Source organism: Urocitellus parryii, chromosome 7 (assembly GCF_045843805.1).
Source record: "Urocitellus parryii isolate mUroPar1 chromosome 7, mUroPar1.hap1, whole genome shotgun sequence".
Classification (NCBI taxonomy): domain Eukaryota; kingdom Metazoa; phylum Chordata; class Mammalia; order Rodentia; family Sciuridae; genus Urocitellus; species Urocitellus parryii.
In genome coordinates, this window is record NC_135537.1 from 35,999,675 (window position 1) to 36,143,853 (window position 144,179).

Here is a 144,179-nt window from a genome sequence, read left to right on the forward strand (position 1 = left end):
AAACTGTACACCCTCCTGTCTCAACCTCCTGAGCTACTGGGATTACAGGCATGTACCCTGAGCCCAGCTTTATCCTGTTTCTTGAAAAAAAGGTCATTTGTTCAGTATCCTTCTCATTCGTCATATTGACTGTAACTGTGATGTGCACAGCTAATTCTTTCCACCAAAAAGCTGTGCAGCCCTTAAGGACAGTTACTGAAGGGGGTGCTTGCTGCCTGTCCCCTCTGGAGCTCACACAGCATCACAGCAGGTGTCTCCCGCCATCACCACAGGCCTGCAGGAGACCTAAGAATCAGGCTCAGGAAGGACACAAGAACCAGGCACGTAGGAAACCCATGTACCAATGGGCTCTGGTGCCTTGAACTACCAGGGGGAAGGCTCTTCTCCATGGGCTCACCAGAGCATTGCCCCTCACACTCCCCAAATTACTGCTCAGAGGCTGTCCAGTGATCATTGGTCTAAGCAGAGGAAACTGGGTGGTCTTGTGTGATCTTACCCTGGCTGTATGGAAGCCTGATGAACTTTCCCTGCCCCACAAGGCTGGCAGTTAGAATCCACGTGCTGATGAGACAGGTGCTCCTCCTCCCTTGGATAGAACGAGGGTGAGGGCAGGAGGCAACTTGGTTCTTTGGTGGCCCTTTCCTAGGCACTCCACCAACCCAGCTGCTCTTAGCATTCCTTGTCCAGAGGCTCACAGCAGGGACAATGCAGCAAGGTTACAAATCTCATTTCACTTCACCCCAGAGGCCATCTATTCACCTGGCCACACCTGGCAGGTTCTTTCCAAGGCCCATAACATCAGTCTGCTACCCTTCTTCCACTCTGTGCCCTCACCAATTGTCCTCTCCTATGACACTATGATGGTTTGCATCTGGAATGTCCTCCAGAAGTTTCTGTATTGACAGTGTGGTCCCAATGCAGCCAGGATCAGAGTGAGGATTTTAGACAATGATCGTATAACGAGGGCTGTGACGGAATGGACCTCTGGGAGGTGGACAAAGTAGGTCACTGGGCTGTGCCCTGGAAGGGTTTATCTTCTCTCAGCCCCTTCCTCCTCTTTCTCCTCCTCCTTCTCTCTGCTTGCTGGCTTCTGTGAGCTGAGCAGCTTTCCTCTACCAAGTCCTTCAGCAATAATGTTTCTGCCTTGGAGCCAGCTAGCCATGGGCTGCAACCTCAGAATCCATGAGCCCCATTAAACCTTCCTTAATCTAAGTTGTTCTTTTCTGAGGGGTGAATGGGTACCAGGGATTGAACTCAGGGGCACTCTACCACTGAGCCACATCCCAGCCCTATTTTGTATTTTATTTAGACACAGGGTCTCACTGAGTTGCTTAGCACCTTGCTTTTGCTGAAGCTGGCTTTGAACTCCCATCCTCCTGCCTCAGCCTCCTGAGCCTCTGGAATTACAGGCATGCACCACTACACCCAGCTCTAAGTTGTTCTTGTGAAGCATTTTGTCACAATGATGAAAAGCTGACTTCACCTGCATTCCCCTTCACAATCCTGTCCCTCCACTCCAGACCTCCAACTGAATCTCCTCCAGCACATCAAACTCAGTGTGTCCAAACTCAGTTTGAACCCTGCCTCTCACACTCACACCTGTTACTTCCCCAGATGGTGGCTCTATTTCCATTAAGCTTCTCCTGCCCAAACCCTGATGAACCCTGAGACAGCCTGGGGTCTCCCTTAACTGCCCCTTTCTTTACTTCTAAATGCCTGAGCTTGTCCTGCACCATGCGGGCTTTTCCAGGCCATCAGCCCCCCCCCCTTAGGGTGACCTAAAACAAAGTTCTGGGTTTCTCTTGCAGATAGCTCAGAGTCCTCAATACGCTAAAGAACCCTGAGACTGTCCAAGTGGGGATGATCACAAGTTTTCCCAGGCCTCCTATACCAGTGCACCCTGTTTGCGGGGAGCACCTTACTTGTGTTTTATGATATCTTTTGGAGACAAGTATCCTTGCTGGGTGGCTGCCTCTGGTTATGCTATGGCCTTCATTAATTCTCTGCACACTCAAAGAATAACTGACCTAGACCTTACCCTGTCTGCCTCTCCAGGGTGCTGGTAGCTAGCAACTTGTGTACATGGTTCCAGGAGGCAGTGGGCAGGAGCAGTTACCCCCATCTTTGGTCTTTATCTTTCCATTCCCACACTCAATGCGGTGTCTGCACAAAGGCCTTAAGTGGAACTGAGCTGCCAGGCAGCACGTTCCCATGCCCCTCTGGAGGGTCACTTCTGCAATGACTCCATTCCCTGCAGTTTCACTTCCATAGAGTGCACTCTTCCTAATGCCCTCCCCCACATCTGGAACCCTTGATTTTCTAGACTTTATCCCCTTAGTAAGAATAAGCTGAGTGGGGTGGGGGAGATGGTGGAATGAGACGGACATTATTATCCTATGTACAGGTATGATTGCAGGAATTGTGTGCCTCTACATCATGTACAACCAGAGAAATGAAAAGTTGTGCTCCATTTGTGTAAAATATTAAATTAAATTAAATTTTTTTTAAAAAAGATACAAAAAAATAGTCTGAAAGTTATTTCAGTAATGTGATGAATCTGGATCCTGATTCCCTCGTACAGGACATGTGTCAGTGTCTCCTTCACTCCCTTAAGGTTCAAACAGCTCAAAAGGTAAGGCTGCAGGACTTGGGTGAGTATCTCTCTTTGCCTTGACTTGCCCTGTATTGATTGTGTTATGTGCTCTAGGGTCCTTTGGGATTTGAGGAAATAAAAAGAAGTCTTGGATACACAGGAGAAGTACAAAATCACATTAGTAACGGGCAGTTCTGAAATGTTCTTGGTTCCTGGATGATCTTCTGACCTGGAGACCTCCTATAGTTGACTGAATATTGTCCTCTAAGTAGTCACTCGGAACCTCAAAACATGACTATTAATTCATTTCCTTCCACCATGTTTCATCTCCTATGAAACAGGAATAGCCATCACTTCAAGTTCATGTGGTTGTTTCAAGGGTAAAATGAGCCTGTGCAGGTTAACACATAGTATCCTTCCTGGCGCATAGTGGGGCTACATGGGGCTAGCCAGTCTTGTCATTATTTTCAGGACAATGTCCCTCAATCACAGGTCTCCTTTCCTCTGGGCTACCCTCCATCTGTTCGTTCCTCTCATAGGCCCATACACAGGCATGTACCAGGGCTGGTCTACCCGGCCTGCCTCTCCAGGGTGCTGGTAGCTAGCTCTAGCATGAGGGTGATTGTGACCACAGGGTTAGTGTAGTTTTATCTCTTGGCTGCTATAAAAAAGCTCCACAAACCAAGTGGCTTACAACCACAGAAATTTATTCTCTCACAGTTTGGAAGCTACAAATCTGGAACAAGGGTGGGGCTGTACTCCCTCTGAGGGCTTTAGGGGAAAATTTTTTCTCACCTATTTCTGGCTTTTGGTGGCCTAACATGTTCCTCGGCTTGTGGCAGCCAAACTCCAGTCTCCACCTCTCTGCCTCTGTGTCTCCTTTACTGTGTCTTATAAGGACACTCCCATTGGCTTTAAAGTTACGCTAATCCAATAGGACTTCATTTTGAGCCTGACTTTAAATATATCTGCAGAAACCCTACTTCTAAATTGTCATGTTCTGAGATTCCAAGTAGACATGGATACTTGGAGGACATTATTCAGTCAACTTTGGTCTCCAGACCAGAAGATCATCCAGGAACCAAGGACGTTTCAGAACTGCCCATTACTGGTGCGATTGTGTACCTGTCCCGTGTATCCTAGGTTTTTTATATTCCTGCAAATCCCAAAGGACCCTAGAGCACCCAACACATCACAATACAGACGGCACTCAGTACTATCCACTGACTGGATGAGTTCAAAAGAGCTGCTGGGTGGACCAGAGGTCAGGAATGTAGGAAGGCAAGGACTTACACAGAGGCCGGACCTGTTCCAATTCAGCTTGGGGGTGGGGTGCACAACGAGAGAAAGGAAATGATCCTGATTGGACATTGCCAATGGACAGAGCCAGAGACCAGGCCATCCACAGATGGAAGAAATTTCCAGGGAAGGCTGGGGCTACTTCTGGGACTGACAAAGATACTCTATCTTGCTGCCCTGTGGACTGGACCAGATTCCAGGGCCTCCCTGATCGGCTTTTGCTCCAGGAGCCACTGAGAGATTCCTCCAGACCATTGATCAATGGCAGAAAATAAACTCTAAAGCTCTTCCACCCTGCACTGAAAATTCCCTTAAATGAGTACAGGTATTAACACATTTTCACAGAAGAGGAAAGTGCAGCTTAAATAGTCCACGAACTTATTCAAGACCACTCAACTAGAAGCCACCAAGTGAGGAGACAAGTTCCTGTTAAATTCTTTTAATTAACCACTGCATGGCAACACCACCCACATTTCAAAGCTCTAAGTCTCAATTCCCTTTTTTGTAAAGCCAGACTCTGCAGAGGTTCCTAGCTACAGGTTCCTATGAAAATTAAATGGCATACATAGGTTAGGGCCTGGCACCTGTTGTGTCCCAGATTCCCCTTTCAACAGCCAGCCCTTCCCAAGGCTGACAGGCATCTTCAAGAGCTTTCAAGGGTTATCCCCAAATCTTTCAGTAAACTTCTCAGATGTATGAGGGGAGGGTGGGGGGAATGCCCTGTAACCCTGGAAAAGTTATTTCACTTTCTGGGTCCGTTTTGTCATTGTAGGATGAGTTATGGGCTGATTAAGGAGAGAAGGAAGGATGGAGTCAACCAAATGCTGGTCTATCAGGTCCACAAGGCTCTTCCTCCAACCAGGGACCACAGCAAGGTGGGAGGAATTCCATTCCAACTGAACCAAAATTAGAGAATTAAAAGGACTCCTTTTCACAGAAATTAAAAATGAGAGATTGTTGAAAGAATTTGAGACGAGCAGGTAGTTGAGGTGAACCCAGTTGAGAGGGTGAAGCAACTGTTTGAAACCAGGGCTTCTCTGGGATAAAGAGAGTCCTAAGTCGCTTCCATTATATATATATATATATATATATATATATATATATATATATATATATATATATATATATATATATATATATATATATTTTTTTTTTAAATTCATATTGCCTGGCATCCAGTGTTGATGGGTAATGGTGCAGAAAACTTTTTCAAGGCCATCAGGGCATCTAGTGATGTCAGTAGTCGGAGGCTGAGGTGGGGTCTGAAGGTGTTGTTACACACCTTCCTAAATCAACGATTGAACGACTGAACAAGGAATGGACATTCCGCAAGTCACAGAGACCCTTGGAGAAGGCCAGCTTCTCCTGAACTGTGGCCGCAGGGAATAAGTAGCCTCACCTGGGGGCGTTGTGCTGGGGTGGGGTGGGGTGTAGTTGGGGGGACTGGACTGGCACCTGGACAGGATTTGCACGCAGCTGGAGCTGATACAGCCGGGATTAATTTTGGTGGGTTGGTCCCAGGAATCCTAAGAAAATCTGATCAAAACTCTGGACCTTCTCACCAGGAGATCCTACTGCCCCCCCCCCCCACACACATTTTCTTTACCCCTCAAGGAACCTCCAACAATCCAGACCTCTGACGCTCTCCTGGGTCTCTAACCTGATTACTTCCTGTGCTCAGTTACTCCTGGGCGCCTGCAGATCGACGGGGCTGCAGATTGACGGGGAGAGAGGGAGTGGGGGACCGGGTCACCGCCTCGGCCCCGCCTACCTGGGGACGGCTTGGGCTTGGGCGAGCTGGCCCAGGGACCCGCCTCCGCAGCGAGGTCAGCCCAGCTACCGCCACCGCTGTCCGGTGCAGAACAGCTGATCGCGTCGCCACCGCGGGTCGTCTCCCTGCGCTCCCTCGGGGTCGCTGCTCCCGTCATGAAGATGCACTTCTGTATCCCGGTGTCCCAGCAGCGGTCGGACTCGCTGGGAGGCCGCTACGTGGTGCGCCTGGGGCCGGGGTCGGGCTGAGTGGCTAGGGAGAGGGTGACCCTGCTCACCGGCTCCCTTAGCTAATTCGGGCCGGGGTCTGTGTGTTTGTAGCTGTACTCCGTGTACCTGGACGGATTCCTCTTCTGCAAGGTGCGCTACAGCCAGCTACACCGTTGGAACGAACAGGTGAGCGGGTCAGAAGCAAGTAGTGACCCCCCACCTGAGACAGGTGGGGGAAAGTGTTGCCCAAAGAGCTCTAGTTGAGTTGTGTGACTGATTTTAGACTTTGGGGGGCTTCGGGTTCCTAATCCCTAAAACAGGTAAGGATTAAATGTGAATTGCTTGGCATACAGCTTCATGATTACATGTTATGGCTCCTAGTCACCTACAGATATGAGATGAGGAACAGGGCACACGTGACTTTCAGATCACCCAGCCCCTCCAGCCCCACCTGTAGAGTGCTGGATCTATGGTGGGCTTCATTTCAGTGCCAACTGTTCCCCAGGGCAGGGTCCCCTTTCAAAATGAGCAAATTAAATCAAGACAAAAGTGTAATCTAAGGAATCTAGAACATGAGCAATCTCCTTTCTCGCTAGAGATTTTAAATTTGCCTCCTTTTAAAAAAATGTGTGTCTGTTTTTGTTTTCAAATGACCATAATCATAAATTTCAAATCCTAGTAACTGGGGAACCCAGAAAACATATGACTTACCAACTTAGGAGGTCATTTCTCACTGCAGTTTCTTACCCTGGTGTGCCTACTATTTTCTCTGGGTGGTAGGTGGATTTATTAGTTTGCTCTAATGGATTTTATTGGTTTTATGAGGAGGTGTAAGTCTTCCAAATGATTAGAGAAGTAAGTGGAATCTGGGAAATAAAGTTCAAATTCTCCTTCCATTCTTCTCCACAAATAGTTGTTTCTTTTCTTTTTTCTAGAGTTTAGATTTTAAAGAACACATACCTCATGTTAAAAAGAGTATAAAGAAGACAGAAGGCAATAACTATTAACATTGGAAGGGGGACCTTTCATACAGGTTCACTAGGAACTATTTCATACTATTCACTAGGAACCCAGAGAAAGTCTCTGGGTTCCTAGTGAACAGTGATGCCATATTTCATTTAACCATCTTCTGATGGTGGACAGCTAAGTTTTTCTACTATTGAAAAGGTGTAAAAAAACCATCAAATACAAATCCATAGACCAGCAAAAGGAAGTCTAATAGACAAAAGAGAAGTGGGGGATGAGAAGGGAAAGGGACAGGGAAAAGGAACAGATTTCCATGCATGTCTAAGTTTATCAGGATAAACCCAATTACTATGTATATCCATAAAGATCTAATAACAAAAAGAAAAAGAAAGGGTTACTATGGCAAGTCTTCTCGTTCACATGTTGTAGTGAATTGGAAAAGTCCATTTTCAAGGTATGATTAAATATCTCTGGACTTAACAAGAAAAACATTGCAATGTGTTTACTAGCAATAATTTGAGTGTATTACCAGTGCCGGCAACACAGAGGACCTTCAGGAATGATTGATAAATGTCTGGAGAAAGAAGCTGTGCATTCAGATTTCTGAAAGATGAGAAGTTGCTTTTGACCAATACACATTTGGGGAGCTGCAGGTGGGCAGATGAAGATCTCGAAGGAAGAGAAAGGAGAGATGTTTCAGACATTTGGTAGCAGAAGTCAGGGTATCTCTCCTGCCTCCATGGCTCTTCCTGGAATGTGAGAGGGGAATGAGGAAGGGGCCAACATGAGTGCAAAGCAGGAGGCAGCAGGGAGAATGTGGGACCCTCTGCTTCCAGGCTGCTCACCTCTCCTCTGACCTTCAGTTTTCTCACCAGAAATAATAAGCAAGCACTTACGTATGGATGCCAACCTCTTAGGGTGCTTGTGACAGTTAGGGGCCAGGATTTGATGTTTAGAACATACTCTGACCCTTACCTTTTGTGGTTTCTTTTCTTCTTCCTCCTCCTCTTTCTCCTCCTCTTCTTTCTTTTTTTTTTCTCATTCTTCTTTTTCTTCCCCTTCTCCTTCTTTTTTTCAATGTTGAGGATTGAATCCAGGGACACTTTACCACTTTGACCACTGAGCTACATCTCCAGCCCTTCTTATATTTTATTTTGAGGTAGGGTCTCATTAAGTTGTCAAGGTTGTCCTCAAACCTAGGATCCTCCTGCCTCAGCTTCCTGAGTCACTGGGATTATAGGTTATGCCACTGCACCCAGCCACATAACATGATTTCTTATTAAACTTGACAAAAATAAATTATCAGTAAGACAATTGAGTCCTAACCCAACTTGCTTTTACTATACTTTGGAATAACATAATGATATTACCCAATTGTCCGTGTTTAGTGTGATGACTTTCAGTAAATGTACATAGTCAATACCACCATAATCAAGACAAAGAACAGTTTTATCACTCTGAAAGTCCCCTTGAACTAGACATGGTGGCCAGGCAACTTGGGAGGCTGAGGCAGGAGGATGGCAAATTCCAGCAACTTAGCTAGAATTTGTCTCAAAATAAAAAAATAAAAAAGGCTAGTGATGTAGTTCAGTGGTAGAGCAGGCCTGGGTTCAATCCCTAGTAGTGCAGTAACTGTGAGATGCAGTGACTCCTGTAATCCTAGAGGAAGGAAGGAAGGAAGGAAGGAAGGAAGGAAGGAAGGAAGGAAGGAAGGAAGGATCCTTGTCCTCTTTGCCCTTGATTCCCTCCATTCAATCCTGGCCCCCAGGCCATAGGACCTACTTTCTGTCATCAGAGTTGCTGCCCAGGATTTTGCTGGAGCTGCCCAGCAACCCCACCAGGGCATCGGCATCGTCACTCCCATTTAATAGATAAAGAATGGAGTGGGGTGGCCAGATTTAACACAGAGAAATACAGGATCCCCAATTAAATTTTAATTTTAGGTAAATAATCAATTTTTAAAATATAAGATGTCCTATGTACTCTTTGGGACATACTTAACTGGGCATCCTGTATTATACTGATCACCAGAGTGTGACATTGAAAGGTTGGGTGAGCTTTTCCAGCCATTTCTCTGTTGTTTTTTATTTTCCTGGTCTGTGGAGGATATGAAACTTCCAAATTCTTAATCTTATTTAATACAAAACACTGTAAAAAAGGGAAATGGTAGAAAAGTCTTGTGTGTGTGTGTATGTGTGTGGGGAGGGGCCAGGTATAGGTGTTTGTGGTAAGAATAAGATTATTACTAGCATATTTATTAAGAAATACTGGGTCTGGGGATGTGGCTCAAGCGGTAACATGCTTGATTGGTATGCGTGGGGCGCTGGGTTCGATCCTCAGCACCACATAAAATAAAATAAAGATGTTGTGTCCACCGAAAATTGAAAAATAAATATTTTACAAAAAAAAGAGAAATACTTACAAAGTTCCTATTGTACGCTGTGTACTTAAATTAAGCGACTACTATGACCTTAGCATATGTAACTTTTGGCTATAAGAATTGGATTTATAGCAGGGCACAGTGGTGCACGCCTGTAATCCCAGTAGCTCAGGAGGCTGAGGCAGGAGGATGGTGAGTTCAAAGCCAGCCTCAGCAATAGTGAGGCACTAAGCAACTCAGTGAGACCCTGTCTCTAAAAAAAATACAAAATAGGGCTGGGGTTGTGGCTCAGTGGTCAAGTGCCCCCAAGATCAATCCCCAGCACGCCCCCCAAATAATTTAATTTGTATTTTGTATGTTAGATACTTCTGAGATTGAGGAGGTACACCTGCCTAGATGCAGTGACTTCTGGTCCATCCCCCTAATACTCCAGGGTATGCATAAGACTGGACCTGGGAAAGAAAAGAAGTCAGCTGTGACTCGTCTTCTCTGATGTCATCCCCTGAGTCCCGTCCCTCAGTGAGGCTCCCCGGAGGACTGGCAGCATGTCCCTGTACTGCTGACCACTGCTCACATTTCTTTGCTGTTTGAACTGGCTGAGCCACCTTTTCTCTGGGTCTTTTGATAAATAAAACCAGTTTGATTCAGACCTCTGCCTTGCCGGCACTACCCTTCCCAAACAGCCATAAAATCTATGATGGCAACATGTAATCAGCTCATTTTGGCCCAGTGTCGTGGAAGTGATGCTGGGCTCTACGAACAGGGTGCTTGCCTCTTGCAATCAGGCAGCATCAGACGTGGCAATGGGGACAAGTCAGGAAAGCTTGCAGAGGATACTTTAGCAGGAGGGGAGGGCTGTGCAAACCTCTCACACTGCTTCTTTGCCCCTCCCTGCCAGGTGCAGATTTTACCTGGCTCCTTCCTCCCACTGACCTAACATGATCTCCTCATTTCTCTACTCGAATCTCTGGTTCCTAACAGGCCGGCCCAATCATCCCCCTTGCCTTACTTATTTCCCCTGCTTGGAGTACTCTTAATTTCCAGTCCACCTGTCAGGAACCAGTCCTTTCTCAAGTCCCACCTCTCCCAGGAAGTCCCCCTTGATTGCATGAGATGCCTTTCTCTGACTCTTCTCCCATATCGAGTTTAGATGCCCCAACCAATATCGCTTTGAGCTGTGCCCTTTTCTGGTGAGTCTGGGACTTGGAGACGCGAGATGAATGAGTCAACATTAAAAACAGAGACTGTAGAAAACTCTGTGTTTATATCTCTAATTCCACTTGCTCCAGGTTCTCACCCCTCTGGAGTTGATATGGGCGCTGTGTGAGCGCAGGGAAGGAGGTGACACTTTCAGCGGGTCAGAATGGTCCCACTTATGTTATAAAGTAGAACTGCACAATGGGGAAGTTCAGTGTAAGAGGTTCTGAGATTTGAAAAAATTCTGAACAGGGTCCTCCAGAAAAAAAAATAAATAACTGAAACTAACAAAAAATGCCTCATAGTAAGAGTTGTGTTTTCCTTTTGATCTTTTTGAACATTTTTTTTTTAACAGAGGGATTGAGCCAAACTCTTTTTTTTTTATTGTTGGTAGTTCAAAACATTACACAGTTCTTATATATCATATTTCACAGTTTGATTGCTAATTCTTAGTATGCAAGAGGTTTCCATAGCTAGACCATGTGCTATCTGAAACCCATCGAGAAGGTTCTGTGGTGATAGAGTTGAGCCGTGGCATTGACTTCCTGCAGGATTAACTACTATTTACTGTATGTTTAACCTCTTACCACATTAGAGAAGGGAGGCAAAAGGTTTCTTGAGAAGTCAGGTCAGGTTGAAAATCTTCTGGGATGCTTTTTGCTCTGTACTGGGTATTAAAACCTAATCCTTGCTAACTTCCCCACAGCCCTTGGCCTCAGACAGGGGCTCCCCCTGATGCCCTCCTGCAGAGGCAAACCTTGGGCAGCCCTGTTGTCTCAAGGTTGCTAGGATGAGAACCAATTTGGCAGCATCTGTGACATTGATGAACACATGCCAAAAAAGACAATTGCCTTTTAAAGATCATTTAATCAGTTAATCAAGAAATAATTGCACGAAAAGAAGACAGGTCTCTGCTTTGCTGGGTGGAATTAGCAGAGATAGGGTGCATAAATCCCTGGATTGTTTAAGCAGCCCTGCCTGGCATGGAGCTCCAGCTGGGGTGCCTTTTGACAGTCTCTGGCAGGGCTGAATATTTCCTTGAGTTTCAGAGAAACACAATGGTTGCAACAATGTTTTGTGCTAGAGTTACATGAAAGGTGGCAAACTTCAGGGCTCCAGGGGACAGGCAAGCAATTTAAAGGAGGTGAGAAGCAGAGCATGGAACTGCTTGTCTCTTATCAGTCAGTTGGGATTGCATAAGAGTGAATCCAGGATTCTAGATCTTCTGGTTTTTCAAGAGAAGCAAGTACATCAAGTATTTTTAAAATGCAAACCTCATTTTTGGGGAACAGTCTTAGTTTACAGAAAATATAGTACAGAGAGTTCCCATGTACTCCACATTATTCAGACTTTCTTCGTTTTTGCCTACTGTCCTATTTCTAATCCAGGACCCCAGCCAGGACTCTATATTTAGTTATTTTGTCTCCTTAAGCTCCTTGGACTATGACAGTTTCTCAGACTTTTCTTGCTTTTTAACAATATGACAGTTTTGAAAAGTACTGGTCACATATTTTATGAGATGCCCCTTTATTTCAATCTTATGTTTTTCACACAATGAAAATAAGGTTATAAGTATTGGAAGGGATGAAGACCTCAGAGGTAAAGCACCTTTCTTTTCTTTTCTAATACATGACAGTAGAATGTATTTTGACATATCATACATAATGGAGTATAACTTCTCAATTTTGAGGTTGTACATGATGTGCAGTTATACTGGTCGCATATTCATATATGAACATAGGAAAGTAGAGTCTGATTTATTCTACAGTCTTTCTCATTCCCATTCCCCCTCCCTTCTTTTCATTCTCCTTTGTCCAATCCAGTAAACTCCCCCAGCCCATTGTGAATCAGCATTAGCATATTAGAGAGAACATTGGGCCTTCGGTTTTGAAGGATTGGTTTATTTCACTAAGCATGATAGTCTCTAGTTTCATCCATTTACTAGCAAATGCCATAATTTCCTTCTTTTTTATGGGTGAATAGTATTCCATTGTGTATATGTACCACATTTTCTTTATCCATTCATCTGTTGAAGGGCACCTAGGCTGGTTCCATAGTTCAGCTATTGTGAATTGAACTGGGTAAAGCACCTTTCTAAGCACATCCTGTCCTGGTACCTACTGTCCACATGTCTTAATCACTGTTGTCATTACCCATCACCTGATTTCTCCACTGTAATTTTCTCTCCCTTTCCTGGTGTACTCTTTGGAAGGAAGTCACTATGCACAACCCACACTGAGAGCAGGCTTTATGTTCCCCTCCTTGAGCAATGAGTCTCAGAAATTCTTCTGCACAGATTTGTCTGTTTTCTCCTATTTGTTCATTCAATAATTTTTATCTGTATAGAATGATGGATATTCACTTTATACTTTGGGCTCAATATCAATACTACTTTATTTTTTGGATCAAATTATCCCAACTTTGGCCCTTGGGAGCTCTTTGAGTTTGCTCCTGAGTGTCTTTGATATGCTCCCAGGGTTGATTTTGTTTTGAGTACTTCCTTACTTCCTGGGGTTACAAGATACTTGGGATCATCTTGTTTATGCCTATCTCAGTCCTGGAATCAGCCCTTTTCCATGGATCCTTGGTTGCTTTTGTTGAAGAACGGCATTAGAAACCAAGGTCTAGGTGCTAGCTGTGTTCAGTGCTGCTGAAGGGTTGCTGCTTCTAGGCCCTCTCCCCTGCAGCAAGGAAGTGAATGTGTGTACAATAACCAATGTACATGGACTTACCTGTAAGTATTTCCATCTGTATCCATCTGTATCTATGCTAAGCTAAAAGTGAGCCCATGACAGTTCATCTAACTCTGATATCTTATTCCTGGTCATTCTTGCCTCCTGGTCTTATCTGCGAATTCCCATAATAACAGTGAGAAACCTGACTCCCACTATCTGCTGTCATTTACTAACTTGTTGGCTGTGTATACACATAGAGCAGTATTAGAATTGTTAACTCATACTCCTGTGGGAAACAACTTTTATCAACTCAAGTGTTTATGTCCAGCTAGTTGCCATGCCATTGGGTTCTACAGACTTTACTCAATTCCAAAGTTCTTTAGGTCAGTCCTTTTCAGCCCTCATTCCTGTGGTTTTATACATTGATAATATAATTAGCTTGTTTTGGCACACCCTGTATACCATCCTGGGATTCTTCCACTTCCTAAATGATTATTAAAAATATTTGCTTTGTTAAGCTTGCATTGTAAGGTTCAGTGGGTTTTAACAAATGTATACTGTCATGTCCACAGTTATAGTATCATACAGAATAAATTTACTTCCCTAAAAAAAAATCTATGTGCTGCACACACAGTCCTCTCAGTATCATCTGAGCCCCTCCATGTGATCACATTATATATGCTAATAAATTACTTTAAAAAAAGAAAAAAATCCCATGTGCTTCACCTATTCAGTACCCCTTCACCCCAAGCCCCAAGCCCCTGGTTACTATTGTTTTTTTAATGGTCTCTGTAGTCTTGCCTTTTCCTGTTCCAGAATGCCATATAATTGAAATCATATAGTATGTAGCTTTTTCAGACTGCCTAATTTCCACTTGGCAATATGCATTTAAGATGCATCCATGTCTTTTTGTGGTTCCATAATTCATTTCCTTTTATTGAAGAATAATATTCTATTATATGGATATTTCTCAATTTTTAAATCTATTCATTTGAAGGACATCTTTACTGATTTCAGTTTGGAGAGCTATTAATAAAGCTGCTATAAATGTTCACATGCAAGTTTTTTATGTGGACATAGTTTTCAAATAAATACTTAGGGGTGTAATCACTGGATTATATGGAGGACTATGTTTAGCTTTGTAAAACATTGTCAAACTGTTTTCCAAAGTGGCTAAAATATTTTGCATTCTCTCCAGGATATAAGTTTTTTAATTTTAAAATCTTAAAAATAAATATTGGTATTAAGTTAAAATTCTCTAAAAATTGATCAGCCAAATGAAATGCATCAGGGAGCTATATTTTGCCCAAAGACTGGCAGTCCATCTTTCAAGATGTTAGACCAACACTGTCCAATAGAACTTTCTGTGCTGTTGAAAATGATCTCTATCTGCTTTATCCAATTCAATAACAACTTGCCATGTTTCAGGCAGCTAGGCAACACTTGAAATGTGGCTAGTATGACTGTGAAACTGAATTTGTATTCTTTATTTTATTTCAATTAAGTTTCCATTTACTCACAGGTGGTGAATGGCCACCATATTGGATGACATAGTTCTAGGTTATAAAGATTTTGACTTTTCCTTGAGTGAAATGGGAAGCCAAAGAGGATTTGAGCAGGGCAGTGCAATGATTTGACTTACAGTTTTAAAGTATCACCTTAGATTCTGTGTTAGAATAGATTGAAGGGGATCAAATGAAGAAGCAGAGAGACTCTTTGGAAGGCTACTGCAGTAATCTAGAAAACAGATGGCAAAGCTTGGATCAGTATAATGGTATTAGGGATGGCGAGAAGAAGGTAGTGGTCAGATTCTTGATGTATTTTGAAGTTAGAGTCTATGCAAGGAAAATGTTTGCCAGATACACACTACTAATTATGGCAAAAGCAATCACAATTAAATTAAAATTTGAATTTTTCCTATTTGCAGTTCTATTTCCCTTAGATCTGCCTTATGCTTTCTTGAAACCACAGACTACTGTAATAGTACGTAATGGTAATTGTTTTCAGCCCTTCTGCTCAAGAAATGCCATAAAACCTGATGAAGTTCTGGTCCAGTCTCTTTTTTTGATATTGCCTTGTCGTTGAGCTGTCATTGCAAGTTTAGCACTGAAACTATTGTTCTTAATTTTAAAATTATTTTTATGAATATTCTATTAAAAAAATTACCACTGTGGTCTTGGGTCATTTATAGGTGGATGGGAGGGAAGGGCCTGCTGGGCTTCTATTAGGATTATATGTCAGCTTTATAGGAATTCTGTAACCAGCACTATCCTATAGAAATATATGCACCATGTATGTAATTTAAAACTTTCTGGTAACTACATCAAAAAGAGTAAAAGAAACAGGTGGAATTAATTAATTAATTAATTTATTTATTTATTTTTTTTTTAAGAGAGAGAGAGAGAGAGAGAGAGAATTTTTAATATTTATTTTTTAGTTCTCGGTGGACACAACATCTTTGTTGGTATGTGGTGCTGAGGATCGAACCCGGGCCGCACTCATGCCAGGCGAGCGCGCTACCGCTTGAGCCACATCCCCAGCCCTGGAATTAATTTAGATTATAGATTAATTTAATATATCCATAGTATTATCAGTTCAAATGTGTAGTCAATATAAAAAGTTATCAGTGAGCCACTGGGTATGGTGGTGCATGCCTATAATTCCAGTGGCTCAGGAGGCTGAGGCAGGAGGATTGTGAGTTTGAGGTCAGCCTCAGGAACTTAGCAAAGTCCTAAGCAACTCAGTGAGACCCTGTCTCTAAGTAAAATATAAAAAATGGCTGGAGATGTGGCTCAGTGGTTAAGCGCCTCTGGGTTCAATACCCAGTACCAAAAAAAAGTTATCAATGAAATATTTAACATTCTTTTTTCTTCAAACTAAGTTTTTGAAATCTGAAGTGTGTTTTCCCCTTATAGTACTTGAGTTTAGACTAGACACATTTCAAGTGTTCATAGCTACCATTATTAGTAGCTTTTTGCATTAGCACAACTCTAAACATATCTGTCAAGTTCAGATATGATACAGATGGGGTTAGGAGTAACTGTAATCGCAAAAAATCACATAATTAGTATAAAATGAATTAAGAAAATTTTGTCTCATATAGAGTTGTTGGCAGTCTTATAAACAAATAGAAAATATGCCCCAACTCTACCAAAATTAGACTGGAGTTGACATTGTGTGACGTTAACATTGTGTGACGTATGTATAATAGCATCTTAAGAGCTTATGCTGAAATGTATTCACCTTTTTAAAAAATATTTATTTTTTAGTTGTAGTTGGACATAATACCTTTGTTTTATTTATTTATTTTTATGTGGTGTTGAGGATTGAACCCAGGGCCTCACACACGCTAGGCAAGTGCTCTACTGCTGAGCCACAACCCCAGCCCACTATATTCATCTTTAAGAAAATAAAATTATCCTATTTTCCTCCTTTTGGCCACCAAGAAGGGTGAATTTTAAGTAAAGTACTGGGCTTTGCTCTAAGGGGAGGCTTTGGTATCCTCCCACCCCTACATTCCCTGGCACTGGGAATTCAACCTAGGGTGTTTATATTTGAGCTGTAGTTTCACCCTATATATTCTTTATTTTGAGACAGAATCTCACTAAGTTGCTGAGACTGACCTCTAACTTGAGATCTTCCTGCCTCAACTCTCCCCACTCCAAGTAGTTGGAGTTTCAGTTGTGCACCACAACACCCCATTGAGGCTTCAGTATCTCATCAGCCTTGAATTCGAGTCTCACTTGTCTTAACTATGTTTTCTGAATCTTTCAGCTGAGGCGGGTCTTTGGAAATTGCCTACCACCTTTTCCACCAAAGTACTATCTGGCAATGACCCCATCTATGGCTGAGGAGAGGAGGGACCAGCTGGAACGATATTTGCAAAATGGTATGTATTTGGGATTCTATTACAGATTTGAGAAATAAGTTGCATAATACAAAATTCATCCATTTAAAGTATATAATTCTGTGGGGTTTAACATATTAATATAATTGTGCAACCATCACCAGAATCTACTTTCAAAATGTTGCGGCGTATCCCCAAAAGAAACCTTGGGCCTATTAGCAGTCACCCCTATTTTAGCCTTCTTCCACCAGCGCTGGCAACCAATATTCTAATTTGGATTTCTAGAGATTTGCTTATTATGGTCATTTTATATACATTTCATATATATATATATATATGGAATCATATGATATGTGTTCTTTGTATTGAGTTTTAAATATTCTTTATGTTCAAATTCACCCTTAGGTGCCATATGTTGACTTTGTAGAAATCAAACAAATGTGACCTGGATTAGGATGGAACAAGGGGTGAGCTGAACTGTGCACAGGAAAGATATAGGGAGGTATCAGAGATGTTTATTAACAACAGTGTCAGAGATTGCACTTCCACCTTGGAAGAGGCTGTGTGAAGGCACAAGGATGCTCAGAGACCTGAGCTGGCCTCTGTGAGGCCGACAGTACCACGGTGTTACCTGGTACCTGGGTCCTGCAAATACTGTGCCTGCAAGACTGTGATTGACAAGATGAAGCTCTTATACAAAAGAGGGAGTTCAGGGTATAGAGAAAAATTAGCATTAAAATATTTAAAGATTTTAAAATTAGGAATCAGTCTATACACATAATATTTTAAAAAATAGAGACTATGCAAAGGAATATGCAATGAAAGGTAAATCTCCCTCCCACCCCAGGCCTCCAGAGGCAAACAATATTACCAGTGATTCCTGTATTCCTTGGAAGCAATCCATGTGTACACTGGAACATATGTCCATTTCTTCTTGTTCAACATAAGTTGAAGTTTACTATACACACTTTTCTGTCCCTGATTCTTTATAACATTTTGCTCTGAAACTGTAACTTACAGAAAAAGTGCAAAAAATAATACAAAAAAAATTTCCGTATATTCACCTAGATTTCCCAATTAACATTTTACATTTGCTTTATTATTCTCTTTCCCATCTGTGTATGTGTATGTGTGTGTTATAGATGTATGTGTGTTTTTTTAAGGTTTGAGTGTTACACACCTAAGTCATTTTATCCTTTATACTTCTGTGTGTCTTTCCTAAGATCAAGGACACTGTCTTATATAACTGTAATATAGTTATCCAAATCAGAAAATCAACACAAATACAGTCATGTTATCTAGAAACCTTATTTAAACTTCAACAACTACCATACTGATGTCCTTCATAGTTAAAGAAAAAAAGTTTTTTCTTCTGTATATTGAATTTTTCCTTTTAAAATATATATCTTAGAGATCAGACTACATGAGCAATTATAGATTTACCTCATTATTTTCATGATTACATTTTTTAGGGGGTGGGTACTGGGGTGAACCGGGAGTCCCTTACCACTGAGTCACACCTGCAGTCTTTTTGAGACAAAGTCTCACTAAATTGCTTAGGGCCTTGCTAAGCTGCTGAGGCTGACATGGAATATGTCATCCTCCTGCCTCAGGCTTCTGAGCGACTGGCATTACTCATGTGCACCACCATGCCCCGCTCATGACTACATATTTTTCTTTAACATAGTCAAAATTCTAAAAACCATCTATTTCCCAGGATTTTTTTTTTATGTGTGTGTGTAATGAAACCTGTGCTTCCTTTTAGACCTGTTGAATAAGACTTTTCAAGCTCAAAATGTATCTCTTTTGACTCTTCATTTTCTCTTGGTTTGTTTTCTCAAGTCTTAGCAAAATACACCTTTAATAATACTGGCCTTTTCACAAGTGCACACAGTGCCTCAGGGGCCACTGTTCCAGGCCTGGTCTTCCCTCACATCATCAGGATGTCTTGTGCATCCTCTGACAAGGTCAAGTAAGGGGACAGCACAGCCGAGTGTCATAACTGAGAGCTTGGGCTCTAGAATCAACCCCAGAGTCAAATCCCGGTTTTGCTTCTCACTGACATACGTATGACCTTGAGCAAGATACTTACTTCCTCTGAATCTCAGTGTTTTTAGCTATGAAATGGTGATAATGGTTGCCTTATAGTTCCTCATGAGTTTATTTCATAAAAATTTTAAAACTATTTTTCTAGTTATAGATGGATGCAATATCTTTATTTTGTTTATTCATTTTTATGTGATGCTCAGGATCGAACCCAGTGCCTCATGCATGCAAGGCAAGCACTCCCGCCATTGAGCCACAATCCCAGCCCCTTCATATAGTTTAAATGAGCTAAAATGTGCAGTACTTAGCCCAGCACCTGGAACTTAACACTCATACGGTAAATGCCAGTTGGATAAATACTTTTTTCAATAGCTTTCTCCATCCTTAAGATCTATACTAAGGAATATAAAGTTAGTTTGCACTCTTTTTATTCCAGAAAATGAGACAAGCGTCCCTTGCCCAGTCTCCAAACTACCTCTCAAAACAGAGGGAATGAGTCTTATAAAAAATTTCTCATGTGACCAAGTCTCTCTCTTAAACATGACATCATTTGGGAAGGTGCATCCATAATGAAGTCAGTGCTAGTTTTGAATGTTGGTAGACTCTCTTTGATGAGATCAGAGAAGCAGCAACAAAATGAACAGAAGAAAGAAAGAAATTGAAGAGCAGTTTAGTAAATACATAAGTTTGGCTCAAGTGCAGGGCCCAGGAGAGGATCTGGGGGAGGGAGACAAGCCAGGAGGAAGCAGGGTGGCAGTGCCAGGCCTCTGCAGCTCTCAAAAGGGCGTCTACTCTGTCCCTCTTGTCACAACACCTGGCAATTGCTGTACAGAGCTTTAAAACAAAGGGATGGCAGGAGGTGGTTGGGGGCAGTGGTTTTTGTAAGAATACAAAGAAGCACTTCAAATCTGTCTTGTTGCTTCTTAAGTAGCCTCTTGAGAGCTCCCATCATTCAAAGAGATACTTTCTCTTGACACTTACTGGTTGATTTAAAATTTTCAAATTACCATGCTTCTCACTAAATGAGATACCTAGATCCAACTTTTAAAATCTTTTTGTTTCTTTATTTAAACAAAAATTTCTTTCTTGTGTTGCCGGGAATTGAACCCAAGGCCTCATACATGGAAACAAGTGCTCTACCACTGAGCTGCCGCCCCAGCCCTGCTTCTTCATGTTGACTTTATCATCATCCCAGTAGGACAACAAGGTGGATATTGAGCAGCACAGGCATGCATGAATGAAGTGAGGTTCCTGGGAACATTGTCACCCTGGCATGGCATGGTGGGTTCATGTTGTTGTCAAGGTTGCCTGGAGGAGGCAAGCTTTGAGGATTTTTCTGCATTTGAGAGGTCACAATCTCCATCATCTTCAGGGAGGTTACTTTGTGCTGGCAAGGTCCGGAGGGTCCCCTGGAGGAGAGATCAATTAGGTATAGTCAAGGCTTAGCCTAGCCTGTGCTAACCCAGCTCACTGTTCGTGTTTTTCAGTAACTGCAGACCCAAACATGTTGAGAAGTGATGTCTTCATTGAATTTTTAAAACGGGTACAGCTGGTAAGCCTGCTCTTCCTTATTGAGGTCATTATATATCTGTAGAACATGTGTGTGCTTTGACTGTCAACTCCACAGGGCCTGGACTTGGGTGAAATACATTCATTTTGAGTAGATTGGAGGATAGTTGCTATTTTGGAGGTTATTATGGTTTGGGTCAGGAATGCCCCCCTAAAAGCTCATGTTTTAGTGCAGCAGTGTTCAGAGCCGAAATGATTGGACTGCGAGGGATGTAGCCTCATCAATGGATTAATCCATCTGATGGATTAATAATTTGAATGGACTACTGACTGGCTACCGTAGGCAGATAGGACATGGCTGGAGGAAAAAAGTCAATGGGGGTGTGCCCTTGGGGACTATATGTTGTCCCTGGCTTCTCTCTCTCTCTCTCTCTCTCTCTCTCTCTCTCTCTCTCTCTCTCTACACACACACACACACACACACACACACACACACACACACACACACCTCTCCTTTCAGCCATGATATTTCTGCTTTGGAGCCAGCCAGCTGACCAACCATGGACTGAATCTCTGAAACCTGAGCAAAAAATCAATCTTTCCTCCTTTAAGTTGTTTTTTGTCAGATATTTTGATTACAGTGATGAAAAGCCAACTAACACAAAGATTTAGATTCTATATGGAAAATGAAACTTTGGCTATATATATATATATATATATATATATATATATATATATATATACAGATTCCTTTTTTCTGTAGCGTAAATATCATCCATGTCAAAACCGGCCTGAGGCCAGGCATGGTGCCACATCACAGCAGCTCGGGAAGCTAAGGCAGGAAGATTGTGAGTTCAAAGCCAACCTCAGCAATTTAGCAAGGCCTGATGCAACTCAGCAAGACCCTGTCTCTAAATAAAATATAAAAAAGTGCTAGATATGTGGTTCAGTGGTTAAGCACCCCTGGGTTCAATCCCCAGTAGCCTCCCTACTGCCCATGTTAAAAAAAAAAATTGGCCTGAGGAAGACAGCCTTAGTGTACAGCTTTATCACTAATGGACCCCAAACTGAGTTTTAGTCACTGAGATTTCCAAGAGGGTCGTGGTGAAGATATCAGGACAGGAGGTTTTAACAGCTATTACTTCTATATTCTCTGCTCTTACCTTTATTGTAAATGGAGAAAATCCAGGCTGAACAGAGTAACATACAGCAATTCCCTTTTGGTGGATGGTTTGAAGAACCACTGGCAGCTTGTCCCCACTGGCCGGAATTTTGTGAAGTCCCTTCGTTTAAAACATATTCATTCTAATTGTGCATATGGAAATGTTTTTGTGCCTGAAAGCATGAGCTTGACTGAATGGTAGAACTCTGAAGTGATTAAAGTCATATAATGATTTATCATTGAATTGGACCCCTAGCAAAGAGAAAGACGATACCTTGATCAGATTTGCTAAGACCAGAGGAGATTTTATTTAGACAGAGTTCCAAGGGTGTTGCTCCATTGACTGGCCCTCTTAATCTGAAATATGGCCCTAGAACCTTCCATGGTGTAGTGGTTCTTATTTTCACGTACACTTGATGGTTTAAATATATACATACGTTTTTCTTTGAAAAGTTTGTGTCGAAGAGGTGATGATAATAATAAAATTTATACAGTGAAAAATAACCTTTTCTTCCCCCAGCCCCACTCTCCAGGATAATTGTTATTCACAGTGCAATGTGTTCTTTCTACACATTTCTCTGCATATAAAAATATAAACACATGCCATGTATACTTTTGGGAATGTGTGTGGAGCTGGGGATTGAATCCTGGCCTCATGTATGCTAAGCAAGTGCCCTACCACTGAGTATACCCACCCTGTCTGAAAACTCACTGGGCCTTGCTTTTTAAAACTTGAAATCTTGAGGGTCATACTATCTCAGTACATTTAAAGATAAGTTTGACTTGTTCTTTTGGGGGTACAATATGGATTTTGCTTTTAATGCTTTAAAAAAATTTTTTCACGGAGGGGTTGGGGTTGTGGCTCAGTGGTAGAATGCTCACCTCGCTTGTGCGAGACCCTGGGTTTGATCCTCAGCACCACATAAAAATAAATAAGTGAAATAAAGGTATTGTGTCCAACTACAACTAAAAAATAAATATTTAAAAAAATTAAAAAATCATTCATGGAGTATCAATGTTACGGAGCTTTGTTTTGCATATATTTTTTCTGATAACTTGGAAGGTTTGTGCCTAGTTCTCTTAGTATGTTGCCTTTATTTTATTTTTTAAAAAACCTTTATTTTTTAGTTGAAGGTGGACACACAATATCTTTATTTCATTTTTATGTGGTGCTGAGGATCGAATCCAGTGCCTCACACATGCTAAGCGAGCACTCTACTAGTGAGCCACAACCCCAGCACCAGTATGTTGCCTTTATAATTTTATACAAAAGCCTAGTAGCCCAGGTGCAGTTTGCAATATCTCTTTTTGCTTCTTCTGAAGTATTTTTCAATTTTGTAATGACCTTCTTTTTCTCTTCCACTTTCCCCATGAATTTGCCAACTCAATTTTTAATTCTTTTCTTCCTCACCTCTTAGTTGAGGCCTTCCTCTGTTCTTTAAGATCTTCATTCAGAGATGCCATATTTTTATTAATGCATGTTCACCTGCTTAGTGGTACATATTTTTAAAAAATATTTTTTAGTTGTAAATGGATCTTTTATTTATTTATTTATTTATTTATTTATTTATATGCAATGCTGAGGATTGAACCCAGGGCCTCACACATGCCAGGCAAGTGCTCTACCACTAAGCTACAACTCCAACCCCCCAGGTATATATTTTATGCTGATAGTGGATTGTGTTTCTTCTTAGAATCTTGCAGGATTTTTGCATGGGTTCCTTAGCAATTCTTTTCAGGTTATTGTTCAACTTTGGAAGGGCTGTGCTTTGTGCCTTAGCTGTTTGCCCATGCATGCTAAGCTGTAGGGAGGGTCTCTTGAGTCTGTCTGTTGTATTTCTGGATCTTGCCTCTTGTTTCTGAACATTTTCTCACTAATTCTCTGCCATAAGACCCAAGTGTTTCGTCTAGCAATGAAGCATAAACCACAGCTCCCTGGATCATGGCTTAGCATTTTAAATCCTTCTGTTAGCTCAGATAAGCAGCCCCTGAACTAGTGTAGTGGTTAAAGAGTTCAGGGTCAGGAATGAGATGATCCAGGTTCAAATTTTGGCCACTTGACTTTCAAGTCATATGTCTGAGAAAATTTTAGCCTCTTTGCATTTTAGTATCTCCATCTGTAAAGGGGAGAGGAGTTCTTCTCTTATTGTTGCTTTGAGGATTAAATGAACTAATACTCCTTTGAGCACTTAAATACCATCTGGAACAACGTTAATGCTTAAGGGGTAGTCACTACTGTAGCTAATGTCTTTTTCTCTTCTCAACCATGCTGAGAGATTGCAAAGATGGAGTTTCTGCACATTTCTTCACTCTCCCCTGCATCTAGGCAGTGTCAAATGGGGCCCAGAGTTGTGCTCCCAGCCCTGCTGAGCCCTCTCTGATGAACTGCATTCAGATAGCTTCTGTATTACTTCTTGAGTCCTCTTTTCCCTGCCCCACCCCCATCTCCGTTATCAGTGCTTGGCAGCCCCTCCAATATCCAGTGGTGCAGGCCTGGAATATTTTAACTTTTTAATCCAAGATAGTTTTCCTTCTAATTGTTTTCTCTTTGCCTCTAAAAGGAGAGCAGGGCAGAGGTGGTTCTACTTTCGAAAATATCCAAAAAGGAGGTTTACATTACGGTTTTGAAAGGGAAGTGAAGTTCATTGTACCTACCTGGTTTATCCCATCATCTGTTGCTCTACATTCAACATATATGTGTTGACGATTGCTGTGAGCTGACCCTCCACCAGAGGCAGGTGAGACATCAGTAAATGATGCCCAGTCTGGCTCACAGAGTTTGTTTTCTTGGAGAGACAGAAATGTCACTTGGCATGTCATTAACTGCAGCGGGCACTATGCCATAGTACCAGGCCCTGCACTGGGAAGCACCATACACGTGATATACGCGGAGTGCTATGGTGCAGGGCTGTGTTGCCGGAGACAGTTAGCAATGTGTCAAGATTTTTGTCCCATCAACTCTGATGTGGTATTTATGGACTCTGCTACCCCCAGAAGTTCATGTCTACTTACCCCGGTGTGCTGTCATCTTCCAAGATGCAAATGCTGTCATCTTCCAAGTGTGACCTGGTGAAAAGACAGCCAGGAGGCATTACCACAAGATGAGTGTGTCTGGAAGACATGGTGAGACCTTGGCTGGGGTGATGTTCCAAAGGAAGTGACATTTAGCTGCTCTTTGAAGGTTTCCAGGGTGGGCAGAAAGATCACATACACTCTGGCTTTTAAATTTTTTCCCTTGGAGGAAGGAAACAATGAACATAGTGTCTGGAGGTGTGGGGAGAAGCAGGACAATATGGGTGAAAGGGAAGCAGTGGTCACATCATGTGGCAGGTGAGCCTACTCCCACTTGCCTGCTGCCCGCAGACCCTGCCCCTGAGTGCCCTCCAGAACTGGAAGGATCCATGGCAGTGCATAGAGTTAGGCAACACAGGAGACAAATAGCCAGTGGAGCTTATGGCAGAATAACTCCTACGAGGCTGGGAGGCTGGGGGGGGGGGCGGGGGCTGGGAGGCTCAGAATGAGCAGTGATTTATGGATCTGCCAAGGAGTAGGGATGAGTTGCCCCACCTGGATATTTTCCCTTCATCTGCTAAGTGCAGTAGCCAGTAGTTTCCTGGTGGTTATTGACAAATAATCACACAATCCAGGCCTGGCCCTTCAAGGCTCAGAAAATACGAGAGCATCTTCCTGCCTCTGGACAAGGGCACACTGTATTAAAAGTGTGTATGGACATGACATTCTAGGAATCCTTCTCAGGAAAGCTGCCATCAGGGATGGTCGAAGCCTAGATGCAAAAATTAAAGGCATTTTACCCCTAAGGGGCCTTTCACTGGTTTGGCCCAGTGCTTCATGCTGTTTCTCATGACTGGTGGAAGGAGGTAGTGTTACTTGAGGTTGAGAACCCACCTTTGGGGAGTGGAAGACTGGGGTCCACATTCATGGAGCCTGGGTCCAGATCCTCGGCTCCTTTCATGTTAGGAGATATTTCTAGAGTGGAGGGACCTACCCAGCCCTGCCCCCACATGATCCCCTTTGTCTTGTGTGTCTAAACCCCCCTCCCCGACTCACTAAACTCTGGATTTTTATGATCACTTTAGAGATAAGGAACTTTTGAAAAGGCAAAACTAAAACTAAAGTCTTTAGACTTTATGTTTTCATGTGCCTGCGTATCTCAGACTGTCTTGTATTCAGTTTTTCAACATTTTCCACAGAGTGTTATGGGGATGGGGACTTCAGCTTTCTTCTATCTCCTCTTCTATACCTACCTGCTCCCTAACTTTGTTATGTCACAATTTTAATAAATTAAATCCTTAGTGTTTTCAAAATACTTTTCCTTTGGAACCAAGCAATATTTTTTTTCTCTTGAACAACCTGATTTTTCTTCAAGTTAAACAGAACCATTAAAAGACTTAGAGATTAGATAGATAGATAGATAGATAGATAGATAGATAGATAGATAGATAGATTATAGATATAGATATATAGATATTTGTGCTTAAATGTATGACTAACTCTTTTGATGCTTGTGAAGTGCTAAAATCAGAATTTTCTCCAGGGTCAAACGGGTCAGATTCTCTCTTGGAAATGATCCACCAAGAGCTTTTGTCTTTCTGTTGTTTAGAATGAGACTTTGCCTGGTAGGGAAGGAACCAGGAGAGGAGGGGAGTGGGCAGGAGGGCCTGGGTAGTCAGTAGCCTCAAGTCCTTGAGGAAGGATGATTAACACCACCTGGAGTCAGGCAGAGGAAGGCCATCTCTAAAACTGAATGTGAGACACAGGCAAAGAATAGGTGAAGCTACAGATATAGTCCAAGCTTGGACTGTGACTATGAGCAGAAGTAGATTAAGTTCACATCTTGATGTTTTCTCTGTGACTTATGGGAAGTGAGGTTAAGGGGGGACAGGAAGGAGGTAAGTGTGGCTGGAGTCTTGGGGAAATTGGAGAAGGTTGGACTAGAATGTGAGTCAGATGCCATTGGGTGAAGCCACCCCTGGGATGTGCTAGGGAGCAGGGGGAAGGAAAGGGAAGGGCAGTTGTCCACCAATTTACTCATCTGACCAAGGCAAAGATCTGGGTGCCCCTTTAACCCATCACATCCTTCAATGTAGCAGTTATCCACTGAGAAGAGGTTCTGCCAATCAACACCAGTGTGGTGGTGCTGAAAGAGAACATTGGAGAGACTTAACCTTGGTGTTCTTTTCTCAAATACCTGCAGGGTAAGCACATTCTGTTGGGCTCGAGAAGGAGGTTATGCACAGAAACAATTCATTTCCAGATGTTCCAGTTTAGGTGCCACGATTCTACTTCTTTTTATCTCTCATTTGGATTATTTTGAGAATATGGTACCAAGATTCAAGTGTGTGTTGATATTAGCACAAGTACTCTGTCCACATGATCCTGCTCTGAAGGAGTTTACAATCTAATCAAGTTTTTGTTACCATCTAGGGATGCTGGATTCATTGTCTCTGCTCAGCCAAGAATTGAAGAGCAGGACACAGAGATAGGGAGCAAGCAGCAGGTTTTTTGGAAAAGTGACAGTAACAGACTTCTCCAAAGAAAGGGGGCCTTGGAGCTGGGAGTCCAGTGGGGAGTTTTGGCCTGTACTTTCTATGGTCTCTGGAGTTTCCTTCTTTCCTTATCTCCTCCCCTGACCATGCTCTCTTCACTGTTATTGATTGGTGCCCTCCACCCCTGTGTCCATATGTCTATTTTAGGTTTTCTATTGGTTCTCCTGCTTAGGAGCATGAGAACAGAAGTGTCTGTCTGATTGGGTCCCCAGCTTGCGTCCACAAGCACTTCTGTCAGTTGACCTCATCGGAAGACCCTCTCCATGCTCCTCTGTTCTGCCCCTGCCCCTGACTGCTTCACTTGCCATCTTGCCCTGGTCCTTTTATATCTCCCTCACTTTAAGCAAATGAAGTATTGAAAAGTCAAGGACATTCAACCAACAAATACTTAGTAGATAAGGTAGAGCTCAATGGCTTCCATTTTCATCAGTCCTTTTTAAACTACCGTTAAATAGGGATACAAATCAAAAAAAGGAAATGTATTCATCTGATTAAAAAATCATGGAAATTTGAAATTTGGTCAGCTCCCTCTTCTTGCTTCCTACCCCAGGGGCTGCTTTCCTCTGTGTAGACTGCATGTTCCAGATTGTTTCTGCATTGCCTCCATGAATCCTCACCACAACCCTCTAAGATGGGCACTAAATTATTCTTATTTTAGGGCTGAAGGAATGCAGTATGGAGTGGGGGAGTTACTTGCCCAGGTTTGCACACAGTCACATGGCATGAGTGATGGAACCTCTATGAACCCTATAAATGGTGGGGTTTGGAGAGCTTCAGACTGGTGAAGACCTGGAAGTGCCACGACCCTTGTGCTCTGCATGTCTTGTTTGGCTGTTCCTGAGTTGTATTCTTTAAAATGAGCTGGTAATGGTAGACTGTTTTCCTGAAATCCTTGAGTCATTCTAGAAAATTATAAAGGCTGAGAGGGAGTCATAGGATCCTGAATTTGTAGTCACCTGGGAAGAAATGTGAGTAGACTTAACGCCCCATTTGCAGCTGGTCTGAAGCAGGGCAGTTTTGTAGAACTGAACCTTTACTTTGTGGGATCTGCTCATTTACCTGCTAAGTCATATTAGAACTGAATTAAGTTGTTGGACACTCGTTTGGCATCCAAGAACTAGAGAATTAGCTGCTATGAGGAAAGGCCACACACGCTAATGTCAGAAAAAAATATGAGATATAGACTTTTAGGGATGCTTAATATTAAAAATGGTGAGAGTTAACTCTGAGATCACTGAGGATGATTTTATTTAAAAAAATTATCTTCCAGAATGGATGCTCTGTTGTTGAAAAATTTTCAAGCTTTGTGTTATTGCTCTGTCTTGGCCCCTTTCCACACCCCTTATCACCCCCATTTTGTCCCCCAGAAGAACTCCCACCCAAAATCTCTTCAGTGGGCTCTCTCTCATTGGAACTGTCTACCTAAAGAGCAGCAGGTAAAGCTGCCCCTGGTCACTCCCTCCTGCAGGGAGTGTGGAGGCTGACTCTGTTTTCCTGTCACTTACAGAACACGTTTGATGTTGCTACGGAGAAAGCTGCTCTGGATATATTTCTGCCCAATGGAAGGAGTATTAAAGTGGAAATTCTAACATCAGATATGGCTGAAAGAATTCTAGAAGTAAGTTTTGTTTAAACTCCAGCTCCAGAGCTGAATCTAGGGATAATTCTACTTTAAAAGCAGGGGACTGGTACATGATTAACTTCCAGAAGTTTTCTGCCTGGTCTTTTATGCTGTGGATGACTTACCTACAGGAGTTGCTATGATTTCCTGGAAAACTGACCAAGGAAACTCAGTATTAGCCAATCCTTCGGGGCCGCTCTGTGGGTGTCAATTTTCCTAAGAGCTCTGAGGGAATTCCTAAGGCTGCTGTCCCCTCTTTGGAACTTAGCTAGGATATGACCTGGAAATATGCTAAATGATTTTTTGTGGGTTGCACCAGGGTTGGGAACAGACAGAGGGGTGGTGCCAGCTGAGCCTGGAACAGGCCATACTTAGGATGGTGGTGACAGGTCCTGGTGGAGGGTGACAGGGGATTTCTTGAAGGTCCCTCCTCCCCGACATGAGGCAAGACACATGTCCACACCCAATATAGGACAACCAGGCTCACAGTTTTGGAGGTTCCAGTCCATGATTGGTCAGCAAATTGCACTGTGCCTATGGTGAGGCAGCATGTGCTGGCAGAAGTGTGTGGCAGAGCAAGACGCCCCTCACCTCATTGCCAGGGGAGAGGTGGGTGGGGAGAGAGACAGACATCAGGGTCTCACAATCCCCTTTAAAGGCATGTCTCCATGGCCTTCCAGTCCCATTTCTTAAAGGTCTACCACCTAAGCCTTTAGTACAGGGGCCTTGGGGCGGTCGGGCGGGGATGGAGGGACCCAGCATTCCAGATCCAAATGCTAGCAATTCTAGAAAGCTTTTGTGTTCTTCTTGTGGCTTTTGCTAAGTGGATCACAAAAGGACATGGGCCAGATTTACTGTAGGAAAAAGAAGCCTGTGACACTATTTCCTACCACACACACACATTCACCCATGCATATGGGGGAGCCCTTCATCAGTCATCAGTCTGGGATATTTTGTAAGGGAGAAAAGTGAGAGAAAAAGGAAGGGGAATTGCGAGTGGTGGCTCATGCCTGTAATCCCAGTGGCTCAGGAGGCAGAGGCAGGAGGATCACTAGTTCAAAACCAGCTTCAACAACTTAGAGAGGCTCTAAGCAACTTAAAGAGACACTGTGTAAACAAAGTATTTTTTTTTAATTCTGGGGAAATTGCTCAGTGTTAGTTAAGCACCCTGAGTTCAACCTGTGATACACAAAGGGTGGAGGAAAGCGCATGCGCATTGAGCAGCATGGGTGAGAGCGCTCCCATGCTATTTATTACAGCCAAGCCAAGAACACACACCCACACCAGGCACCTAGTCAGACTGTCTCAAGAGGTAATTTACAAACCTCTGACAGTAAAAATACCCCTTTGAGGCTGGCATTTATCCTACTGCCACCTGGAGAACTGGAGCAGAGCTTAGAGCCTCCGAGTGTGCAGGGCGGAGGAGGCGGATCCTCCAGGGCTGCAGAGGGGACCTAGCAAGTGAAAACCAAGGTGCCTAGGTACCAGCGTACAGTTGGATGGGAGGAAAAAATTAGGTACTCTATTGGATGGCAAGGTGACTATAAATAATAATAATGTACTGTATTGAAATAGCTGGAAGAAAGGATTTCAAATGCTTTTGCCTTGAAAAAAATATATAAAGGTTTGAGAAAAAAGAGTTACTTACCCCGATTTGAACCTTACACAATGTATATATGTATCATACCATTGTATGATTCCCCATAAATGGGAATTAAAAAAGAAAAAAGATTGGGAGTTCAAGGAAAGGAGCCCAGTCTTAAAGGGGCAGATATTTCGGAAGACAGATGTTTATAGAGAATGGTTGCCGCCCTCCAGGGGACAATAGGCACCAAAATGAGGCAGGACATGTGGTGTCCACACCCAATAAGTGACAACCATCCTTGACAGAAGCCAGTCACTGAGCACTGTGGTGGGACTAGCTTTTATTTTCTTCACTTAACTTTTCTAAAATGAGCATGTGTCATTTTTAGATTCCAGAAAGATTTCTATGTCTACTGTCTCACTAAAGCACTTGTAACCAACGTGTATAGGTCACTCCAGTCCTTCACATCACATTTAGGATGTGTGGATGGCTCCCTGATGTTCTTCCTTTTGCTTGTCTCTGGTTAAAGGTGGTGTCGCACAAGTTTGGACTGCGTCAAGAACTTGTGGACTACTTTGGCCTCTTTCTCATTCGGTTTTGCAAGGAGGGCAAGCTTTCTGGTAAGAAGAAATATGGGCAGCCTGGGGATGGAGAGGGTAGGTGTGAACAGAGATTCACCCCAGGAGATGCAAGAGTCATAGTGAAGGGGTTGTGGTGTTGGGACCACTGTTCTCAGCTCTGGATCAAAAATATGAGGAATAAGAGATTGTGTTCTTGTTCAGAGTGAGCTGGGATGAGTAGCCCCAGAGAAATAGAAATTGTTAAGAGCAAGACCTCAGGTCATTCTGGTACCTATTCTTTTCTGTGCCTGCCAATTCCAATCTAATGTCCTCTTCCATTCACCCCTGGGCCTGTCCTGGCTTCTGGCCATGGGCCATGCCTCATCCTCCTTGTGAGTGCTAGACCCCAGATTTCAGGACATCTCATACAGTATGACATCTCCTTGTTAGGGAATATGTGGATGATATAATAACTTTTAGATTCCTTAAAAAAAGTTCTAATGAGAGATAATAGTCTGATTTCTATGGCTATTGCTTTCCATTCTGGTTCATTCTACATATTACAAGGCTTTTAAAGATATGAAATGGTATTAGTCTTAGTTTATGTGTTTTCTCAAGAAGCAGTGGGTGGTGGAAGCCAAGGGATGTAGGAGGCTGGGCCCTAGGAGCTAAGGCCAGCCATGGCCCTGGGCATCTCTGAATCTATTTCTCCATCTGTATCACAGTGTAAATATCCTACCCAAGGACCTGGGATTTGATGCAGATCAAATAGTATTTATTTTTTGATGAACTTCAGAAAGGTAAAAAATTATATCCTCATACAAGAGAATATTCTTAGTGTGATTTTTCCCCAAAAAAATAATGTTTCCTTTTTTCATTTGAAAGCTTCTGTGTGTCACCTCTGTGTGCTGTTTTGACCAGCCTGCCTTTCTTTCCCCGTCTCTAGTTGTAAAGAAGTTGGCAGACTTTGAACTCCCTTACGTTTGTCTTTGCAATGCTGAGGTGGAAAACTGTAAGGTTGGACTCAGAAAGTGGTAAGTTGTTATGGTGACAGAAACCCTTGTGGATCAGAACATGTCAGTGTCTCACCATGGCCTGCCCACAGCCCCATCTTAGGAGAGAGACCAGGAACTTGGGGAAATTAAAAGGAAAGTCATGAGGAAGAGAGAGGGTGACATGAACTGCAATATTTGTCCTAAAGAAGATGTGGAGGATGACTTTCACCAGTCTCAAGGGAATCCTCGGGATATTGTAATGAGGACTGTGGCTTCCGTTCTGCTGAAAGGCAAACAAGAAAGGAAGCCTTGAGAGACAGCAGTAGGGGCAGAGTAGGTGGGAGCAAGATGTCATGGGTTTGCTCTGGAATGGATTCCTGACTGTATTAATCGAAGGATTTGTTGATAATTACCCAGCAAGTCTGATTCATCTATTATTGCACTGTAGTATTCCCTGGAGGCAAAAGTGAACTCAACCAATTTGCAGTGAATTTGAACTCTTAAGAATTCAGCTTGCATTCATAAAGGCTATGCCAGGGTTGTATGTACCAGGGCTACTCATGTTTCTAGATCAATAGAATGCAAGTGTTCCTCTGCAGAAAATCCTATTATTACCCAGAGACAAGGATCTTCTGGAGAACATCAGACAGTGACAATGAGAAGCAGGACACTTACTCATCTGCAATCCTATCATCTGTAGCCTCTAGAGTTTATTACCTTTGCTACTTAAGTTTGCTTTCTCCCAGCCCCGTTATTCTGCAACCTGAGTGCAGAAGCCTTAAAGAAAGGCATTTCAAAATCTGGGGATAGTAGTTAACTTGACCTTGTGATGCCTTACTAGAGCTCCAGTTTATGGTTTTGAATTTTAGGATATCCCCAGCAAGGATAGAAGTTAATTGCTCAGAAGTATTCTGAGAAATCATCAAAAAACCCTGAGAAGTAGGTAAGGACTTGAGTCCATCTAAGAGTTAGAGAATAACTGTTTGTAAGCTGCTTACTACAAAGTGGCTAAGCATGGTGGTTCCTGAATCAGAGTTCCTGTACCTAAGTCCCAGCTCTCAGCTTCATAACCTTAGCCAAGTTACTTAAGCCCCTAATCCTCAGTTTCTTTATCTGTAATATGGGAATAATAGTGTTTTCTTCCTAGGATTTTTTATTTTTCTTTTCTTTTCTTTTTTTTTTTTTTGGTATTGGGTATGAACTCAGAGGCACTCAACCACTGAGCCACATCCCCATTCCATTTTTTAAAATTTTAATTTGTTGCATATGACAACAGAATGTATTACAATTCATATTACACATATAGAGCACAATTTTTCATATCTATGATTATACAAAAGGTAGAGTCATATCCTTCGTGTCTTCATACATGTACTTAGGGTAATGATGACCATTGCATTCCACCATCTTTCCTACTCCTGTGCCCCTCCTTTCTCCTCCCTCTCCTTTTCCCCTTTGCCCTATCTAGAGTTCATTTAATCCTCCTGTCCCCCCGATCCCTATTTTGTATTTTATTTAGAGACAGAGTCTCACTGAGTTGCTTAGCACCTCGCTAAGTTGATGAGGCTGCCTTTGAACTCATAATCCTCCTGCCTCAGCCTCCTGAACCACTGGGATTACAGGTGTGTGCCACCACACCTGGCCCTCTTAGGATTCTTGTAGAGTAATTATATATGCTCCAAAAGTTTTGGTCATATTTTTTATTGTAATATTGATGATATTGATGATCATAGCAATCATAAAAGTCTTTGGGGCTTAGCTTTTTCACTTGAGATCACAGGAAAGAGGAGGATTCTGTCCCTAACCTGGAGGCTTAAATTAGAAATCAGGTTTTGCCTATGTCTTCATTTAAAAAATAAATTCTAGATGGTAAATGCAAGATAAAACACCTGCCCATCACAAGCCAGCAGCGGGGCTAGGCAGATCATCTGACTGTGGAACCAGAAAGAAGGGAGTCTGCTTCTGTTCCTGGAGCTGAGGATCAGGTCTCCAGATCCTCAGCAGAGAGATCTCCTGGGGAGAGCCTGGCAGAGCCTCCCCTTCTTTCCAGTGGAGGTTTTACCAGGTGGAGGTAGGGAGGCCAGTTCTAAGAGCTGCGTGATTCCAGTAGATGAAGCCTCTTCTTCCAGTGATGATATGGTTTCTTCCAGACCAGATGGTGCCTGCTCTGTACTCCCCACTGCCTCCAAGAGCCCCATCTTAGGATGGGTTTGGGGTCCTCCATCTTTCTTGTGTGACAGACACTATTCTGTGCTCCACGGGGTCCTCTGGGATATGGTAAATAGCTAAATGCAATGTCAGCAGGAATGCTTCAATTGCTCCTCCCCACCCCCAAAATGAAGTTGACCCTCAATCTCTATTTTCATCCCTTTCTGAGTCTGTCAGCCCTGCCAATCTAGTCACACTGTGCTTCCCGGAACAGTGACTGCTTGCCTCTGCCTTCCGGTTGACTGTAGATCAGTAGATCAGGAAGGGCACGCCCTTCCTGTTTCCGCCCATTCTTAGCATGCTGCTGTGCATACACAGCCCTGAATTTCAGTCTATTCTGGTGATTCTGGATCTGATAGACAGAAATGCTATTTGCCACTTATTCTGCCAAGACCCGGAGGGGCACCTCTCAACAGAGATTGGGGTCTTGACATCTCTTGTCAAGAAAACTTGATCAGAGCAGTGGTCAGGATAAGCTCCATGCTGACAAACACAGAAGATGGGTTGCTAACACAGTGTTGGGGAGCAGGGCCCCTGGGGAAGCTTGCAGAAAAAGGGAGATAAGTCAGGGCAGGAGGGCCCTGAAGCATGCTCTGTCAGGGTAAGAGGAGAGCAGAGAAGCTCACTTGGAATGTAGAGCTGGGTATGGGAATGATAAGGGTAGCCCCATAAAGGACCTCAGAAGTAAACAGAATAAATGACCCAACTCCTACAACTCGGACTGTCAGACAACAGCCACTTGTGTTGGACTGTGGAGCTTGAGAGTGAGGCAGAAAGCCTGGGAAGGAGCTTCCCTAAGCAGCTCAAGTGAGTAGTGAGGGTGGCCAGGTAGGCAATGGTGGTAGATGTGGGGCAGGTGACCATGCCAGGTGTTGAGGGGTGGGGAAAGGGAATCCAGGACTGGGAGGCCAAGAGTGAGGCTGAGTGGGACCAGGAGTGCAGACCATTTCCCCAAAGCTTTACTATTTTATTTTTTGCATTTTTACTCTCAGAGCTCATCAGGTAAGACTCATAGCATTACAAAAAAAAAAAAAAAATGGAAACAGAAGGGCTGGAGGGAGACAGTGAAGGCTAGGCAAATGCAGGGGGCAGAGGGGGTGGCTTTGTGATAGAAGGGGCCACTGCTTTCAAATGCACTTCCTCCCAGGTGTGCCATTAGCCTGTCATATGAATTCATGTGATGCTCCTAAATTACGTAGGTACATGGATCCAGCCCTTGACTCTGTGCTGATGGACTGCAGAGCAGCCGTAGATCTGCTGTACATGCAGGTGAGAATCCTGTGCATTTAAGCCACTTGGTTTAGAATCATTAAAAAATATATAATAGTTAAGGATTTTTATCTCCATACCTAGAATAGGCAGAGTCAACTACAATAGAGGTGACTAGGGACTGGGGGAAAAGAGAAGGGAAAGTTACTATTTTACAGGTATAGAATTTTTGTTGGAAGATAGTGAAAATAATTTCAGTATAGATAGTGGTAACGGTTACACGATATTGTGAATGTATACAGTGTCACTGAACACTTATGAATGGTGATAAATGTTATGCTGCATATATTTATTACAATTTTAAAATTTAAAAAGTAGAGCAGTTTAGAAGAGGGAAATACTATTTCGATCTTTATTTTAATAGTCACTCTGTGAATTTGCTGGTGACCCTGTCACCTAGGCTAATTAGCTGAGACTAGAAAGGAAAACCCTGCAAATGTAAGGCCACACATGGTCCCTAAATCTCACTCTACATAACCTGCTGTTCCCTGATCCAGGAGAGGGCACACCTGCTCTAGGGCTGGCTTTATGAGAACATACCCTGTGCAGTCATATGTGTCCAGTGCTCAGAAGGCCCTCTTGGGCTTGTCTGATGCTCTGCTGTTGCCATTTTTAAATTCTTAATTACTTTTGAACAAGGGCCTTTGCGTTTTCTTTTGTGCTCTGTAAGCCCTGCAAAATATGTAGTTGGTCCTTCACCCCCTAACCCCGCAAAAAGTAAATTTAGAGTTCAGTCTCCTTTCCCTTCCCCTGTCTTGTGTGGCAAAGGTTCTGCCAGGCAGGGAAATGGTAGCAGATCCTGCCTCTGATGCGCCCTGGGGACCCCCTCCTCAATTCTCTACTGCTTTGCTGGCTGTTCCCAGGTGTTCCCGGACACCAGGCCAGGGTGCTTGCCCAGCATGTGTGAGGCTCTGGGTTTGATCCCCAGCACCCAAAAAAGAAAAGACCAAAGAAACAGTAAAAGAAGTTAGAAAAAGGTGTGCCCCTTCCCTCAAAGGGGCTAGCCTCTTGTCAGTGTGGTGACTTGACGAGGGGGGTGTGGGCTGATCCCTCGTCCCCCAGCACTGTGAGGCCACATGCAGGCACATACGTTCCCAGTCCTCCTGTACCGATTTCACCCAGCCAGAGTGGAGTAGCCATGGACACACATGTTCTCTCTATTTCTCACCATGTACCTTCTGCAGAGTGTGTGTGATTGAAGCTCTTAAAAACCACCACTTTTGTGATTTTGCTTGACTGTTAAAATTAGGTTCTGCATGAGTCCCTATTAGCCAGTGTTCAGGCCCCATGTGACTAAGTAGAGACATTTGTCTGGACCTGACTCCCCTATGGTCTGACCATCTGGGAGTGAGGTCCTGTACATGATGCATTTGAGTGATGACTTGTGAACCCATCATCAGGGCCATCTCTTTTGAAAGATAGCCAAACAAAACCAGTTGTCCTGCTTACATTAAAGGACACTTAAATCTCAGTGCTTGAGAATCCTGGGTAATCCCGATGCTGAATAAGTCTTCAGCCAACACTTCCTGCTGTGGTTGCTGTTTATCTACATTAATCAGCTATGCCTCCTCTCGGACATTGTACCCTGTGTTCACTGTCCTTAGGGGCTCTAACATCATATCGAATTCATGAAAATGATCGTTCTGGCTCCAATCTGGTACAGTATGCAGGTTCACTTTTGAGGACATTTAGTGACAAAGAGAAAGCCTTGGGGAGGGAGCTGCCTACCCTGTAAGAATTCAGCATCTTGGGTGTACAAGGCTTTGGTGTTGTGGTCAGGCCAGGGTTTAACCTAACTCCTGCCACTTATTGACTGGGTCATCTTGAACATCATACCCTCTCTGGATCTCATTTTATTCATCTATAAAATGGTGATAATCATTCCTGTCCCATAGAATAGTTAGGAAAAAGTCAATGAGAAAACCTAGCTAAAGTAGACTGTCAACAAATGTTATTTTTCTTCTCTTTAATATAAACAGAAATGCAAAAAAAAAAAAAATCTATTCAGCTTTTCATTTTCCTTTTGGAGATAAGGCATACCTAGCCAGGACATAACACACAGACTTATGTTTAGGCTAAGGCATAAAGAAAGTCCTGGTAAGTGGTGAGCAACTGTTGAGTGTTTGCTGTATACAGGACCCTGGGCAGATGCACTGAGGTGAAAAACACCAGTTCTTCCCTTGAAGGGTTGACAGACTGAGGAACAATGGCAAATGCTTTTTGATCAGGAGACACAGAAGTAGCTACTTGGCTGAGGAGGTGCACCTCATACCAGAGCTCCTGGGGCCAGGCTGGTACAAGGGAAAGGGAGCTGGGAAGTGTTCCAGAAGGTCCCTGCAGCACAGGCAGGCTGCAGCCATCGGGTTTTATGGCTTCCATTTAAAAATATATATATTTATTTTTTACTTATAGGTGGACACAATATCTTTATTTTTTATATTTATGTGGTGCTGAGGATCGAACCCAGTGCCTCACACATGCTAGACGAGCGCTCTGCCCCTGAACCCCAATCCCAACCCAATGGCTTCCATTTTTCACCTGGCTTCAGAGCAATCCTGATGAGCTTCCTCAGAGGGCAGATGTCTTCTAGGCACCTTCTGCCTTTGATCCCGGAGTTGTTCTGCTGGAACCCACCTTGGATTAGGAGACAACTGAGAAACCCACTAGGGCTTTGGAGTTTGAAAACATTTGTGGATGGTGGTGACACAAAACTGAGCAAATGGGGCCCAGTGACACATTCAATTTTAATTTTTTAGCATGCAAAAAAATTTTTTTTTCCTCTTTTAAAAGTTTTACAAATCTAGGAAACTGTACAACAAAAGTTAATGTTACCCAAGACCTTAAATGAGCTATGTACTCCCAACACTTAACTTTTTTTGATGTGTTTATTTCATATATATTTAGTTTACATGCACATCCACTTCCTTGATTTGTAATGCTCTTACGAGATTGTTTTGATATATATTTATTTTGTTGTTTTATAAAAAATTAGGGTCTATTATTATACTCTTATTTTGTAACTTGATATTCTTCTTTTCATGTATCAATTTTCCCCACTTTAAAAATGTTCTATATAATTTTGAACGAGGGAATAACCTATTATTTGTTTAAATGTATGATCAGTTACTTATTTGGGGGTATTTCATAATAGCACCTACCTTGCACAGTGGCCCTAAGGATTACTTTTGTTTTAGAGAAATTAGAACCTTGCCTGATACATAGAGAGCACTATACAAACGTCCCTCAGTATCCACAGGAAATTGATTCCAGGACCCATGACAGATACCAAATTTAAGAATGCTTAAGTCTCCTCAATAAAACATTGTAGCATTTCCATATAATCTACTCACATCTTCCCAAATACTTAAATTTCTAGATTGCATTATTATAATACCTAAGGCAGTTTAAATGCTATGTAAATCATAGTTAGATTGTGTTGTTTAAGGAATAATAATGAAGGAAAAACACTAAAAAATAATGAAGAAAAATAATGAAGTCTAAACATTCAGCACAGATGCAGTTTTCCCCAAAATGTATTCTATCCATTTTGGTTTAATCAGTGAATGTGGAACCCAGGAGTACAGAGGAGACACTGTGTGTGCCAATTTTAATAAATTAAAAAATTTTTTAAATTATTACAAACAGTAGCAGCAATAATTTTATAAATATTTTTCCCAAATCTGTGTTTATGATTCTTACAGGTAGTTTTCTATTTGTATCACCAAATCAGCTTTAGAAAGTTACCAATTAAGCCCATCAGTCCTATATGGAATGTCCAGTTTCCCCAAACCCTTGTCAATTCTGATTGTGTGCTTTAGTCTTTGCCAAATTAAGAGGCAAAAATTTCCTTGATTGCTGGAAGGGCTGAATATATATTTGTTATCTGGAATTCCTTTTGATCAATTGTCAATACATATCTTTTGTTCGTCTTCATGTTGGGGATATTTACATTTTTCCTGTTGCTTTGCATCAATGTTAACTCCATGCCATATACAATACAGTCATTTCCTCTGGTTTACCACTTGCTTCTCTGTTTTGTTCTTGGTGGGTTTATGTGCAGCTATTCATGTTTTCGTGTAATTATATATGATTACTCCTTCATTATGACATTTTGTCTGTATACCTTTAAAAAAATGGTTCTTACCTTAAGATCAGATAAACATACCCACCTTTATTTTTCTGGTTCTTGTGGGTTTTTTTTTTTTTTTTTTTAACCAAGTGTTGCCTATTATCCCCAAACTGTTGTACAATCTTTTCCTACCCACTAATTTAAAAAGCAACCTTCCTGTCATGTTAAGTAGCTACATAGATCTGCTTGGGACTATTTTTATAGCCCTTCAAACATGAGTATGTTTTTGTCAGATTAATTCATTTCTGCTAAAGTCGGTAAATTGTCAATTTCCGTTGTTTGAAGGCAGTACAGGACATTGAAGAAGAATGCGCCCAGCCCACACAGGCCCAGAGGCAGGAATTAGAGGCTTTCCAGAAAGAAAACAATCAAATAAAGGTGAGTCAAAAACTGTACCAAGAGACATCCTTAGAAGGGAGTTCATATTACAACTGAGCTGTTGCAATAATTTATAAACCCATTAAATACTAAAAGTAAGACTCTCTTTAAAAAAAGAGAACACTTTCATTGATTTTTTTCTGATTATAGAATTAATAAAAGCTTATTGCTTAAAGATTCTACACTTGATCTTAGCCAAAAGGCCGAGAAGCGATTATTATTGCTTAAAGATTCTAAAAAATACAGACAGTATGTTATGAGTTCTTTGCTAAGTTAATTAATGTAGATCCTCCACATAGTTTTTAACGACTCCAGAGTATTCCTCGTTTTGTGGTTGGGTTATCATTTAGCTAGCCTATTTCTATTATTAGAGTCAGGTTGTTTCTAGCTTTTGCTGCTATAAATCACTTTGGCAGTGAGCACCATGAGGTCCAGGACTGTATCTAATTTATACCTACTCTCTGTGTTCCCAGCACCTGGAATAGGTCTTCGTGAAGCTCTGAGAATACTGCAGCCAACATCTCCACCTTTAGCTGTGTGTTCTGTTATTCCATGGGAACATCCATTTTTAAGCTTATATGACAGCAGTACCCACTCACATACCCCCTGCCCCTGAGCAGTATGTGTGAGTCCAAGGCAGGCTTTAGCAGAAGGCATGGCCTCTACCTCACTGTGCTGTTTTTTCTCATTCTTTAGACTTTGCCTGTGTTTGCAACTGCAGCACTGGTTTGAACAAAATGCCACCAAAAAGTAGAGGACTCATTTGATTTAGGTTGACCTAGAAAATAATTCTGCAAAGTCTCAGATACTTGGAGATATTTATGGATGGATTGCAAAAAAAGAAAAAAGTAAACAAAAGGAAAGGCACCTACTGCCAGTTGAGCATTTCCCCCTTGGTATTCCACTTCCACTTTGCTAAGACAGAAAACCCTGGGAGTTCAGTTTCTTGTGTATCTGTACATTTTGACAAGTACAGCTTCTATTTTGATGTGTAGTACTGCTCCTTTGGTCACAGTTACAAGTTGTGTACACCAAAGCAGTGCATACCAGCTCTAACTTCTTATTTTAGCAAAAATACTGTTTTTACCATGTATCTGTGCTCTAGCGAATGTGTATTTGTATTTTTTCTGCAAAACAGATTTTATCTTCTATGATAAACATTTCACCTAAAAATGCCATATGATTTGTGATTGTCTTTTACAAACTTTGAATACACAAATTAGATTTTAAAAATTGAGTCATTAATGAAATGAACTTGTTTTCTCTCACAACCTCTAAGTGTGCTAATCCATAACCAGCATTATTTAAGTGTTTGTAGAGTTCTACTGCTAATGGAACAAACATATTAACAATTTTTGCTTTGCTTTATATACATGTACAGAAAAACTTGGAATTGGAAATGAGTGAGATTAACTTAAAGGGTCATTTGATTGGAATCAGCATAGTTATCGGGATAAGCTAACTATGGCTAATGGGCCGTTTTTGTATATGAACTTTTATTGGCACCAGTCTTACTTATTCATTTATGTATTATTATCTAAGGATGCAGTGGCAGAGATGATAAGATGCTTCACAGACTATATATGTCCCTAAAGCCAGAAGTATTTACTATATGGCTCTTTACAGAAGACTTTGCCAGCCCCCTGCTCTAAATGGAAATAGACAAACATATCTTCTGCAGCTATATATATGAAATTGTCTTTTTCAGGTATATTCTTCTTAAAAGAACTAGTTTTCAAGTAGATGATCCTTCCAGGTTTCTGTCTTCTGGTTTTCATATAGTTGGTGATATCACAGCATTCCTTTATGAATGACAAATACCAATAAGTATGTTGAGTAAGTTACTTATTTATCATCAACATCCTTCCAAAATGGAACCTTAGTTTTAATTAAACACTTTCATCTCTTCAAATTCATTGCAGACAAGAGTTTATTGCAATTTTAAAAAGTGTTTTCAGTTAAGACTTATGCCACATTTCATGTAAGAAAGTATCTTAGCAAATGCCGGAAACCTTTAGATGGGTTTTACTACTAAGTGATATTTAATGTGATCCAGATGCCTCTCTAAATCACATTCAACTCTCTCTTTTTTTCTGTGACAAAGACTCAGTACCATGTCCTCCCACTCTGTAGTTTCTGATTTTTTCTACTGACTCAACCAGAGGCTAGGCGGCTGAATGCATCTCTTAAGGTGAAGCATGGGCCGAAGCTGTTCCACACGACTGGCAGAGACAGTCGCTTCAAATGCTCGTGCTATCATCGTGAGATCGAGAGTCTGGTGATCCTCTTTGCTTACATTTTGGCATGTTTCACTTTATCACAGAGCGCCTCACATGGTCCTTGAAAGGGAGATGTAAGTTCCCTTGCTTCAGGAAAGGATGGGGAAAGAGCAAGGTTGTCTCGGGGTGGTAGTCTTTCTAAAATTTTCCACGTGCTAAACTGAGAATTCTGTTCTCTGTACACACATCTCACACTCCATTAGACCAGGACCAGGGTGACAGCTGTAAAAACAAGGTGGAGGTCACCAAACCCATGTTAGCTCATTTTAACACAATCATTAATAATAATACATGGTTAAAAAACTAAAAATCCTGGATAGATGTCAATGGGACAGGATGCCGGGACCACAGGTGTGAACCTCTGTTCTGAGGTTAGTTCAGAAGCAGATGAAAAAGCTAAACTTTACAATTAACATAAAAGTGACCCCTTGGCATTTGGACGCTGTCCACAACTTGCTTAGGAAAGAGATCTACTTGTGCTCTAACTTGCCATTTCCAGTCTCTTTCTCCACCGTCGTATAAAGTAGCCTGAAAAACGACGACTTTTCCTCCTATTTAGATCTCAGGTTAATTTTTATTTTATTTTATTTCTTTTTGTACCGGGGAGTGAATCCAAGGGTGCTCAGCCACTAAGCCACATCCCCAATCCTTTTTGTGTTTAATTTAAGAGTCAGGGTCTCACTGAGTTACTTAAGGCCTTGCTAAATTGCCAAGGCTGGCTTTGAACTTGCGATTCTCCTGCCTCAGCCTCCCAAGCTGCTGGAATTATAGATGTGTGCCACCACGCCCTGCTTAGGTTAGTTTTAAAAACTAAAAAGAGATACGTTGGGGACACAGTGGTGAATGAGGCAGGAATGAACCCTCCCCTGCAGGACACACCTTGAATTTCCCCAGGGCTTATTCTAACAGCAAATCCAGCCTGCTGTTAGAATGGCAGGGGGTTCTCACATGAGGTTTTCACCTGCTTCAAGTGGTCTTTTGCTTTATCCTCCCCCTCACCACGTGCCTCCGCAGTTTTTGGAGCTGTCCCAGGAGGTGCGACACTACGGATGCATGCAACTGGACCCATGCACCTGTGACTACCCGGAACCAGGCTGCAGGGCTCTTCTTTCTGTGGGCAATCATGAGATCAGCTGCTGCATAACACTGCCTGACAACCAGACCCAGGATGTCACCTTCCAGATGAGCAGGGTGAAGTGCTGGCAGGTCACTTTCCTTGTGAGTATCTTGGCACCTGGCTTTGCCCATGATTTTAAGATCTTGTTGCTCTTGGATGACAGAGTTGATGCTAGGGAGATGGACTGGCCATTGGATTCTGGTACCTCGTGCAGAGGCATCCAAACCACTTTAAACATCACTCAGAAGTACAGCCTGTCTAAAGTGGGAATAGATTCCCCATCTGGGGCAATAGAGGCAGTAGAGGCACCGATCTTCAGCAGATCGGTGGCAAGAGTGACAACAGAAGTTATAACAGAAGTGATGAGTACTTTCTGTGTGCTCAGTGCTGGCAAGAAACTGGATGCTGACCAGCAGAGCCCTTGTGGAGGAGCCATGGCAGCCTGCTTACATTGCTATCTTCTTGAATGCAAACCTTTCTGATCAGATGTATGGAGTGCCTACTTGGTACCAGGTTCTGTGCTGGCCTCGGCCACATCTACTACTTAATTAACTTCTAACCAGTACTCAGTGAGCTAACTGGGATTATCATCTTTATGCAGAAGACAAATTGGCAGAAGAGGAGCTTCTAGAGCAATTAGCTCCCTCAAACTTGACCTCTCTTTGGCTCTTGACACGTCAACCATTTCTTCCTCTTCACAATCTCCTTTCCTTCTGCTCTTGTTGTGGGTCACTTCCTCTGAGCCTTGCTGAAAGGCTCATTTTTTCTGGGGTTCCATTTCTAGTATTTTTTTTTCTCTGCAGAAATCAACTACCAGATCCCTGGCGTTTCCCGTGGCCCCCTTCCACCTTCTCCAAATGTCTCAATGACATCACAAACTCAGCCTTTCCCCAGAAGCAGGCTTGTCCTTTGCTCTCAACCCTGTGCTGCTCTTGGGCCTCCTGTGTTCTCTGTGTTGACAAACGGGGCCTCCACCACCACCCACTCGCTGACTGCCAACCAGGGACGTCGCCGATGGAGACCCGCTCAGTCTGCTCCCTTGCCATCCCTCAAAGATGTCCCTTCTCTCCACCCTCACAGCTGGGTCTCCATATTCCCCACATGGGTGGATGGCATAGCATCCTAACCCTTCTCCTTTCCTCACTCTTTCTCCTTTGGAGTCAAAGAAAATACATTGTATGAGTTCAGTTCTTTTAAAGTTATGGGAAACTTGTTTTGCAGCCCCCAATTGGATCTATCTTGGTAAATGTTCCTTATGCACTTAGAGTGTCTTTGGCTGTTGGGTGGAATGGTCTATACCTGTCAGTTCCTTTAGGGATTGGCTTTTCTTTTTTTTTCACAGCATAATTCTTTGGAAATCCATCCAAGTTGTTGTATTTATCGATGGTACAATATATTCTTTGTATCGCTGAACAATAGTCCATGCTATGGATGTACTAAAGTGCAGTTAACTATCCCTTTGAAGGACTTAGGGTTGTTTTCAGTTTTTAGCTCTTATGAATATAGCTGTTGTAATATTAATGAATCAGCTTTTATGTGAGCTCAAGTCTTCATTTCTCTGGAATAAATGCTCAGGAGTGCAATGGCTGGGTTGATTGTTAATTACATGTTTAGGTTTTTTTTTTTTTTAAGAGAGAATGGAGAGAGAGAGAGAGAGAGAGAGAGAGAGAGAGAATTTTTAATATTTATTTTTTAGTTTTCGGCGGACACAACATCTTCGTTTGTATGTGGTGCTGAGGATCAAACCCGGGCCGCACACATGCCAGCGGAGCGTGCTACAGCTTGAGCCACATCCCCAGCGCCACATGTTTAGGTTTTAAGAAACTGCCAGGCTGCTTTCGAGGGCGGCTGTATCGTCTTACATTCCCATCAGCAATAGGAGTGATCCAATTTCTTTGCATCTTTACCAATAATTGGTGGTATCACTATTTTTTTATTTTAGTCATTCTGGTAGGTATGTAATTATTATGGTTTAGATGTGGTGTCCCCTGAAACCTCATGAGTAAGACAATGAAAGAAGGTTCAGAGGAGAAACGATTGGGTTGTGAAAGTCTTCACCCAATCCCTGAATTAATCCCCTAATCAGGATTAATTGAGTGGAAACTGAAGTGGTAGGGGGTGGCTGGAGGAAGTGGTTCATTGGGGGCATGACTTCGGGGTATATATTTTGTATCTGGAGAGTGGAATGTCTTTCTGTGCTTTCTGATCATCATGTGAGCTGCTTCCCTCTGCCCTACTCTTCCTCTATGATGGAACTGGCTGTATATGGACTGAGACCTCTGAAATCAAGAGCCCTTAAATAAACTTCCTCCTCTATAATGGTTCTGGTTGGGTCTTTTAGTTACAGTGAGAAAGCTGACTAAAACAGTAATGCTATCTAATTGTGGTTTTAATTTGCATTTTGCTCACAGCTAATGATATTGAGTGTCTTGCAGGCTTATCTGCCATCTGTTTATCTTCTTTAGTAAAATGCTTCTTTACATTTCTTTTGTCTATTTTCTAATTGGGTTGTTTAATTCTCTTTTCTCTTTCTTTCTTTTTTTCTTTTGTGATATTGGAGATGGAACCCAGGGCCTCACCCATGCTAGACAAGTGCTCTACCACTGGGCTACACGCCAGTCAAAGATTATCTGCTTTTTTAACTGTCGAGCTTGAGAATGCCTTATGGACACTAGATGCTAGTCCTTTGCTGGCCATCTGATTTTCAAATGTTTTTATCTCTCTCTGTAGTTTTGAAAAACTACATAGCAGGGTCTTTGGTAGAGCAAAGGTTTTTCATATTGGTGAAATGCAATGCATCCATTTTTTTTCTTTTATGGATTATGCTTTTGGTTTCAAGCCTAAGACCTCTTTGACAGACCCTAGATCATGAAGCTTTTTTTCTGTTGTTTCTTTTCTTAAAGTTTTATAGTTATAGGTTTTTACATAGAAGTCTCTATATAAGTAATTTTGAGTTGGTTTTGGTATAGGGTATGAGACAGATGTCTCCCTTTCTTGCCTCTGGAAGTTGCGTTGCTCCACGTCTGCTTGTTGACAAGCCTGTCTGTCCTAAATGCAATGGCTTTTGCATCCTAGTCAAAAATTACTAAGGCCCATTTGTGTGGGCGTCCTTCTGAGTTTTCTGTTCTGTTCCGCTGGTCTATATGTCTGTTCCTCCACCAGAACAACACAATCGTTTTCTTTCCTTTTAACAGTCTTACTAAGATGTAATTTATGTACCATACAATTCATCCACATGAAATATACAATTTGATGGTATTCAGCATATTCACAGTTGTACAACTATCACCATGGTCATTTCAGAACACTTTTATTGTGTCAAAAAGAAGCCACATACCCTTTAGCTGTCACCACCCTGTGACTAGTTTTTTACTAAGCATAATGTTTCCAATGTTCATATTTATTATAATATGTATGAGTACCCTATTCTTTTTTATGACCGAATAATATTCCACTGTATGAATGGATTTACCATGTTTTATTTGTCTAGTCATCATCCATTTCTATATTTGGCTGTAATGAATTAAGCTGTTATGCACATTTGTGTACAAGCTTTGGGTGGGCATGTGTTTTCATTTCTCTTGAATATAAACCTAGGAGTGGAATTATTGGATCAAATGGTAATTCTGCATTTAACTTTAAGGAACTGCCAGCCTGTGGTTCACATTAGTTGTACCATTTTAGTTCCCACCAGTAGTGGTTGAGGGTTCTAATTCTGTCACATTCTTGTCAATACTAATCATTATCTGATGTTTAAAATTATAGGCAGCCTAATGGGTCCAAAGTGATATCTCATTGTGGTTTTCTTTATTTCAGTCTTTCTTCTCTTTGTGCTTCATCTTGGGCACTCACTATTGGTATGTCTCCAAGTCACTGATCTTTTCTCCTCTAGTGTCATAATGTGCTGTTTATCCTGTCCAGTATGTTTTTACTTCTAATATTATACTTTTCATCTCTAGAAGTTCCATTTGGATCTTTTTTTGAAAAAATCTTCCATTTTCCTCCTCAACATGCTTATGATTTTCTATAAATTCTTCAGTGTGTGGAGCATATTTTAAATATAGTCGTGCATTGCATAATGATGTTTTGAACAATGACAGATTGCATATACAGTGGTGTCCTATAAGATGATAATGGAGCTGAAAAATTCCCTTTGCTTAGGGATGTTGTAGCTGCTATAATGCCATACCACCATTGTCTCTGGTGGTATTGGTGTGACCAACTGTACTGCTGGTTACATAAAAAATGTAGCCGACACAATTATGTACAATACATAATACTCAGTAGTAATAATAAAAGACTATGTTTCTGGCTCATTTAATTCTTATACCTTATATCATTAGAGTGTAGTCCTTCTACTTACTAAGAAAAAGTTTACTATAAAACAGCATGCCACGTTGCACTTATAGTGGCTTTATACATTCCTTGATTGCATCAAGAGGCCACATTGAGTGATCCATGTGGGTAGAGCATTTGCATAGCATGCCTAAGGCCGGGGTTAAATCCCTCTCTCCCCCACATAACTGTCACATCAAGTGATTGACCTGTCCTATCTAGGTTTATGTGATCTTTACACAATGACAGAAATGCTTAACAAGAACATTTTTCAGAACATAGTCCCATTGTTAAGGGATGCCTGGATGTAACTTTTAATATTTTTGCCTACTAACTCCATCATCTCTGTCACTTCTGAGTTTGTTTTTAGTGATTGGTTTCTCACCTGTTTTGCATGCCGAGTATTTTGTGGTATGCTAAACGTGAATTTCACATTGTTGAATGCGGGATTTTCTTGTATTCCTTTAAAAATATTAGACTTTGCTTTGTAATGCAGAACATTGAGACTGTTTTGACTCTTTGGAGGCTTGCTGTTACACTTAATGGAGGTCCAGGATCATCTTTAGTCTAGGGCTAATTGAACCCTTTACTCATTAGCTACCTCCCTAGGACTCTGCCCAGCATCTTGCCTAGTACGGCCTCTGTACTTGGTTGATGGGAATACAAACTCTGCCCAGCCTGTTTGCCAGCTCCTGGAATTGTTCAGTCTGCTGCTTTTTGGCGGGGTTGCTCAGATCACTACTCAGGCAAAGAGTTGAGAGGAGCTCTCTGGAGTTCAGGGTATTCTGCCCTGTGAATTCTTACCTCAACTGCTTCGAAAATTTCTCTTTCTTCTCAACTCAGCGAGCCCTCTGGGCTCTGTTTGGGGTCCCTTTCCTTGCTACATCTTGGAAACTCCTCTAGTGAGTAAGCTGGGGGAAATCATGGAATTATGTATTGTTCATTGTCTGCAAAGAGCTGTTGCTCAATTTATGTTTTTACACCGGTGCTGTTAGACCAATATATCTACAATATCAATCCAGTGGAATTATCCAGCTTTTAAAATCCTTTGATGTCTGTTGTCTCAGGATAAAGTCTAAAATCCTTAACGTAGCGTCTAAAGCATGTAAGAATTATGGTTCGTTAGTGGCAAGCAACAGAAACCAACACAGCAGACTCCAGCCAAGGAGGGGACGCATGGCTTAGAAGGATGTGGAGCAACCTACGGATTCAAAAAACTGAAACTGAGGCTCAAGGGAGTCAAGAACCAAAGTAGCTTTCTAGGAAACAGGAGTTTAACCAGGATCTGCTGCTTGGATCTCTTGACTTTGAATCAAATAGGGTCACAGAGAACATTCGTCCCATTGACCTAAACTTGGGTCATATGTCACTCTCTGAAAATCCCACCTTGATAGCCTACTGTGGAAGGAGGATGCTTTTCCCAAAGAAATATGAGATACTTTTACTAGGAGAAAGAGTCAGAGTCAAATTTTGCTATGTAGTCAAACATTGTAGATGTTCCCTGCCAGGATTCTAGGATCTGGCCCTACCTCACCTCTCCCAGCCGACTGTGAGTTTGGAGCCTGTGCTACACACCATCTCTCACAGCATCTCCAACACGCCAGGTTCCCTCGGGCCTCAGGGGATTTGCATTTGTATTTCTTCAAACAGAATTCACCCCTCACTTTCCTCTCCTTAAAAAAAAAAAAAAGCCCCCCTCCCCCACTAAAAAACCCACCACAACAAACTAGAACAGCTCCTACTTCTGCTCAGATGCCCCTCGCTCCCGGGGGCCTTTCTTTGCCCTCCTAGCCTGAGCCAGGTGCCCATTCTGTTTCCTTCCCTAGAGCTGCGTTTACTTCCCTGATCACATTTACCATATCATGCTGTGGTGACTTACCTTCCTGGCTTCTCAATTCCTAGTAATTTCTTGGATGTAGGGACAATCTTATTTTGATATTTTGCCTAGCACAAAAATAGGCACTTAGATTTCTATTGAAAATCAAATACTATCTTTTCCTCTGTCTCTAGGGAACTCTTCTGGATACAGATGGACCCCAGCGAATTCTCAATCAGAACTTAGAGCTCAGATTTCAGTACAGCGAGGAGAGTCGCTGGCAGTGGTTTGTTATTTACACCAAACAGGTGAGTTCTCAGGGCAGAGCATGATAACCCTTTGTGCTGGAATGCTGTCCTGCTGGTTGAGGTGGACAAGGCATATTACCGTAACCCAAGAAGAGCAGGGGACTCGAGTGTGCTATGCACGTTCTTTTTGGACTCTCCTTTTCTTTTTTATCTCTCCTTTTCTTTGGGTTCTGTTTTGCTTAATTTTGTCAATCACTATGGCCTTCGTATCAATTAGAAATGAATTTAGTTATTGGGCTAGCTTTCCTTCCCTGTGACAAAATACCTGAGACAAATACACTTAAAGGAGGAAAGGTTTATTCTGGCTCATGGTTTCAGAGGCTGTAGTCCATAGTCTCTTGACCCTATTGCTTTGGGGATGGAGTGAAGCAGAACATCACAGTGGGGAGCACATGGTGGAGCGAAGCTATTTACCTGATGGTGGTCAGGGAGCAAAAAGAGGAAAACATCGTGACCCAGATCCCAATATATTTTTTAAGGACGTGCCTCCAATGATCTAACTTTCTCTAACTAGGACCCACCCCCTAACGTTTCCACCACCATCTATTAGTGCCATGAGCTGGGGACCAGGCCTTTAACACATGCATTTTAGGGGACATTTAAGATCCAAATCTTAACAGTTGCCCAAGTAACAGAGACTCAACTAACTGGCTGAGCCATGGGGTGAGCAAACTACTTTTTAAAGGTCTAGATGGGGGAATATTTTAGGATCTGAGGTTCACGGTCTCTATTGCAACTACTGAGCTCTATCAACAGCAGCCACAAATGATATATAAGCAAATGGGCCTGGTTGGGTTCTAACAAGACTTTATTTACAAAAACAGGTGATGAGCTAGATTTTTTTTTTTTTTTTTTTTTTTTGCTGATCCCTGGCTTAGACAATATAGAATTTATTATCTCACTTAATCGGAATATTGAAAATAGATGATTTGGAATCTACATCATTTCCTTGGCCTTATCTAAGCAGATAAAAGACTTTTTTTTTTTTTTGTACTAGGCCTAGAACCCAGGGATGGAGTCTCACTGAGTTGCTTAGGGCCTCGTTAAGTTGTTGAGGCTGGCTTTGAACTTGCAATCCTCCTGCCTCAGCCTCTCAAGCTGCTGGGATTATAGGTGGGCATCCCCACATCCTGCAAAAAAAGCTAATTTTTAAAACACCAAATCCAATTGAAAAATTTTTACTGAGCTACTAAACTAACTTACGCTATTTCAAATTAGATTCAAAAATGCAGGATCTCTAAAATGGAATCAAAATAATGCAAAACATTTGCATTGACATTATGTTTAACTTGAGTCCCACTAAGTTCTGTAGAACATTTTGATTTCCGGTAAACAAAGCCCTCTTCCAACCCTCCACTTCCAGTACAGTTGTCAGACATCAAGGCCCTCTGAAAAATAGAGTACTGAACCGCAATCCTAGGTTGAAGACATGGGTCCTTTAGGTTCATCTTAAATATGAAACATCCTAGGGAAATAGTAGGATGGTTTGCTGAGATAAGATCTGCAGTCACTTGCAAACACAGAGAGATTTTTGGCAGTGAAACCAACCCCCTATCCACCCCTTTAGAATGCTAAGTGCAGTTAAATTTTATGATGGCCTTTTAATCTAAACAGTAGCAAATGAGTTTTCGCCACTACAGAGTGGTGCAATAAACATTCTTTTAAAGGATTCCTAGTAAGATCTTATTTCCTGGGAGTGTGAGTTTTATTGATGTACTTTTACCACAGCCAGAATATGACTTGTGTGCCTTGTAAATACAAACAAAGCCTTGGGCCCAAATCTTTTTTATTTCTTTAAACAAAAGCTTAGTTTCATTTATTTATTTATTTGCAGTTGGATTTATTTGGGGATCAAACCTAGGGCTTTGCACGTGCCAGGGAAGCTCTATACCACTGAACAGCAATCCTCAGCCCTTTTCATTTTTTATTACAAGACAGGATCTCACTAAGTTACCAAAGCTGGCCTTGAACTTGCGATCCTTCTGCCTCACCTTCAAATAGCTGGGATTACAGGTGTACACCACTGCCTAGCAAAAGCTCAGTTCTTCGTGTTGAATAAACCTGACTTGGTTTACAGTAGAGTCCTAGCCAACATATTTGTGCACATGGGGTGGAAAGTGGAATCAGTCTGTATCTTGAAGCATCCTAAAATTTCCCCCTGGCTGTACCAGTTCAGGAGTTAATTGTTGACTATTTCATACTCTAGCTTTGTGTGCATCACGAATATGTGCAGATAAACAGGGCTAGTTCTTAGCCAAGTTAGCAAGTCAAACTTTGTGTCTGCATGTCACATTTCTCCTCTTTTCCACCTTTTCCCCTTAAGTAAATTTCAATCTTGTGCTCCGTAGCCCTGCGAGACAGTGCAGAGTTACCTGCATGCCACCCATCTCTGCCTAATTCTGCCATCTGTGTTCTGTCCTCCAAGGCCTTTCCACTTTGGCTGCCACCTTGGCCTGGGTTTCTCTCTGTCCCCTCCCTCCTCTCCATCATCCTCTCCAACACAATGATTATCCCTGAGTACAACCCAGTGCTGAGGTCCTAGAGCCCCAAGCTATGAGTTTCAGTAGTCTCAGACCTTCGTAGGGGGCAAAAGAGAAACAGCAAACCAAGAAATAAGAGCAGGACAAGAAAGGTGAAGATCCTGGAACTAGGAAGTCCCCGCCTTTGGGTAGCAAGAAGTACAAATGGCTTGACTTCTCTTCTTTAAAAGTCAAGCCATTTTCCAATGAGAAGCCATCTTTGGAAACTGAGCACTGTGTAACTCTCACTCAGTGGTGAGTGTCTCAGCAGTAAGAATGATTAAACCACAAATGATCAGGGGACAGCTACCTGCCTTGCAAATGAGTGATAAAAATTTTTAAAATGAGAGTGAAGAAAAACAACTCACTTTAAAAATTTCAGTAAAAGTAATAAGGTTCCTGTATATTCTTTCAATCAGGTTACTCTTTATGCTTCATAACAAGTCTCTCAATAATGATGGATACAATTAAATATCATCAGTTTATTTGATTATGATAGTAAATAGTTTTCATAATGTAATGCTCATAGAACATGATCTGCTTGCAAAACAATAGAAAATATGTAAGAAAGGAATTTTTAAAATATTAGTAATGAGATTGGGCCCATTTTTAGCTGTCCTTAAAATTTACCATAAATATATCTATATAGTTGAGGGAATTTATAGAGTTTTGTTTGTTTGTTTGTTTTGTTTGCTAATTGCAATTTTATGCAAATTTCTGCAAGTTAATGAAGAAATCTAAATTCTTGAAAACATGCTATTGGATTTTAAGCAGAGTTCAAAATCTGCTCCGTGGCACTAGGAAGGGAAGGAAGAAAATGAAAATCTCTTTAATAGAGTGTTTTTATTTCTGGATTTTATAGGCTTTTCTGCTGAGTAGCTGCTTGAAAAAGATGATCTCAGAGAAGATGGTAAAACTGGCTGCTGAGAGTCCAGAAATGGTAAGTGCTGTCCTCTGTGTCCTTGTTCTCTTTAAGTTCCCACTGTGAGCCAACACTGGGGAGACCGCACTCCTGAGTCCCCAGGCTCAGGTCTGGTCCCCATGGTGGAGTCCATCCTGTTAAAGTGAGCTCCTCTGGCCTCTGGCGCTCCACGGTCAGGATGGCCAGGTAGGAGTCTCTGGGTCTTTAGAAATCAAGCCATTTTTCCAATGAGAAGCCATCTTTGGAAACTGAGCACTGTGTAACTCTCTACTCTGTCTGTAATGTTTTATTTCTTCCTTCCCCTAAATGGAAGCTTTTGGATTTGTCATAAAAGCTACATCCTGAAGTCAGGAATTTGAAGGGATCTTCGACACAGTGCAGAGGATCTTAAGCAGGCTCTAGAGTTTTCTCTAGAAAGAATCCAGAGTCTCTTCCAGATACTTCCATTGTGCCAAATGGAAATTCCGTTAGCCTTAGGTGGAAGCCAGAGTGTGAAAGAAACTCTCAAGCCCCTGTGTTGTTTTTGTTTTCTGTTTTCCCTTTTTCTCAAAGTAAAAATAACTTTAGGTGGGTATGGTGGTACACACCTGTACTTCCAGCTACTCAGGAGGCTGAGGCAGGAGGCTCATAAGTTCAAGGCCAGCCTAGGCAACTTAATGAGACTGCCTCAGAATTAAAAAAAAAAAAGAAAGAAAAAAAGAAAATTTTAAAGGCTGGCAATGTAGCTTAGTATGTATTACACATTGGGTTCAATTCCAAATAATGAAAAATAAAAAATAAGTTACTTTTGAGTCTACATTTATTCATTAAAGGCCTACTAACTCTCTGAAAAGGTTGGTAAGCAAGCTATAAAGCAAAAAATTGCTAAGATTTAAAATTTTTCAAATTATATTGAAAAATATGCATGTTCCCAATGAGACAGTACAGTTTGATTTTCTTAAATGATTACAAATACTAATGCCTCATTGACATTTATAAATTTAATTCTTTTCAGAATATTACACTGATCTTTTAAAAATATAATAGAAAACATTCAGAAAGGCTTTTAGTAAAATTTAGTCCATTATAAGATGGGGGATGACATCTTAAGTTTAACATCAATCTTTACTGCTTTTTTCCTGAGAAAATGATTGTGTTTCGAATTCATTTCTCTTCTAGAGCCAAAAATATCTTTCTAGGGGAAATAAATTTGCTGCCTCTTGGTGATTGAACAATTCAAAATGTACTGGAGAGTAGTTAAATGAAGGAGGCTCTTTTTAAACAGAGTAATAAAATCCAACCTCTTAGGCAGAATGGACCCTCGTAGGCTTTGATTATTATATATATGAAACAGAAGAAAGAGAAAAGTAATTAACTGAAGTAGCCTCGTTAAAAGGGAGAAGTGCCCTCAAATGTGGATGAATAAAACGTAAGCTACTTGATGCAGGAAATACTCCTAGGATGAATAGCTGAAGAGTTAGCTCAATAAAACAGAGAAGGAAATAACCTATTTAAAGTTCTCAAGGAAAACAACCGCGTTGGCCATCCTTACATTTGCACATGAATTGGAATCTGTCATTTATCTCTGTGGCTAACAGCAAAATCGCACTCCAGTCAATACTTTTGTATTGCTTTAACCGAATATTCCAGAAGCTTTATTTTCACAAACTCTTCACTTCTTATTTTGGTTCTTGGAAGGAAAAGTTAGGACCCCCTTGTAAAGCAGAAAAGGGCGCACAAGGCCAGGGACCACGGAACAAGAATAAGGCACCAAAAAGAGTTTTGGTTCACTGGTTTGGGAAAGGGTGAGGACCCTGGAAGTCCCGGAAGCTCCAGGCGACAATAATACCTACGTAAGTCATTGGAGGTAGGAAGGCCTAGGCCAACTAAATTGTTACTACCATTAGCGATTTGCCGGTTGGAGTTTAGGGGCTGAGTTTAATGGCCAGGTCTCTTCAGCCAGGTGAAAAGTCTCCGCCCATAGCCACCATGGGATGGGAAGGGAAAGCTGCCCACCGACATCCCAACCTCTTTGATGTTATAGGGTGCCCTGGTCTCATCTGGCTACTTTTATTCTGGTAGGAGGGCATTGTGTATAAAAGGTCAGGAGTTGGGGGCTCATTGGGAAGATGGCTGTAGGGGTGAAGGAGCATCTAATTGACCACCACCCGTGAGACTTTGCTGATGTGCTTTTGGATAAATCCGAGGCCACAAGGAGCAATCATTAGCAAGACACAGATCATGAGGATGGGGCCAACAATCAGACCCAACCAAGCAGCGAGGGCCGAGTTCCACCAGCCCAGGAGGAGTGAGGTGCTCGGCTGCCACCTTCATCTCAGTTCTTCACTCAGCCGAGGTAGCCCATCGATGTTTTCTTCTGCTAGGCCGGTCTCCTCCATGTAATAGCAACATTCTTCCCTGAGGAACAGACAGGTACCACCTTTGTCGGTGGTGAGCAGGTCTAGGGCCCGCCTGTTTTGGAGAGTGACCCGTGTAAGCGATGTTCTTTGTCTTTTGGGAGATGCCAGGGAGTTGGCAGAGGCTTCACTGCTAGCTATAATTTTTCTTCATGCTCTTTAGTTGTGGTTAAGCTATAGCCTAATGCCCCAGCCCGTTGCCTGAGGGGACCAGGGAGAAGGTGATGGAAATGCCTGTGATCACTGGAAGAAAGGCTGACCCTTTAGATCTTGTGGGTGGAAGCAGGCTAAGGAGGCTGATTCATAGTGGAACAGGGAGAGCAAGCATAGGAGGAATAGAGGAACTCTAGATAGGGCAGAGGGGTGGGAGGGGAAGGGAGGGGGCATGGGGTTAGAAATGATGGTGGAATGTGGTGAAAAATTGTGCTCTATCTGTGTAATAAGAATTGTAATGCCTTCCACTGTCATATATAAATGAAAAATTTTGCACGATAAAAAGAAAAGAAAATCAACCATAAATAAATAGAAGCCACGAAAAGAAAAGAAAAAAAGAGTGTTAGTTGAGGAATTAGGGTGACAGTAAAGGAGTGGCAGTAGAGGAGTTGATGACTTTCATCGATGCCTCATTACATTGAATCCCAGGGGCTCATGGACTTGAGAAGACACCATGATTAGTTACGTTGAACCTGGGAATGGTTTGTGAGGCATAGCAGATGGAAAGATTTTGCTGCTACTACAGGGGATTGTCAAAGAGGGAGACCCCCATCAGAGGCAGAGAGGCATCATCCCCTTGGGAGATGTTAAGGGGAAAGGTGAGGGACTGCCGTTAAGGGTGGGCAGAGCATCACACAGAAAACAATCAGAAATATTATTGACCCTGAATTAGTTTAGGAGTTGTAACCCGTGACGTACAAGGGCCAGCCATGAAAATGGGTCTCCTTCTCTGCCTCATGTGCCCCTAGCTGGTAAGTGAGGGCAGTTTCTTTCTGGAGGATTTCTTGGTGGAGCTGAGGAATCACCGGGGTGTAGGTGCAGAAAATCTTTAAAGAGTTCCGGCTGTCCCAGGTTAGATGTATAGCTTACCCTCTTCTTCTCGGCCCAGCAATTGTCCCAGGGATCTCTGATGTTCAGGTAGGTGCTACCTCCAGAATAGGTCTATAGGAATTGGGTTTGGGTGGTCTTTCTGAGCTTGTGCATATTGCAGGAGGTGTGAGGACATCCTCCATAAATATCTGGTCGAACTTGCAGTACCGCTTGGTTTGGTCATAAAGCAGAGGAGGGGCACTCGGTCAGAAAGACTGAGGCCGGTTAATAGAACGGAGACAGTTGTTTGGCAACCAGCAGGTTGGCAATCACCGGTTCCTAATGTCTGGGTCTTACCATCCCGGGTCCCCTGTACCTGGAAACACTGGCAGTAGGGATTAGGCAACGTTGTTCAGGTCGGGGGCACCTGTAGGAACAGACTCAAGAGGAAAAAAAGTGGGAGGCTCACAGGTGATCTTGAGTTTAGTGGGTCCCATCAATTGGGATGACCAGGACTTTGGATCTGGGGCAAGCTTGAGGTGAGAAACATGATACCAAGAGGGGTGGCCTAATAGTTTGGCTGATGTAGGTGTGGTGAGCATCACCACGTCCAACCCGTCCAGCGTAGTTGGAGTGATCCAGGATGGAGTGATCAAGAATGGATCAGGTCCCTGAGTGACTTCTCTCAGTTTATCAAAATTAACAACCTTATTAGAAACTGCCTGCATGCCTGCTAGCAGACATTGCTGGGCATCTGGGCTCAGTGGTGTCGGCCCTGTCCATTTTGATAGTCCTAGTCAGGGATGGTGTCAGGGACTGTGACCGCACCTGTAGGCATGGTGTCATCGGACAAATGAACCTGGTCTGCATGGTCCCGTGCAGCTACCTGGACTTGAGTGTGTTCATGGGGCGGGGTGGGGGGGGGAGAGTGGATGTAAGGATGACATGGACATTATGCTAAGGAAGGTCATAGGCTTGGGAAAGGTATTTTAATTTTTTGATATAGGTAGTGGGGTCAGCAGAAAAGGAGCCTAAGCGTTTTTCAATTTGGGAGAGGTCTTATAGAGAAAAAGGGACATGAACTTGAACGATGCCCTCAGATCCTGCCGTCTCGCGGAGAGGACAGAGAAGTTCAGGGTCTTATGTCAATTGGTGAGACCTGGTATGGGCACTTACTGGGGAAGAGACAGGGGAGGGGGGGCGTCTAACTCAGGTGGAGCCCCTTCTGGATAAGGAGTAGGATGAGGATAGGAGGGTCTGGGGGTGGTGAGGAGAGTGTCTTGGGAGGTTCAGTAAGCGGAGAGGGGTCAGGGTCAGGAGGAGATGTGGACTTGGAAGGAGGAGTTTCTTTAGCAAGAAGGACTTGGAAAGCAGAACAGGTGCAGCAGAAAGAGGGGCGAGAGCGTAAATCCCTAAAGGCCTGAAGATAAGGAACCTCTAACCACTTTTCCATCCGTTAGCAGCAAATGTCCAAATCAGTGAGGATTTTAAAATCAAAATCCCTCAAGAGGCCATTTAGAGCCATTATCTAAAGTGTATTGTGGCCAGGCCACGGTGGAATAGAAAAGGAGCCCTTTATAGCGTAAATCCTGAACAAGTCCCAATTTGGAAAAATTCATGTATAGACACCCTAAGGGAGTTTTGGGGTCCAGAGTGGACTCTGTGTTTCCCATGGTCTTTCGACATCAGGGGTGAGCAGGAGGGAAAAAAAAGCGTCCCAATTACCTACTCTGCTCACTGGAGAATGGAGTGGGCTGGCCAGGGATTGTGACATCTCTACAATCCACTGGGGACCTAGATGGGTTGGAGGGGAGTCTCTGCAAACAGGAGGGAGTCGAAAGATCAAAGGGAAAGGGACTTACCCCACCCTGCTAGATCGGATGAAGGCGGGTGGTCTAGAGATCCCCATGTCCCTTTGGCTGTTCCTTTGGTGGAGAGGAGCAGCCTCAACCCCTAAGGGAACTAGAATAAGGCACCAAAAGGAGTTTTATTGGAAGACAGGGGAGCAGGGGCTGGGGGTCGCTCCTGGGCGAGGTTTACCAGTCTGTGAAAGGGTGAGGGCCCAGGAAGTCACCTGCTGGAGGCAAGAGCAATACCTACATGGGTCACTAGAGGCAGGAGGGTCTAGGCCAACTAAATTGTTTCTACCATTAGCGGTTTGCCCAACCAAGTGGAGTTTAGGGACTGAGTTTAAGGGCCAGGTCTCTTCAGCCACGTGAAAAGTCCCATGGCCACCAAGGGATGGGGAGGGTGAAGGGGAAGGGAAAGGGAACGACACCCCTCTCCTCTTGAAAACTGAGTTTTCCAGAGTGTGTTCTAGGGCTTTCAATCTGGAGTTTCCTGGTAGATGGGGACTGGGGAAGGTAAAGCAGAGACAGAGGAACTCACTTTGACTCACCGAGTGCTGAACTTCCACAAAGGACAGTGGACTAGAGTCATTTTATGACTTTAAGTATGTATATTTTAGTCAGTTTTGTCCCTGCTACCAACAAAAGACCACACAGGACCAATTTTACAGGAGGAGAAATTTATTTTGAGGTGCACCATTTCAGAAGTCTCGGACCATAGACGGTCAACTTTATTGCTGGGCTCAAGGTGAAGTAGAACATCATGGCAGAAGAGAGTGGTGGAGGAAAGCAGCTCAGGATGTGGCACCAGGGAGTGGGGGGCGGGAGGGAGGGAGGGAGAGAGAGAGAGAGAGAGAGAGAGAGGAGAGAGAACATGCTCCCCTCATCACAGACAAAATAAAAGCCCCAAAGACAGGGCCTCTGAGACCCACTTCCTCCAGCCACACCGTACCTGCTTATAGTTACCACCCAGTTAATCTCTATTGGGGGATTAATGCACTGATTAGGTTAAGACTCACCTAACCCGATCATTTCACCTCTAAGCTTCCTTGCATTGTCTCACACACGTGCTTTGGGGAACCCCTCATATCTAAACCATAACACTGTATAAGTGCAAGACTGTGACATTCTAGGCAAACACAGTCTGAACTGATACATGCACATGTCATCTATAGAAGGTCTGTGTGCACCAGGACAGACATCCCCACTTGGCAAGGTGGGTCCTGAGTCCAGATTTTGATAATCTTGAAGAATCTGGGGGAAGAGGGAAAAATTGAGAAAATTGTGACTAAATAAACCCCATAAATAAAGCAGAGGGTCCCTAGAAGCTGATTAAATTAAAAAGTACTGGTTTTTCCTATTAACATGGAATGAGAAAAAGAAATTTAGTGCTAATTTAATTAGGCAGGTTAGCACTAGGCAATGCCTTCAAAGGTAAGACTTGACCTGTTCATGAAGAGATTTTAAAAATTCAAATCAAATAAATTCAATAAAGAATGATGTAAACACACAACCACAACAAACATCACCTTAAATTCTTTTTTTTTTATACAATATGTATTTTTTAATTTTCCAGATAAGAGCACTGAAGAGTGAAGATAAAGTAGTAATTTCCAAAGTTATACTACCATGGTTCTCTAGGATTCATAATTAGATCATTTGATTTAAACAATAAATAATTTTTCCCTACAGAATTTCCTGGATACATATATAAAAAAGAAACAGAATTTACATGTTTTCATCTATTTTGGGGGCCTACTTCTTCTTTTTTCTTTTTTTTTTTTTTTGCTGAGAACTTTATTTTTTTTTCTTTTTATTTATTTATTTTTTTAATGTTGGTTGTTCAAAACATTACATAGTTCTTGATATATCATATTTCACATTTTGATTCAAGCGGGTTATGAACTCCCATTTTACCCCGTATACAGCTTGCAGAATCACATCAGTTACACTTCATTGCTTTACATATTGATAAACTCATGTCTGTTGTATTCTGCTGCCTTTCCTATCCTCTACTATCCCCCCTCCCCTCCCCTCCCCTCCCCTCTTCTCTCTCTACCCCCACTACTGTAATTCATTCCTCCCCCTTGTACTGTTTTTCCCTTTCCCCTCACTTCCTCTTGTATGTAATTTTGTATAACCCTGAGGGTCTCCTTCCATTTCCATGCAATTTCCCTTCTCTCTCCCTTTCCCTCCCACCTCTCATCCTTGTTTAATGTTGGTCTTCTTCTCGTGCTCTTCTTCCCTAGTCTGTTCTTAGTTACTCTCCTTATATCAAAGAAGACATTTGGCATTTGTTTTTTAGGGCTTGGCTAGCTTCGCTTAGCATAATCTGCTCTAATGCCATCCATTTCCCACCAAATTCTATGATTTTGTCATTTTTTACTGCAGAGTAATACTCCATTGTGTATAAATGCCACATTTTTTTTATCCATTCGTCTATTGAAGGGCATCTAGGTTGATTCCACAGTCTTGCTATTGTGAATTGTGCTGCTATGAACATCGATGTAGCAGTGTCCCTGTAGCATGCTCTTTTTAGGTCTTTAGGGAATAGACCGAGAAGGGGAATGGCTGGGTCAAATGGTGGTTCCATTCCCAGCTTTCCAAGAAATCTCCATACTGCTTTCCAAATTGACTGCACCAATTTGCAGTCCCACCAACAATGTATAAGTGTACCCTTTTCCCCACAACCTCGCCAGCACTTATTGTTGTTCGACTTCATAATGGCTGCCAATCTTACTGGAGTGAGATGGTATCTTAGGGTGGTTTTGACTTGCATTTCTCTGACTGCTAGAGATGGTGAGCATTTTTTCATGTACTTATTGATAGATTGTATGTCCTCCTCTGAGAAGTGTCTATTCAAGTCCTTGGCCCATTTGTTGATTGGGTTATTTGTTATCTTATTGTCTAATTTTCTGAGTTCTTTATATATTCTGGATATTAGGGCTCTATCTGAAGTGTGAGGAGTAAAGATTTGTTCCCATGATGTAGGCTCCCTATTTACCTCTCTTATTGTTTCTTTTGCTGAGAAAAAACTTTTTAGTTTGAGTAAGTCCCATTTGTTGATTCTAGATGTTAACTCTTGTGCTATGGGTGTCCTATTGAGGAATTTGGAGCCCGACCCCACAGCATGTAGGTAGTAGCCAACTTTTTCTTCTATCAGATGCCATGTCTCTGATTTGATATCAAGCTCCTTGATCCATTTTGAGTTAACTTTTGTGCTTGGTGAGAGAAAGGGATTCAGATGCATTTTGTTGCATATGGATTTCCAGTTTTCCCAGCACCATTTGTTGAAGATGCTATCCTTCCTCCATTGCATGCTTTTAGCCCCTTTATCAAATATAAGAAAGTTGTAGTTTTGTGGGTTGGTTTCTGTGTCCTCTATTCTGTACCATTGGTCCACCCGCCTGTTTTGGTACCAGTACCATGCTGTTTTTGTTACTATTGCTCTGTAGTATAGTTTGAGATCTGGAATCGCTATACCACCTGATTCACACTTCCTGCTTAGTATCGTTTTTGCTATTCTGGGTCTTTTATTCTTCCATATGAATTTCATGATTGCTTTCTCTATTTCTACAAGAAATGCCGTTGGGATTTTGATTGGCATTGCATTAAACCTATAGAGAACTTTTGGTAATATCGCCATTTTGATGATGTTAGTTCTGCCTATCCATGAACAGGGTATGTTTTTCCATCTTCTAAGGTCTTCTTCAATTTCTCTTTTTAGGGTTCTGTAGTTTTCATTGTATAAGTCTTTCACCTCTTTTGTTAGGTTGATTCCCAAGTATTTTATTCTTTTTGAGGATATTGTGAACGGCGTGGTTGTCCTCGTTTCCATTTCAGAGGATTTGTCGCTGATATACAGGAATGCCTTTGATTTATGCGTGTTGATTTTATAACCTGCCACTTTGCTGAATTCATTTATTATCTCTAATAGTTTCTTTGTAGACCCTTTTGGGTCTGCTAAGTATAGAATCATGTCATCTGCAAATAGTGATAATTTAAGTTCTTCTTTTCCTATTTTTATGCCTTTAATTTCTTTCGTCTAATTGCTCTGGCCAGTGTTTCGAGAACTATGTTGAACAGAAGTGGTGAGAGAGGGCATCCCTGTCTTGTTCCAGATCTTAGAGGGAATGCCTTCAATTTTTCTCCATTCAGAATGATGCTAGCCTGAGGCTTAGCATAAATTGCTTTTACAATGTTGAGGTATGTTCCTGTTATCCCTAGTTTTTTAAGAGTTTTGAACATAAAGGGATGCTGTACTTTGTCGAATGCTTTTTCCGCATCTATCGAGATGATCATATGGTTCTTATTTTTAAGTCTATTGATGTGGTGAATAACATTTATTGATTTCCGTATATTGAACCAACCTTGCATACCAGGGATGAATCCTACTTGATCATGGTGCACAATTTTTTTGATATGTTTTTGTATCCGATTCGCCAGAATTTTATTGAGGATTTTTGCATCTAGGTTCATTAGAGATATTGGTCTGTAGTTTTCTTTCTTTGAAGTGTCTTTGTCTGGTTTAGGAATCAGGGTGATGTTAGCCTCGTAGAATGAATTTGGTAGTTCTCCCTCTTTTTCTATTTCCTGAAATAGCTTGAAAAGTATTGGTATTAGTTCCTCTTTAAAGGTTTTGTAAAACTCTGCTGTATACCCGTCCGGTCCTGGGCTTTTCTTAGATGGTAATCTTTTGATGGTTTCTTCTATTTCCTCAATTGATATTGGTCTGTTTAGGTTGTCTATATCCTCCTGACTCAATCTGGGCAGATTATATGACTTAAGAAATTTATCGATACCTTCACTATCTTCTATTTTATTGGAGTATAAGGATTCAAAATAATTTCTGATTATCTTCTGTATTTCTGAAGTGTCTTTGTGATATTGCCTCTTTCATCCCGTATGCTGGTAATTTGAGTTCTCTCTCTTCTTCTCTTCGTTAGCATGGCTAAGGGTCTGTCAATTTTATTTATTTTTTCAAAGAACCAACTTTTAGTTTTGTCAATTTTTTCAATTGTTTCTATTTCATTAATTTCAGCTCTGATTTTAATTATTTCTTGCCTTCTACTTCTTTTGCTGTTGTTTTGCTCTTCTTTTTCTAGGATTTTGAGATGAAGTATGAGATCATTTATTTGTTGGTTTTTTCTTTTTTTAAGGAATGCACTCCAAGCAATGAATTTTCCTCTTAGAACTGCTTTCAATGTGTCCCATAGATTCCGATATGTTGTGTCTGTGTTTTCATTTATCTCTAAGAATTTTTTAATTTCCTCCTTGATGTCTTCTAAAACCCATTGATCATTCAGTAACCTATTGTTCATTCTCCAAGTGATGCATGATTTTTCCTTCCTTCTTTTATCGTTGATTTTCAGTTTCATTCCATTGTGATCAGATAAGATGCATGGTATTATCTCTACTCCTTTATATTGACTAAGAGTTTCCCTGTGACATAATATATGATCTATTTTTGAGAAGGATCCATGTGCTACTGAGAAAAAAGTGTAGCTGCTTGATGTTGGGTGGTATATTCTATATATGTCAATTAAGTCTAGGTTGTTAATTGTATTATTGAGTTCTATAGTTTCCTTATTCAACTTTTGTTTGGAAGATCTGTCCAGTGGTGAGAGAGGTGTGTTAAAGTCTCCCATGATTATTGTATGGTGGTCTATTAGACTCTTGAACTTGAGAAGAGTTTGCTTGATGAACATAGCAGCCCCGTTGTTTGGGGCATATATATTTATGATTGTTATGTCTTGTTGGTGTATGGTTCCCTTGAGCAGTATGTAGTGTCCCTCTTTATCCCTTTTGATTAACTTTGGCTTGAAATCTATTTTATTTGATATGAGTATGGACACTCCTGCTTGTTTCCGCAGTCCATATGAGTGATATGATTTTTCCCAACCTTTCACCTTCAGTCTATGTATATCTTTTCCTATCAAATGCGTCTCCTGCAGGCAGCATATTGTTGGGTCTTGTTTTGTGATCCATTCAACTAGCCTGTGTCTCTTAATTGGTGAGTTTAAGCCATTAACATTTAGGGTTATTATTGAGATATGGTTTGTTCTTCCAGCCATAGTTTGTTTATTAATGCTATTAAACCTGATTTGTTTTCCTCTTTGATTATTTTCCCCCCTTTACTGTCCTACCTCCCATTGTTGGTTTTCAATGTTATTTTCCATTTCTTCTTCCTGTAGTGTTTTGCCAAGGATTTTTTGAAGAGATGGTTTTCTAGCTGCAAATTCTTTTAACTTTTGTTTGTCGTGGAATGTTTTAATTTCATCTTCCATCCTGAAGCTTAATTTCGCGGGATACACGTTTCTTGGTTGGAACCCATTTTCTTTTAGCGTTTGAAATATGTTATTCCAGGATCTTCTAGCTTTTAGAGTCTGTGTTGAGAGATCAGCTGTTATCCTGATTGGTTTACCCCTAAATGTAATCTGCTTCCTTTCTCTTGTAGCTTTTAAAATTCTCTCCTTATTCTGTATGTTGGACATCTTCATTATAATGTGTCTAGGTGTGGATCTCTTATGATTTTGCACATTCGGCGTCCTGTAGGCTTCTAGGATTTGGGATTCTGTCTCATTCTTCAAGTCTGGGAAGTTTTCTTGTATTATTTCACTGAATAGATTACTTAATCCTTTGGTTTGGAGCTCTGTGCCTTCCTGTATCCCAATGACTCTTAAGTTTGGTCTTTTGATATTATCCCATAGTTCTTGAATGTTCTGCTCATGGTTTCTTAGTAGACTTGCTGAGCTGTCTATGTTCTTTTCAAGTTGAAATACTCTGTCTTCATTGTCTGATGTTCTGTCTTCTAAGTGATCCACTCTGCTGGTAGTATTCTCAATTGAGTTTTTAAGTTGGTTTATTGTTTCCTGCATTTCTAGGATTTCTATTTGTTTGTTTTTTATTACCTCTATCTCCCTGTGAAATTGATCTTTTACTTCCTGGATTTGTTTGTCAATGTGATCTTTCATTGTCTGATTTTGCTGTCTCATGTCTTCCTTGAGACTCCAGATCATCTGAAGCATGTATGTCCTGAGCTCTCTATCTGACATTCCATCTGTTGCAGCTATTACCTCTTCTAAAGTTGAGTTGACCTGCATTGCCTGTGGTCCTTTCTTTCCTTGTCTTTTCATACTGCTGGCGTTTCTTTCTGCTTGGTGAAATTGTTGTGTCTTTGATATTTTCCCTCTATTTATTTATATTGCTCTTGTATAGTTGAAAAATCACCCTTGCAGGGCAGGTAGTGTCTGTGATCCTCCTCCAATTAGTGTGATCCGTCTACCATGCTGGCAGGCCCTAGGTCTGCTCTGCTGGTCGGTCAAAGGTCTGCCTACCCAGCAGGCGCCAGGGGCACCTGTGTCACTCCGTAGGTTGCTGGGCCTAACCTCCCGATGGGTCGCAGGTTCCCCTAGCTTGCAGGCACTGAGGGAGGGGCCGGTTCGGTCCCTCAGCAGGCCGCTGGGCCCGATCTGCCTGTGTTCACAGTCCCGCCAACCTTGCAGACACTGGGGGAGGGGACGGGCCTGCCCCTCAGCCGGCCGCTGGACCTGTCCTAGTGGGTCCGGTCCGCGTTCCCCGCAGGCGCGTGTAGCTGCTCTGTCACTTGGCTGGTTGCTGGGCCTGACCCCCACCTTAAATTCTTAAAGGCAATTTTAACCATGAGAAGGAAAAAAAGTGATGTGCCTACAGAAAAGCCTAAATCAGTTTTGTTAATATCTACTGCTTTTAACTTGAGCAGAATTTTAAAGGATTGTTTTATTTGAAAATAAAGTTAGGATTAGGTTTAGCTGCATATAACAGAAAACAAAACAAGGCAAAGCAAGTGCCTTAGGCAAAATAGAAGTGTGTTTCTCTCTCACCTAAAATAAGCCTAGAGGTAGGCAGTCTAGGGCTGAGATGGTGGTTCTACAGTGCCACCAAAGACCTCACGCACAATGTGGCTGCTAGAGCGCCAGTCTTTCCACCCACATTCTAGGCAGCAAGTGTAAGGAGGAAAGAAGAATGACTTTCTTCTTTTCCTTAAGGAGGAGTCTCGAGAGTCTCACACAGAATTTCTACCTGTAGCTTGTTGGCCAAGAGTTAGTCACATCATGGCACCTGCCCCCAAGGGAGTCAGGCAAATGTAGTCTTTTTAGCAGGATGTGTTGTCTTTCCAAACAAAACTGGGTAGAGAGCAGAATGGATAATGGAGTAGACCACCGACAACCTCTGCCACCTAAAGGATTCTAAAAGACACTGAGAAAGGAAAGTAGATGTATTTTATACAATAGATGTGTTACTAAAGATTCCTGAAAGCATATGGTTATTATTTTGTGCATGGAACCATAATCTGAATACATGGAAGTCCTATCAGGAATAGGCTGGTGAATAACTTTCTGAATTGAAAATACATAAAAATTGTATTTTGATTAATCTATACCTAGTTTTTTGTGTTTTCTTCCTTCAGTGTTCTTGATAGTGGGTCTCACCTTAAACTGATTTTCTCAAAAGTGGCCAAGAACAAGGTGGCTTTTTAATTCCTGTTGCCTCATCCATACCTCTCATCCACCCCCAATTGCCATCATCATATGTATTTCTCTCTCTCTCACTCTTTCTAACAATCCCACCTCTGTTTTGGGGGCAAAGCAAGATTATTCAAAAGGCAACTGGTGCTTTTTGGAAAATGGGGTATTGCTATGTTGCCTAGGCTAGCTTCAGACTCCCAGGCTCAAGTGATCTTCCCACCTCAGCCTCCCAAGTGGGTGTCCATAGATGTGTGCCACTGTGCCCAGCAACAGGTGGTGCTTCTGGTGTGTCTCAAGGAAGGAGAATAGGGGAGAAAAAAAATTATGAGAATTCCCCTCCCCCCCAGGTTCTGTATTCACAGCACAAGACTATAAACTCTAACATATTACAAAATAATAAAAAAATAAAATAGCAAACACATATGACATCAGAATATTAATTTCTCATTTACCAAACTTAACAACTGGTTAAAATTATTGAGGTATGGGCTTCAAATACACGAACATTTCTATTCTGCTAACCTAAAGGAAATCCTGTGTATATCCCCTGAAAGCAACTTATATTATAGCAAAATTAACCATAGTGAAAAGATCATGTTTTTAATGATGTTTACCTCAGTTATTCTGGAATGTCCCATTCCCTAGTCTTGTGAGTGATAAGCAGCAGTAAAGAATTTCCTCCTTCACCCCTTCATCCTATCATCTATGAATGACCGCGTTTACCACGTGCTGGCTGGAAACCAAGACCCAGCTTCAAGGAGTGTGTGTGTTGGAACAGAAAAGCAGTTAGTGCAGAGACATCCACCATTGTCGAGCAGCGTGCCCTGTGCCTGGCAGGAGCCGTGCACGTGATGCAGACTGGTTTAATGATCCTTTTCTTTTCCATGAAGAAAAGTCTAAGAACGCTGTCCTCCAGCCCTGGTTAGGTCACATTCTCTAGATGTGCCAGACACTGTCTGCCCCTAAGGTTCACTCTCCCCCCACTGCGCTGTGCCCTGAGACTGATCAGTGAGGACTTTGACCTTGCCTTCCACGGAACCACCCAGTGGGAATCCCAGTAGGAGGCTGGAGAGTAGTGGAAAAAGTGGGGTTGGACGACTTATTTCTCCAGTCCTGCCCCTGGTGAGTCCCTCTGGCTTCACATCCCTCTACTGAAGTCTGCAGCTAGGCTAGGGTGGTTCCAGTAGTAGCTCTTCCCCCACCCCCACTGCCCCTGCAAGCTAGGAGGTGGTAAGGATCCCCGCCCCCTCCACCCTCCCTGCAGCCCCCAGGGGGTCCAGCATCCCTGGGCTGACTCGCTTTAAACCCGCCCACAACCTCCATTAAATGCTAAATAGTTCCTTTTAAAATTCTCATGGTTCCCCCAGGGGTGTACCATCTGTTTCCTCCTGGATCCTGACTGGTAGATTAAGTTTACCTCATGGACAGGATATCTAGTGAAGTGTCTTTGAACTTCAGTGTGATTCTTCATTTGATTAATGGTGCCTTTTGATTAAGCGAAGCCTCACTTGGCTTTGATTCAGCATATGGATTGGAGCTCCGTGGATTATCTCAGGATTTAGAAGCGCGTTTCATTTCGTGTGAGGTCCTTTTAAACGCTGTGTCAAATCGCAAAATCCATAGGCAGCCAACCGCCAGTGTTAAACACAGAGCCTCCCTGCACTTTTGGGGACTGGTGTGTCTGTGACATTTAGACCCTGGCAGATGAAGGGGGGTTCGTAGATGACAAGCATGTGTGCCTAGGGACTGACAGCCTTGGGGACCATTAAGAGGATTATGGTGGAAGGGAAATGTGCTAGTTAAATAGATGATTTGTGTGCTTGCTTTCTCTGGGCTGTGCTGACTGACATTTTACTAATCTATTTAGCAGATTGAAGTCCTGGATCAAGGCAAAAGTCAAAAATACCATGTTCAACAAAGCCAGGTCTGTGAGTAAAAGGATGTAATTGAAACATTATAATTTTGATAAATCTGCTCTTTTTTCCTCTTTACCCAAAGTAATTCTATTTCCAAGAATAAGCCAGAATTGCTCAGAAGCTCTGTGTAGATCGGAGGGCTGTCACAAAAGTACAGTTATTTTTGTTGTAACATCCAGCGGGGCTAAGGAAATTTTCACATGAAAAGTTTCCAAGAGGAACACAAAATTCCTTAGTGATTTTCTTCTGCATCCCATGCATTTTTTGGAAAGTTCTCTTTTGAGTTTATGTATTTTAGTGCATTCAGTATGTTTTCGTTTCATAGATTTTTTTTTTAGCAATGTACCCTGTTTGAAACAACTTTGAAGCTTATAAGATACTTCTTTGAGTATTTAGTTCTGTGTAGATAACAATAATAGAATCATCATAAACAACATCATTAAGGATTTGTTATTGCCAGGCACTATTCTGAGCTCTTCTTTGTGAATTAACACATTTGTCCTCTCCAAAGATCTCTGTAAACCCACAGAGGAAACTAAGGTTCAGAGAGTTAAATGACATACCCAAGGTTGAACAGTAATCAGTGGGGAATGAAGCCAGCAGTCTGATCCCAGAATTGTGCCCTTAACTACTTGCTAATTATTGCTATGTCCAAATTGTAGTGTAAGTCAATGAAATAAAGGTGACCTCTAAGTAGTGTTTGAATGGGATGAATCATCCATCTAGCATCTGTCTCAGGGTCTGTTATATATATAATGGTCCCTCATATATAAGAATATATTTGTAAATATGTGAGTACATAAGGTCCTTTTCTTGAGTGAGCTCAGAAAACAAAATGGCATAACCAAAGCTTTCTCTTTCACGATAGGGTTTCTGGTTAGATCCGAGACAGAAACTCTACCATCTATAAGCTATGTGTCTTAAGAGAAACCAGAAACCTAAATGTGCATCAGGGACTCCTGAAGTGCATCTTAAAAGTCAGACTCCTGGTCCTCACCCCTAAATATTGATGCAATAGATCTGCGGTGGGGACCTTGGAAATCAGCATTGATAACAAGCACCCCAGTGCACCCACAAGCACCAACACTGCACCAAGCTTCAGCTCCATTTCCTGCAAACCATAGAGGGGAATATCCTCATCATTTTGATTCCACTGTTGCAGCAGCATACTGGCAGCGTAGAACAGGGGTTCTCAACCTGGGCTCCACATTGGAATCACCTGGGGAGCTCTAGAAACTAAGGATGGCTGGACCCCACCTTGGCGATTCTGATTTCATTGGTCTGAAGAACCTGGGCAATGGAATTTTTAAAAGTTCTCCAAGTGGTTCTGATATACAACCAGGATTGGAACTATTATGCTAGAATTGTGGTTCACGAAGCATACTCCCTGGGCCAGCAGTGTGGGCATCATTTGAACTCAAATTCTTGGGCTCCAAACTTACTGGATCAGAAACTCCAGGGGAGGGGCCCAGCAATCTGTTTACCAAGCCTCCAGATGAGTCTGATGAGGGCCGGAGAAGGGGAGCTACAGACCACAGGACACACAGCACAGCCATGACTGACAGTGATGCTAATTCAGTTGTCTTTCCAGATGAGCAGCAATTTTACAACAGGCCAATGTGCTCAAGTTCTGAGCAGGGCCAGCTTGTCAGCAAGGGGCCTGATGTCCAAATATATTGAATCCCAATTTATTGAGCAAGGCTTCATTTGGAGCCAGGCACAGTTAGAATCTCTGTGTATAGTTGTTCCTCAGTATCTAAGGGGGATGCTGAAATCTTTGGATGCTCAGGCCTTTTATATAAATAAAATGGCGTAGTATTTGCATGTAATCTGTATACATCTTCCTATGTATTTTAAACCATCTCTAGATTACTTGTAATATCTGATACAGTACAAGTGCTATGTAAAACTTTATTATTGAAATACTTATAATATTGAATTCTCTAGGGAATAACAAGAAAAAGTCTACATGGTCCGTACAGATGCAAATTTAAAAAATAATTTCGATCAATGGTTGGTTAAACCTGTGAATGTGGAGCCCATGGATTCCGAGGGCCACTATGAAACTCATTTAATCCTCCTAACAACTCAGGTCCTGTTATTATCCTTGGTTTCGGGTCTGACACACAGAAAAGTTAAGTAGCTGGCCAAAGATCACACAGCCAGAGCCAGAGTCTGAATCCAAGTGGTCTTTATTTTTTTAACAAATTAAATCTCTCCCTTCAACCACTCTGTCAAAGGGCTTCTTTATCAAGACATATTTCTCATAGAAAATAGTTTTAACCCATCTGCCTGGTGAGGTGTCCCCGAAGGCCCTGTCTCTGAGCTTTCTTAAGTACTGAAAGGAAATTACATGCTCACTGAAGGTTTGTGGTAACCATGACCTCTTAAAATGCTTGAAAATAAGCATAATGATATTTTAGAATTTGTTTTTATGGTCTGAAGATATGAGATTAATGTTAAAAATGGAAAGTCACATGACTTTAAGATTGGAGAGAGGGACAAGACAGGCAGAGCTAAACTTTTCCTGAAGTGACAGGGCTCAAAAAGCCACTTAGGATATGGCTTCCTCTGAAGCCCTGCAGGGGGCGCTGTCCTTGGCCCTACCAGATGGGCATCAACCCCAAATTAAGCTTCGGCAGGTTAAAACCTTTTTTAAAAACTACTGCTTAAACAGGTAAATCCTTGAATTTTTTGTTATTGTTATTGTGAAAATTATTTCCTCTTATTTATGAACCTGATCTCTCTGCTTACTTTACAACAGAAGGACTATTCTAGTTTTCTACCAAGAAAAAGAAAGATTAAGAGAGCAGAAGGTGACTGTGTTTTTGGGACCATAAAAGAAGAAGATCTTTGAAGAGAAGTCTCACCTTTTAAAACTTTTTTTTTTTTTTTAATGCTCTCAAGACAGCGAAGGAACTTGGGAGTTGAACACGGGCTTCCTACCATCATTTCTTGACTTCTTTCCACTTTTTCCAACATTCAGATAGACCATTCATCAAGACTACTGCAGTACTTCGTGTAGATCTCAAGATAAAGAGATATAGGAACTAAAGCTACAGTTTGTTTTAATGGCTCATCAACAACAAATGGCAGATTTGAGTCAACTAATATGAAATTCATTCTATATTTTTTTTCTAATATGGACATGTACCTGCTTTCATGAAATCTGCTGATGTTCTGACATTACATGCCTGAAAGGCTTGTTCTAAATTGTGTTCAGGGTCATGTTCTAAACATGTGACTAATCAGCAGAGGAAAACATGGCTCTAAGAAATGGAATCACTGGAAAAGAAATCCAGACTTCTCTGATCTAACCACAGAGCTAGTACAGGGGTCGGGTAAAATGCGGATTTCTCTCTTACGTATGGACCTAACAGTACAGATGACCTCAAAATAATAGGCTACCTGCTCCTATGTTTCTTCACTGCTATAATTGCATTCTGTCCTTAGAATATTGAATTCAGTTCAATAAGCATCAACCTGTTCTGAATGTTTTTATTTTAGAAAGATATAAGGCCCTGCATTTGACATCAAATACCTTCTATGTCTCTTAGCTTTAAAAATATGTGTGTTTTATCATAAGACGTTTTCTTATACAGTTTTCTTATTCAGTTGTCTCTTGATAATTAATGTAATTATGTATAGAATTAGGACCCCAATAAAGAAGAGGAACAGAGGAATCTATACAATGTAATTAGGAAAAAAGTGAGATATTCTAATGTTATTTTCTAACTTGGTAGTAAAATGACATAATAAATATGAAATATATTCTGTTGAATATAGAATTTACTGATGAAAATTCTGTGGATGGTCTTTTTGAAATATAGTCTACTAAAACATCAGATTGTTTATAAATCAATACCAATAGCCATACCGGAAGCTGATTTACTAGTTTGCTTACTTAAGAATAGCCAAAGTCTTTCTCTTTTTAGTAGAAAACACTTATGCAGTGTAAGGGACTGTCAAATGTAAGGAGAATTTGTAAGAAGATGCAAAGAGGGTCTGGGAGTGTCAGAAAGTGTGGTAAAGCGCTTGCCTAGCAGGTATGAGGCCCTGGGTTCAATCTCCACCCAGCACCACACAAACAATCAAAAAGGAAGATACATGTAATAGATTAAAGTAATTGGAGTTGCTGTCTTTGTAGGTGGAAAAGTATCATTTCATTGTGTCCATTACTTGTGTTTCAACTCCACGTGTGAGAAGAATAATCCCAGATCCTTGTAGTCAGTGTCAAAAGTATAGTGTGGCCTGTGTGTCAAAGGAAGTTGCAGGGCTATCAGTAAAGCACCAAGGGGAAGAGAGATTGCGATGAAAGAGTAGAGATGCAGGGGGCGCAGGAAGGGGCACATTAGAGAAAGGCAAATGTAGATACAGGTGGGAGAATAAGAACGGTGTTTAGGAAGCAATAAGAGAAGCTGCTCTGTGCTGGCAAATTTGCAGGCTAATGGAGTAGTCAGCCGGTAAAGCTCAGAATAAGAGGGATCAGTATACACGCACGTACTGAGACAGTGTCCTGCCAATATAAATGAAACAGTTTTGAGGATTTGAGGAAGGCAAAACCAGAATATTTGTTTGGTATTTTTTTTCTCTCAAAACAGTTAGGTTATCATCAAATATCTGAGAATACAAGTGATGAGTTTCATTCCATGCTACATACCAGGAAAATTACAGGAATAGGGATAGTAGAAATAAGATTCACAACCTAATTTGTAAAATGACATATACACATCCCTTGGTAGCTTTGTGAGAGGAGAAGGGGCAATTAACCTGTCTGGGTATTCCTTGGGCCTATTTTTAATCTAGAAGGAGTTGGGGAGTTTGAATTGCTTCTGGATTGAAATACTTGATCATTGGGCAAAAAGTCAACTCCAACTGCCAGAGTGGTCTTCCTGCTGCAGGCCCTGGGAGAGTTGATGAGTGGGACCCCTGTCAGTCCTGGAGATGACGACCTCCCTTCACAGAGGGCCCCTCCCACCAGCACAGCCACCCCCGTACTGACATCAGTCTGCACACAGCCTTATAAGGTAGGCCACTGTCAACAGCCTTGTATAACTCTTAAGGGTGGGTGGCTCATCCAAGGATGGATTCATAATCTGATGGCATTGTTTAGAGGTGATAGAAACTAAAGGAGATGTGTCCTTGTGGGTCAAAAATGCAGTTAAGCCTATGATGATTGTGTCTGTGCTAAATAGGTACAGATTTTTTTTCTTGTTATTATTTCCTAAACAATATAATGACAATAAGTACATAGCATTTACATTTTATTAGGAATTGTAAGTAATCTAAAGAGATTTAAAGTATATGGAGTATATTATAGATTATATACACATACTGTGCCAATTTTTTTTTTAACAGGGATTGAACTCAGAGGCACTTAACCACTAAGCCACATCCCCAGCCCCCCCCCCCTTTTTGTATTTTATTTAGAGACAGACTCTCACTGAGTTGCTTAGGGTCTTGCTAAATTGCTGAGGCTGGCTTTGAACTCGTGATCCTCCTGCCTCAGCCTCCTAAGCCACTGGGGATTACAGGTGTGCACCACTGCTCCTAGCACATACTGTGCCATTTTATATAAAGGACCTGAGAATTCATGGATTTTAGTAGCCACAGGGAATCTTGGAATGAATCCCCTACAGATACCAAGGGGCAACTCTACCTGCAAAAATGGTTGCCTGACAGCCACATTTTCTCCTGATACACCTCATTCACCAACGTTACTTCTAGAAACTAAAACTAAAACATGCATGTGTTTACAGGTATTAATATTCCAAAATAATTAGCATAAGCAATTTGTCCACAGGCAAACAACACTTGAGTTTGCAAATTTCAAAAAATAATTATAATGAGATAAAAGGGGAGAGCTGATTAAATCGTGGGCAGTCCTTTTGTCAGAGCCAGTTGGCTCCAGTAGGGGGAAGTAGGCACAGCCCTTGTCTGCAGAGCTGGCTTCTTCTCCAGGGCCAGGGGAGTGGATCAGCCTGTGGTGTGCTTAGAGCTTGCACACCTCCCTTTGTGGACAACGGTAGAAGAGGCAAGGTTTATTTCTGCTCACGGTTTCAAAGGGGAAACAGAACATCATGCAGAGGGCACAGCAAAGGAAAGCTGCTCACCCCACAACACCTAGAACACAGAAAGGGGCCAGGGAGGGGCTACAGTACCCAAGGGCATGCGCCCAAGTTCCCACTCTCTCTAAGGACACACCTCCTTCTGTTTCTATCACCTCTAAACAATGCCCAGATTATGAATCCATCCATGGATTAGCCCACTGAGGAGATCACAGCTTTCACCATCCAACTGCTCCCCAAAGCCTCCCCTCTGGACATTGCTGCATTGAGGATCAAGTCTTCAACACACGAGCCTGGGGACACTCCAGATTCAAAGTAATAACAACCACAACAATTTTATGTTAAACATTTCAATTAGTAAATTCAAAAAGAGCTCAGCAGTCTTAATTTGTGGAAACCAAATAGGTTTCAAGCGTCAGTGGGAAAACAGTGGCCAAAATGATCCTAAAAAAAAAAAAAAAAAAAATCACAGAAGAGAACTCAGCGACAAAGGTAACTCTACTTCCTGAGTTCTGTTTAGTTATTCCTCCTCCCAGGTGTGGCACAGTGGCCCATCAGGCAAGTGACGTCAGGGGCCTGTGAGGACCCAAGATTGCAGGAGATGGAGTGGAAAATATCTTTCTCCTTCGTGAAGTAATCTCATTCCTGTTGTCAGTGATCCAAGAAAAATGCCAAGAAAAAAGGTAGGTATGTTTTGCTGTCACACAAAAATAAGAGGTGCTGAGTTAACTTAGAAAAAGTACAGCTAACCAGTCATTCCTTATAAGATGGCTTTTAAACTTGATAGTTGTCCCTTTTCCCACTTTATTGATGTATAATTGCACTTTGCTTATAAGTTGCTTTTTAGTAGCTAACAGTTGTATTCTCTTTTTAAATTTTTTTAGTTGTTGATGGACACAGTACCTTTCTTTTATTTATTTATGTGGTGCTGAGGGTTGAACTCAGTGCCCCATATATGGGAGGCAAGCACTCTTCCACTGAGCCACAACCCCAGACCAACAGGTGTATTCTTAAGAAGTAAGTCATTGTATAATAATTTTCCAGATTGTGGGGTGCTGAGGGCCATTGCCAAGTAGGAATGACGCATCGAAATTTCCTTGCCAGCGTACCCCATGTTAAATGGACTTGCCTTGGAATTTCGCTGTTAACATTGCATGTAAGGTGACCTTGTTCAAGGACCAGGGTGGATCCGGGTTTAGAGATGATCAGGTTTGAGGAAGTTTCTCCGTTCCTTGAGTTTAAGGCGTTCCCGGTTTAAGACAATATGGGTTTTAGGGAAGTTGGAGGTTGAAGATTATTGCTGCTGGGATTAGGGTGTTCCTGCGGCTTGTTCCCTTTGAGTTCTCGTGAGATTAAAATGGGATTTGGAAAAAAGCCTCGTGGAGTAGGTGAATTGTGCGGGCAGATTTTGGATTTCCCCTGAACGTGTGTGGAGGCCGGTGTGAGTTCGGGAATAAAGAATTGCTGTTTGAATCTACAAGGTGTGTGGTGGCTCGTGATTCTGTGCCAAGCCAAGACTTTGGCAGTGGGGAGCCACGCCTTCCAGTCCTGAAGCAAGAGGCTCTGACCAATCACTTCATTTCGTGGTGACTTGGGCGTTGTCTCTGTCCGGGAAGTAGAAGGAGTGTTTTCCGGTGTAGGTGTGTCACCCATGGGGTTGGGCTACATTCACCTATTCTTTCCTAATCCTTCCTCTCTCTCCTGTTGGGGATAGAATGTTCCATGGAAATGCCCTGTGTGTGTCCCCTTCTCTTGCTCTGCCTTTGGGTGTGGCCTTCCTAGATGTCAGTCAACCTGCTGACAGCAGATATCAGGAAGCTAGACTCAACCTCCTGAAACCCGACTCCTTGCCTCGTTTGAATGGCTTCTTCTCAATAAAAGTATTCAGCACGTGCTTGCTTTCTGTGGACCCTTAAGGTGGGAGGAGCTGTCACAGCACCCATAGGAAAAGGTATCTCTGTCTCTGTGTGATTATTTCGTGAAGCTCAGTTCACCTGGAGTGACCCTGAGTGTTTAGTTGTGAGAAACTCGGTACCAGATAAGAAAAATCAGAGCTATAGAAAATTGCATGATCTTGTTGGTGGGTTTGGGTCTTTGGTGCTTTTCTGTAGGGTCAGGTCTTTAGTGGCCAGATGGGCTTTTCTTGTGTGATATCTTGAAAGGGGTTACTCATTCAGTTGATTTAAAGGTGCTGACTCTAGTGATTTTTGCACTACTCCTGCACCAACCAAATATAGTATCTTTCCCAGAAATGTGGAAACACAGACATGTCTGAACCTTCTGATGAGTTTTCCATGTGAGCACATATTTGATGGATTCTAGATTGTGGCAGTTGTGTGGGTGGAGACACTTGGAGTGGCAAGTGGAGACTGGTACATGGGAGATGGCTTTGCATGCTCTTATTCTTGCTGGAAACTGGTCCCAGCAGAATTTCTGGGGAGCTCCCCTTAGTAATGGGGTCTTGTGTGCAGAGAAAGAGATAATGGAAAACTCTTGGTCCCAATCAAGGGAAGTCCAGAACTTGATTTTCCACAAAAGAAAAATGATGAGTAAAAAAAAGTGGAATGGTAAGTATTAAGCTTCTTACATATGTTGTGAAAGTCAATCACCTGGAGACAAGTTCTTTTCAAAAATCAACTCTGAGGGCTGGGGCTGGGGCTCAGTGATAAAGCACTTGCCTAGCACGTGTGAAGCACTGGGTTTGATCCTCAGCACCACATAAATAAATAAAATAAAGGTATTGTGTCCACCTACAACTAAAATAATATATATATATATATATTTTTTAAAAAATCAACTTTGAGTTGATTCCTAAATACTGCCTCACAATAGCTGATGGAGCATCCCCCTTTCCAGAGGCCAATAAGTACCCTACTATGCCCAAAGGGAACGTGGTTCTACTTCCCATAACTTATATATCAATGCATTAAGGAAGAAAATAGTAAGATGGTAGATCAAGGTTTATTTTTATGTATGGACTGAGTACATATCACAGTGGTTAAACCCAAGATTTTTACAGGTAACTGGATTTATATCAACTATGTTCTGTAAGTATTTGTTATTCTTGTGTCATAGACACTCGTTATTCTCTCTCTTTTTTTTCCCCTTTATCTCTTTTCTCTTTTTGTTAATAAAAATTACAACAGAGATGACAGGCAATCTGGAGATTCACAATACAGATAGACTGAGCAGTGAGTGAATTTGCTGTAGAAAAATCCTAAAACATTACTTCCTTTTTTTGCAAAATCCCTTCCCTGAGACTTTTTAAAAAATCTGGCTTGCTGATTAGCAGAACAAGAACAACAGAAAAGGTAACGTTTCAGTTGGTTTGTGCTGTTACAACAAAATAACTGGGACTGGAGTTTAGGGATGTAGCTCAGGGGCAGAGCATTGCCTAGCATATGCAAGGCCCCGGGTTCAATCCTTGGCACCCAAACAAACAAAGCCCTGAAACTGGATAATTTATAAATAACAGGCATTTATTTCTCACAGTTCTGGAAGTTAAGAAGTCCAAGGCCAAGGTGCTGGCAGGTTCCAAGAGGAATTGCTGTCTGCTTCCAAGATGGCGCCTTGTTTCTGCTTTCTCCAGGGAACATGAATGCTGCATTCTCATGTGGCAGGAGAGATGGAAGGATTAAAATCCCTCCCTCAAGTCCATTTATAAGGTGATAATTCCATCTAGGGCGTTCTTCCTTCATGACTCAATCACTCCTTAAATAATCACACCTCTTAATACTCTCACATTGGCAATTACTTTTCAACATATGAGATTTGGTGGACACATTCAAATATGACAACAATCAATTCCATTTATTTTTAATGTACCTTGTGAGCTAGAATAAGATAGACATGTAAAATATGTTTTAACATTTTTGAAAAAATTAAAAATAATTTGTAGTACATTGTTAAGAGTCTTTTCTCATTCTGTTTGCCTCAAAACAAATGCATAAGCTAAGAGTGGTTTTTATTACTTACTTACCTTTTTTTTCTCCGTACAGATGCCAGAAGTTCCCTATCTTGCTGGTCAAGAGCAGAAGTTTAAAACTGTATTTGTTGCTCTTGTGTCATAGACACTTGGTCCAGAAATGGTTGCAAAATAGTTGTCAGAGTATGGCTAGATTCTCAAAAGTCAGAGTAGAACATCCTCAGGCTTTACCCTGACATTTGTACCACAATTTTGTAAGGTAGAAATGAAAGTGTTGGATCAGGATTCTGAAAGAAGCAAAACAGAATAGGCAAGGTTTAACCTGAGAAAGAAGTGTGCTTTGCTTCTGTCTGAGTAATCGCCAGGAGTTTGTTTTGAGATTAAGAGGAGAGTTCAGATCCCTCTAAGCCTAAATTTTCAGTTCAGTTTGAGTCCCTGGGGTGAGCTAAGCTCCATGTGAGGGTTGAAGTAAGCACTTAACAACACACAGGATGACTGGAATCTTCTAAGCTGCTCATTATCTGGTCTAAGCAGACATCCCCAGGCTTTTGAGGACCAGCGTGAACCCTCAGCTTTTCCAGTGCCCAGATATAACAAGCCCTAACTAGTTCTGTCTCTAAGGAGGGGGCTTATTAAAGGGTTAGAAAGGAAATTGGGCCAGAAAAAAAAATGGAGAAAAGGCAAGAATAAACTGAACTAGGAGCTTTTTTGATCTGATTTTCTGTTGCCCTTGCTTGCCTGCCTCTGAGAAAATTTATAAGGCTACTGACTTTGAGAGTTTCTGGGGCATGTTTTGTAGAATAAAATTAATGACTGAGCATCTGACATCATCATTTTCTTATACACTCAGGAGAGCTTTTTTGACGTTTTTGATGATATAGCCTTTGGGAGATGATTTCTTAGGAGTTTCAGAATCCCAGTTCTCACATATGCTGCAATCCGGATAAAATTCTACTTTTAAATGCCTAATAGTTCATATCTCATTGTTCAGTGATTTTGAGACCTGCTGGCCACAGGCATTGCTCCTTACCAAAGAGCCTCTGGAATTTAGGGGCCCAGAGATTACAGAGTCAAGGCAGTCTAGTGCTTGAGAAGTGAAGAAGGTCTGCAGACTGATTAGACTCTTAACCCACAAGGGAACTCAGAAGTGATACATGAAAATTTTCTACAGTTTCTGCTTACAATACTTGAAAGTACCTAAGTTCCACAACTTAGTGAAGTGGGAGGGGCCATATTATCCTCCTAAACTGAATTCTGTGCTTCCTTCTGCCTCTAGTTTTCCATGTGACTTTAGGCAAGTCCCCTGAATTAGCCCTCAGTTTCCTCCACTGCACACTTAGTTGTAAGGATATGTACCGAGTCCTGGATTGTTTGTTCTACTCTGTTTGGTCCATTTGGCTACTTGGGGAACTAAGAATCTCCTTTCCTGAATGGTTCCAGTTTAGAATTGATCCAAAGAGGACTTTGCATGAAAATTGGGAGACATTTTCATACAGGGCCATTACTCTCTGAAGGTCTTTTCACAATCAGATAGAGTGACATGCAGATGCAGAGAGACTGACCCCCTCTACTTCACTTCTAGCTCTTCTTGACCGCAGGCCTTGCTGACCACCACTACACACTAGATTGAGGACTCCCAGAAGCAGTAGGTATTTGCACAGTATTTGCTTAAACTTTTGCAAATAGGAATCCAATACTTAACTTTGGGAAGGGAAGGTTAACTGGGGCAAGGGACTGCATATGTTCCTTTCGAATGCATTATTTCATGTACGTGTGAAACTCTGCACTCTGCGTGGTTCTGGCATATGTGGGTACCTGAAGAAAACACCAAACGAGGGGTTGCAGCAAGAAGCCAGGCTTTTTCCTGCTTTCCAGAGTTCTAGCTGTTAAGCTCAGTAACTCCAAAAATTTCAAGATCAAACTATAGTTTACTTTGCAATTAACAAAGGGAGAGAGCTCCCCTCTGAAAGTTTTGCTTGAACACTTTCTAGTTATGCTAGTTGTATAACTAGATCATTCTTCCAGGCTTCAAAATTTTCCTCAAACTGTTTTGCAAAGACAATGTTGAAGACTGGCACCCAGGCATGCCTCTTCCCGAGCCAACCCCCACCCCTAGCCCCCGGACCCCATGATTTAAATGTTTAAAACTACTATGGAGCTGAAATCAATCTAACTCCGGCATAGACAAATAAGTACCACTTAGCTCATAGCCGGGGGCTTTCCCATTCTGTGGCAGTGCCTGAGAACTGTGCTAAAACACCTGATGGAGCCAGCTTGGAGGCACGAGGGAGACCTGCAGAAGCTGCACTTTTCTGGAACCTGTCTCCCCCTCCTGGTTATTCCTCAGTATTACAAACAAAATGCACTTCTGGAACATGGGAGCAAAACTCAAAACCAGCAAGAAGTGCCCCTTCCTTTGCAGGTACAATGTGTTTTTAAAACCCCTCCCCTTTCTGACCACATCTCTTTTCAGAAAAGACAACTGGTTATACTGGGAGGGTTCCTAGATCACTTTGAGCCTCTCCTGATAAGTGTTCAATTATGTTTCTGAGAGTCCTCTGCATTTTCTAAGACTGCACCGAAGCCCGCATCCAGTAAAGCCAAAAGCTTTCTTTTTCCCTGAGAAGAAGGAAATTTCCCAAGTGAAAATCCTACTCTGGGAAAATGTTTTATTTCCTTCATTCATTTACTCACTTGTATCTAATACAATGGTTCTTGACCCAGCCCTGGATGCACATTAGAATTTCCTGAGTAGCTTTTAAAAATATGGATGTCGGGCTGGAGATCATGGCTTGTGGGTAGAATACTTACCTAGCAAGCGTGAGGTCCTGGGTCTGATTCCCAGCATGCAAAAAATAAAATAATAAAATCAGTAAGAATACAGATGCTGGGGCCCTGCTTCTAAACAATTCTGAATTGGTCTTCAGCAGGATCTGGTATTTTTAAACTGTGGTGACTGTAATGTGCTGCCAGTGAAAATGGTCTTGAAAATCAGGACCAGATCCTCATTCCCCTGATGTTGAAGATTAAACACCTAGAAACACTGAAGCCAGATCAAAAATTTTAATTAAAGGATAGGAGGAAGAGAGAGAGAGAGAGAGAGAGAGAGAGAGAGAGAGAGAGAGAGAGAGAGAGAGAGAGAGAGAGAGAGACCTCTGGAGAAGAGGGGGTCCAGAGCTGGTGCCCAAGGGAGTGGGGGTGTTTTGCCTCTTTTATTGATTTTAGGTTTCCTCTCTTCTCATGCCGCCTCCTCCTCCTCTTAGCTTGCCTACATAACCAAAAGTGACCAAAAGGGCAGAAAGAGGGCTGTCCAGGGGGTGGAAAATGTGATCCTTCTTTTCCCCTGGAGGTTGTGAGCAACCAAGCCATGGATAGGGAGTACTATCTACTCATTTATATTTCTTTGATAATCAGTTACCTGTCCTTTGCCTTGGTCTCACCAGGGTTGAGAACTACCAAGCTAATATTCCTGAATCATGCTATGTGCCAGTCATTGTGGCAATGCCAAGGATTCAATGTTAGAGATACAACTCGGCCACCTTGACTCTCTGATGTCACCAATCACAGGCCACACAACTGTCCCCTCTGTTTAGAACACTTCTCCTGTTCATTACACGATGAACTCCTTATGTTTTGAGTCTTGATTAAATGTCAACATTCAAAGACATCACTACCTTCTGAGTTAGATCCCAATTTGTTTGCCCTGATAGTATTTTCCTTCTTTCCCTTTGTAACTCCTATCCAAGCTGCAATTACAGGTGTGCCTCCCCCCCTAGAAACATCGCAAGCAGAACTTGGATCAGACTTAGGATAGTGAAGACAAAAAGGCAGATTTACCTGAAGAGAATGAAATGTAAGCTTCCAGGCCCTTATGATAGGCTGGATAACAAGTCCCTCAAAGATGTCTATCTCCTAATCCCCAGAACCTATAAAAATGTTACCTTGCATGGTAAAGAAGGCTTTGTAGAGATGATTAAGATTTTAAAATGGGGAGATTGTTCTGGATTATCCAAGTGTATCCAATGTAAGCATAAGAGCCCTTAGAAGGCAGGAGACTCAAAATTAGAGAAGACACAAGGATGGAAGCAAAATCCAGAGAGAACATAAGATGCTATGCTGCTGGCTTTGAAGATGGAGGAAGGATCCAGGAGCCAGGGAATGGAGGTGCCTCTAGAAGCAAGAGAAGGTAAGGAATCAAGTTCTCCTGAGAGCCTCCAGAAGGAGCACAATGCTGAACTTGGATTTTAGTCCAGAGAAATGGATCATGGGCTTCTGACCTTCTGACCTGTAAGATACACAATGTTTTAAGCCATTAAATGGTGATAATCTGTTACAGTGACAATAGGAAACTAATACACAGTCCTCCTGTGTATGAGGCCCTCCTAGAATCCTGGGAGGGACTCTTGAAGTATATTCACATAGTCCCTTAGAAAGACTGTCATGGGGAGCTGCCTCAGAAAACACTCTAAGTCCTAACTCAAACAAAAGAGAGTTTTATTTACCTGGCAGGGACTGTTACCCACCCATAGAGACCTATGCTCTGTGGGAGAACAGCAATTTCCAGGCCTGTGTCTTGGGAATTTAAGGACAAAACCTACAATTTAAGGGCTTTTCTAAGCATCATGCAAGCAAGCAAGTTACAGAAGCTAAAAAAAGCAGTTAGCTTACAACTAGTTAACTGTGTCTCAGGTCCAAACAGCTGAGTGGGGGGCGATAATCTATTTCAAAGTCATGTAGACCCATGACTATACTCAAACCCAGGATGTAGTTCACCACGACCACCACTATATCCTGAGTTGGGTACATTCTGTGAGGTACAAAGTGCAGAAAAATAAAATTTTAAAAAGAAGACAGCTTTCATTTCTGTTTCTCAGAAATGGGTCATGCAGTTTCCTCTACACAGGAGCAGTAACAGAAAAACTAAGATAAAGTCTAGAACAGTTAAGATGGAGTCCCTAGGGCTACACTTTTTGTTCGTACAGCCACAACGACTCCATTCCCACTATCCCAGTACCAGTAACTGATTTGATGCTTGTAGTTATCTCATTTACTCATCATTTTACTACTGATATCTATAAGCCTTATGTCTACATGACCAAGCTAATATAATTGTTCACAATTATAGTGCTTTAACCTTGTCTATATCTATATTAACCTATCAGTGTATATTTATCTATAACTATACTGGCATACTGACTTATCACCTTTAACTGTTCCATATCTTTTTTTCTGTGGCCTAAATACTATGTTTTACAGTTACATGATTTTATTACTATTACTTAGGCTTACTCCTGATGGACTTATCTCTGAACTTATGTCTTACTATTGCTTATCTATGTCATCTCACCTTATTCCTATAATCTATTACCTATGTCTATGACTTATTGATTATATTGAGCAGTTCACATCACAACAGGACTCAGAGAAGTATGCTTCACTTTTGTAGAGTTTGCAAAATTAAAGTATTTTAGCTACAACTAAGACTGCTGTTATCTTTCCACTCAGATATCCCCAGACATTCTTCTCCCCTAGATGAGCAGCACTAGGTGGTTACAGGTATTTTGGGGGCTCCCACTAAAAGTGGTTAGGAATACTTGTTTTATATTTAGCAGGATATATTCTTGTGGTTCATGGTCACTTCCATGTGGCATTAAGTTATTACTGGAATGAAGAGTAACTTCCAAGAACACTCCTAGTACCTGTTATGTCATAGTCCCCAGGTGCAGTGACATGAAGAAGCCACAGTATATGTGTTGCTGGCAGTTCATTTCTTTAATCTCATTAGAGGGGAAAAGCTATCTTCAGAGTCCCTAAATTTAAAAAAAATCGAATCAAAGCAGTAATTCATGAAGAGGAAGAGATAAATTTGTAATAAAGTAATGAATAACCTCTTAGATTATTTGACATACCAGTTAATGAAGATGAGGTAATTGTATGAATATATTGTAGAAAGGCTTAAATTACTTGCTGATTTGACACAATTTATTAACATCAGTGAAGATATAAACTCAATACATGACCACCAGGAGGACATCAATGGCAAATTGATTAATGTGTCATTAATTCAAAGAGTAATATTTATGACTAGGCACCACACAAGAAAATGTGAGGTCTTATAATGGCCCTGATATCTTATAATTCTTTTTAAAAATTTTATTAGAGCATTACAATTATGCATAGCATTTGGGTTCATTCTGACAAAATACTACATGCAAGGAATTTGATTTTAATCCCATCCCACCTTTTCCTTTCCTTCATCCCTCCCATTATTTTCCCTCCTCTCCTCGATTAGAGATCTTATAATTTTTATATGAAAAAATTTGATCATGATCTCCTCAAATTTGATAGAAATCCTGAACATTTACATGACTGTGCCAAGAACTATCAGACTGACTAGATGGTCCTTGAATGGATGGACCTGAGACATCTTAGAGGGTGGCTTGGTTGAGTGAGTGGTGCTGGAATTCAGATGAGGCACCGTTACTGTGGAGGGGAAGTCTTTGGATGTAGGACCAAGTTAGTCAACTAAAAAGAAGAAGAAAGTTTTGCATGAAAGAATGTTTGGGTCATGAACTTCCCACCACACTTTTAGTTTTGGCTGTAGACATGTTGCAAAAAGTCAAGGACTACTATAAAGTGAGGTGTGAACATTCAATCTGTTTTTGAAAAATAAATCTGGGTTCTATTTTAGAATAAGAACTATTAGCCATTAGTTGGCTATTGCTATTTGGGTTCTGTGCAAGATTTGCCTAGTAGCCAGCAACTATTTATTGATGCTTATAACACCTAATAAAACGGCCCTTGCCTTTGAAACCTACATTTAATCAAGGGGGTAGAACATATACTTAGAAAAGGAGGTAAAAAGTGGAAAATGCTCCCAGGCTCCAACTGGATAAACCTCTGTTGATCTTCTTCTGTTGATCTTCTCTGTTGATGATCTTCCCTTATTTCGGAGCAGGCAGAGCCGCTGCGCAGACCTCCCACCTGCAGGGGGCGCGCCGGCAGCAGTGCAGCTAGGCCGCTCTGGCCCGGCGAGCACTCTGTCTGTCTCAGTAGACGAACTCCTCTGCTGCCAGCTGGGAGGTGCTGCTGTCGCTGTCGCCGCTGCTTGTCTCACAGGTAACTGGGCCAGGGGCCCGAGGCTGTACCTGGGCGGGAATCCCTGATATCCCCATGCCAGCCCTGAATCAGGCCCGCAGAGCCGGGCCTGAGACCTGGTCGTGGGCCATGAGAAGCGAAGGCGCTGGGCTCCCCGAACCTTGCCCGGTGGCCGCGGGGAGCCAGGCCGAGGGGGCCGTCGCGGGTCCGAGGGGGCTTCCTCGCGGGCTGTGCTGTCGGTTAAGGCCGGGGAAAGGTCCACGAGGGTTCATGCTTGCTTTTGCGGACCATGGTTGTGCTTGTCCGGGGAGGGTGTCCTGTGCACCCGCGGCCGCGATGGGGAGACCTGGGGCGGTGGGGACGCGCTCCGCGGGGTTCAGCGGGAGTCTGTGCGGAAGCCTGCCCGGGTCTAGGACACCCACAGTGCTTTCATCAGCACGGAAAGTAATGAGGAGTCGGTAAATGGAAGCTGTGGAGATGTGAGTGCACTGTCCAGAATGGCATGTGGCCCTGGAGTGCCCGTGATAAGACAGGATTTGCACACTTTCCACATAGGCCTCAGGTGATCACAGACCTCCACTCCGAATTAATATGCAGTGCTAAGAAGCAGATCATTTTCTCTCCAGATTGTCCAGCTGCCTTGAGAAAAAGGCATTTATTCTTTAGAACGTTCCACTGTGTTCAGAATTGGCTGCCAAACATAAGGTAAACGTGTGCCACTGAATTGTAACACTTTTCATTCTTCAGGGAACAGTAGTTGCCTAGGAGATTCTTGGTTTAAAGAGCTGTTTTATCAGTGGTGTGGGGATGATTTTCTTTATATTACAATAGTAGCTATCTTCAGTGCTTATTTTGTGTCACTGTTGTGCCAAGTGTTTTAAATACTACTGATTTTATTGAATACTTGCACAATGTTATAAGATACCTTTTCCAACTTGCAGATAAGGAAGCTGAAGCACAGTCAAAATTAACTTGTGGGAGGTCAGGCAACTGGCAAAGGATGAGCAGAATTTGAGCTTCATCTCCCTTATTCTATTGTCTGCTTCTGTTATTGGTCCAAACATGGTAATTCCCTGTAATTTTTTATTTACTAATTTGATTTGTAGCTCAAACTGATTTCTCTCAGACTTAATATGTGTGACTATAAGCAAGAGTCCTGAACCAACTACTTTTTATTTAAAAGGAGTTTAGTGAGAAAAATGTTTGCTCACCAAGGATTATAGTGATAATGAAGTTAATATTGGATTGTGGTCCTCACTACTTCAGTACAATCTGATTTGAAATAGAGAGAGACCTGTTTGGTTGTTAACATGCTTCATTACTTCTGTTTCTATATCAGTTTTGATGATTTCACATAGCTTTCACAATATTATGTTAGCAGTATCAGAAAGAAATTAAAGATTTTTTGATATAATAGTAAGTTAATATTTAACAGGCTCTACAAAGCATATTGGAGAGAGGCTGTGAAATTAAAAAAAATAGACTTTCACTGTTTTACTTAGAGCAAATTGCATTAGTTAATATGGAAGATAAAGGATTTTCACAGTTCCTATCATTGTTAGACTGGAAATTGTATTTCCCATTGTGGAAAGAGGTTGGATATTATAGCATCCAAGTCTGTTAGCCTTCTCAGGATTTGAGTTTGTGTATTCAATATTCATTCAACATTCAACAGCAAATGTATACAGATTACCTTTCATGGCTAGATGCCATTCTAAAGTTTAAGAGTGACAAAACAAATTTCTTTTGCACACAGAGCTAATATTATACCAGAATAAGGCAGGGATGATAAACAAATTAAGAATTAAAATATATCCAGTTAGGTGGTAACAGTTGCTAAGAAGAAAAAGTAGTTAAGAGGGATAGGAAGTGCCATGGAAGGAGCAGATGTGTTTTAAAATAAGGATTAGTGCCTTAGAGAAGGCTCCTGAGCGAAGTGAAGGAGTGTGGAATAACCATGATCCATCAGAGGAAGAGCATATCAAGTGAGTACAAAAGCCCAGAATCTGCCAGCTTTATTGGAGGCCCAGCAAGGAGCCCATTGGGTTTGAACAGATGGATAGTGGGGATGGGCATGGGAGGGAGAGAGGAGGATGAGGTCAGAAACCTAATGGTTCCTGGTAAAGACTTTGACTTTGACTTTGACTTCCAATGAGGAGGGAGGTGGTAACAGGGATCTGAACAGAGGAATGAAGGGGATCTGACAATGTTTTTAAAGTATCACTGTGGCAGCTATGTTCAGAATCAACTGAAAGAGCTAGCCTGGAAACAGAGACCAGTCAGGAGGTGGTGCTATAATATAAGTAATGGTAGTGTCCTAGACCAGGTGGTAGTAATAGAGGTACCATAGTTACTTCTTATTTGTGAAGAATATGTTTCAATACCTCTAGTGGATGCTTGAAACCTTGGATGGGACCAAATCCCACATATAGTTTGCTGTGTTTTCCTATACATACATACCTATGATAAAAATTTACTTTATAAATTAGGCATTAGTAAGAGATTTAAAAACAATAATAAAATAAGAATTATAACATTACACTATAATAAAAGTTTTGTGAATGTGGTCTCTCTCAAAATTTCTGATATACTATACTCACCCTTCTTGTGACACAATGCCTGTGTGATGAGATGAAGCAAGGTGAATGACATAGGCATAGTGATGTAGACTACTATATAGGGGTTACTTGAATATAAGCATATACAACACTGATACTGCAACAGTTGATCTGATAACTGAGAAAGCTACTAACTGACTAAAGGGCTGGTAGCATATACAAAGATGATACACTGAACAAAAAGATGCTTTATGTTCCATTGGGAACAGAATTGGAGAGCTTGAGATTTCATTACTACATAGAATGGTGCACAATTTAAAACTTAAGAATTATTTATGGAATTTTTCATTTGATATTTCAGACCACAGTTGACCCTGGGTAACTGAAGCCATGGAAAGCAACCATGGATAAAGGAGGACTATATAGTAAGAAGCAGTCATATTCCAGGAGGATTGACAGGATTGATAATGGATTGACTGGAAAGAGAGAATGAAAGACTGAAGCATGACATGGCCTTTGTCCTGAGCTATTGAAAGGATGCAGTGGCTATATACTGAGATAAAAAGACCAAAGGTGGAGAGGTATCTGCAGGTGGATGAAGCAGGAATCAGTTTAATTTAGTTAGGTTTAAGATGCCTATTCAAATGGGTGATGAGAGACTAGAATTCAAAGGCAAGGTTTAAATGGGAGTAGAAATTTGCACATCAGTAGAAAGACTGCGTTTGAGACTGAGAAATTGAGATATAATCTGAGGAAATGAGGATTGAGCTGGGGAACTTTCTGTGTTCACAAATGGGCAGGATTAAGAAGTTCAGAGGAGCCAGATGTGATGGTGCACGCCTGTAATACCAGCGGCTCAGGCAGTTGAGGCAGAAGTATTGAGAGTTCAGAGCCAGCCTCAGTAATTTAGCAAGGCCCTGAGCATCTCAGTGAGACCCTGTCTCCAAATAAAATATAAAAAGGGCTGGGGATGTGGCTGAGTATGGTTAAGTGACCCTGGGTTTAAATCTTCAGTACCAAAAACAAAGAAAAAGAAGTCAAGTTCAGAGAAGACCAGGAAGAAGCTTTTGAAGGTAGGTGGAAAAGAAGGTGAGTGTGGAGTGCTGAAGGCCAAAGTTATAGAGTTTATCAAGGAGGAAGTGATCAACAGTATTGCCTTCTGCTGATTTGTCAAGTCTGATGAAGTGAAGACTAGAAGATAACTATTGCCATTGGCAATATGAAGGTCATTGGCGACCTTGCAGAGTACTTTCAAGAGTAAGAGGGAGAAAACCTGATTGGTGTTGTTTCAAGAGCAAATAGGAGAAAAGGAATTGGGGATTGCAAGTTTGGACAAATCTTTGGGGAGAAGTTAGCTGTGAATCTTTTATAAATTATTTGAAAGCATTATATTCATTTATTATTCATTTTTACTTCTAACTTCAGCTACTTAGTAGCTAGACTTGGATTATTTTATCAATGATTGATGGAAATAAAATAGCTGTTCTACTGCTAATAATCGTAATAATGTATAGTTTTCAAAACCAAGACAAAATGAACCTTCAATTCCTTGCTAAGGCAAGAGGACTCAGTGCCTCACAACATGGTCTCCTTTGAAGTACTACTTAAGTGTCATATAACATGGTATCTTGCCTTATTCAGAGCTAGTGATACACAAGAGCTACAGTGCCTTATTCAGAGCTAGTGATACACAAGAGCTACAGTGTGACCTAGTCCTGGAAGCCCCTTTCACCATATTCTGTTTGTTAGATGTGAGTTAATAAATCTGGCCCATATAGACAGGAAGCAGAATAAAGTTCTACCTACTGAACAGAGGTATATCAAAGAATTGTGGACATATTTTTAAAATTGTATTTTAAAAGCCAGTTATAAAAATAAAAGCAGTAGTTTATTTAAAAATAATTTTTGCAAATACTAATACATATCAAATGTTTTATTACAAAATAATTCTAAGTTCAGAGTTTCCAAGTAAAGTGTGAAATTGACAGTATTGAAATTGATTGACATAACCCTGATGAAATTAAGAGATGACAAATTGAGAATTTTTCTTTGACACAAAAGCGAAAACTCATCAATAAGATTTCAGTTTCTGTAAAATAAAGAATCAATGTTGCTAGGTGTGGTGGCTCATGCCTGTAATCCCAGTGACTTGGGAGGAGACTGAGGGAGGGGTCACAGGTTCAAAGCCAGCCTCAGCAATTTAGGAGGGCTTTAAGCAATCTAGTGAGACCCTGTCTCAAAATAAAAATGGCTGGGGATGTGGCTCATTGGTTAAGCACCCTTCAGTTCAAACTCTGCTACAAAAAAAAAAAGAAAAAGAAAAGGGAAAAAAAAAAAGGAATTAGTCAAAGAGATCTCAAAGAAGAGAGAGAATATTTTAAGTTTTGAAGGAATCAGACAATGTGAAATTACAGTATCATTATATTGCTTCCAGTTAATACAGTGAGATCTTATAAAAATATGCTCCCAAAAGGTTTTTTTAAATCCCCAATATGCTAAGAGAGAAAAATGGAAAAATATAAAATTCTCAATTAAAACCACAAAAGGCAAAAAAAGAATGAAAGATAAAAATAGGAACAAAGAATAAAGTCAATGAGTAGAAAATAGTAATGAATATATATGTTGTCTAATATATTAACCAAGCTATATCAATAGTCATTTTATATATCAGTGGCATAAATGTATCAATTAAAAAATTGGATCAAAAAAGCAAGATACCTTTCTAATGTATACATGAGTCAAAATCACATTGTACGTTGTCCCTCATAAATATGCATAAACATTATGTGTCGATCAAAAAACAAACAAAATCCAGCTATATGTTGTCTGTAATAAAGACGTTTTAAATCTGATGACATGTAGATTAAAAGTAAGTGGATAGAGAAAGGGATCATACTAAAACTAAGTTTTTAAAAAGCAAGAGTGGCTATGATAATTTCAGTCAGAGCAAGGAAAGCTATCAGAGTTTAAGAAAGTCATTGAATAATGATAAAGGGGAACAATTCTTCAAGAAAATGTAATATCCTTAAGGTGTATGTGCCCAGAAATAGCATCGAAGTACATGAGCCAAAAACTGGTATGACTGGAAGGCTAAATAGATGAATCTGTTATTCTAGTCAGAGACTTTAACACACTTCTATCAGAAATGGACAGGTCCAGCAGACAGAAAGCCATTAAGGACATATTTGAACTCAGCAACACCATTAATCAACTGGGTATAATTGACATCTTAGACTGCTGCATCCAAAATGGCAGAATGCACATTCTTCTCAAGGATGTGAAACATTCACCAAGATAGGCCACATTCATAGCCATAAAACACACTTTAACAAATGTGAAAAACCAGAAGTAATATAGTATCTACTTTCAGAGCACAAAGCAATTAAATTAAATACCAATAACAAAGATAGCTGGAAAATACTCAAAATACTTGGAGATTAATAACACATGGCTTGAAGAAATTTCTAGAGAAATTAATATTACTAATTAAAGGAAAATGAAAACATCAAAATCTGTGGGATACAGCAAAAGCAGTGCTTAGAGGGAAATTTATAGCATTGAACACATGTATGAGAAAAGAAGATGTAAAATCATCTAAATTCCTACCTTAGGAAGCTAGAAGAAGAAGAATAAAATCCAAATTAAGAGGAAAATAAATAAATAAGAATTAGAACAATCAGTGAAATTAAAAATAGGAAATTACTTATCAGTCAAACCAAATGCTGTTTGTGTGTTTTTTTTTTAAATATCAATAAACCAAGAAAGAACACAAATTACTGACATTAGGAATGAAAGGGCATCACTACAGATCCCATAGACATTAAAAGGATAATAAAAGAAATGAACTCTATACCCACAAAGTTGATAGCTTAGATAAAATGAGCCAGTTGCTTAAAAGATATAATGATCAAAATTCAAACAAGAAGAAATAGACTATTTGAATAAACCTGTATTTTTCAAAGAAATTGAATAAAAACTAACCTTCTTCTAAAACAGCACCAGGATGATGAATTCTACCAGATATTTAAAGAAAAAGTTATACCAGCTCTCTCTTACAAATTATGGAGGCTAAGGTATTCTTAATTCATTTTGTTAGTGTAGTATTATCCTAAACCAAAACCAAAGACATTGCAAGAAAAAAAATAATTACAGACCGGAAGCACTCACAAAAATCTTTAACAAAATATTAGCAAGTTAAATTCAACAATATAAAAGTTATATACCACCACCAAATGGGGTTTATCCCAGGTCCCCTAGGGTAGTTTCAACATTTGAAAGTCTATGTAATTCATTACATCAATAAAGAAGAAGAAATCACATGATCAAGTAGATGCCAAAAAAAGCATTTAACAAAATCCAATATTTGTTTATGATAAAAACCGAATCTGTCAGTAAACTTGGAATAAAGGGAAACTTCAATTTGATAAAGCATATAGACAAAACAGCTAACATCATACTTAACAGTGAGAAACTTGAAGCATTTCCATTAAGATCAAGAACAAGGCAAAGATGTTCTCTCTTACCACTGGGCCTTTCAACACCGTATTGGAAATCATAGATGAAGCAGTACAAAAGGATAAGGACATAAAAGCTATACAGATTGGAAAGGAAATAAAACCATCTTTGTTTGCAGAGGAGTTGAAAACATAGGTCCACACAAAAACCTGCCCATGGTGTTTACAGTAGCTTTTTTTTTCAAAATTGCCAACAGTTGGAAGCAACCAAGATGCCATTCAGTAGTTGAATGAGTAAACTGTGGCACATTCAGACAGTGTAATATTCAGCACTATGGAGGAATGAACTGTCAAGCTATGAAAGAAATAGAATAAACTTAAATGCATTCGTATTCTTTTCTTTCCTTTTTTCTCTTTTTTGGTAGGTGGCAGGGGGTGGTGTCTTGCTGTGTTCCTCAGGCAGGCCTCAGATTGAATCAACCTGTTCAGAGTAGCTAGGGTTATAGTCATGTACTGGCTCTTAAATGCATGTTCCTAAGTGAAAGAAACCAATCTGAAAGCCTTCATATTGAACAGTTTCAGTGATCTGCCTTAGAAGCTGGCTGAATAGAGTTAGAGTTGGTTGCACAGGCAGATTTCTTCCTGCTTGGGGTGGCCAGAAAGGGGCTAAAGGAGAGATTGAGAAACAAATGAAAAATTCATAGTGTAAGGGAGTAGAAAAGATGGACGATCCTGATGGAGTTGTGGGTCAAGGTCTGGGTGGTGGAACTAACTTCCATATGTGCAAAATCCAAGTAAGGGCAACTGAAGTGAAGTAGTGATAAAGGTATTTTAGGTTAAGAAGTTTGAGGAACTCTTGGGTTTGTTATTTTATGTGGATAAATTACATACCTAAAATCATTAAATAAGCTAATTAAAAACTAAAATTTGGGCTAAAGAAGATAGAAGTTGTATGTAAGTTGACATGGTATTAGATGATAGATAATATTTTATGCCGCAGTCTGGCTGGGCACAATTCAGGAGCCACTTGTCAAAAGAAACTAACTTTATTTTTAGAACTACAAACGCCAAACAAAACAGCTCCTCAGGAAAAAACCCTCAGAGCCCAACTGCCACCACCGGCTTCCACAAGCCTCTCTACCTCCCACAATCCTCCTGCTCTTGAGGCCGATTGGCTGGGTTGCATGGGTGGAGCCAAAGAAGTCCCCCAATGAGCAGCTCCGTGGTCTGAAAGGCAGGGAAACAGCCCAATGAGCATCACCGCAGAGGAGCCAATCAGCTAGATGTTGCTGAGGCCGCTGTGAGCCAATCATCAGCTGGCAGCTGGAAGTTTGCTGGCAGCTGGAAGTTTGCTGGGGCCCCTTTGGCTGTGGCTCTCAACAATTTTAGATACATTTGTGTTAGTATTGCTACAGGAGATATGCTAAAACATCAGTGGTAAATTTTTAACTTGAGGGCTGGGGTTGTAGCTCAGTGGTAGAGCGCTTGACTAGCACATGTGAGGTTTGATCCACAGCACTGCATAAAAATAAAGGTATTGTGTATTTTAACTTGAACTTAAATTTGTATTTAATTCGTTCTTATTTCTGTGTCTGCTTTTTTTGTTTATTTCCTTGTCACAAAGCCAGGGGTGCTTAACCACTAAGCCACATCCCTGACCCATTTTTATTTTGAGATAGGGTCTTGCTAAGTTGCTTAGGCCCTTGCTAAGTTGCTGAGATTGGTATCAAACTTGCAATCCTCCTGCTTCAGCCTTCTGAGTCATTGGGATTTCAGGCATGCTCCATCATACCCAGCTGTGTCTGTTCGTATACTTTCTGCAATTTAAGAGACTAAACATTTCATACTATAGATCATTTCCCCAAATCAAAAACTTGTGAATTTTGGAAGTAGATTTGTTCTATTTTTTTTAAAATAAGAAACTTATTTTTCTGTTTATTGTTTGAAGACTATGAAGTCATGATCTTTTGATAGCATTTTAAAGAACAGCTTGCCTATCATAATTCTTAATGCATTTCTCTTTAGTACCAGAACAAAAACTCAGAGTAGCAATCATTTAAAGTTTCTTAAAAATAATTCTCAAGTTTTATAGTTTATCATGCTCCTAACCTCAGGCCATATAGAACTTTTATTTTTAATGTATTATTTCCAGTCTCCTTGGTATTTGTCAAAGAGCAAATGACAAAATTTTAAGTAGTTTTGAGAAATTGAGTAGAGCTAGAAGGAAAATGAGGCTTGTATTTGCTAAAACTAGCAAGCTATTTTAATTGACAGTGTACAAAATCCCCCCAAAAACTATTTATTTAATAGTCATGCCTGGAATACAGCAAGTCTAGAAGAGCCATGTAGCTATTAAAACTTGAGATCCTTAGTCACTGACTACTCTTTCCTTCTCCACATTGGCACAATGGCCTGATGGGTCTCTGAGCTGTCTAAAAATAGTTCCATGAGAAACTGGTATAGGGTTTTATTATTGTCTGTTCCCATTTCTGAAAGATTTCTCAGAACTCTCTGAGTACTAGATGTAAACAAAGCCAACTCATAGATCTGCCATTTTAGTGGAGACACCAAGTCTCAATCAAGAAGAAAACTGTTGTCATTCATTGCTCTTCCACTCAAAATCATTATTCTGCTGAAGCTATTGGAACTGCTGAGTGAGTCAGTTCTGCATTAGAATATTGGTGTTTCCCACTTCTTGCTTAGATTCCTAAGTGACAGCTTAAGGAAAACTTTAGCCAAAAAATATAACTTCTGCCTATCGTCCTCATAATCTGGGCTAGGAAACCTAGGTGAGGGTAATCTATTTTTCTTTCTTGAACCTAGGGCCATCTATAAGCATAGAGTTTCTACTTTTTTTTACTGGGCATCAAAAGATGCCTCCCCAGTAGGTTACTCCTAGCCAAAAGCAAAAAAAGAACCAAAGGCTCCCTTTAAGGTGTCAGGCACTCCTAAGCTCTCTTCCTTATCAGCCATTTATTTCTTCCTGCAAGGGTCTCATCTTTAAAGCTTATTATATCCAGTGGGCAGAAAGAGGAAATTTCTCCCTATGTAGTGAATTTTTCTGTCAAATTTTGATCATTTTATGTATTTTTTTAATGTTATAAAGGCTACAAATCAGGAGATAGATAGGGTAAGGTTGTGCTAATGAAATAGCTCATTAGCACAAAGTCAAGTGTAGTTGAAAGGGCTTCTTACAAACAGCAGGAGACACTTTTCTAAAGAAATTCTAATGATTTTAGCTCTGTGACTACAATCAGGAACAAAGACCAAGTATGTTTTCTTATACCACAAATGTCCATTAACTCTAGCATCATTTGTTGAAAAGCCTAGCTTATCTCCATCACATAGCTTTTGCTCCTCTACATACCACTTTGGTCATTTGGCTAAGTTGGTTTCTTAGTCTACTCTCTAGTTGTTGTTTTTATTGTATGTCCTACTTACTTACAAGGGCCACTAGAAGTTGAGGTATAATGTAGGTTCAATAAGGGCATATAAGGAATTCCTGAATTTTAAGGTTCTACCTGTGCCATAAATGTAGTAGACTAGAGTGATGTGTGTAGCTTTAGTCCACACCTCAGAAATCCTCTGTGGGGTGGTCTAATCCAGGGAGGAAGGCCCTTGTCTATCCTCTTGTCGCTAGAATGCATACTTTGCATGAAGGATGCTAGCACCCACCTAGCACAAATTTAGAGTGTAGAAGGGGACAAATTACAATAGAATTGTGAAAAATAAACTATCATATTGAAGGCAATATACTTTATATTCCTACGTGAATCATGTATAGGATTAGAACCTTGGGGGTGATGGGTAATGAGTACAGTAGCCTGTGAAGTTGCAGCTCTCTGATTCTGAGTATCCTTATTAGTAAAATGAAGAGATTAGGTTGGATGACCCTGGATGACCCTTCCAGCTCTACAATATCTCAAGGAAATAGTTAAGTTTCTTCCAAGAACACAATCTTGTGCCTTCCAACTGGTTTAAATTTTGTGAGATATTTAGAAAATAAGGAAAATTTTGTAAAAATTGTAGTTCCTATATTTTGAAACACTGAATAAATGAATTAAAATGTCATTAATTAGTACTTTATATATACATTAGTCTGCTAAGGTGACTTTAATGAGGTTTGGATTTTAGAATAGCTGGAATCACTTATCCTATAAATTTTCTTGGTAAATGTTTTCTAAAAGAAAAATTTAACTTTATCCCAATTCTGAATTTTCACAAGTTTATAATCAGTGATGCTTATGATAAGTAACTGAAATGAAATGAGGAAAACTTTCAAAGGTGCTCCTTTTTTTTTTTTTTTAGTGTAAAAGAGGATTTATTCAAGTGAGAAGAAAAAGAGACAAAGGTTATGTAGGATACAAGGGGACTAGATAGGGGTTAGGGGTTGCCCAAAAGTGTTCCTTTTGTTTTTCAATTTACCAGATGCTAAAGCTGAACTCAAAAAGTAGGTAGGCCACAAGGTGGCACCATTAAGCCATTTGAATAAAGTACTACTGTTTATAGAAAAAAAAATGTCATTTTTAAAAAATTAATTAACTTTATTACAGAAGTAATACATGTATAGAAAAAAACTTCCAATTGATCTTCCAATGCTTATTTAATTTTTCATTATATGGTTACAGATTATAAACTAGAAACTTCACCAGGTGTGGTGGCACACACTTGTAATCCCAGCAATTTGGGAGTCTGAGGCAGGAGGATAGGAAGTTTGAGGCCAGCCTCAAAAGCTTAGCAAGATCCTGTCTCAAAAAAATAAATAAATAAAAAAGGAGCTGGGGATGTAGCTCGTACTAGAGCACCCTGGGTTCATTCCCCAGTACTCAAAATAAATAAACTGAAACTTCCTAGGGAGGAGATCCCTTGCTAAGAATTTTAAATGTGGCAAAATTATATAATAAAGATTCTGCAAAATACTGAAAAGTATTAGAGTAAAACAAAATATCAGCCAGGCATGGTGACACATGTCTGTAATTCCAGCCAACTCAGGAGGCTGAGGCAGGAGGATCACGAGTTCAGACCTAACCTCAGCAACTCAGTGAGACCCTATCTCTAATAACACATAAAAAAGGGTTGGGGAAGTGATTTAATGGTTAAAACACCCCTTGGTTTAATCCCTGGTTTTTTTTTTTTAAAGCAGTATTAATTTTGTGAGCAATTTATTTATTTTAAGATAACATGATTTCTAAAAGTTGAATTATAACTAAACTTTAATAATTCAAACAAAATAGTAACAAATATTTATACAGAAATACATCAGAAATCCTTGGTTGGTGTTTTTTGATTTTTCTGGGAGAAAGAAGAATTTAGGTAAGGCTTTTCTTTTTATGTCAACCATTAAATACTTGAGAAAAATGAGTTATTTCCTGCATGTGGAAGAGATTTCCAAATATGTTATTGTTTTTTTACACACTTTAAAAAGCTTACTTTGTATGAGATGATTACAAAAGAATATGTGTGCTAGGCTGTTTCCTATAAAGGAAGAAACATCTCTGGATAGTATTTTACTATGGTTTAGAAAGAAGTTCACTTTGAATGAAATGGTTATAGGGAGTTAATTTGGAATGTATATGCTAGACTAGTATTTACCTTTACGTAATCTTTGGTAGAAAAGTTTGCTAAGCTAATTCATTATGTAAAGAAGAATCTTACAAAACAAACTTAATAACTTGGTGTTTTCACTCATGCAATGAGGATAATTTTAGTACTTAACCTTATAAGGTTTCTGAAAGGGTTAAATTAATTATCATAGGAAAAACACTTAGTATCTGCAGTATAATAGTTTAATAGGTGTCAAAAATATTATAACAACTAATATCAGACAAAAAACATATTCTTTTTCTTTTTATTAAGCTTAATTTCCTAACAACATCTATTAAGTAATACCTGAATAACCTAGTTTTAATTAGTATATGAACTTTTAAGTTTATGTTTACATAATGAACTGCCTATTACATAATGAACCCCCTATTATAAAAAGTATTCACACATTTCAAATTAATTTTCTTCTTTACTGGTTAATGAAATTTTAATTATGGAGTAATTGATATCTTGTTGAAAAAAATCACAATAATGGGAATTTTAGACACAGCCAAAGTAGACTAAAATGTTACATATACCACAAAGTGTAAACTCTTTACAAATTTAGGTATAAAGTAAAAAGTATATCTGTTAGTGGTGGATTCAGCTCTATCTCAAAATTGCTTTTTTTGAATGTTTATTATTTTTGTACTTTGAAAATATAATTTAGAAGATTCTACTTAAAAAATGTCTTTCCTCTAATGTTTTTTCAGAGTACTAGGATATCCTAAAAGGATATAGTCTCAATTCCTCTTTTTAATTTACTTGTTACTACACTTTCAGAAAGAGGATGTCCCTTTTCTTTTTCAAGAACCCAAAGTAAATATTTTCATAGTTTATCTTTATTTAGGACAGAAGACTCAAGGAATTGGAATCCTGGCCATACAATTAATAGGACTTTATTTCCCAGTCTTTTTAAATCTATCTTTAGTTTAAGATGAACTATAACTTTTTTTTTTCTTACCTAACATCTGTGAGAATGTGCAGAACTTAGTGTTTGTTTGTTTTGCTTTTTAGAAGGTTTTGTTTGCTGCTGTTTGTTTATTTTGTAGTGCTGAGGATTGAACCCAGGGCCTCAGGCACACAAGCATTCTATCTGTATCACTGAGCTATATCCATACCCTGGAGCTTAGGTTTCAAGAACAGTCATTCTAAAGTACTAGTGGTTAGGATTTAATGACTTCATCTGAAATGATTCTTGTTTCAAGGTTCTTTGTGGTTATTGTATACTTTGACACAACAGAATCCTTTTAAAAGGATGAAAATAACCCATTCAGGTATAGAAAATGCAGATTTTGATGCTCCATTTAATATATATGATTCATTTTCTCAGTTTTAGTCCTTTTCTTTGACATTAGAAAACGTAGGCAGTAAGATCTGATAAGGTCTCTCCAGCTGTGCCATTTTTTCCTTGCATTTTAATGAAGTGTCTGATGCTTTGATCTCTGATTAAAATTGCTATATAGGAGCTGGGAGCAGTAGCACACACCTGTAATCCCAATGACTTGGAAGGCTGAAGCAGGAGGAAGACAAGTTCAAAACTAGCCTCAGCAAATTAGCAAGACCCTAAACAGCTTAGCTAGACCCTTTAAGAAGAAGAAGAAGAAGAAAAAAAAATGCTATATGAGGATAATGCAGTTTGTTCATTGGGACCAAGGAATGTAGCACTTAATCTTATCTTTCTCAGTGACTTTTCAAAATGAAAAATAAATCAATACATTATGTATAGTAGATATAGAAGACCACTTTAAAGTACAGTATATATTTAAATAGAATATCTTCTCTCCGTTAGATCCTAACCATCAAGAATTTGATCTTAGGACTGGGGTTGTAGCTCAGTGGTAAAGCACTTGCCTAGCATGAGTGAGGCCCTGGGTTCAATTTTCAATACCACATAAAAACAAATAAAATAAAGGCTAAGTTATTTTTTAAAAATAGAATATAATCTTAAAGTTTTAATAATTGGCCTAAGATTGTGGGTCTAAAGTTTGAGTAATAAAAGAAAAAGAATATTAGATAGAACTTTCTATCAAGTCATTGACTCGGGCTCCCACCTAAACCTCTCGTTGGTTTATTTAGATTCAGACAAGAGCTGTTTGGCATTAGGAGCACTTGTTTAGTTCTAGGTGGCCACCTCATCTGAAAGGATGATTGATTTAATGAAGGCCATCGGGCAGTTGCACAGAGCATGAGTTTAAATTGTCAGGTTGCACCAGTTGTCCAACACCTGACCCCCAGTTCTGTTTTACAATCCCAGTGTGTCTGCCTCTGAACCAGTCTGCAAACACCTTCCCTTATAGGCCCTGTCCCTTAGGATGCTGGGGCCTGGTGAACAACCAGCATACTTCTGGGGCATAGCCACTTTTACTATGAACTCTTCATGCACCAGGCCTGGTGATTTTCCCCTGCCAGGAACCAGTTCACTCTTGTGGGGAGGTGGGGTGGAGGAGTTATCTGGATATCTAGATATCTCCTCAATCCTAGAAGCTGCCCTGATACTAAAGGATTGAGGTTCTAGGCAAGCTTTCTTCAGTATAGCAGAGTATTGTGCTCAGCCTGTGAGGAGAATAACTTGCATATTGAGTGCTGGAGTCATACAGCTGGTAAGTAGCTGAGCTGGGGTTCGAACCTAGGAATTTCAGCTCCACTCGTATTCTAGGTGAAGTGGTCAAGCTCCTGACAGCCTCCAACCAACAGGAAAACTTCCTCTATGTTGTACGCTCCTAAGGGTAATCTCTTTGAGGAGAGTCAGACCATGTCTTATATCTCTCCCCCCTTTCCCCACCTGTGAAAGCAAGTGCCACCACACCCATATAAAAGTATTTTTTTCTTAACTGTATCCTCTTGGCTGTTTTCACTGTTCCTCCACACTCTCATAAATAGTATTTTATTTCTAAAAAATGCTTTTGTAAGCCAAGTATTGTAGTGCATGCCTGTAATCACAGCAACTTAGGAGGCTGAGGCAGGAGGATCGTGAGTTCCAACCTAGCCTCAGCAACTTATTGAGGCCCTAAGCAACTCAGTGAGACCCTGTCTCTGATAAAAATAAAAAAGGGCTGGTGATGTGGCTCAGTGGTAAGCACCCCTGGGTTCAATCTCTTGTACAAAAAAGCTTTTTTAAGGATTGGAAATGTGGCTCAGTGGTAGAGTACTTGCCTACCAGGTGTAAGGCTGTGGGTTCAATTCCCAGCACCTCAAAAAGAGTTTAAAGAAGTAAAATAGTGCTTTTGTGGTATGATTTGGGAGCCAGCCTCCATTTATAATGTAAAAAGGTATGCATTCTGAATTCCAAAAAATGATTGCGAGTACATTTGTGAGCCAGGTGCAGTGGTGCAGGCCTGTAATCCAAGTGGCTTGGGAGGCTGACCCAGGAGGATCATGAATTCAAAGCTAGCTTCAGCAGCCAACAAGGTGCTAAGCAACTCAGTGAGACCCTGTCTCTAAATAAAATACAAAAAAAAAAAAAAATAGGGCTGGGGGTGTGGATCAGTGGTTGAGTGCCCCTGGGTTCAATCCCTGGTACCAAAAAAAAAAAAAAAAAAAAATGACCGCGAGTATATTTTTGGAACCTAGTTTGTTCTCTGCTGATGGCACATATTTTCATTTTTCTTCTTTCATGCTTTCTTGTTTGTGGGCAACATGGCAGCTCCACATTAAGCCCTTCCTTTCTTGCTTTTCACTGCTTTATTCCTGGTCAGTTACTTCACTAGCCTGAAGAGCTGCTGCCACATGCAGGTTTTCTGGAGAATGCCCACAGGCCCCACTGGGTCTGTCGGTGTGGAATAGACAGCACATTCTTTCTCATGCCACATCTTAGCTATAACTTAAAATTTTTTTTTTATTGTATGTAGATCCTTGCTGGCACATTACTGAATATTTTTGTTGAACCTGCTTAAGAATTCAGAGAAACTGTTGAGTGGCCACTGGAGAAAAGATCTGATCTTATACCTGGCGTAAGTACTTATCAAAAAGCACTTGATATATGGTGTTATATTTTTTTCAAAAGTTTGTGAAAACCTATTTTTATTATCCAAACCAGTAAATACTATAGGGGAAAATGGGGAGATTACCCTCCAAAACAGGTTCCTATTTTATTGAGTAAATTCTTTTCATGGAGTTAATTTTTTAAAAAAATCATTATTTAGTATTATAATCTGAAGTTTATTTCATCTTGACCTCTATAATTCTTGATCATAAGCACTTTCTCCCCTTATTTGGAATCATCTTGACCAGGTGCACTCTCATCACATCCACTCAGTCATATCAACTGAGTCATCTGTTCTCCAGGATGTCCCCTCCTTCCTGCTGCTATCTTAGGTCAGACTCTCATCATTTCTTGCCTAGATTGCTACATTAACCTATTCATTGATCTCCCTACCTTTAGTATTTTCCTCTTTAATCCAGCCCCTCCATGCTGCTATCCAAGTCATTTTCTGAATGGCAGAAGGTGATACTATTTCTTAAAAATTTTAATGACTTAAAATTCTACAGTGACTCTCACTGAAATTTAAGAATAATAAGCCTTACCATGGAATGTTTGGGAAATTTAGGTAAAGTTCATTAAAAAGCCTTGAGTTGATGCCTGGATCAGAGCAGGGCCTCAGTCTATGTTACTGCCTCTCTTTCCCCCAGAGAACCCACAGCAGCAGCAGAGTTCAGTGTAAAGTTAGCCCAGACCTGGACGGATGGTGGCTCTGCTGCAGAAACAGACTAAAACGAGGGTGGGCCAACAGTCCCACCAGAATCCACAGCCAGTCCTGCTTTCCTGAATGCCTTGGAGCTTAGACACAAGATGAGATTGGGCTAGCATCCAGTTAGTTCCCTTAGTGTTCCAGAAAGAAAGACTTCTCCTGAGAAATGCAAACTGTGCCCATTTGTGCCCAAGCTTTTGTAACCTTAGAGTAAGAAAGAAATCTCTGTAAATGCATTCTTCTCAGCTTTTATATCATCTTGATTTGGTTTGTTTTTAGTTTCCTATTAAAATTTTCTTTGACAGGCTTGAACTTTTTCTTCAGTGCACCAAGGGGAAGAGAGAAAGAGAGAGATGTTACAGTGGGTACAGTTGGGATTGCTGCTGTTGTCCCACCTCTACATTCCCAGGAAGGCCTACTTTTTCTCATTTCTCTTGTCTTCAGATAGTGGGAGTTTAGCGAAATCATGTATTGAGATGACCACACAACACAACACAATGGGGTTGATAATGTCAAAATGTATGTGAATCTGTGTTGATTTCATGATATTTCCAGTTTTTAAATTCAGTTTGTTATTTTCTTTAACTTTTCTCTTCTATGAAAACTTGAAATTTGTGCTATAAATAACAACATTCTAACAAGTCCTTATTGAGTGCCAATTAAGTTAATTTTTTTTATTCAGGTAATTTTGTTTACCATATAAAATATCACAAATACAAGGAAAAGCAAATATATGAAAGTGAATTATTTACATGGTAAAAAGCAAAACAGAGCTTCATAGTTATTTAATTATAATTTTGATCTAACAAATGTGAAGAAAATGGTATATTTTAATGAAAAATAAAATACAATTGATAACTTTCTTATTGTTTTTTCTGTTCAGTAAAGAAATTTTATTATAGGCAAGCGGCCAAGAGGGTAAGAAATAGTACTTTCATGGTTGACTTCATTGTCTTGATTCAGTTTGGCTTCATCAAATCTCACTCACCTCATATTTTATTACAGGCATATCCTGTTCACATTAGAACAATGTCCTACGTTTTTGTAAATGATTCTTCTCAAACTAATGTGCCCTTGCTACAAGCCTGTATTGATGGAGACTTTAACTATTCTAAACGGCTTCTGGAAAGTGGCTTTGACCCAAATATCCGTGACAGCAGGGGCAGGACAGGCCTTCACCTTGCAGCAGCCCGAGGGAATGTAGACATCTGCCAGCTGTTGCATAAATTTGGTGCTGACCTTCTAGCCACAGATTACCAAGGAAACACAGCTCTTCATCTCTGTGGCCATGTGGATACCATCCAATTCTTAGTTTCCAATGGACTCAAAATTGATATATGGTAAGTTCTTTGTAGTTTTTGAAGTCTAGTAATTTTTTATCATTAGTCTTTAAACCAGTGGTCTAATCTCAAGAGTCTTGATTTTGTTTCCTCATTGATCAGTTGTAATGACAGGTTCAGGAAAGCATTGAAGACAGTGAGATCTTGTTAGGCAAGTGAGAGAACAAAGACTAACTTCTAGATTTATGCTGAAGCAGTATAATAATGAAAATTGTGGCTAGTTTCTACTAATTAATTGTATAGTTAAGATGGGGAAAGAAGGAAAGAACTAAAGACGGGGAAAGAAGGAAAGAAGGTAATCTATTGTGAGCTAGACTGTGTTGCTTACGTTGCAATTCATTTCATCCTCAGAACCAGTAGCTTTTAAAGTAATTTGTTCTCTTCATTTTTTACATGAAGGAGTTGAGAAGAGATCACACAGCTATGAGGGACAGAGCTGGAATGTGAACTTAGTTCCTGACTCCAAAGTTCATTTGCCTTCTGTCACATAATATACCAACTTCATAATCTCTCTGGGGCTCAGGGTCTTTGGACTGAGGAAGTTTGGTGAAATAATGGGTTTTTATTTGATTTAGTAATAGCCTGTTTCTTGAATGAGAAAGATGTCAGGCCACCTTTAAAACTTAGTTTGAGGTTTAAGTGACAGTTACTTGCTGCCCTGGTTTATTGATGCTGCAATGCTCCTGAACCTGAACAAGACAATAAATAATTCTGTTACTGCAGGACAGAATGTGGTGGGAATTAACTGTAGGATGCAGTGTGATTAGGGTTCTGTCTTGGCACTACTGTTAAATAGCTGAGTGAACAAAAGTAGCTTTTTAAATAATTCTTTTAAGATTTTAAAAATAAAATATGTCTAATAACAGTGAGTCTAGAACTAGACTGTCCCATTAATCTCTGAGATGTTCTCTTTTTATTTACTGTCATTTACCCATTCTTTTGCTTGTGGATTCTCCTTTTCCTTTTCCCTGGAAGGAAGAAAGTAGGTTGATTCAAGCATCAGCTTCTGACACTGGCTGTGCTACAAAGTTTATTTTGAGTTAATTGATCCCATTTCTTCACTGAGATCTAAACAAGTAAGAACTAACAGGATAATATAACTGCTTATATATCTTTATTTTTATGAATTTTCTTAGCAATCATCAAGGTGCTACTCCTTTAGTTCTGGCAAAGCGCAGGGGAGTGAATAAAGATGTCATCCGATTGCTGGAATCTTTGGAAGAACAGGAAGTAAAAGGATTTAACAGAGGAACCCACTCAAAACTGGAGACCATGCAGACAGCTGAGAGTGAAAGGTACTTGAGATATAATTGTTTAAGGGGCAAGTCACTAAGTACCTGGATATTTTTGTAGGACCTCAGTGAATTTGATTTCTTTGCTCTCAAGTGTAGGGTTTTTACTTATCTTTGAACTCTATATAGGTCTTTACGTATTCAGATTACAATTGAGAAGCTTTTAACAGAAAGTACTTTCATGCTCCATGCACATAATGTTCAGCCAGCTACCTGCTATATTAGCAGTACAAGGGAGAAGAGATAGTTAAAATCTGAATCTGACAGAAGGAAACAGGAATTTGAGAATTTTAAGTACAGATGACAAAAAGAATCAAATTTCAAAAAAGGAAGAGAAAGATAAGACTGAGAACTTGGACAATATTAGAAAGATCAAAAAGATAGTTTCAAGGGTGGGGAAGTAGAATTGAGAAATAAGAAGAGGGAAAATAGATAAGACTGAACACACGTACAATTCAGTCATTGAAAGTGGCTTTCACAGGAGTTAGAACTAATAAAAGTTGGGTTTCTCTAAGTAATTGAAGCTAAGATGTGGTGACTGATGTCCTAAATATCTCATCACTTTTCATCTGGAGGCAGCAGAGAACACGGTTCAGGAAGTTTTGAAAAGATGGCAAATTATCTTTTGTGCAGCCTCACTGGCTCAACAAGGGAAGTCAGTAGGCCTGGCCTAGTTTTTAGTAGCATTCAGTTTGGTGGATCACCCTGGAGTTTTGGCCTCTACATTATACAGTGGGGTGAGAAGGGTGATGAGTTTACTACTGTTTGTTCCCAAATTTTTCTGTAGAATACAAATGGAACAAAAGAGCCCACATCAGCTGTTCACTTAACATCTGATTGACCAGGACTTCACTTTAGTGTGACACCAGTCACTTAGACCATTGGGATCAGGTATCTGTAGGTTCTAAATGAAATGTTTTTCATCATCAAACTTCCTTCATCTGATTTCTTTGCACCCATGATTGCCTTCCTCCTCCTTTCTGTGCTGGCTGGTATACTACGGGGGACCATTAAAAATGCCACTTTCAAGCTTAGGTCTACTTTGTTTAGATACTTTTACTCATTTTTTTATTATCCTAAAGCAATTTAAGAGTTTACCTCTTAAAGTTCTCATGCTCTTCGTGTTACCATCAAAAACTGACAAATTTTAGATAAATGAAGTTAAAGATGCATTTGCAAGCCCTTTTCTCTCACTTATACAATCTGGGTCAACAGTCAGTGTCGTAAGCACTTTAGCAATGTTAACTATTCTTTGTTAAAGGTCATGTTCCTTCAAGATAATTTGAAATTTATCTTCACCTTTCTAAAATAATATTACATTATTTTAAGCTTCTTTAGTATGAAAAATGTCCAAGAATGTGTTTTTACTTGGTGTATTTTTGAGACCTTAAAAAAATCTGATTGGGCTGGTCATGGAGGTGCATGCCTATAATACCAGTCACTTGGGAGGCTGAGGCAAGAGGATCACAAGTTCAAAGCTAGCCTCAGCAACTTAGTGAGGCCCTAAGCAACTTAGCAAAACTCTGCCTCAATATAAAAAAATATATTGAGGATATGGCTGAGTGGTTAAGTGCCCCTGGGTTCAATACCTAGTACCAAAAGGAAAATCTGATTTTGGCTGAGCTTCCTGATCTCCTAGAGAGTGCTCACTGAATTCTCATTTGATATCTTACTCTTTGAGTATGAAAGCATGTCAGCTCAGACAGTCAAAAAACTTCACATAGGTCAAACTAAACCTGTCCTGAACTTGATCTGCTTATGGTTAACACTTGTTCAGGTCTTCTCAATGTTCTAATCTTTGAAACTTGCTTGTTCTAATGTTCCCATATTATTGTAGATCCATGTCTGGTTTCCATGTCTGGGATATTATGAATAATGCTGCTATGAACATCTATACACAGTATAAACATCTATATACAATTCTCATATTATTGTAGATCCCTACTGAAAATGTCTTCTCTTATTTAGAGATGAAGCTGCTTCCCCCCAACCCTCCCAGTACTGGGGTTTGAACTCATGGGTGCTATCCCATTAAGCCACTTCCCCATCCCTTTTATTTATTTTTAAAATTTATTTATTTTTTATTTTGAGACAGGATCTCAATAAATTGCCAGCCGAGGTTGGCCTTGAATTTGCAATCCTCCTTTTTCAGCTTCCTTGATTGCTGAAATTACAGGAGTGTATCACTGTGCCTGGCTGAGAGCAAGCATTTTTAATATGAAAAGAGTTTGGATGTTGAACAGACTGGCCCATGAGGAAGGCATCTGGCTGTGACTAGAGAAGCCCTAATACCAATAAAGGTTAAAGGACCTTTCGTTAACAGTGCCAAGAAGTAAAATAATGTTGTAGCATTAAAAAAAACTGCCAGTTTTGTATATTTTCATAGTTCATGGTAAATAAGACTCTAAAGACATTGTTTTGTTGTTTTCATTATTCTGTGCCTAGATAGTTGGAGGAATGTGAAGAGAAAGGGTATAGGAAGGATAGTAATGAGCTTTTATAACCAATAGAGAGTGCATGCCTAAGATTCTCATCTTTATGGCTTTAATCTAAATGATACCATGTTATAGGGCCTGCATGTTGTGACAGAACTATGGGTGCTGATCTCATAAAGCTTTCAGTTCATAATAGTGCTTCCTTCAAATACCAAAGTAGACATTCTGTTTTCTCTCTGGCCATATTTCTCAATGACAGTGTTTTAAATATCAGAATCAGTGTTTTGATAGTGTTTGCACTACTTTATTCAATATTATTTTATAAGACAAGGCCAAAACCACTAGGAAGAAACTATTAAGAATTCCTAAAGACTGGACCAGTCCACATGTACATCAGACTGAGAAATAAGCTTCCATTGTTACAAAATTACATTTGAAGAAGTAATTCCTTCATTGATCAGATTATTGAACTAAAATTAATTAAAATTCTCATTCAACATTTACATTCACACACTTATATGTAAATGCTTATTTTCATTCACATAAAATTTCAAGTTAGGAGTTTTCATTCTGAATCTTCTAAATATTAAGTGTGTTTATATCTTGATGAAAACAACTCATTTGACTATGTCAAGACTTCCTCTTGGGACATATGATTAGGATTTTTAATTTGATTCTGCTAGATTCTAAACCAAGTAATAATCGCTGCAGTTTCTCAATTTATAGTTCAGGGTAAACTGTCCAGATACCTGTGGATATGGGAATGATCAGGGAGGTGAGTGACAGCATATACATAAGTCAGTTTTTTCCTTGTAACTTTGGTATTATAAGTTTGGCCTTTTGTAATTAACATGATTTACTGATTTATGTTTTTGAAATGGGTGAAATGTGTCTTTCTTTATCTTTCCACAGTGCCATGGAAAGCCATTCTCTCCTCAATCCCAACCTACAGCAAGGTGAAGGAGTCCTTTCCAGCTTTCGAACCACGTGGCAGGAGTTCGTAGAGGATCTGGGCTTCTGGAGGGTCCTGCTCCTGATCTTTGTCATTGCTTTACTGTCTCTTGGCATTGCCTACTATGTGAGCGGAGTGCTACCCTTTGTGGAAAACCAGCCTGAACTGGTGCATTAAAGGAGCTCAAGGAGATGAGGCAAATGATTATTTCTTGGCTCCCAACATTGATTCTCAGTTTCTGAAAATTTTTCTTAGTGCAAGGCAGCGAGAGCTGAACATTTCTTTTTATGCATTTTTACTTATTGTAATTCTTTTAGAAGAATAATGTGTTCATTTGAACTTCATACTATAGTCAAGTATAGGGCATCCTAATGCTACCTCTCACTCAACCTGACTTCTTAAGAAAATCTACTCATAGCCTGTTTGATAAAAACATGGAAATGACTAGAGAATAGAAGCTAAGGGAAGAGGGTAGGAAGTCCTTTGGATAGAAACCCTGATCTTGGACCAACTGAAGTGTCCAAAAAGAAAAAAGTTATTCTTTTTATGAATGGTTTAGGTGGTGTTTTTAGTTTTGCTTATTTTTGCGAGAGCCCCTTTTTTCTTTTTATTTACTTTCTCTGGGGAGAGGGCAGAACCTTTCAACTTAGAGTACATTTGAAAAATCTTGTATAGCAAATTAATATTGTTAGAATCTGTTTGGTTTATCTCAATATTTTGAAGTCTAGTCACAAACCAAACAAAACTTTTGAGAGGAACTATATTTCCTTCAAAACTGATTGATTTAATCTTTGCTTTATGGTGATTCTGGTTTATTATAAACTACTTTGCTTGTTAGTATCTGAAAAAATCAACTTAAGGAGTTCATGTTGCTCACTTTCTAATTTCCTCTGGTGTATATATTAGAGGTATCCTGTTCATCAAAAATGCAGTCAGCAAACTCTTTTTCTACTGAATAGTTAGCAGGGGAAAATAATTCTCATATTTAATTGTCACTAGAATTCTGTAGTGCTATTTCATTGAAAACGTCAGTTCTATAAGCTAGCTGTGTTGTCACAGTTGTATCATAATTATTTAATGTGGAGTCCTATTTAGAGGCCTGTCAGACTTTTTGTCGCAGTCCCATCCACGTCAGTAATTCTCCTACGGCAGGAATGGGTGGAGTACTCCTCAGTTAACAGCCCTGAGCCATACTGTGCTGAGTGTCATCAACTCTTTCTGACTGCTAACATCATGTACATTGATATCTGGCCCCCAGACTATATTGCAGCTTTCAGCAGTGTGTTTGAAGGCCTCTTTTGTTAATGTTTCTGTATGTATAAATCACTTCTTAGGTTATTACTAAAGAATCTGAATGCTTAATAATTGTCCATTGAGTGAAGTCTGAAAATTGTAGTGAAAGAATTAATGGCTTTATTTTCTAGAACAACAGCATCTAAGCTACTGCTAGTTGAATTGTTGCTAGAACCAGAAATTACAGTTACTGTAGAATTGGTACTTCTGTGATTCTTTTCCCTTCTTGGTATTTCCTCCTTTGTATTTATATATCTGTTATTGAGGCTTTTTTCTTTCATATGGCTTTATCCTCCCTTAAAGAGCTGTTTTAAAATTCCTGCTTTACTGTTTGTTTCAGGATCAGCTTGCAGAGTCTTGCTTTTAGGTTAGATACAAACAAAGTTAATCATACTTGGTATAGCAAAAAAAGAAAAAAAAAGAACCAAAGTATATTCAGAATGAAAGCTTTGGAATTAGTTTTACATTTGTTTGTAAACCTAAACATATACAAAACTGGTCAATATATGTAAATATATTACACTTTTTAAAGATTAATGTTTCCTTTTCAGTGCCGATTTCTTTGTGTTGTCTGCATTCAGCATTAAGTAAAACCATCAATAAAATATTTATAAATCCTTAGTCACAGTCCGCTTTCTTAGTGGATCATGGTTTTTCTTTTCATTTCAGGACTTTGTAATGGATTGCAGTTGGCTATTTGAAAAACAAAGCTTTTTTTAAAACTGATATAATAGATAGCTAGACTTTCATGCATGTTTTATAAATGCTCCAAAACTAATTTGAGTGAATTGCTTGTGGATTTAAAGAGTGATAATAACTAGCATGGTTAAGCTCCTACCAATTAGACAAAGTCACTCTCCATGCCTCATCTCATTTCATTCTCTTACCCCATAGGGCCCGACATGTCCCCGTTTTATAAGATGAGAAAGCTGACACAGGGAAGGTTAAGTAATTCATCCAGCCCAAGGTCACACAGTCAGGCCATGGTGGAGCTAGGATTCCAGATTGAGGCTCTATCCCCAATTAGAAGTTGGCTCTTTCCTCCCACTCCACTGTCTGTCACGAAACTGGCAACCGTACTGTGTTTATTTAGAGCCTCACCTGCTGCCATCCCCGCAGGGCATTACTAAATTTTCCACTACTGTTCCTATATTCTTTTCCTCCTGTGATACACCATTTTACACATGCTCCCAGTGTTGCAGCCTTTAACATTCAAGTTCAGACCCTGGCATATTTAGAAAACATTTCCTGGTCAACCATGGGCTCCCACTTCTTTACCTGTCAGTTCCCACCACTGCCACACTCAGTGTGATCAAATTTATTTACATTTTATGGCCTGTTCCTCTGTAAACATGTATTTTTTTTTTTTTTTAGATATGTCACTGTAATCATAGGCTTAGTGAAAGCAGAGCCTTCATCTATTTTTACATCCCTTCCTGTCCACATGCATCATATAAAGCTTTTGGACACAGGTACTGATAGCATTACTTTGCCTTTCACTATATTTTTTATTTCAGATTAAATAGGTCTTTCTTTTCACATGTTCCCCCCAATAAGTTGCATGCATAGCCTGTGCTAGTCTTCATAACTGAGTGTGCCTGCAGCATGACAGACAAACTATGCCAGCTGGTCCTGTTCAGCAGCTCCTTACCTAAAGATTGTGCAGGTTCCCCCCAGCAGCACCTGTACAGGTTCACCACCTGGTGCAGAAGTCCTGGAGCATTATTTACCTTCTAGTTGTTTTTGGTGGTGTTGGTATTTGTTTAAACCTGACCTTAGCTTTGTACTTGTGAAATTGTTTACATATGTATCAAAGTGCTTTCAGTTACAAAAATCAAACTCCAAATTGGAAGCAGCTTAAACCATAGAAAGTACATTGCTTCATGATACAAGAAGTCCCATCAGTAGGGTTGACTTAGTCCAAAAGCCTTTAGCTTAGCTCCCCTGTGCTTTGGGTGGTGTTCTTCTGATTACATTCTCCAGTTCTGAAGTGAGTGCAGAATTTTCAGGTATCACGTCCATTTATAACTAAGTAAAGAAGAAGAAATTATCTTTTTTTTTTCCCCTCTTGGTACTGGGGATTGAACCCAAGAGTGCTCTACCACTGAGCTATAATATGCCCAGCCCTTTTCATCTTTTATTTTGAGACAGGATCTTGCTACATATTGCCAAAGGTGGCCTTAAACTTGAGATCCTCTTGTCTTGAACTCTCAAGCAACTGGGATGGTAGGCATTTGCGGCAAAAAGAAACCATCTTTACTGTGATTTCCTCCTAGAATACCCTTCTTCATTGTCTGAAATTACATCATGTACCCTAATCTGAAATCAACCAGTGTGAGGCATTGGTTGACTTTAGGCTTTAGTTAGTCATTGGTGGGCATAGGGGAGGTAGAATTCATTTGATTGACTACGACCAGTGATTTTAGAAATGACTGGCGCCACTGTTGGCAATTAGTGGCCAGTTTGACACAATAAAGAATTGTTCTATAACCTGCATGATTTTTTAGTATTCTTTGGAACATTCATATGCTAAGAAAACAGAAATAAGAACTATTACAGTTATCTGAGACCAAACCCCAACTCCCTTTACATTTTAAAACAAAAATAGTTTTTAATGTACCATGAATTTTCTTAGAGTGCAACCACCAAATAATTAAAGGAAGATTCTACTTTATTTTGTTCAAGACTTGACCAAGAATTGTATGTTTCAAAAGTCTTAATATTGTCAGCAGTGCTACTGATGATAATAAGTGACCAACATGATTCTATTACATGTATTTACTTGCTTGTTCTAATGTAGTTTGCCTGAGCATTTACATATTGGAAAACATTTTATTATAAATTATTGTCATTGTATCTTGCCTCTATATTACCTGCTTTTTGTGGAATAATTTTACTGATCTCAGCAGTTGTTATTTCCTCTTATCTGGGATTCATGTTACAGCTTATTTTATTTATTCATCTTCATACCTTTTCCACGTAGTTCAGCTTGGAGACTATACCAGGAAGTAGCTTTCCTCAAAGTTAATAGCACACTGGTTGGGGTTTGGAGAGATGAGGCCAGCATCTGGTTAGAATACCCTTTTAAATTGTTCAGGCATAAGCCTTTTCTTTGTACTTCAAAGTGGATTCAAAACAGTTTTCTAGAAAAGATCTTGGCCATGGACACCCCTTGGCTTCCCTCAAAGCACACTTTTGGTGTATCATTTAGTTGATCATCCTCAGACTTCATATCACAACTGGGCTGGTCCATAGGGGTTGATACTTCCCTGGGAACAGAGATTTGGCCACACTCATGTTAGATATTAAGAACTACAATCTAGAGTTCCTCATTACTTACTATTCAAGACTTAACATACTGCTTGGCAGATGTTTTAGATTATCATTGACCAACCTGAAGTGATAGAAATTTTCCAGGTATCTGTGCTGTTCAATGCAGTAGCTACTTGCTACTCGATTAACTTGAATTAGAAAGTCAAATTTTATTTACACATATCACATTTCCAGTGGTCAGTAGTCATCACTGGTAATTGTAATCAATGGCACAGATTACAATTGCAGAAAGTTCTTTTGGGTCACATTTTTCTAAAATCTCCCTTGGATTCAAGACAGGTCAGTGTAGAGCTAGATATTTGGACCCCATTATGGCAGTGCCTTTACTGAGCTCTTCATTAATAAGTGGTGGTATCACTATATGGGGCTTATTAACTCAAAGGTTTACAAATGCCACTGTCCTCACGTCACAGGGAAGCCAATCGACTGGAGGCAGGTTCAAATAACATATCCGAGGTCACCCACCTAGTAAAGAGTAGAGGTGGAATTTGAACTCAGATGGTGGACTGGGTCTCTTCACCATTTGCTATGATGCCTTTGCTTAGCGTCTTTTTTTTTTTTTTTTTTTTTTTTTTTTGGTACTGGGGATTGAACCCAGGAGCATGCAACCACTAAGCCACTTCCCCAGCCCTTTTATATATTTTATTTAGAGACAGAGTCACACTGAGTTGCTTAGGGCCTTGCTAATTTGCTGAGGCTGGCTTTAAACTCTCCATCCTCCTGCCTAAGACTCCTGAGCTGCTGGATTACAGGAGTGTGCCACCACACCTGGCTGATGTCATCATCTTGAAGTGAAAATTGTCTCCTCACCTATGGACCTAACCATTGATTCTATTCTAAGGAAAGTGACTGAATGCTGTTGACACAGTTCTTTATGAAGACCCCTGAGGAATAACTTGTGCTTCTTACAACCAGAACCACAAGTCTTTTCGCTAAGCAGTATCTTGATTTCACAGGATGTGCTCTAACAATTGTGTAGTTGACCAGATAGAGTGCCTTTCACACTGGACACTTGAAAAACTTAATGCCAAACTTGGTTTCCCTCAGAAGCTATTGTAATATAGGTCATCATGGTGATTTATCATTTCATTTGTACTATTCTGTATACATGATGGGGTACAGATAGTTGGGAGCTATTCTTTTTAATTGAATTGATAGGACTACCACAAAACGACCTATTTTTTCCTGGAATCTAACAGGAGAAAGTATATTGACCTTTTGCAATTGGAAACAATACTTTGTTGCCTCCTACTCAAGAATGCAATTATGGTTTCTAGCATTCCTACAGATATCAGTTTACCTTATTTATGTGTCTTTCTTTGTTCCAAAAAGGGATTTAAGTTCAGCTGAATAAGCAGCTATTATTCTAAACCATGAAAATCAAATGTCCTAGGTTATTCTGTTCTAGCATCCTGATGAATCATTTGAATGAAATCTGAAAAATGAACATTAAGAAGTACTGTAATCCTAAAATTTTATGCTAGAGGGACATTAGAAGGTGTGCATGGGGTTGAGGGACTAAGAGGGACTGAATGACTATAATCCCAAAGTTAAGAAAGAAACTATTATTCAAATGTTATTTGAATCCCTATGTAGTCCACTGTTCTTAACTTTTCCCTATGGTCCCTTTCACATCTCCATCGTTGCCTGCTCTAATATGTGGTTTTAAATTTTTTTCCCAGACCACTGGTCTCATCATAGATATCAAGATCTATACTACTAATACACAGAACTTATTAAGCTTTTCAGATGTCACACAGCATAACTTCAGCCGCAGCCAAGTGCTAACGACAAAAGCTCTAGCAGTCAAGGATGGCAGCACTTCATTTTATGACAACACTTGGGGCTTTTCCAATTTGGTATTTAGAATAATTTATCCTGAAAGAATCTAGTCAGGCTTTCTAAATATTATTTTAAAATACAAGTGTTATGGTTTAGATAAGAGAAGTCCCCAAAAGCTCATGTGTGAGACAACGAAAGAAATTTCAGAGGTGAACTGATAGGTTGTGGGAGCCTTAAGCTATTCAGTACATTAATCCACTGGAATGGACTAACTGGGTGGTACCTGTGGGCAGGCAGGGTGCTGCTGGAGGTGGTGGGCCACTGGAGGTGTCTTTGAGGTTTATATTTTATCCCTGCCGAGCAGAGGGGTCTCTCTCTGCTTCTTGGTGCCATGTTCTGAGTAGCTTTCCTCCACCACACACTTCCACCATGGTGTTCTGCCACACCAATTTAAAAATAAGACTTGATTGAGGGAAGTTCTGACTTGAAATGCACAAAGTCAATCTCCTGAGATTCTTTTTAAAGATAAATTGTTTACTGGAATCATTACAAATTAATGTGTGCATGCGTTACTTTATGAGTAGATACATTTGAGCAAATTTCAGTTGTTTTCCTGTTTTTTACCGTACCCCTTTATGTGCATTTAAATTTTTATGATGTGCAACATTAGCTCTACAGAATGCTTAATGTTTGTGCATGTCCATAAGCTTAAATTCCTTCTTGGAGGTTGAAGAATAATTGCTTGTCTAATTCTCTTATACCTTCATACTATGAATTGCAAATATTTAAAAATTTGGCATTGTAAAGTTAGTTATTCCCTCTTGTAACTGGGCTAGGAGAAAGTTATTCTCTGACACAATAAAAATTACTCCCTGTCTTTTGGGGATTGATTTCTAAATTTGAAGACTGTGTCAGAGTTGTCTGGACTGTTTCACTGAAATTTCAGCTTCTACAAAATAAAAATAAGTTTTGAAATAGTTTCTAGGTCACTGGCACAGAAAGCTGGCAAAAAAAAAAAAAAACCCTATCGCTTATTTTGGATAGCCCAGTTAGTGTGATCCATCAACACACACTGTTCTTTTAGATTGTGATTCAACTTTAAGAAAAAATAAAATGTAGGGATTCCCAAATGTCACCTTATCCCCAAAAGTCCTTTTGCATTCTTTCTCTGTAATCTCAGACATGAGTGATTCTTCTCCATTTTAGTAGATCCCCTGATTTGGGAGGAGGGAAGGAAATTTCACTAGGTATCAGTTCTATATTTTGCCTTATTGAACAACTCATATTTATTTGTTATTTTAGGTAAGTTCCAATTTTGGACCAGACAGCAGGGGCTGTGGTTACAGTGAAAAACACACAAACTAGGTGTTGACAGCTTCCACCCAGCTTGACTTAATATGAACTGACCATGGTCAAATATTTTAAGTTTTCTGAACCTCTGTTTTTGTGTGTAAGACAGAAATAATAACGATTTCAAAAATTTGTTATAATTAATAAAAAATAATAATTACCTTATTTTCAATGTTGTATATGTATCAGAAAGGTTGAAACTGTTATTATCCCCATAAAGAAAATGAGGCTTGAAATATTAAATGTGCCTTCCAAAGTCATGGAGTAGAGTCAATTTGCAAACCAGAGTCTGTCTAACTGACAGACTTAAATCCTATACCATTCATCCCACTTGGGTTGAGTAAGATATCCCATCTGAAGGTACCTGGCTCTTTGAGGCAGAAAGATTATGTGCTTTATTGAATGAACTCTAGTTTTTTATGCTCAATGAATCTATCACAAAATTTTTGATTTGCTGAGGAAGTTTTAATAATTGCTTTATTATGTGCAAACCCTGCCTATTGTTTTTCACAGCCAAAAAAAATGGTCTTTTAAGAACACATAGACCTTCCAGGTATCATCCCATTTGTTCTCCTCGCAGCCCCTCCTCCACAGAGGAGCCTCTTAACCATCAGTAGAAACCAGAGACCACCCCAGTGATGGGAAAAGGAAAAAAGCCCAGGCTTATACCCTCTAGATGGCTGATCTAGGATTTATGGAGCAGAGAAATGTCTACCTTGTTAACCAACTGTGAAGTTTTAAATGCAAAATGTACTCTCTAAGACTCAATAGTATGATTTCCATTGAGTTCTCATGAGCACAGATGCTGATCTTGGTAATCACATTTGCTGCAAAAAGGTCTTCCTCTAATAGAAACACACTTAGAGCTGATAAAGTAAATGGAAATGTGGAAACTTGTATTTTCTTTGTATTTGAGCTCTCTTCTGTTTAGTAAGCATGAGGCTGTTTTCTCATGACTTTCATATCTGTTGTTGGCACTGTAGAATCCAAGGGCTGTGGTTATATCATCTTGCCAAATTATAATAATGTTCTAGAAGTTGAGCTCAGACATCCACCAAACTTATGATTTTCAGAAAGTCTGTGTGGGTCACATGAACTTGGAATGCACTACAACTCCAATCAACCAACCTTCAACCAATCAGGTCACCATTCTGGAATTCCCATTCTGGAAGACTGCAGCCCCAACCCCAACACACAGGAACTCTATCCTGTCTTATTTATCCTTTGACAAACTACACCTTTCCAAAGCCTGCCCTGCCCTAGTCTTGAGATGCAGCTGGAAGATACTTGGAGAATAAACAGTTACCTTATGCACTGCCCCATGCTCAGAGAATGCTATAAACAGAAGGGACCTAGAGCTTCCCATCCCCAGAAATTATGATGCCCTTTTACATTCTAAATAACCTGACCCTTCTCAGATGCTTCTATTTAGTCAAAAAGCTCATACTTTAGGAAGAAGTAATTCTGCTTTAAGGTTTATATGGCTAAGTCCCTTTTCTCCTGCTGATTTAATGAAGTCCTAATGATGCAGAAAGCAACCTAACTTCAGCACTTTGATTTACACATCCTCAAACATCATTCCCAGCTCTGGAATAAATAGAGACAATGAACTTATTTCAATGTCAGCCTTTTAAAACACAGGTGATTTTTTTCTTGGTCAATCAATTTGGACAAAATAAATTGTAACAGAGAGTCCACATAATACTGCTCAGTTCCAAGAAGAGATAAAAAGAATGTACCTGGAGCACCCCAAGGGAACCAACCCAAACAGCTTGGTCTCTCTTCCTTGCCATTTATGGGATATATGTGAAAACAAAGTGCACAAGGCATACCTTTTCTCAGAACTCTCTACCTGTGTCTGGGAGTCAGAATGGTGCAGTAATTGAATACATGGGTCTTAGTCAGACAGACCTGGGTTTGGGCCCCAAACCTTCAGTTATGATGGCTTGGCCTTGGGCAGGTTGCCCCTGCCTTCTCCCTACCCTTGGGTTCATCATTTGTTAAGTGGGAATATTAACACTAATCAGAAAATCAAAAGAGATAATATATGCAAAATGTTCAGTGCAGGGTTTGGTGCACAGTGACCCTCAATAATTAGTATAATTATATGATTACTTCCCCTTTTGGACATCTGCTACCTAGCATTCTGACAGCCCCCACACTACATTCAGAGGCATTTATTTGCATTAAGACAGGAGACCTTCTGTTCTGTAATTGGTAGGGCCTGTGGGCACTGGCACATTGGGCTTCAGTTCTTTATAAAGTTTCCATTAAATAATACCATAATTGTTAGGGGATGTTGAACACAGTCCCTGCCAATCTTCCTGAACCTTCCTTGCAGGAAGCCAAGGACATTTGAGGAGATACAGAAGCTTTCTCTGTTGGGTGTTAAGAGACAGCTGAGGAGGGTAAGAAGAGCATCAGCAGACCTGTGCCTTCTAGTTCTTTCCATTTATTTGTGATCTTTCCTATATCGGCCCATCTCTACAGGATAACAGGTTTGTTTTTACCTTCTTCACATTTACAGAAAAAAAAAAATTGAGGTTTGAAGCTTGGCAAGGCAAGACAAGCTGAATCCAGGCCATCTAATCTCCAGGTCACTGTTTTCTGCACCTGGCTGCTGTCACCTGAGCCTCAGAGGCTAAAAGAGAATGGACACAGACGTCAGTGTCCTGGCAGGGGGCAAGGGCTGTCAACATCACGATTTGTGTCACAGAGCGTCATCTCCGAAGCTCTGCAGTTAAGAGAGGAAGCAGAGGATCTGTCCTGCCCAGCCCTGCCCTGCAGGTGGCCCTGGCACCTGCCGCCCTGCTCACTTCCCAGGTCCTGCTCTGCGCAGGCAGCATGCCACCTCCACAAGGCAAATCACATCATTAGATCTGAAACAAAAGGCTGCCATGGTGTCTGAAATGACAACTCCCAGGCGGGTGAGGTCATGCTGTTCTTTGTCTCCAAGGACTGTGAGGATCCAATTTCGGTTGTGAAGAAAATAGTCTGGGGGAAAAAAAAAACTTATTTCATTCGGAAAATTCCGCAAAGCCATAAATACAGCTTGCAGCAAATGAACTCGCACGTTCTTCACTCCAGGGCTGACCAGGGCTTTGGGTGGAGGAAGAGCGCCCCGCCCCGCCCCGCCCCTCCCCTCCCCGTCCAGCCCTTCGCCCCGCCCCTCCCCGCCCCGCCCAGCCCTCAGCCCCGCCCACCGCCAGGCCGCGCTGCCTGCTGCTCCCAGTCTTGGACGTGCGCAAGGTTCTGGCAAGATCCTTACGTACCCCTCCTCCCCAGGAGCCTCTCCAGAAGCCAGGGGCGTGTTTTCCCGGGTTCTCATGCTAAGTTGTCTGCAGCCTAAAGTCCTTCGCTGGCTCTTCCGGCACAATTGTACCCGCTTTCCTGTCTGAAATGGTTGACCTGCATTTCTAGAGTTGCTATTAAGCAAATTAAAAGTAACATTTTGTTTTGTCGGTGTTTTTTTTGTTGTTGTTGTTTGTTTCTTTGGGGGGTTGTTTGGGAGTGAAACCAGGGGCGTCTACCACTGAGCTGTGCTCCCAGCCTTTTATGTTTTTAATTTTTATTTATTTATTTTATTAACTTTTTATTTGTTTTAATAGTTATACATGACAGTAGAATGCATTTATGCACTTTGATATATAGCAATTAGAGAAATGCAAATCAAAACTACAGTAAGATTTCCTCTCACTCCTGTCAGAATGTTCTTTTATTTTGAGACAGGGACTCCCTAAGTTTCTGAGGCTGGCCTCGAGCCTGTGACTGGCCTGCCTCAGCCTCCCGGAGCCGCTGGGATGACAGGCGTGCGTCCCCCCGCGGGCTTTGTTTTCATTTCTTATTCCCTTTCTAGCCTGTGCTCTCTTGTGAATGCTTTTTGGGGTGTTTTGTTTGGCTTTTTGTACTCTTTTCTTTTTTTCCCTTCTAGTCAGCACAGTGAGAGGCAGAAACTGGAGGTAAGTTTTACTGTGTTTTTCATGAGAAACTCTGACTATCCTGCCCAGCCCAGATCTTCAGCCCTGAGTCAGGAAGGGACAGTCATTCCCAGGAAAGACCAGAACAGAGAGGTGAAATCCAGTGACAACTTTTCAAGAGACTTGGGGTTTACTACTGTAAGAACAATATGGTGAGGTACAGAATTGGGGGAAGTGGAAGAAAGTCTACCCAAACTCTCATCATGTCTTCTAGGTGCCAGGTCTGGTTAAGGTACTGGGCTGGCTCCGTCTTCCCTGTTCCCCTCTGTCTCCTAATTTGTCAGAGCACCCCTCTTCCCTGGGCCTCACCCCCAGGAAGTCACTGTGTTCCCCAGGCTTTCAGAGCTGGGTCTTTCCTGAAACTCTCCCACAGCTTGTTTCTATTCCAAAATTAGTTCCTAGAATCAACAGGCCCCTTGAGTTAGGTCCTGAGAAAACAAAATCCTTCCACTTGGCCTACACAGTGTGCTGATCTCTGAGCAGCTTATGGGCAGCATCAGTGCCTGGCCATTGCTGGAAAAACAAAACAAAACACTTTTCTTCTACCCTCTTAGGTGTAGTCACTGGGGATTTGCAAATTAAACAGACAAATGGCAAATTAGCAAGAGGAAAAAGAAAGGTTTTTTTATTCCATTTTGTATGTATGTGAGAATTCACACACACTAAAATATGTCCCAGATAGAATCTGGAGCTTCCATGCCATCTTAACAGAAGGGAGGGCATTTCTGAGAGAACCAAAGACTTAGGAAAAATAAATGGGCCCTTAGGAGAATAGCTGGGAAATAAGATAATTTTTAGTTTAGTTTTTGCTGTGCTGTGGATGGAACTCAGGGCCTCACACATGCTAGGCAAGTGTTGCAACCCCAGCCCTGTTTAGGTGATTTCTTATCTGGGTGCTGACATGTGTTGACTTTTCTGCAGTGATAAGCGTCAATCTTCTCTGGCTGTGAAACTCCTGGGGAAGGGATTGATGATAGCCAAATTCTTTGGGGGAAAGCTTTGCTTTTAGGAAGATAAGAGGAGTTCAGAAAAGCTCTCTTCCTGCAGCTGTTCATTGTCAAATGTCTTCAGCCCAAAATAATCCTGTGGCACCGGGGCACATTCGGGACCCCTTCAAATGCAGGGCTCCCTCTGAAATAACCCTGCAGTGCACTTGCATCCTTTCTATAAGTCTGAGCTATGGCCACTTGCTCATTTTTCACACTTGACCTTGCCCTTCGGCAGGCACAGTCAGGCACCCCCACCTCCAACCCCACCATTGCCCACTGAGCCTCCATGGGACCTACCCAATTCCCAGAGCTGTAAGGAGGCAGCAGGGGCCATCCTTGTTTCTGGATCCCCATTTCTAATCCAGTTCACAGCACAGTGAGGAGGCTACATGTGTTCTATGTGAGGGCTTTTTGCCCCTGGGGTAAAGAATCATGAGATAATATAAGAATAAAAACAAAGCCAACTTTTTTTTTTTAAGTCCCCATTAACCCAATTATTGAAATACTGCAGGGGCTTTTGTCTTAATGGAATTTAACTATATCTCAATATTACTTGAAAGAAAGGAGCTATTGGTCTGTATTTAGGAAATGTGAATTTTCAAGGTCTTGGGATTTGATTTCTAGATGAGTATATAACAGAAGCCACTTATGTCAGTTGAATTTTCTAGTACTCACATTAAAATAATAATTAGAAACCAGAGATCTTAATTTTGTATTAGTTCTTTTTAGTTATGCATAACATTGGGATTCATTTTGACATGATTATAAAATCATGGAATATGATTTTGGTAATCCATTTTGTTTAACCCAATATATCCAAAATAGTATCATTTTAACAACCAAAATCAAAACTACTCATGAGATACTTTGCATTCTTCTTTGTTCTAAGTCTTCAAAATTCTCCCCTTTCAGCGCATCTCAGTTCAGACTGGCCACGTTTCAAATGCTTGGGAACTGCTGGTGGCTACTATGCTGAACAGCACAGCTATAGACATGTCATCCGCGTGTGAATTCCTGGGATACACAGTGACCCAAGTGAATCTGACTATGGCAAGTGACAGTGGCTCTAGGGGCGAAGCTGCAGCCTAGTAAGCCAGAGGCCCAGTCTATCTGAATCACAGGGCACAGCCAAAAACTGAGCAGTCAAGAACTTGCCCTCATTTTCTCCGTGCTGGGATGGGAGGGATCCCTTCAAATCCACCTTTTCTCAGCTGTCTCTCAGGTCAGTCTGATCAGCCTGGCTGAGAGGCTGGAAGAGGGAAGTTTGCTCCCACTGGTGAAACTACATTGATTCATTCAACAAAAACTTCCTGGGCAGCCACAGTGCCAGGTACTGCTCTAGGACTTGTGATATAGCGGATTGCTTGAGCAAATGAACAATAAAAAGCAAACAAAATAGATAAGCTGATTAACTAGTATACTACAAAGTGGTGCATACTATGGAAACAAGGGGGAAAATAGAATAAAGCAGGGGAATAAGAAGTTCTGGGAATGGAGCAGTCTCCATTAACTTTGAAGGTTAGACTGGCCTCACTGAGAAGGTGAGATTTAAATAAAGAGTTGAAGGAGGTAAAGAAGTTGGCCAGAAGAACCTTCCAGAGAGGGATAACAGCTAGAGCCCTCGAGAGGGCAGGAATGTGCCTGATATATTTGCTAAACAGTGGAAAGACTGATGGAGAAAGTACAAGAAGATGCAATCCTAGAGATAATGTGGGGGTGGGAGGGCAGGACCATTTAGAACTGAAAAGGTCACTGGAAGGGTGTTGACTTTTAACTTTGAGAACAATGAAGAATCACTTTGGAAATTTGACTGACATGATCCGACTTAAATTTTAACAGTTTCCCTCATTGCTGTATTGAGAACAGAGTATGGGAGACAAGATTAGAAACAAAGGGACCAGCCAGGAGGCTATCCCAACAACCCAGATGAAAGATGGTGGTGCTTGGACCAGGATAGTAGCAGAGAAGATAATAAAGTATAGACAGCATATGGATAGATTCTAAAGGTAAATCCAGTGGGGTGGGAGGAAAAAAAGTATTAAAAAATGACTCGGGTTGTTTTGTTTGCTTGTTTGAGCCCATACTAAGATGTCAGAATCATCTACAGAGATAGGAGAGGCTGCAGGTGGAGCAGGTTTATGGGATGTTATGATCTGGATCTTAAATGTCTCCCAAAGGCCATGTTTCAAAGGCTTTGTTCCTGGCCTGTGGTATCTTCGGAAGGTGGTGGAACCTTTAGAAGGTGAGGTCTAATGGGAAGAGGTTAATTCATTAGGGACATGACCTTGAAGGGAATATTGGAATCCCATCCCCTTCCTTCCCCTACCCTCTCATTCCCTGCTCTCATGAGGTGAGGAGGTTTGCTACACCATGAACTTCCATCATGACTCATGTTCTGTCTTGCCACAGATTCAAAGACACCCATGGACTGAAACCGTGAGCCAATATAAATCTTTCCTTTTCTTAAGCTGATATTCTCAGGTATTTTGTCACGACGATGGAATGGTAGCTAATACATGTTAGATCAGGAGTTTGGTTTCCAACATACTGAGTTTGCAATGTCTGTTCAATAGCCCAAAAGAAATGGCAAGTAGACAAACAGAATTATGAGTCTAGGTTTGGGGGTGAGATTTGGGCTGGAGATAGAAATTCTCTGTCATATTGGAAGTCCTGAGCATATGTATCTATGGAATTTAGAGCCCTGGGACTCAGTAAAATCACCTGAGGAGTGAATATAGAGGATCCTGTGATGCTCCAGCACTAAGGGGTTGGGAAGATAATGGGAATGAATCAGGGAGACTGAGGAAGAGTAATCAGAAGATTAAGAAAAACTAGGTTCTAGAAGGTTCTAGAAGGTAAAGAAAGTGCTTCAAAGAAGAATGAGTGAACTGTATGGAATGTTCACAATAGGCTGAATTAAATGTGTTTGATAAATGAGATTTCACCACTGGGTTTAGTGATATCTAGGCCATTGCCATCTTGAGATCAGTTTCCTTGGTGTGATGGGAACAATAGCCCAGTGGAGGTATACAAGTCTTTGTGTGGACACAAATTTCATTTCAGTTGGGTAGACATCTATGAGTGGAATTGTTGGGTCATAAAGTGATCTATGTTTAATTTTATAAGAAACAACCAACCTCTTTCCCCAAATGACTAATTTTTATATTTCACCAGCAATGTATGAGTTCCAGTTGCCCCATAGCCTTACCAGTGCCGGATGTTGTCAATCTTTAAATTCTAGAGGAAGCTTTTTGTTGTGTGGTTTTTTTTAAACAGATTATTTTAAAATTTTGGAACAGCTTTAGATGCATAAAAAATTTGAAAAGACATTGCCAAGGATTCCAGTATACCTTTCACCCAGTTTTCCCTAATGTTACCATCTTTCATAGCCATGGTATGTTGATCAAAACTAAGAAATTAACATTGGCACCATATAAATGCATAACTATAATTGAAATTTTCCAATTTCCTCACTAATGTCCTTTTCCTCTTTCAGGACACCACAGCATTTGGTCATCACATCTTTAGCTTCTTATCTGAATTCTTTCCTCACCCTTTCCTTGTTTTTCATGACCTTGATGATTGTCAGGTATTTGTAGAACATCCTTCATTCAGTTCAGGTTTATCTAATGTTTCCTTGCATTTGACTGGGATTATGGGCTTGGGGTGATGATACCGTCAGGAGAAGCGCACTCCCATCAGATGATATCAAGGGTCCGTGAGAGCCACAGGATCTGTCACTGGTGCTGTTAATCTTCGTCCTTTGGTGAGGATGCTATCTACCTGTTTTAAATTGCTATTTTTGCCTTTCTATACTTTACTTTTTGGCAGTGAGTCACTAAGTCCAGACTACCCTTGAGGACAGGATTTAAGCTCTACCTCCTAGAGGGTAGGGTACAGAAATCATTTATAATTCTTCTATAGGGGAAGTTTTTCCCTTCTTTTTTTTTTATTAATTTGTTAAATAATTTTTAGAGAAAGCTTTAAATTAAGGAAAAATTAATAGCAGATTTATGTTATATACATAAATATATATACATGCATTATATATGTGTTATGTATTGATAGAAATGATCTGAGAGAAAACCATTGTGAGAGTTTAGTTTCTTCAGCAAGTGTCAAATTTTTTTCAAATACCTTTTCTCCTGTCTTTGTAAAAATTCCCTTTTCCACCAGGCACAGTGGCATATACCTGCAATCAAGTAGCTTGGGAAGCTAAGGGAGGAAGATTGCAAGTTCAAAGCCAGCCTTAGCAAAAGCAAGACCAGCGAGACCCTGTCTCTAAATAAAATACAAAATAGGGCTGGGGATGTGGCCCAGTGGTCAAGTACCCTGAGTTCAATCCCCAATACCCCCCGACCCCCCCAAAAAAATTCCCAATTCCCATGGCTCAGTTTCCTTATGCCTTATGGGAAGTCAGAAGGCCCATGGGGGTGTGGGACAGAGATTTCGTAGATGGCCCCATAGAACCAGGGGCAGAGGTTGTGTAGATGGCCCCACGGAGCCAGGCCTTAGGTCAGGTTGTCTGCAGAAGCCCTTGGTACTTGGTACTTGTTGCAGGGGACACCCCTCTCCTAGCCCTCCCACTCACCTTCTCAACCCCTCAGCCACAGAAGCTGGGTACAGAATGGGAATTCCAGGACTCAGGAAGAGCCCACATTTTCCTCTGGGTGGGAAAGGTCCGGATATCCATCAAGGAGAGCAGGGGCAACTAGGGCCCTCTGACAAGGTCTGGGGGGATGATGGTCCTTGGGGGAGAGTTTAAGGGAAGGAAGTAGCAGGTGAAGTTCCTTGGCTTCAACTCAGAATCCAGAACAGCAAACCCTGTGTTTCTCCCATCCTTTGTGAAGACACTGGAAACTCTGAGGACAATGGCCAAAGTGCTAATCCTGGCTTAGGATTCAAGGGAGAGAGAGGTAAGCCTGAGCACCCAGGGCAGGGGGATGACATGTTAATGAACTTAGATGCCAGTTTAGAAAGTCAGGGGTGTGGGAGAGCTCAAGAGATAGACCTGGGACAGAGGTTAGATGGGATTTTGGCCACTGCTATGGGCTTACCACCCATGCTCCCACCTCACCCTCTCCAAGCCCTACAGCATAGACACACCCCTTATCTGGCCTCCAGCTGGGGAACTCCTGGCACCCACTGCAAGGTGTGGGGGTGGTGGAGATAGTGGTTGTAACAAAGGAGACATATCCTGGGTGGCCAAAATGATCTCCAGCATGTATTTTGCAGAGGCTAACACTGTGGTGTCTACACGAAAAGCATATATTAGTGAATCAATACACAGCCTGTCACCACTGAAAGGAAGATGGTGAATCCCCTCTCATTCAGAGAAGACCTCCCTCTTCTCAATCAGCTGCCCACAAGTTTCTCATCAAGATAGTAATTCATTGTGCAGGGAAAGGAACTCACCATGTGGAAATTCCCACTTCCTCCAGAGAACAGTGCACACAGTGTTGACCTTGGTGAGGAAGAATTCCCCCTCCAGCAGGCTCCCATGCGGCTTTTCTCTTGGAAGCCTAAGACTTCAGGTCTCTTCCAAACTCTGTGACCAAATCTGAAAAATGATCTAGGAGTGAATCTGCCAAACACCAATAACCTGATTGATCACAGCAGTTTTTGTTTTGTTTCATTTTTTCTGCTCAGCACTTTAGTTTTCTTTTGGGGAAGCAGCTCTTCTGACCTTCCTGCTCACGTCCTTCTAGTAGGGAGGGGGGCACATGGCCCAGGCCTGGCTATCACAGCAGTACCTGTCTCTAGAGGCCCAAGTCACCTTCAGCAGGCACCGCTAGATGGAGTGTAGGGCAGGGCCTGTCTGAGCTTGGAGATGATCCTGGGGCAGTCAAGAGATGGTATAGTCTTGAAAGCCCCTGGGCCCAGCCGGCCTTTTCAGTTGCAAGCAAATTCTTCCCCTTTCTTCTTTCCTTCCTTCCTTCCTCCCTTCCCCCATCCCTCCCTCTCTTCCATCCTTTTTTCTTCTGTTAAGTAACATTTATAGAAGGCCTCTGATCTGACCTGAGCCCCTGCTCCATTCCCAATAGACCACACCAAAATGGAGTCACTTGGGCTAAAAAGTTCCACATCACCAAACTGAAACTACATTGTTTACCTAACCTTCTGAGAAATCAGGAAAGGGAGATAATAACCAAATCACCAGTCAGGCCAGTTTTGCTCTAAGGAAGTCCCCTTTGCTTTAACCCTTATAAGGAAGGTAACCTGAAGTAACCCCACACAAACCAATTGACTTTTTGTTCCGTTTTTGCTTCTTCTTGAGCCCTTTCCTGCCTAGAAGCAAAACCTCCTCTGTTCTTTTCATCAGAGTATGTTTTCCAAGTTTTTGGTGGAAATGCTGCTAGGGCATGAATCACAAATAAAAACCAATTCGATCATTTGAGTAATCTGTAATTTTGACTTCTGGCACTTCCTTTTCTCCCCTCTCACCTTCCCCCTCTTTCTCTCTCTCTTCCAGTTTGAATTTAGTTTTTTTTCTCTGGTACTAGAATTGTTCCAAAAAATACCTAAAATATCTCACATGCCCACCTGTCCCCCTTTTTGTTTGAGAAAAGCTTATGCACTTCATTTGGGGGTGCCACGAGGCTACCGAACCATCCAAACCCACAATCTCTTTTTTTCCCCCTACAGTGTAAAATAAGAACACATTTTTTAAATTAACTACGTACATTTTTCTGTTATACAAGTCATACAAATATTTATTTTAAATTAGAGAAAAAGGATAAATTACTTATATCCACTTATTGTGAACATGTTAATTTATTTTCTGACAAATGTTTCTCCACGTGCACTTACATAATCATAGCCCCCATTCCTACAAAATGCATACTGCTATTATCATCCTCACCATCCCGGTCATCATCATAGGGGATTGTCATTGGCACTTCTTTCTTTCTTTCTTCCTTTCTGTGGTTTTTCAGTCTCTGTTTTCAGTGGCTTCCCTTAGGGCCAGTAGAGTTGTTATAAGATGGCAACTAAGTAAATCACCCAAAATGATGTAAACACACTTGTTAGGTGGGAGCTCTTGCCTCGCTGCAATTACCTACTCTGATATGGTTTCCAGCAACCTGGCTTTTGTCACATTTAGTTTTCGTACAGACGCCTGGGCCCCACCACCAGAGACTCTGAGTCTGAGGTGGGTTCCAACGAGCAGCTCCCAGCACAGCAACCTGGCAGGGCCTCGAGGGACGGAGCACGTTTGCTGTTCAGGGCGTCTTAAGAGTAGTTGAGTTTGAGAGGCCAGCTGGTGAGGTGTCACTTTCCATTTAATAGTCACTTAGTGCACCTGTGGTTTTCCAGAAACCTACATTTTTCTTGGGGGCCAAGTTTCCAAAGGCGCTATGAGCTGTAGCTTCCAGCTGAGCCATTGGCATCCCCACTTCAGTCACCTGGGTGAGGAAGGGAGGGTCTCTTCTGACTAAGAGGAGGGTTTTCCCATGGTTTTCTCAGAACCTTCCTTTATGTGGTTAGAGGTGGAGGAGCAGGCTTTGGAAAAAGGTGGGGTCTTCAGTTCCATAACATGTTTATGGAATGTTGGGGACTCTGCGGGGGGACGTAATGACGAATAAAACAAACCACATTTCCTGCCATCTAGGACCAGTGGGATGATGAACACAAAATAAATAGATAAATGCTGCCCAGCCTGAAAAGTGCCAGGGCAGAGGGAGGCATAGGGCATCCTGGGAGCACAGAGAAGAGGCACGTACAGCCTAAGGGACTGGGGAGGCACCTGTGAAGCAGAGCCACTTGAGGAAAGGTGAGAAGTCATCTCTGCCAAAGGGTCAGCAGATGCAAGGGCGAGGAGGTGCTATGAGCTGTGGATGGAGGGAAATGGAGCCTCTGAGATCGCCGGTCCTCGAGCCCCATGTGGGCCCCACATGGATCACTTGAGGATTTTAATTTAATTTGAATTTAGTTTTTTTCTGAGGTTATATAAGGGGTGTCTGATTCCTCATTGTCTCACCTCAAACATCCCAGATTCCATCAATAACTCCTGGCCTGGTTCAGGCCATTGCATTAACACCTGGCCACCATCCACCCCATCAAAAGCTCCACTGGAGGGGACCACAAATCTGTCTAAGGTCAAGGACAATGTGCTGGCATGGTTTCCTAGTAATAGAGAACCTCAAAGCAGCAGCTTAAACGAAACAGTACAAGGTTCATGCAGTGGCCCCGGGGCCAAGGGCAGGCACTTGCTAGTGCACCATCCCAGACTGCCTTGCTTCTCAAAGTGAAGCAGGGCATCATAGGGAACCTGTTAGAAACACAGTGGGTCTTGGACTCCAGACCCACAGAACCTGCTCTGCGTGTTCACAGATCCCTTGTCACTTAGTCACACGCTGCTGCAGTTGAACAGTTGCTCTTACTCTCTGGGGTGAGGGAGATTGCACAGCCGGGTAAGCCATGGCCCTTTCCATGAAAGAGTGTTTGGAAGGATTTGTAGGGTTTGGGCTTTGCTTAGATCAGTTTGGGGAGGGTCCAAGATAGCAAGGGTTTGCTTGGGTGGGCTGCTGTCAGAAAATAGGACAATCCTACTAAGACTGTGTATCTTAGTAACTCTTATCTATACCAAGGACAGATCAGATTGAGGCTCAGTTGATAAAACATCCCTTGACATTCATATTAGCCAGAAAGGGGAATGCTTAGTGTCTTGTGGGTTTTGTCTAGACAATGTTATAAAGTGGTCTGCTTTGGCTTACTTCATCAAAGCTGCAGTGACCTTGTCTGATATTGCTTCTGTGAGGTTGTTTATGTTCTACAGACAGAATTGCCAGGCCAGCTTCTAAGAAGACTAGAGCCTGGCTGAAAGTGTCAGGCCAGTTCCCAGATATCAGGGGCTGCTTCCCCCCCCCCCCCAATGTCAAAAGTCGAGAGTCAATGTTTTAGTTTGTGGCTTCTTTATTTCAAGGTTGCCTTGTGGTCCAATATAGTTGTTAGAGCTCCAGCCATTACATTAGTGTTTCAGGGGTATAAAAGGGAGTGGGGAGGGTGAAGATCAATTTCCCAGATTCCCTTAAAAAGCTTTGAGTACTCTCCCCACCAACAACTTGCATTTATACCTCACTGGTGTCCTTGTTTTTAATAAAATGGGGAAATAATCCTTCAGCTAGATGTATTTGCTGTCCCTACTCTCCCAAAAATCAAGTACTCTTGGTGAAGCAGAAGAGAAAGTTGAGTATAAGTTAGGTAGACAGGGAAGCTAAGCCTCCAGAATGAGGAAATTCCCAGTCCTGGAGGGTGGCAAGATTTTATCTTTTTTTCTTATCAGCACTTAACATTCCTGTACCCAGAGCTGGCCCAGTGTTTGTAGTTAAAAAAAAAAAAAAACAAACAAACAAAAAAAAAAAAAAACATCTTATCTCCAGGGTCTGCAAGCTTTTCTTGGAAGGTATTCTGGCTTCTTGGATATTCCATACCCTGCTCAGAGAGCAGGGGAGATGTCAGAACATGAGCTGCCCCACATGTCAGAGAGCTTTGGGGACAAGAAAGGGAGAAGAGCAGGTCTGCTCTGTTGGGTTTTATGCCACCCACAGGGAGGTGAAGTGGGAAGAGGACCCCTTAAAACAGGCTCCTCAGAGCTGCCAGGAAGGAACATGGCTTCCCTTTTATTCTGTAGGCCAGCACAGTGAAGGCCACCAGCCTGCGTATAATAACATTCAAATCACAGTGACTCATGCCCCCTCCTTCCGGTAACCACCAGCTCAAGTAGGCCCTTGCTTGCTCCCTTCAGAGTGTCCCTGTCATTTTCCAGGAGGCTCCAAAGGGACGTAGTCTCCCCTGTGCCTCTGTGGTCACGTGCCACCTGCCAGGCTCATGGTCCCATTTCACACAAATTTACTAAATACTTCCAAGACACAAGGTTCTGTGCTTCTGACAAAATTTTCTCATTGACCAAATTCTGCTCCGTGTCCCTGGACTATTTTTCAGTGAGGCCTGAGGTTCCGGCTGTGGTGCTGTCTGTCTGCCTCAGTATCCCCCATATCCTCCAGGTGATGTCTGATCTCTGGCCTGCCTTAAACAAGAGCCCTGTCTGGTGGGTTTAGTCAGAGTTCCCCTTACCCCTGAGTGTTCAAATTTCCCATTATGGGTTCAGGACTCACCATCCCAAGATCCAGAGCCTCAGCTTACAGTAAAATGGCAGAAGCTGAAGGGGTCCCTCTGACTTCCCACCCTTCTTGAAGTAGATCATAGAAGATTTCTCTGATCTTCCTTTTTAAAAAAATTGTTTGTTTTAATTTTTTGGTACTGGGGATCAAACCCAGAGCTGCACACTTGCTCTCAGCCACTGAACTACCTACCACCCACAGCCCAGCACATGCTGTATTTTGAGGGGACCCCAATATCTCTCCCCTACAGTGAAATTCTTCCTCTGGACAGCAGCCATCATGGAAGGCCTATTGCTGTACTTTGGACTTTGAGAAGCTCACAGGAGCCTGAACAACGAGTTGACCCATGCAAAGGAGAGGAACATGCCACCCTCTTCTGGACCATATTTTGTCCAAACCTCTTTGGCTCTCACCCTGTACTTCCAGGGTCTCCCCATGGGGCTGAGAGGGGAGCAGATGCCTATGGTCCCAGCATGGCTGTTCCCACTCTTATCTGTAGCATCTCCTATTCCCACTAAATCTAGCCAGCTTGGCTCCTAGAAACTCAGGGTGCACACCAGTGGCCTCAGGGTGAGATGCAGCACTGACCACGGAATAGATATCTGGCTCTCGAGATTGGAAACTGTCCAAGTAACTATCAGCCCTGTCCAGGCAACCAGTCACCAAACACCAGCCATCTTCCAAAGAGATGGAAGGCCAGAGGAGCAGGGAGAACTCCCCAGAGCACCAGGCCTTCCCAGGAACCCTGAAACCAGGCAATAGATACCCCAAGCCTCTGTTCCCAATCCCAGGTCCCCAAAGAGGCCCTCTGTTAAACACCATAGGCCACAAAACTGAGTGTGTTCTTCTCAAGGTCTGCCACCAGCTCGCTTTCCCCATTTCCTTTGCTTTCCTGGTTCTCCAGTTACATTCCAATCCATCTTGCCTCTCCTCCCACTTCCGCCTCCTCCAAGATGTCTCCCTGGCTCTGCCTCCATGTTTTCTTTTTTTCCTGTCTTTTTGCAGTTCTGAAGATACAGCTCAGGGGCATTCTGCCACTGAGTTATATCCCCAGCCCTTTTTATTTTTTATTTTGAAACTGGGTCTCACTAACTTGCCAAGGCTGACCTTGAACTTGAGATCCTCCCGCCTCAGCTTTCCCAGTAACTGGGGTTACCGGGGTGCACCTCGGCACCCAGCTTGTCTCCTTTTGTGTCTGATTTTTCCACTGGGCTCTTCAGCATCTGTGTCCTGTGTCAGCACTTGGGGCTGTATGTTTCACCTCCTGGCCTTTCAGTTCCTACTGGGAGGAAGGCACGTGTTACATTCCTACAGAGTGGTGGTCACAAGCACATGCCTCGAAGCAAGCAGAAAGGACATTGTGCACTCAGATCCCCCTGCCACTCTGTGTCTGGGCTACAGGCCTGAGCTTCCCTGTACCTGTGGATGAACCAGGTACTTGCCTGCCATAGAGGCTCTTGGGAGGATTACATGAAGCCCCATTTGTAAAGCGTCCTGCAGGTGCCTGGCACAAAGTAGGGCCTCTACAAATATAAGCTGTCACACTAGTGTAACAGTCTCCACCATATTGGCCTGGCGCCAACTCAGCTGGGCACATCAAGTGCTCAGTGGCCACGTGGGCTGGACCCCCATCTTTGCAGGGGTGGGGCCTATGCACTGGTTCATTTGTTTCCATTTTTCTGGGGGTTTGGTTCAGATCTCCAGGACAGCAGAAGGACAAGGTTTCTCCCTCATATCCACAGAACCTAACTGGCGAGGAGATCATGGGTCAAGTTCTGACCATGGGACAGAGAAATTGAAACTGAGACAGCTTCAGTTGCCAAAAACAGGGATGGAGAAAACCTTTTTCACAGAAATTTTCTCCATTCCTTTCTCCTTTCCCCCACAGTCCTTTTTACAAGAACAGATTCTAGGAACACCCCAAAAAGCCTTCATGTGCTGCCCACCCTGTTGTGAGGAAGAGACTATTAGAAAGTGTGGTAAGGGTCTCAATCAGATATTGTCGTCTTGACACCTCCCACATATGGTCCCTGTCCTTGGCTCCATTTTGGATGGATCCTGGATCAGCCATTCTAGATGCATTTTGTCCCCTTTTGTCCCCATGATGACCCTGTTATACAGGTGAGGAAACTGAGACTCAGCCAAGTTAAGTAACTTGCTCAAAGTCAGACAGCTGGTAAACAGCAGAGACAAGGCTTTTACTGAACTTGGCTTAAGCCCCATCCTCCATCCACTGGTTGTTCCTTCCTATAGTGAAGTAGGCACTGGCCCAGAATGTGAGAACCCAGTTCTGAGAATCTGGGTGACCATCTCCCTGCTAGAACCCCAGTTACATCACTTTCTACATGGGAGGAGGAAAGGCCACCCTCTCGCTGACCAGGCGAGGGTTGGGATGGGTCAGGAAGACCAAAGAGAGAAGTGTATTTAAAAAAAAAAAAAAAAAAAAAAAAAAAGCCTGGCTAACAAAATTGTCTCTTACAGCAAATTATGTCAATTTCCCCTAATTCAGGCAACTGTAATTGTGAGAAAAGCATTCAGCTGTTGCGAGGGTGCCACTTAACTCATTACGGAGAACGATTCTTTTGAACTGATGAGAATTTTCTAGAAGTCACATGTTGTTTTCACTTTCACCTATTAAAACCGAAGCTTGCATTCAGCTCTTTAGAAAGCTTCCCAGCACAGTCAGTCAGCAGCAGAGGCGTGAGCTGGCTCTCAGGTCTGTGCCAGGGGTCACCGCCCTGTGGCAGTTCAGCCAGCTTGGCAAGCTGCAGTCTTGGTCTCAGAACTGAACTTATTTTGAAAGAAAGCTCTGCAAAAAGGCCACAGGGGATCAACAGGAAATAGTCTATGTCTATCATTGTCTCCTCTGTCTTTTGGCAGACAGGAAAAGGTCTGAGCTAGTAGGAAATGAAGTTCCAGGTTTGGAGTGGACCTGAGCCTGGATGAGACCCCCTCATACATCTGGGATTTGCTAGGTGGAAACCAAACCTGCCCTGAGCCAGCAACCAGGAAGCAAGGACTCACCTGGAAGGGACATCAGCTAAGCTCTTTGAGCTCTTTAAGCTCTAAAATGCAAACTGCTATTTCAATGAAAGAAGTTCCCATGACCAGGTTCCCCAGTGCTCCAGCCCCTGGTGTGAGTGGGATCCTATTTCCATTTCCTAGGTACACAGAAGACCCACCATGCAGTGTGTGTATCTTGGGGGAACAGAGGTATTTTGCATAACACAGATATCTTTGCAGATACAGACAAACAGGAAGTTTCAAAACAGGCCATTTCCTTTCACTGTGAATCAGCAGCTGCTTCCTTCTCACAGAGAAGCGATAACAGTCTCACAGTCTCACGGTGCATTGTTGTGGAGTACAGGTGAACAGCACACATGCCCCCAAGAGTGGCCTCCCTGATCTAGGACATCCCTGTCTGCCCCAGCCCTGCCCCCGCTTCCTCTAGGCATTGGTATGCACCTGTCTGGCTTCTTGAGGGCTTCAAGAAATGTTTGGATTCCAGTTCTCCACATATTAGCCAAAGTCTTCAGCCACCCAACTTCAATGACAATAATGCTGGGAATGAGCACCTACCCATCAGTTCCTGGATGAGGCTTGTGTCACAGAGAGGTGCTGTAGAGTAACAAGCCAGTCTGGACTTGTCATGGGGGTGCCTGGGATCAATCCCCATTCTAGTCCAGAGAGACATGGGCAAACCACTATCCCCTCTCAACCTGGGCTCCTTTGTCAGTTAATTGGAGCTGGAAAAGCGACCTTGCAGCCTTGGGGTGAAAGGGAAGACTATTAGGCAGAAAAATAAAATCACAAGCTTTGATATCAGGTAATGGAGCTCAAATCCCAGCTCCACTGTGTCCTGGCTGTGAGACTTGGGGAAAAATATTTACCTTCTCCAAGGCTTTCTTTCTCCACCGGTAAAATGGAGACGATAGGACTATCTACCCTGAGGATTTATGGGAGAGTTAAAGGATGTAATAATTTAGCATTTAGCACAGTGTTTGGGTCACAGGAAACTCCCAACATTGTGAATCAGCCTCCTACTGACTCCTGCTGCCCCCATCCCACCCAAAGCCACACAATCTGTGAGTTACGGACCTCTGCTGAGCTCTTCAACTAGTGTGTGCCCAGCACCTGCCTGGACCATAGAAAGGCTTAAAAAATCTGTGGAAGAAAAGCACAGATATTCCCTGTTCCTCCTTGTTCATAGCAGGTGCTAAGGAAATCTAATGAATGTATCTATATGAATGTAAGTTTAGGTGAAAGAGGCAGGCGCCCTTTTTTTCTGTTTTTGAAATTCCTAAAAGTGGGCCAATACGGAAAATGGTTTACACACATCAGAGACTCAGAAGCAGTTGGAGGTGGTTTGTGTCCCAGCCCTGCCACTCATGGGTGGTGTATCCTTTTGCTTCTCCCGGCCTCACTTCCTCATCTGTAAAATGGACATCAGAGCAGCCGTCTCCACATTGGCACTTTCATTGGCACAAGGACAACCCATGGCGCAGTGCGAGGAGGAGTGTGTCAGACAATCCCAACTTCAGGACCTTGGAAGAAGATGATTCACAGACTTGACTTTTTCTTCCCAGGGAGCAAGCTCTAGGGTTGATGTCCCTCTTGCCTCATTGCTCTTGATTTCCTCCTTCCCAGTAAGATCTCTTTCCCTCCTTAGCTCAGGTGGTCTTTTCTTGTTGAAGAGCTGGTGTCCCTACCCCTGTGGACTCCTGCAGAGGACAGGAAGCCCCCACCACAGCAGGAGAGTGTGGGGGGCACTGGAGGCCCCTCTCTGTGCAAGGAAGCAGCCCACTCACTCAGGTACTGACTCCTCCTCATGTCTTCTGTGCCAGAGTTGTGCTCACTGGTTGGTCCTGCCGAGAGTGTTCCAGATGCCATCAAGGTTCAGACTGCATGTAAGGGTCTGGCTTTGGATTCAAGGCTCTGCCACACAAAAGGCTATGTAACCTCAGGCAAGTTTGCTCCCCTCTCTCTACTCAATTTTCTAATCTGTCAATCTGGGACCAGTGCTCACACCCAGAGCTGATATTGAAAATAATTAATAACCAGCTGTAGCACTGACCTATCAAAAGGATGCTAGCCAGTACCAGAGTGTCAACTAAATATTGCTAACTATCAGCTCTGCTGACCTCTCCTGTAGAGGTGTGTTGGCGCCTGGCATGTTGTAGAGACCACCAACAGGTTAAGAGAAGCCTCTTCCCCTAGCCTGGCTCCAGGGAGGGATGTTCAGAAGAGTGATAGGTCAAAGCTGACCTGGGTTTTGTTCTCCCCAACCTTTGCTATGGGTCATCTCCCCATTTTTTGCCTCCTTTCTCACTAGAAAGTTACAGAAGTGCTGGGGATGGGATGGGACCTTGGTCTCACCTGTCCCATGAATCATAGTACATTCCTATGTGACCTAGGGGTGGAAGCTGTTTTTTCCATGAACATTGCAAATTTTCAATGCAGCAACATAAGAGCCAAATGCCTAATGGCCCAGTCACTGAGCATGCGTTTATAGTATAGGCCAAGCAAATATGGAGCTAATAACACATTGCAGGGGGTCCCTTGAACCTCTGGAAGGAACACCCCAGTGATGTTTGTAGTGCACATAGTCCAGACAAATTCTGAATCAGGGGGCTGAGGTACTTTCTCTCCTCTTGATCCAACTCCTTGGACCAATTCTTTACAAAGGGTTCTTCCCAGAGCACTCAGATATGGAAGCAGACCTCCATAGGAGGAGCTGAATGAAGCTCAGCCACCCCCAGTTCTGCTTATTGCACCCCCACACTGCAAAGCCAGAGATATCAAGGACACAAGGCTCAGCTGCCCCAAGATCCCAGGTCATCTCTGCCTCCAGGGAGAGCCTGCTGGAGTCCAAATCTGCTAAGGCCAGGACAGCTGGTCACCCAGGGAGGCCTATGACCCTGTGCCTGTGCTGTGACAGCCTGCTGGGCCCCCGTTGTGAGTATTAAAGGCAGCCATCTCTCTTCTGTGGCCACAGAGCTATCAGCAGTACCAGACTACATAGCGATGACATCACATAAAGATGCTCCTTCAGAGAGAGAGAGAGAGAGAGAGATGACCTCTGCAGAGCACTTGCTCCAGACGTGTCAGTTATGTGATTGCTGCCCCATCAAAGCTACATGAGAGAATGCAAACCCAAATGGGTTTTGCTGGTAACTGTTTTATCCATGAGTATATTTATTTATTTTAGAATTGCACCCTTTGTAGAACCCAACAGAAACCTGTCCTTGGGATATTTGGGCATCTATACCTATCCCTTGCTGTGTCAAGACTATGCACAGTATAACACAGCATTGGGATCATAAAGCTAGCATTTCTTGTGTGTCAACTATGCCCAATCTCTATCAGGTATTTTTATATATGTTTTCCTCTTTGATTTATTCCTTATCAAGAATCTATTAGGTCGGGTGTGGTGGCACATATCTGTAATACAAGCAACTCAGGAGGTAGAGGCAGGAGGATGACAAGTTCAAGGCTAGCTTCAGCAACTTAGTGGGGCCTTAAGCAACTTTTCGAGACCCTGTCTCAAGATAATAATAATAATAATAATAATAATAATATAATGGCTGGGGAAGAGGCTGAGGGGTTAAGCACCCTTTGGTTTGATCCCCAGTGCTCCCCCAAATCTGAGGATGGGATTATAATAAGTTGGTAATATTTATTAAATTTTTTCAATGTGCCAGACATTGAACTCAGTGCTTTGTAACTAACATCTCATTTATTCCCTCCAAGAACCTCCAGGGAAATAAGAACTAGTATTGCCTGTTTCACAGATGAATAAGGAGGACCTGGGCCTCAGGCCTAGATCTGCCACTCCCACGGGCTATGAGCTACACTATTGCTCCTCCCTGTGTCCTGCTTCTTGTCTCTTGTCTCCCATCTGGGCCAGGGGGCTGAGGATCCTCTTCTGAACTCAGGCAGCTAAACTGGCCAAGCTCCAGAATGCAAACCTGCCTGGCATCCTGGCAGGCGGGAAATCTAGGACTGGCTTCCCACCATCTAACCTCCGGGCCTCTGCCAGTCAGTGCAGATTCATGTTCATGCTCCCATTAGCCTAAATGAAACAATGGGAATGACTTAACATTTGTGTCTTAATGTGGTACATTTGTTACAAATGATGAACCAACAGTGATCATCACCATGGACTCCATCCATGGTTTACCTTGAGATTCACTCCTGGGGTGGTACATCTATGGGTATGTATAATGACATATATCCATTATGGTATCATACAAAATAGTTTCATGGCCCTTTATAGATTTTTTTTTTTTTGTACTCCACCTGTTCATCCTTCCCTTCTTTCTGACCCCAGCAATCGCCAACCAATCTTTTCATTGCCTGTATGGTTTTTGCCTTCTCTAGAATGCCAAAGACTCAGGTATGTGAGTAGCCTGCTTTCACCATCTGACAATATGTGGGTAAGATCTTTTTGTGGCTTAATAGTTCATTTCTTTTTATTATAGAATAATTTCCATCATCTAGATGTACCTCAATTTGTTTATTCATTTACTTATAGGACATCTTAATTGCTTCAAAGTTTGGCAATTATGAATATTAGCCTTGTATGCAGGCTTTTGTATGGAAGTTAAGATATTTCTTATTTGGATAAATACCAAGAAGAGGATTGCTGGATTATATGGCAACAGTGTTTACCTTTGCAAATAGAATTTTAAACTTAGTTTCACTCTGGATAGTTTGTGTTTCAGTGTGACTTCCTAAGTACAGAGGTCTACCAGTTCAGCCTCCCCTCCTGTCCCTCCCTCTCAGCTCCCAGCTGCAGTGGCATCTGCTCTCTGACAGACCACCAGGCTGGGAGTCTACACAAACCACCTGGTTTACATCTTCTCCAAGACAGGGAAGTGCTTGCATGGGGTTTTATAACCAGTTAAAATTCCGTTCCTGCTGAGTGTACACAAAGATCTCATTTATATCAAGCTGAATACTTTAGGATGTCAATAAAATTTGAAAGTAAAATTTGGGAATAATTCTGGAATACAATCAAACGCATTGTACATACATTATTAGATTCTTGAATTTTAATACCTTGCATGTCTTTCTCTTCCCCAGATGCTGCTTCTCTTACCGAGTTGCTTTCTCCTCTTCTCAACATCCATACCTCAAATTTGGAAAATCACACTCATGTTTTACTCACAGGGGACAAGCCTTATTTGTCTTGTGTATGCTTTAGAGAAAAGTATCTGGAGGTTTTGTTTGTTTGTTTGTTGCCCAGGCTGATCTCCCGGGATCCTCCCACCTCAGCCTCCTGAGTAACTGGAACTACAGGTGTGTGTCACCACACCCGGCTTTTCCCTTTAGTTTGACAATGTCTTTCCACTGATCTTAATCTTTGCAGGTGTAAACCCATGAGCATCATTGGAATCATTAACATACTGATTTCACATGTATTTAAAAATAGTATTTTTTCCCTCCAGGTCACAGAGTCTTTGACGAGACAATCAAGGGCATGAGTTTTTGTCCCTGGGATTCTGGGCCTTTCTTATGAGCTCTGAGTTGAGATTGTCACAGCCACCAAGGCTCCTTACACACTGTTCCTTGGGGCCTCACTGCTTGCTACACCACTAAGGGACTGTACATTCACACCCAGTGGTACTGTCACCTCAGCCCTGCCCCCGCTTCTCACCAATTTCCCTAGGAGCCCCTGTGACTTGGGCCCTGGCCTCCTACTGCTCTGGGTACCGTTGGCCCTCCTTGGAGTTTCCATTCTCACCAGCTCCCCACAGGAAGCCTGTTGTGGTTGGTGGGTTTGTCTGATTAACTTCTCATGCCCTCCACTGAAGAAACAGACCCAAGTTTCCAGACAGCATTTGGAGTGACACAACACCCTCCACATCTCTCCTGTCACTCAAGAGTGGCCTGAGAAAAACCCTACTCAGGAAGGCCTCCCTCCTACCTCAGGGGAGGGACAAGCCCTTCCCTTCCTGATTTGTTCAGGAGCCCTGATGCTGGTGTCCTGCATCCCTAGACTGAGCTTGACAATGTGAGGCAAGGCTTCTGCAGACCTCTCTCCCCTCCCAGAATTCCTGTGGTGGACGTGCTGAGCTGGCCCCGCTTGGTTTACAATAGGCAGAACCACTAACAAAGAGACCCCAAGATGCATTAACTTAATTACAGAAGTGTATTTCCAGATCACAAAACCTCTCGGGACGAATGTTCCAGGTGAGCTGGGGGTCCCACAGGGATGGCGATTCAGTGATCCGGGTTCCTTTCTGCAATGGCATCATCCTCTCCCAAGCCAGTGGCAGGGGAACAAGAATATGGAAGACACTGCTGTGCTGCTGTGTCAAAGGCTCCTCAGAGGCCGTGGGCTGGAATTCAGTTTTGTGGCCACCTCTAACTGCAGGAGGAGCTGGGAAATAGTGCCTTGCTCTCAACCCAGCAAGAACTGGAGAATAAATTTTGGTGGAGAGTGAACTGCCTCGCCATAGACACCATTCCTCTTCCTCCTAATTCCCTTGCCTTCTATTTGCCCCATGTGTCACCCTTGCATTGTAAAGTATTGAGAATTTTATCACTCTGCAACTAACCCAATCAAGAGAGAGCCACCTCCGCAAGGCTTCTTGAGGACAGATAATGGAATAGAATCTGTACACCAAGGAGTGATCATTGCTGTCTTAAAAACACACACCACATTCTAGTGCTACATTAGAGTTCTGCATTAGAGTTCTTGGAGTTCTTATTTTGTTTGTTCTAAAATTTATCATACATACTGTTACTCATTATCTTCACTTCTGTGTAACCAGCTCCAGGGGAAACAAAAACCAAGTATTAGCAAACATCTTCCCTGAGCACAAATACATTCCAGAGCTTTCAGCTTAATGTCAAGTCTTGTGATATTAATCATTGGGTAGGTTGTTTAAACCTCATCTAGACACATTTGCAGTAGTGATATACTAATACCACCCCTGACCCTCCCCTTTGCCTTATCTAAAGTTCGTCTAATCCTCCCATGCTGCCTGCTCCATCCCCCTTATGAATCAGCCTCCTTATATCAGAGAAGACATTCAGCATTTGGTTTTTTGGAATTGGCTAACTTCACTTATCATTATATTCTCTAACTCCATTCATTTACTTGCAAATGCCATGATTTTATTCTCTTTTAAGGCTGAGTAATATTCCATTGTGTATATATGCTACATTTTCTTTATTCATTCATCTACTAAAGGGCATCTAGGTTGGTTCCACTGTTTGGCCATTGTGAACCGTGCTGCTATAAACATTGATGTGGCTGTGTCCCTGCAGTATGCTGTTTTTAAGTCTTTTGGGTATAGACCAAGGAGTGGAATAGCTGGGTGAAATGTTGGTTCCATTCCCAGTTTTCCAAGGAATCTCCATACTGCTTTCCATATTGGCTGTAAACTGTTACAGTCCCACCAGCAGTGTATGAGTGTACCTTTTTCCCCACATCCTCGCCAACATTTATTGTTGTTTGTCTTCATAGTAGCTGCTATTCTGACTGGAGTGAGATGCTATCTTAGAGTAGTTTTGATTTTCATTTCTCTGATTGCTAGAGATGATGAACATTTTTTCATATATTTGTTGATTGATTGTATATCCTCTTCTGAGAAGTGTCTGTTCAGTTCCTTGGTCCATTTATTGATTGGATTATTTGGGTTTTTTTGGTGTCAATATTTTTGAGTTCTTTATATATCCTAGAGATTAGTGCTCTATCTGATGTGCATGTTGTAAAAGTTTTCTCCCATTCTCTAGGCTCTCTTTTCACTTCACAGATTGTTTCTTTTGCTGAGAAGAAGCTTGGGTTTGAATCCATTGCATTTATTGATTCTTGATTGACATGATGGAGATTTGGGCTTACTTTTTTCTTCCATTGGGTTTAGGGTCTCTGGCTTAATTTCTAAGTCCTTGATGCACTTTGAGTTGAGTTTTGTGCATGGTGAGAGATAGGGGTTTAATTTTGCTTTGTTGTAGATGGATTTCCAGTTTCCCCAGCACCATTTGTTGAAGAGGCTATCTTTTCTCCAATATGTTTTTGGTACCTTTGTCTAATAGAAGATAACTGTATTTGTGTGGGTTTGTCTCTGTGTCCTCTATTTTGTACCATTGGTCTACAAGTCTATTTTGGTGCCAATACCATCCATTTTTGTTACTATAGCTCTATAATATAGTTTAAGGTCTGGAATAGTGATGCCACCTGCTTCATTCTTCTTGCTAAGGATTGCTTTAGTTATTCTGGGTCTCTTATTTTTCCAGATGAATTTCATGACTGACTGCTTTTTCTGTTTCTATGAGGATTGGAATTGCATTAAATCTGTATAGTTTTCTTGATAGTAGGGTCATTTTGACAATATTAATTCTGCCTATCCAAGATCAAGGGAGATCTTTCCATCTTCTAAGGTCTTCTTTAATTTCTTTCTTTGGCGTTCTGTAGTTTTCACTGTACAGGTCTTTCACTTCTTTCATTAAGTTAATTCCCAAGGTTTTTTTTTTTTAATGCTATTGTAAATGGAGTAGTTTTCTTCATTTCTCTTTCAGAGGATTTGTCACTGATATACAGAAATGCCTTTGATTTATGGGTGTGTTGATTTTGTATTCTGCTACCTTGCTGAATCCATTCACTAGTTCTAGAAGTTTTCTGGTGGAATTTTTTGGGTCTTCTATGTATAGAATCATATCACAGGATGGTTATTTCTTGAGAAATGATTTCAGGAAAGAGATGACAGCTTTCTGGCTGAAGCCTGTTGTAGTCTTAGCAGTGAGGATTGCTAAAGAAGGGGAGGAAGCCGGGAAAGGTTTGGCCTGGAGTTACAGGGATGACCATACCGAACGCCTGTATGGGGGCAAAGAGCTGGCAGCAACCATATAAACCATGGTGGTCACACTACCCTCATAAACTTGGGCTTAATTGTGGATGTTCTCACTGAGCTGGGTGACACCAGGAGCTCCTGGGCAGCAGTGACTCTCAGAATAGAGGCAGCATCATGATGGGGGCA

General features: G+C 41.3%; 2 protein-coding genes and 1 pseudogene across 2 annotated transcripts; 2 read left to right on the forward strand and 1 right to left on the reverse strand.

The window, feature by feature from the left end:
* Positions 1-5,818: 5,818 nt before the first annotated feature.
* On the forward strand, positions 5,819-71,808 carry Snx31 (sorting nexin 31). Its single transcript, XM_026384796.2, has 14 exons — positions 5,819-5,884; positions 5,984-6,058; positions 16,865-16,979; positions 20,471-20,535; positions 28,729-28,839; positions 30,957-31,047; positions 31,934-32,021; positions 35,390-35,459; positions 39,874-39,966; positions 43,260-43,463; positions 49,708-49,821; positions 53,203-53,280; positions 68,903-68,959; positions 71,716-71,808. The coding sequence occupies exons 1-14, from the start codon at positions 5,819-5,821 to the stop codon at positions 71,806-71,808; spliced, it is 1,320 nt and encodes a 439-aa protein (XP_026240581.2).
* Positions 40,058-40,181, reverse strand: LOC113180288 (U2 spliceosomal RNA; annotated as a pseudogene).
* Positions 71,809-85,972: 14,164 nt separating the features above from the next.
* On the forward strand, positions 85,973-111,276 carry Ankrd46 (ankyrin repeat domain 46). The gene is made up of 5 exons (XM_026383717.2): positions 85,973-86,063; positions 102,489-102,590; positions 104,334-104,668; positions 105,805-105,963; positions 109,308-111,276. Exons 3-5 carry the CDS (start codon positions 104,358-104,360, stop codon positions 109,522-109,524), a joined length of 687 nt encoding a protein of 228 aa, XP_026239502.1. The 5' UTR covers positions 85,973-86,063; positions 102,489-102,590; positions 104,334-104,357; the 3' UTR covers positions 109,525-111,276.
* Positions 111,277-144,179: the final 32,903 nt, after the last annotated feature.

Excerpts from the sequence above, each read along its gene's own strand:
- Snx31 (XM_026384796.2), top strand. The coding sequence starts at position 5,819 with ATGAAGATGCACTTCTGTATCCCGGTGTCCCAGCAGCGGTCGGACTCG. Across the intron at positions 28,840-30,956 it reads TGGCTGAAAGAATTCTAGAA|GTGGTGTCGCACAAGTTTGG; the intron begins GTAAGTTTTGTT and ends CTCTGGTTAAAG. Across the intron at positions 31,048-31,933 it reads CAAGGAGGGCAAGCTTTCTG|TTGTAAAGAAGTTGGCAGAC; the intron begins GTAAGAAGAAAT and ends CCCCGTCTCTAG.
- Ankrd46 (XM_026383717.2), top strand. The coding sequence starts at position 104,358 with ATGTCCTACGTTTTTGTAAATGATTCTTCTCAAACTAATGTGCCCTTG. Across the intron at positions 104,669-105,804 it reads GGACTCAAAATTGATATATG|CAATCATCAAGGTGCTACTC; the intron begins GTAAGTTCTTTG and ends GAATTTTCTTAG. Across the intron at positions 105,964-109,307 it reads CAGACAGCTGAGAGTGAAAG|TGCCATGGAAAGCCATTCTC; the intron begins GTACTTGAGATA and ends ATCTTTCCACAG.